Source organism: Dipodomys spectabilis, unplaced genomic scaffold, assembly GCF_019054845.1.
Source record: "Dipodomys spectabilis isolate Male_0828 unplaced genomic scaffold, ASM1905484v1 ptg000112l, whole genome shotgun sequence".
Taxonomy (NCBI): domain Eukaryota; kingdom Metazoa; phylum Chordata; class Mammalia; order Rodentia; family Heteromyidae; genus Dipodomys; species Dipodomys spectabilis.
The window spans coordinates 1865586-1995687 of NW_024870789.1; the positions used below are offsets into that span (position 1 = coordinate 1865586).

Below are 130102 nucleotides of genomic sequence, written 5' to 3' on the forward strand. Positions count from 1 at the left end.
TAGAGCTGTGGCTCATAGTGGCAGAGCACTAGCCTTGAGAGAAAAAGCTCAGAGATAACACCCAGCACTGAGTTCAAGCCCCATGGCTGACAGAGAGAGAGGGAGAGAGGAAGAAGGAGGAGAAGGGTAGGAAGGGACAGAGGGAGGGAGGTAAAAAGGAAGAAGAAAGAAAAGAAAAAGGAGAAAGAAAAAACCTACAAAAGACATGAAACTTCTTTCATTTTCTCAATTGCTTCATCTACCCATTCTAACCAACCCTTGGGCCACCAAATATTTGGTGAGCATCACTGTCAAGATGCTAAATAGGCAAGAAAGAAAATTGGAGGCATGGCTCAAATGGCAGAGCACCAACCTTGGGCTTTAAAGCCAAATAAGTGTCAGGCCCTAAGTTTAAGCCCCAAGAATGGCAAAAAAAAAAAAAAAGAAAGAAACAGATAATAGAAAAGAAAGGTAATAAAGATCTTAGATTAAGTGGGCTGAGAAGGCTGGGATGTGCTAGCACACATTCAGAGCCTGAGGCAGTCAGCCAGTGCTGGGGAAGTGTCTCCACATCTAGGAAAGTTAGAACCTCCACGCTGAGGGCCCTGCACTAACATGCTAAAGCAAGGCCATACGAGCTGAGGTGCCAGTGAGATGGCTCAGTATGTCACTGGAGGTCATTAGCAGAGTCTCCGCTCTTGCTGTGGGTGAGACAAAATATGCCCCAGGTTTTGGAGCAAAGGAAGGGCATGACTCACACTCCTCCACCACACCTGAGTTTGATCTAAGGGCCTTGCGCTTGCTTAGCTGGTTCCCTGCCACTGGAGCCATGCCTCCAGCCCTACTGACATATATTTCTTTTTTTTTTTTTTTGTCGGTCGTGGGGCTTGAACTCTGGGCCTGGGCGCTGTCCCTCAGCTCTGCAGCTCAAAGCGAGCGCTCTACCACTTGAGCTACAGCGCCACTTCCGGTTTTCTGGTGGTTTATTGGAGATAGGAGTCTCACGGTCTCTCCTGCCCGGGCTGGCTTTGAACCGCGATCCTCAGATCTCAGCCTCCTGAGTAGCTAGGATTACAGGCGTGAGCCACCAGCACCCGGCTCCTACTGACATATATTTCAAATGAGGACTTGGCTTAGCAGTTGCAGTAGAGGGAATGTCCAGGTCCTAAATAAACTTTGATAGCAGAGCCAGCATGATTTCCTAAACAACTGACTGTGAAATGTGAATGAGAAAACTCAGATGTGCCTTAAGGGTCTTGAGGGGATGGGGAAGGCTGTAGGTAGAACAGATCTGAGGAAGTAAAGATCAGTGCTTAGGAAATGTAACTCCCCCTATAAACTCATATGTTGAAAACTTGGCCCCCAATCTGGTAGTGCTCTTTTGGAAGGTTCTGGAAACTGTAGAAGGGGACCAGTTGGAGGAAGTAGATCACTGGAGGTATATCTGTGAACTTTACGCCTTGTCCTGGCTCCATCTATGACTGTCTGCCTGTCTCTCTACTTCATGTCTACCAAGAAAGCAGCTCTCTGTCCATACACTCCTGCCACCACAATGTTCTATCCAAATGAACAGGGCTAACCAACCATGGATGGAGCTCAGTGAGAACACCACCCAAAAATAACTCCTTCCTCCTTGAGGGTATTTCTGTTGGGTATTTTTGTCACAGGGACAATAAAAATTAACACAAGCTAGGCACCCAGTAGCTTGTTCCTGTCATCCTAGCTACTCAGAAGGCTGAGATCTGAAGATTGTAGTTCCAAGCCAGGCCAGGCAGGAAAGTCAGTAAGACTCTTACCTCCAATTAACCATCAGAAAACTGGATGTGGAACTGTGGCTCAAAGTGGTAGAGTGCTAGCCTTAGCAGAAAAATTCAGAACCCAAGCCCTGAGTTCAAGCCCCATGACCAGCAAAAAAAAGGAGGGAGGGAGGGGCTGAGGCTGAGGCATAGTTCAGTGGTTTAATACAAGGTAAGGCCCTTGATTTAATCCTCAGTGCTGCAAAAAAGGGAAAAGGCACTTTTATTTTTTTTAGTGCTATATCACTTTGAGCCACAGCACCACTTCCAGTTTTCTGGTGGCTAATTGTAGAGATGAGAGTCTTATGGACATTTCTGCTGGGGCTGGCTTTGAACCACTATCTTTAGATCTCAGCCTCCTTCATAGCTAGGATTTTAGCATGAGCCACAGGTGCCTAGCTAAGAAAAGGCAATTTTGTCTGCAAGCTTGTGTGGCACACACCTCTTGTTAAGACTGAAGATTTTGCTGGGTGCCACTGGCTCACACCTGTAATCCTAGCTACTCAGGAGACTGAGATCTGAGGATCCAGGTTCAAAGCCAGCCCAAGCAGGAAAATCCATAAGACTCTTTTTTTTTTTTGTCAGTTGTGGGAGCTCAACTCGGCCTGGGCGCTGTCCCTCGGCTTTTCAGCTCAAGACTAGCACCCTACCACTTGAGCCACAGTACCACTTCCAGCTTTTTTCTGTTTATGTGGTACTGAGGAATCAAACACAGGGGCTCATGCATGCGAAACAAGCACTCTACCACTAAGCCAACTTCCCAGGCCTCCATGAGACTCTTATCTCCAATTAACCATTAGAAAAGTGGAAGTGGGCCCAGTGCTGGTGGCTCACGCCTGTAATCCTAGTTACTCAGGAGGCTGAGATCTGAGGATCACGGTTCAAACCCAGCCCCAGCAGGAAAGTCCATGAAACTCTTATCTCCAATAAACCACTAGAAAATGGGAAGTGGAGCTGTGACTCAAGTGGTAGAGTGCTAGCCTTGAGCTGAAGAGCTGAAGGACAGCACCCAGGCCCAGAGTTCAAGCCCCATGACTGACCAAAAAAAAAAATAAAAAACTGGAAGTGATGCTGTGGCTCAAGTGGTAGAGTGCTCACCTGGAGTTGAACAGCTCAGAGACAACGCCCATGCCCAGAGTTCAAGCCCCATGACTGAAAAAAAAAAAAGTTTTTATACCTGGATCCTGCTGGGTGAGATAGTGTCCATGTGCTTATGCAAAGTACAGTGACCCCTGGTAACAAAAAACAAAATCAGAGGAGACAGGCAGGGAAAGCAAGTCACCTGCGAAACAAATTCTGACCAATGAAAAGTAAACAAATGGAACTATGCTTTTTTTTTTTTTTTCTGTCGGTGGTGGGGCTTGAACTCTGGGCCTGGGCGCTGCCCCTCAACTCTTCAGCTCAAGGCAAGTGCTCTACCACTTGAACCACAGCACCACTTCTGCTTTTCTGAGTGGTTTATTGGAGATAAGAGTCTTGTGGACTTTCCTGCCTGGGCTGACTTTGAACCATGATCCTTAGATTTTTAGCCTCCTGAGTAGCTAGGATTACAGGCGTGAGCCACCGGCACCAGCATTTTCTTCTTTTTTTTTTTTTTAAATGAAAGCCACTTTTTTGCAAAGCAATAAGATTTTGTCTATTCTGAATTAATGTTAACACTGATCCTGTGTTAATAAGTACTAGCTGAGTGATGGACACTCTACTGGCCATGGTAAATTTTTAACCCTAGCAACATAAAAGATAAAGAATTCAGTGAAAATCATTGGCCTGGTTCCAGCTGTTCCTGTAACCTCACAGCAGTCAGAACCTCACTGAGCACGTTGCCCATTTGGGAACAAAAGCACAGCAGAATCTCACACTGCTGATCTTGGGGCTGTAAAATCACAAGACATAAAAACACCTGAAATATGAACACAGATAATGTCATTTGTGGTTGAGACACTTGCCAAGTTTTCTTAATCTGGTCAGAAAGGTGCTGAGGGCTGTAGAAGAAAAGCCATTCCAGGCCTGCCACTCCATCTCCAGAAGCCCTGGCTCACTCCTGCCCCTGGTATTGGGAAGGGCAGGCTATATAGGCTCCCCACAAGGGAATTGCTGCTCCCAGGAAAGCTACAGAAGTCATTAAAGAGGCCATCAAAGCAGAGGAGACTGGGGTTGAAGCAAAGCCTGAAAGGCAGAAGGTCATTCTTTTTTACAAGCAAAAAGCTTACAGGAGGCTGAGATCTGATGATCGAGGTTCAAAGCCAGTCTGGGCAGGAAAGTCCATGAGACTCTTATCTCCAATAAACCACCAGAAAACCAAAATTGGAGCTGTGGCTCAAATGGTAGAGCACTTGCCTTGAGCTGAAGAGCTAAGGGATAGCATCCAGGTCCAGAGTTCAAGACCCATTACCAACAAATAAAAATAAAAAATAAGGGGAGAGGGTGTTTCCTTATATAATCCAGGCTGGTCTTTTTTTTTTTAATTTATTTTATTTTATTTGTGAACATACTGTACAGAGGGGTTACAATTACATGGGCAGGATAAACCCAGGCTGGTCTTAAACTTGCAAATCCTAGCCTCAGTCTCCCAAGTGCTAGCTTACTGAATTTCAATTTAGTATCAGGACAAGTTTCAGTTCCTTAACTTTTTATGTTTCAACAATTCTTGTAATTAGAATAGAAAGTGGTATCTCAAAGAAAGATGTTTATTCTACTGCCACTGCCTTGTGAATCTACCCTAGGACACCCATCTAAGTAGGAGAGAGTCCTGGAGCTGTTTCCAGCAAGCCCAGTGTTGGGAAAGTATAAAGGAGGTTAGGATAGTTCTTACATCAACTCACTCACCTAACACACAAAGGAATAACTGTCCAGGCTACTTCAGAGCAGCTTACTCAGTGCTGGCCAGAGGAGAGGATTTGTAAATGTATAGAAGGTCCCTGTGGACCTCTGATTTCTCAGCAGATCAGATTACCCTAGGCAAATTAACTGGGCACCTCTCTGTCCAGACCACTGCTCCATAGAAGCCAGGCTCTCAGGACCAGGTAAGGAGACCTGAGGCCTGCTCCTCAATCCTCCCTCTCTCTTGAGGCCATTTTTAGTGCCTTCTGAGATACCTGGCCTGTAAACATCACAAAGCAGCATCTAGGAGAGCTGCCAGGAAGCATATATAATTGGGAAACAACAGTCTTACTGTTTGTGAGCTTATTTAATTGTGGCCAAACTAATGTCACAGCTCTTCTACAAAAGCTGCCTTTTTCTTTTTTTTTCTTTCTCTTTCTCTCTCTCTTTTCCTCTTTCTCTCTCTTCTTTTTTTTTTTTTTTTTTTTTTTTTTTTTTTGAGGTAGGGTCTCACCCAGGCTGGCCTGGAACTTTGAGAACCTGATGCCTCTGCCTCCTTCATGCTGGGATTACAGGCATCCAACACCCAGTCCCAAATTCTGGTTTTGGGGAAAATTTGACTCAATCGATTTATTTGGTTAAACAGTGATTTATTTGGAAGTTATAATCATTTTGAAGTGGTTTCCAATATTAAAATATCATAGTCGAGTGCTGGTGGCTCACGCCAGTAAATCCTAGCTACTAAGGAGGCTGAGATCTGAGGATTGTGGTTTCAAGCCAGCCTGGGCAGGAAAGTCTGTGAGACTCATCTCTAGCTAATCACAGGGGGGAAAAAAAGTGGTGCTGTGGCTCAAGTGCTAGAGTGCTAGCTTTGAACAAAAAGAGCTCAGGGAGAGCACCCAGGCCCAGGGTTCAAGCCCAAGGACTGGCAAAAAAAAATCAGGGCCAGGGCTGTGGTTCAGTGGTACATCAGGACCTTCTGGCCTCTGGTATGTAATTATTCCAACATAGCCCACTGGAAGTCTCTTCCTAACCCTAATCCCTTATCATCACATAATTCTAAAACACTGAAATATCCCTTTCTTAGTATTGCTCAACATCAACATGAACAGTTTGACTCTCAAATCTTTCCTTTCAAACCATCTATAAAAATGAAATGGGGGGCTGAGAAGGTGGCTCAGTGGTAGAGCACTTGCCTGGCATACATGAGGCCCTGGGTTCAATTCCTCAGCAGAAAAAAAAAGCTGGAAGTATCGCTGTGGCTCAAGTGGTAGAGTGCTAGCCTTGAGCTGAAGAGCTGAGGGACAGCGCCCAGGCCCAGAGTTCAGACCCCACGACCAGACTCCCCCCCAAAAAAAAAAATGAAATGGACTACACATGCAATTAGAAATTCTTTCCTAATGTTTTAGGAAAAACATTGATCTTTGTTATGTTTTTATTTCTTTATTTGACATAATTTTCAGAAACTTAATTTTTCAGAAACCTATTTTATTTTCTGTTGTCTTATTTTTATTACCTATCTTTAAACCTTAAGCTTTAGAGAAATTGATATTTCTCAAGAAAACGAGATATTTGTTTTTTTGAACATCTCTGTTAAATATTAGGTCTGTATACACCTCCTTTTTTTTTTTTTTTGCCAGTTGTGGGGCCTGAACTCTGGACTTGGGCACTGTCCCTTAGCTCTTCAGCTCAAGGCTAGTGCTCTACCACTTGAGCCACAGTGCCACTTCTGGCTTTTTCTGCTTATGTGGTGCTGAGGAATCGAACCCAGGGCCTCATGCATACAAGGCAAGTGCTCTACCACTGAGCCACCTTCGCAGCCCATACACCTCCTTTATTTAAATATAATTTTATTGTTGTGATGAAGGTGTACAAAACCAAACACTGACATAATCCTATTCAGGAGACTGAGATCTCAGGATCATAGTTTGAAGCCAGCCTGGGCAGGAAGTCCCTGAGACTTTTAACCTCCAAACTACAAAAAAAGTTAAAAGTAGAGCAAAAAGAAGCCCAAGAACTGTGCCCAGGCCCTGAGTTTTAAGCCCCAGGACCAGCATAAAAAAAAAAAAAAAAAAGGTCTTGTATGGATTGGGTGTACAGCTTAGTTGACTCCTCAATGAGCAAGAACATCAGTACTGCAATTGAGACCTTGTCTCAGACAAAAAGGAAAGAGAAAACAATGTAGGAAGGGTTTATCATTTCATAAGTCAGGTATGGAGTACATTTCTTTTTGGACAATGCCAGCCCTTCCTGAACTTTCCCATTTCCCCCGCCCCATCCCTGCTCATAGGTTGCATAGATGATTTTCCACAGTGTCTACCAAGTACCAGGACTGCATTGTTCATCCTTCCTCCCTCCATTTCTGCCCCCTGCCCCCACTTTGCCTCCTCCTAAAAAGACAAAAGAAAAATACAAAAGCAAAAACAAACACCACCACCAACAACAATAACACAAAAACCATTTTTAAGGCTAGAACTTTTTTTTTTTTGGTTGTGGGGCCTGAACTCTGGGCCTGGGCGCTGTCCCTCAGCTCTTCAGCTCAAGGCAAGTGCTCTACCGCTTGAGCCAAAGCGCCACTTCCTGTTTTCTAGTGGTTTATTGGAGATAAGAGTCTCAGATTTTCCAGCCCAGACTGGCTTTGAACAGCGATCCTCAGATCTCAGCCTTCTGAGTAGCTAGGGTGTGAGCCACCGGTGCCCGACAAGACCAGAACTTTTCAATCTCCACTAGTTTTTGCTTAAAATCTTGCTAAGATTCCATATGTAATGAATTCTACAAGGCAAAAGAAGAATCTGTACCCCATGTCAGTGGCAGTGCTGCATGCAGAGGGCTAAGGGCATAACACTGTGCTGTCTATACACAGAAAAATCTCCCTCCTTCACTGGAGTGGTCTCTACTTGGCACTCCCAATTTTGAAATACATACACAGCAGAGTGGAAAACTGCACAAATCTCTTCTAATCAATAAGCTTTTATTTAGATATTCAAGAGCAAACCAATATTCACTTAAGGTTGCTGGGTCCATATTTTCAAGCGTGAAGATGTTTACTATATACTTGTAAAAGATTCAGGTAAAATACAGCTAGGAAAATAGACATGAAAAATTCAATTATAAAACTCCTGGTAATTAATGGTTATAACAGTACTAGAACTAGTTGTTTTTTCTTTAAGTGATTTAGAAACCCTAATTACAGTTTACTTGAATATATAATCAGTACCAACTTTATATAAAAAGTTGTCATAAGCAATTGTAAGAAAACTATCACCCATGTAGCTTTCAAAAATTGATCTGACTTTGTTATGAGCTATATAGAAATTGACATTACTCTTCCAGTTCTCCCAGAAGCTCTACAAAATCAGTGATGTACCATCTGGCACGCTCTTTTACTTGCTGCCTGATCACATTTCCTCCAAATCCAATGAAAGCATCCTAAGAAGGAAAAGAACAGGAGATAATCTTTAAATGACAGCAGCCCATGGTTATATATCCATATTACAAAATATACATAGATGTATGAGTATATGTGTGTTTATATATATATATATATATATATACCTATTATAAATGCATAAGCTGTGTTATTTATAATATATGTGTATATAATATATATAGATAGATATATTTCATTTTCTGTGTGAATCCTAGGGCTTGAACTCAGGCTTGGTCACTGTTCTTTAACTTGTGTGCTCAAGGTGAGTACTCTACCACTTGAGCCACAGCTCTACTTACAGTTTTTGAGTGGTTTATTAGAGATAAGAGTCTCATGGGGACTTTTCTGCCTCAGCTGGCTTCAAACCATGATCCTCAGATCTCAGCCTCCTGAGTAGCTAGGATTACAGGCATGAGCCATCACTGCCCAGCTGAAAAGTGGAATCTTTAGTTCTCATTTCCTCTGTAGTCTGCAGGAAATGTTTATTACATTTTCCCCCATCTCTCCCCATTTTATCCTGTTATACTAAAATAAATCCTTGTTACTACTTGCAAAAAAATAAAACTTAAGAAAGTTTTAGTTCCTTATTTGTAAATTTCTTCATCTAGTAAGAGCTCACAAAAAACTGACATGAGAATGAACTTGTTTTGTGTTTTTATAATATACTTAGCTCTTTTTGTTTAATACGTCTCATAAACCTTAGGTAGTACCAAACCATCTAAACAAAATTACAACCTGAAAAAAAAAATTAGTACCCTTAATACATACAGCAGGAGGGCAGGCTTCCATGTCTGTAGCTCCATCTCCAATCATGACTATTTTCTTAAAATGAAATTTTTCCTTTAGAAATTTAATAACTTTTCCTTTCCCACCAGACTCGGCTGTTGGCTGTGTCTCATCAAAACCTGCATATTCACCTGAAAAACATTCAAAACAGTGTTGCCTATCAATCAAGTCTAAAGCTAAGGGCCCCTCCCTTAAATGTCACTGGGAAGCCTAAAAATGGCCTCAGCAGTCACAGGACCTAAGGTGACAACCAGCCTTAGAGGTGGCTCTATTAGGTCAGAAACATTTGAGTGAATTCTACCCTCTCCCTCCAGTGTAATAATTCTAAACCATGTTGAAGTGTCAGAACATCAATAAAGAAATATATCAGCGGGGCGCTGGTAGCTCAAGCCTGTAATCCTAGCTACTCAGGAGGCTGCGATCTGAGGATCACGGTTCAAAGCCAGCCTGGGTAGGAAAGTCTGTGAAACTCTTATCTCCAATAAACTACCAGAAAACTGGAAGTGGAGCAGTAGCTCAAGTGGTACAGTGCTAGCCTTGAAGAGCTGAGGGACAGCGCGCAGGCCCAGAGTTCAAGCCCCATAACCAATTTAAAAAAAAAAAAGAGGGCTGGGAAGTTGGCTCAGTGGTAGAGCGCTTGCCTTGCATGCCTGAGGCCCTGGGTTCGATTCCTCAGCACCACATAAGCAAAAAGAAAAAAGCCAGAAGTGGCGCTGTGGCTCAAGTGGTAGAGCGCTAGCCTTGAGCTGAAGAGCTGAGGGACAGCGCTCAAGCCCAGAGTTCAGGCCCCACGACTGGACCCCAAAAAAAAAAAAAAAAAAGAAAGAAAAAAAGAAATACCATGTTAACATCAAGTTCCACCTAAGAGGCAATTCCAACTTATTCTCAATTATTTCTATTCTTACAGAAATTAACTCTCATTCTCTTATTTTTTCCAATGACCTATCTCTATCGATAGACTCCACAAAAATGTTTTATTGACACATTTAAATACTACTTGGTTTTAAGAATATCAGCCACCCCCTGACATAACTGGAGAACTTTAGGTGACGTGAATACAGTTGTGACTCCAAGGGCGTCCGGAGGCCAGAGGCAAATCAAATGTAGCTGTAACTCACGAGGCCCATAATCAAAATTCTCCCTGGGACTCAGGGGAGAATTTATGAGAACTCACACAAAAATAAAATATAACATGTACCAAATCATTCAGATCACCTAGAGTTAATGTTTTACAAAATGCAGGATTATATGCCCAGTGAAGACAAGATGGATACCAAAGCCAGAGTGCCAAAAAAGAGAAGATCCAGTCTAGGGCTGGGAAGGTGGCTCAGTGGTAGAGTGCTTGCCTTGCATGCATGAGGCCCTGGGTTCGATTCCTCAGCACCACATAAACAGAAAAAAAAAAGCCGGAAGTGATACTGTGGCTCAAGAGATAGAGTGCTAGCCTTGAGCTGAAGGGCTGAGGGACAGCGCCCAGGCCCAGAGTTCAGGCCCCACGATCGGACCAAAAAAAATAAATAAAAAAAAGAGAAGATCCAGTCTACAGAACAATCCAATATTTAACTCTCATGCACTCTGCTTATGCTGCACTCCAACAGATGCCGCCTAGAACTTGAATAACAGAACTGATTTTCTTAAAAAGCCGCTGAAACCTCACCATTGAAGTAAAACTTCAGCCTGTTGGCAAATACATTGGCTGCTGGGATGTTGAGCTTCGAGGCAACATGCTCCACGATGCTCCTAAAGCCACCGGAGATCAGGAAAACCTGAACGTGGCGCTCCTGCAGGCGGCTCACCAGCTCCCTGCAAAAGTACAATTGGATTGACAAAAGAGAAAAAAATAGGAAAAAGAAATAATATACTTTTTAATACCAAATTTCAAACTCTACTATAAAGCCATAGTAATCAAAACAGCTTGGAATTGGCATAAGAACAGACCTCAGGACCAATGGAATAGAATTGAAAACCCAGAAATGAACCTACAGACCTATAGCCATCTAATCTTCGATAAGGGAGCTAAAACAATAGAATGGAAGAAAGACAGCCTCTTCAGTAAATAGTGCTGGCAAAATTGGTTAACTACTTGTAGAAAACTAAAGCTAGATCCTTATATATCACCCTGCACCAGAATCAACTCCAAATGGATCAAAGACCTTGAAGTCAAATCAGACACTCTGAAAACATTACAGGATGGAATAGGAGAAACCCTAGGTCTCCTTGGCTCAGGCCGAAATTTTCTGAATAGAGACCCGGAAACAACAAATCAAAGAAAGGTTGGACAAATGGGATTGCATAAAGTTGCAGAGCTTCTGCAGGGCAAATGACATAGCTAGCAAGATCAATAGAAAGCCCACGGATTGGGAGAAGATCTTTACTAGCCATACATCGGACAAGGGTCTCATATCTAAAATATACTTGGAACTCAAAAAATTAAACCCCCCAACAACAAATCCTCAAAGAAACAACTGCCCAATAAATAAGTGGGCGAAAGACTTAAAGAGAAACTTCTCTGAAGAAGAAAGAAGGATGGCCAATAGACACATGAAGAAATGTTCAACATCCCTAGCCATAAAAGAAATGCAAATCAAAATAACATTGAAATATCACCTCACCCCAGTTAGAACGGCAAAAATCAAGAACTCTAACAACAACAGATGCTGGAGGGGATGTGGACAGAAAGGAACCTTACTTCATTGTTGGTGGGAATGTAAACTTGTTCAACCACTTTGGAAAGCAGTATGGAGGTTCCTCAAAAGACTCCACATAGAACTCCCCTATGACCCAGCAATCCCACTTTTGGGCATTTACCCAAATGTTTACAAACAAGACCACACTAAAGCGACCAGCACAGCTATGTTTATTGCAGCATTATTTACCATAGCTAAGATCTGGAACCAACCCAGATGCCCCTCAGTAGATGAATGGATCAAGAAAATGTGGTATATATACACAATGGAATTCTATGCCTCCATCAGAAAGAATGACATTGCCCCATTTGTTAGGAAATGGAAAAACTTGGAAAAAATTATATTAAGTGAAGTAAGCCAGGCCCAAAGAAACATAGGTCCCATGGTTTCCCTTATTTGCAATATCTAGTATATGTATGAGTCAAGCAGAAAAGGTCAGATAATGTGATGTCAGGAAAATGAACCCTTAGATATGTATTTTAATGTTTTTTTCTTTCATGCATGTGTTTCTAACGCATTTATAAGATTATCTCTTTGTTGCTTTGTATGTCCCTCCCCCACAGTATAACCCCTGCTTTCACTATATTTGATGTCAGTATAACTTGTGGAGGAGATGGGGAAAAACCAGTTGTTTAAGGATACAGGTGGACCTGTTGCAACAATGAGAAGTACAAGTTGTCATGTCCAAAACGAGCTTTACAACGTTGGTGGAGGGGCGGGGGGGGGGGGGGGGAAGGAGAAGGATTGGGATTGGGGGGGAGGGGGGAGGCTGGGAAGGGATGTGAAGGGTAAACCAAAGGAGGAGGCTGCAATGCTTGGTAAGAAATGTACGCATTATCCTGCCCATGTAATTGTAACCCCTCTGTACAGTATGTTCACAAATAAAATAAAATTAAATTAAAAAAAAAAGAAATAATATACTTTTTATCCTGAATGTATCTGGGTGAGCTATATCTGGCATGGTAGATCTCCTAGGAAGTTAACATTTTCTATGTTTTTCTTTTGTTGTTTTCTTGGGGCGCTCACTATGTAGCCTTGGCAGGCCTCAAACTCTTGGATCCTCCTGCCACAGCCTCCAAGCTGTTGTGCAGCAACCACATTCAGCTTTACATTTTTTTTCTAAATGCACTTAGAAATTAATGCATAGGGCTTTGTTTTAGAAAAACATTCCACAACTCTATTCTTTCCATGGGCACAACAAAATTGATGAAAAATAAGCAGAGGAATGTGTAGGCTCTCCCTGAGGAGAGAGGGAAGGCAGACATGGGGCAGGACCAGACAAGACCTTATATAAGTGTCAAAACAACCATGCAGAGGAAAGTTCCACAGAAAGAGACTCCAAGAAGGAGGAGTGTCCCCCAAACCCTACTGCAGAGTGGGGTCAGCCCAGGACCTAGGCTATTCTTACCGTATGCCAGGGGTCAGGTGTGGAGGGTGCTCAGCTAGGAGCCTTTGTACCTGCTCTCTGGAGGGCTGGATCAGCGCCAAGCGCTCAGTGAGTGCAGCTTTGAAAGGTACTGCCCCTCCCATGGCTCTCCGTGTCCTAGGAAGAAGATCAACAAGGTTGAAGCCATCCTGTGCCTCATAAAATCCACTGTGAGAGAGGGGCTGCCGCAGGGCCCCTCCACTACATGCCATGTTGCTATGGGAGCAAGGCCAAGGAAGGTTTACTTGATAACCACAGGCCATGTGCTTTGTACTCACAAACACACACTCAGGTATCTGAGAAACCACACGTCCTATCCAAACCCTCTTGGAGACATGCACTTTCATAAACCAAGGAAGAAGCCAAAGGCTAGCCATTCAGGCATAGAATGAACAGGCCTTACCACAGGGAAACACCTGCTATGGAATGGAAAGCAGGTCTAGTGCAGGATCCACTAAGAGACGCTGAACCAGAACTAGCTTTCTAATCCTTGCAACGAAGAACAACATGCTAAATATCCTAGAGGTCCCAGGCAGTCTTCTTTATAGTTATGGTCATCTTCCCAACCACGCTGAGCATACCCTATCTACATTTTCTTGACAGAGGTAACTGGTTTGGGGTTGTTTTATTTCCAAGATATTTGTCACTAATATTAATATAAATGGATGAATGGATAAGGCACACTACCAAATTTAGCTAAAGCTTTTTCTTAGTACTTGTCTACAACTAAAATCCAGAGATTATGTCTCTGGCCTGCCACTTCATCCAAATCAATCTTTTTTTTTTTTTTTTTAAACAAGTTTATTTAAACAACAAGACACTTGACTTGAAGGGAAAACTATCTAGGATTCTTTTTTTTTTTTTTTTTTAAGAGTAATTTACCCCTACTTAAAGACAGATTGCCCTACATGTAACAGCTTCCCACAAAAAAGTTATAAAATTGGGCTGGGAAGGTGGCTCAGTGGTAGAGCACTTGCCTTGCATGCATGAGGCCCTGGGTTTGATTCCTTAGCACCACATAAGCAAAAAGAAAAAAGCTGGAAGTGGTGCTGTGGCTCAAGTGGTAGAACACTAGCCTTGAGCTGAAGAGCTGGGGGACAGTGCCCAGGCCCAGAGTTCAGGCCCCACGACCGGACCAAAAAAAAGTTACAAAATTGTCCTTTGTTTTACAATGATAAATGAAAACATTAAAATTCTCCAATCAAACAAGATATGCAAGAATTTTTGTTGTTTTTTTCTTTTTTCTTTTGTTAAAACAGTGAGAGCAAAATAACTTACTGAAATATAAAGATAAAAGCTGAATGAGCCTGCCACGAATGGAGAAGGGGGATATTTTCACAGGACAGTATTTTTCCCCATCCCATCTCCATTTGAGGTCTATCAAAATATACCATTGGCCATTTAGTTTAAAAGGAAAAAAAAGAAAAGAAAAGCAATATGCTTGTGCACATACACCAGTTACTTTATGCACAATAAAGGAATGGGGAAGGGGAAAATAAAAGAATAGAGAAAACTATACTGTAGTAGTCAGGATGTGGTGGAACCAAACTGCAGTTTTCTAATTAAGAATGTGTTCTTGGTCTATAAGAACAAAGTTCTGGAGCAAAGTGGCAGGTTCCCTTTTTTAGTAGACACCTCCTGTCTGCTGCTGGAACACATCAATTGTATCTTCATCCTCCATTTCCAACTGTGCAGGTGTGTCTGTGTCATTGACTGACTGCCCATCAAATCGGAATCTGATCTGCCTCACTGACAAACCCTGTCGTTCACAATAGGCTTTCATTAGTTTACTAAGTGGTGTATGCCTCTTAATCTTTTTTTTTTTTTTTTTTTTTGTCGGTCATGGGGCTTGAACTCTGGGCCTGGGCACTGTCCCTCAGCTCTTCAGTTAAAGGCGAGCGCTCTACCACTTGAGCTACAGCGCCACTTCCGGTTTTCTGGTGGTTTATTGGAGATAGGAGTCTCACGGTCTCTCCTGCCCGGGCTGGCTTTGAACCGCGATTCTCAGATCTCAGCCTCCTGAGTAGCTAGGATTACAGGCGTGAGCCACCAGCGCCCGGCTTTATGCCTCTTAATCTTAAATTGCACCACAGAACCATCCTGCCCCGCCACCTTCAAATTAATATGATTGTTGTTCTCAGTCTCGACTCCATCCTTGGGCTCTTCATCGGCCATTTCGAGCGCCAGAGCCTCCTTAGATGCTGCTTCACAAAAACCCAAATCAATCTTTTTTGAAACTTTTTCCCCATTTCATAAAGTGAATAAAGAGTATGCCTACATTTCAGACACAGCATCCTCAACTCCACAAAACTTGGCCAGTTCATCAATGCCTTCTTCTCTAATGACAGTGCTGTCAACATCAAAACACACAGCATCGGCAGAGCAGAAGAGCTTCCCCAGCTCTGAGCGGGAGACCATCCTGGGAAGAACCTCCTTCCTGTAAGAGAAAGAGATGAACAGACTTAAAAGACATACATAATCGGGCTGGGAAGATGGCTCAGTGGTAGAGCGCTTGCCTTGCATGCATGAGGCCCTGGGTTCGATTCCTCAGCACCACATAAGCAAAAAGAAAAAAGCAGGAAGTGGCACTGTGGCTCAAGGGATAGAGCACTAGCCTTGAGCTGAAGAACTGAGGGACAGCGCCCAGCCCAGAGTTCAGGCCCCACGACCAGACAAAAAAAAAAGAAATACATAATCATCATTAAAAGGCCCATTGATTGCTACAAAGCCAGTCTCCATTGAATGTGTTGAAGTCAATGTGGCCTGCACTTAGTACATTCTCATGAGCTCCTGCTGGGCATGGTGGGGAGTGCCTGTCATCCCAGCACCTGGGAGGCTAAGCCAAGAGCACTGATAGTTCAAGACTGGGCTACGCAAGACTTTGACCTGGAGGATCCTGGTTGGAAGCAGCCCAGGCAAAAACTCCAAGAGAGGGCTGGGAAGGTGGCTCGGTGGTAGAGTGCTTACCTTGCATGCATGAGGCCCTGGGTTCCATTCCTCAACACCACATAAGCAGAAAAAGCCAGAAGTGACGCTAGCTTTGAGCTGAAGAACTAGGGAACAGCACCCAGGCCCAGAATTCAGGCCCCATGACCAACAACAACCAAAAAAAAAGGTCCAAGAGATTTCATCTCCAAAATAATCAACAAAAGCCAGGCTGAAGGCATGGCCCAAGTAGTAAAGAACTAGTCATAATTAAGCAAGCTAAGAAATCATGAAGCCGGGCTGGGAAGGTGGCTCAGTGGTAGAGCGCTTGCCTTGCATGCTCGAGGCCCTGGGTTCGATTCCTCAGCACCATATAAGCAAAAAAAAAAAAAGCCGGAAGTGGTGCTGTGGCTTAGATCTCAAATGCAGAGTGCATAGATTAAGCAGAACTAAATAAAGCTAAAGCTAAAAACCTAAAGTGGAGGGCTGGGAAGGTGGCTCAGTGGTAGGAGCTTGTCTTGCATGCCTGAGGCCCTGGGTTTGATTCCTCAGCACCACATAAGCAAAAAAGAAAAAAAGCTGGAAGTGGCACTGTGGCTCAAGTGGTAGAGCACTAGCTAGCCTTGAGCTGAAGAGCTGAGGGACAGTGCCCAGGCCCAGAGTTCAGGCCCCATGACTGGACCAAAAAAAAAAAAAAAACAACAACAACCACCTAAAGTGGAGAACTGTGTGTGTGGCACAAGCCTGTAGTTGGATCCACAGTGAAAGAAAATCTGTTATTTCAGAGACTGGCAGTAACATAGAGAAGGTTCCCACAGAGCCAGAGATGCAGGCAACTCTACGCCCTCCCTGTGGCTCTGCAACCATCCACATGGTCCATTAGCCAACAGGTAGTACAACTCCACCGAGCGTGAAGAGAAAGCAGGGACAGAAAGCCCAGTCAGAGAAGCTAAAATGAGAACTGTGGGATGGGCTAACAAACATTTCAAGAATGTATGTAAGGCATACAATGACTAAGAATAGGCAGCGCTCCTTAGAATGACTGACAGGTACCCAAAGCCTGACCTGGAGCATGCAGTGGCTCACACCTGCAAACCCAGATCATAGCTTGAGGCTAGCCTGGGTAAAGTTAGTGAGATCCCATCTCAACACACAAGCTGGACATCATGATAAGCTCAGCTACATACATGTGAGGTCCTAAGTAGGAGAATCATGGTCCAGGCCAGCCCCAGGCAAAAAAAATTGACACCCTTGGGGCTGGGAAGGTAGCTCAGTGGTAGAATGCTTGCCTCGCATGCATGAGGCCCTGGGTTTGATTCCTCAGTACAACATAAACAGAAAAGACTGGAAGTGGCACTGTGGCTCAAGTGGTAGAGTGCTATCTTTGAGCTGAAGAGCTGAGGGACAATGCGCAGGCCTAGAGTTCAGGCCCCACAACCGACCCAAAAGACAAAACAAAAAAAACCTGAAAGTGGCACTGTGGCTCAAGTGGTAGAGAGCTAGCCTTGAGCACAAAAAGGCTCAGGGACAGTGCCCAGGCCCTGAGTTCAAGCCCCACAATCAACAACAACAATAACAAAAATCAGCTTTAAATACAAAAAGGAATGTGTATTTCCTCAAATGAAGTACTGGTTTCTGAATAGTAGTCCTCACTTAGAATTGTGAACACTTGGATCTGCTAAGACAGATAAAGCAGGATGTTTGAGACGCCTTACATGGATTCCTTTGACAGGCTGTTCTTTCTTCCATACCCTGCATAGAAGACAACCTCAGCCCTCCCTCTGCCCTGCTGGTTAACAGGGTTTTACTCCCTTCCTGCCTGAAAGACCAACAAAGCAAACATGGTCTCTGCTTCCTGCAGCTCTTCCCAACTCTGCTTCCCTGTTCTCTTCCTGGCCCACCAGGAACTCACAATTCTTGGATCTGCAGCAATCTCATACCTATGGGGGAAATCTGCCAGAGTAGTTTGGTTGCTTCAAAGTAAATTGTGTACATTAGAATTTCACACAAAGAAAAAAATCATTGCTGGGAATGGACTCTGATCCTTCACACCTGGCACCCAAGAGAAGAGGAGGGGATGGGACTAGGTAGAAGCAATTCTGATAAAAAGATTGGACTGAGACACAGGCCCAGGCCCAATCACTGACTTCTGCGGCTCAGACTGGGACTTAAGTCTAGCTGACCCCAAGCTAGTCTAACAGATTTAAAGAAAAAAAAAATGTTGGTAAGCCCTTCTCATCCCTAGTACAAAGTACAAAAGAAGGTTTTCCTTTCAGACCAGTCTTAAGAAGCCTTGTTCTAGATAAAAAGGAAAATCTTGCTCAAACCAACTCTTGCAACTTTAGTTTAGGACTGACCTCTTGCCTTTTTATGCAAGAACAGTGAAGCAAGCATGGTAGAAAAGCACCTCTGGGAGAAGAACGTTCACAGGGCTCTCAAAAGGACCCCTCACAGTTTACAAAAGGCTTGAGAGGCTGCTGAATCAGAGGAGTCCAAGGGCCTCCGGTAAGTGAGGCCACGTCCCTGCCAATGCACCATGAGAATACTGTTGTTTTTTTTTCTTCTTTGATGTGTATATTTCTGTTGATTTTGAGACAGGGTCTTGCTGCCCTCAAACTCAAGATCTTACTGCTTCAGCATTTCAAGTGCTATTTATGATTAAACTCATAGCTTATTTTATGACTAAATTACTGTTTATTTATTAAAGAAACCGCTATTCTTCTGGCATGCAGCATAGATTACAGCAGACATCTTTTTTAATTGATGTGAACTGCTGTCGGAGAGACAACATGTAATAATCAAATGCAAGAAGACATACTGGATCACCTCCATATGATCATCAAATCCATGAAGACACAGGACTCACCTTTCTCCAGTGCCAGTTCCTAGAAGACAATGCTCTTCTCTTTCTGTTACTCTGCTGAATAAAAATGTAGTCTAAAGTTCCGACCAGAAATTTCTTCAAGAAAGACCTACAGGTTCTGAAAAAGCCTAGAAAGAAGGAATAAAGAAATGAGCATCAAAGTCCAGATACATGGCAAGACAGAGGGAGGCTGGCGGGCTGACCTCACTCTCCCTCCTGGTAAGATTGTTATAAAAATGGTTCCACAGCTGGGTGCTGGTGGCTCACTCCTGTAATCCTAGCTACTGCAGGAGGCTGAGATCTGAGGATCACAGATTGAAGCCAACCTGGACAGGAAAGTCTCTGAGACTCTTATCTCCAACAAACTACCCAAAAAAAGTCAGAAGTAGAGTTGGGGCTCAAGTGTTAGAATGCTAGCCTTGAGTAAAAGAAGCTCAGAGAAAGCACCCAGATCCCAAGCCCCAGGACCAACACACACACACAAATTTTTTTTAAGAGAAAGAACAAGGAAGGAAGGAAGGAAGGAAGGAAGGAAGGAAGGAAGGAAGGAAGGAAGGAAGGAAGGAAGGAAGGAAGGAAGGAAGGAAGGAAGGAAGGGAGGAAAGGAGGGAGGGAGGGAGGGAAGAAGGGAGGGAGGTTGGGAGGGAAGGAGGGAGGGAGAGAAGAAGAAAGGAAGGAGGAAGGGAAGAAGAAAGGAAGGAAGAAGGGAAGAAGAAAGGAAGGAGGAAGGGAAGAAGAAAGGAAGGAAAGCAGGCAGGCAGGCAATATTATTTTTCTTTTCTCTTTTGTTGGTTGTGTGGCCTGAACTCTGGGCCTGGGCACTGTCCTTCAGCTCAAGGTTAGTGCTCTACCACTTGAGCCACAGAGCCACTTCTGGGTTTTTCTGCTTATGTGGTGCTGAGGAATCAAACCCAGGACCCCATGCATGCAAGCTAAGCACTTTACCACTGAGCCCCCTTCCCAGCCCAAAAAGGAAGGAAGGCAGGAAAGAAAGAGGGAGGGAGGGAGGAAGGGAAAGGTTCCAGCACAGGTGTCTAGGACAGCTCCCTGAGGAAAAGCTGGCTTTTTCTTTCTGCAAACTCTTCCTTTCCTTTTCTCAGGCTTCCATTCTTCTGATGTTTCAAGCCTTAGCTTGTATAAGACCTGGAAGGGGGCGGGGGTGGAAAGAGAGAGGGGAGGGGGGAGAGGGAGAGAGAGGGAGAGGAGAGGGAGAGAGGGAAAGGAGAGAGAGAGAGAGAACATGGTCAAGAACCTTTGAGAGCCTTTGAAAGAAGAATTCTGCTGCCCAGTAGTATGGGAATGGAGACAGCTACTTTAAATTCTAATCTTGATCGTTAAAACTGTAAATGCAGAGCCAGGACTGGTGGCACAGGTCTATAAACCCAGCACTTATGGGGTTGAGCCAGGAGTTTAAGCCAGCTTGGGCTACATAACATGACCTTATTTATTTAAAAGTAGAAATAAAAAATTCAAGGGGCAAGAAAAAACATAAGGAGATTTTAAAAATGAAGAGAACTAGAACATCTTCTTACAGTAAAGGAAATAATTTACAAGATTCAAAACTATTCTTTATAGCCAGGAGTTGGTGATTCATGCCTATTAATACTAGCTACTCCGAAGGCTGAGGATCTGAGAACAAGGTTCAAAGCCAGCCCAGAACAAGAGATTCTTATCTCCAATAAATTAGCAGAACACCAGAAGTGGAGGTGTGGCTCAAGTAGTAGAGTGCCATTCTTAAACAAAAAAGCTAAGTGAGCCAGGGGCCAGTGGCTCGCATCTGTGATCCTAGCTACTCAGGAGGCTGAGATCTGAGAATCAAGATTTGAAGCTAATTCAGGCAGGAAAATCTGTGAGATTCTTTATCTTTAGTTAACCCACCAGAAAACCAGAAGAGGCACTGTGGCTCAAAGTAGAGCACACTAGCCTTGAGCACAAAAGCTCAGGGATAGCACCCAGGCCCTGAGTTCAAGCTCCATGACTGACAAAAAAAAAAAAAGCTAAGTGAGAACAAGAAGCCCTGAGTTCAAGATCCAATACTGGCAACAAAAAAAAAAAAGGTAAGGTCTTTACTAGGCGTGAGAATGTGGCTCAGTGGTAGAGCAATTGCCAAGCATGTGCAACGCCTAGGTTCAATTGCTAGCTCCTCAAAATGTGATTAATGTAATTAATTAAAGGGCCCACTGACTTGGAGCAGAGCTCCACTCTGCTTACACCCTCAAAGCGGGGTCACATGGGCTGAGGCTCCAGTGAAGGGTAAAGAGCACACCGTGTTTGCAAAGCCTTGCAAGTCTGCATTTATCTTCCCACGCGGCTGCGCACGGCTGACTTCTGTAGGCAGAAAAGACAGGACAGCTGCAGCCTAAGGAAGGCTGTGCCCAAAATGCTGTCCCCACAACAGACTTTTTTTTTTTTTTTTGTGCCCATTGTGGAGCCTGAATTCTGGGCCTGGGCGCTGTCCCTCAGCTCTAGGTTAGCACTCTACACTTGAGCCACAGCGCCACTTCTGACTTTTTCTGCTTATGTGGTGCTGAGGAATCGAACCCAGGGCCTCATGCATGCAAGGCAAGTACTCTACCACTGAGCCACCTTCCCAGCCCCTGTCCCCACAACAGAAAGGCAGGACACAGAAGAATTTTCCTCTGAGCTTTTTTAATAGCTTACGTTCTCCTTTAATACTTTTTTTTTTTTTTTTTTTTTTTTTTTTTTGCCGGTCGTGGACCTGAACTCTGGGCCTGGGCACTGTCCCTCAGCTCTTCAGCTCAAGGCGAGCACTCTACCACTTGAGCCACAGCGCCACTTCTGGCTTTTTCTGTTTATGTGGTGCTGAGGAATTGAACCCAGGGCCTCATGCATGCAAGGCAAGCACTCTACCACTGAGCCACCTTCCCAGCCCTCTCCTTTAATACTTTTTATACCTGAAAAAAAAATATTCTACTCTTTCCCTTCTAATCTGAAATTCATACACTGATTGCTTTGCTTTCAATTGGGCCTGAGCTAAATAATGCAAAATGTATTTTGTTTCATCAACATGAAAATGACAGGACTGGCACCACTGTAACACTGAAATCCTACCCAGAGTGCAATGAAATGTAGAAACTTAAAATTATATGTATAGTTTTCAGGCTGGGAAGGTGGCTCAGTAGTGGAGCGCTTGCTTTGCAGGCTTGAGGCCCTGGGTTCAATTCCTCAGAACCACATAAATAAAAAAAGCCGAAAGTGGTGCTATGGCACAAGTAGTAGAGCGCTAGCCTTGAGCTGAAAAGCTGAGGGAGAGTGCCCAGGCCCAGAGTTCAAGCCCTACGACCACAAAAAAAAAAAAAAAAGCATAGTTTTCCCCTGACTTACATTCCAACACCAAGCATTAACTTGAATCACATAACCAAACACAAAAGCTAAAAGTACAGAACTTCTAAAAGTCGACTGCCTCTAAAATGCTCCACTTCCTCTCTCCTGACCCTTGATTTTGCACTGGATCTAGTGGCTCTCTCCTAGAAAACAGAACAAGGCGGAGGTGAGAGGGTGCCACTTGAGAGGTCAGACCAGACACAAACATGGGTAATGGTAACACCCAGACCGGCTTTAGGGCTCAGGAGCACAGGGGAAGGGACCTTCTGTGTATTTCTGGCACCCCCTGTGAATCAATAATTACAGAATCTAAAAAGAAAACTAAAGTGGGACTGGGAAGCGCCCAGGCCTAGAGTTCAAGTCATACTACCAACAAAAAAAGAAAAAGAAAAGAAAAAAAGAAAACTGAAGGGTGAGGAAATGCAGTCATTATATTCATTGTATATTAGGTAAAAATTAAACTAGCCAAGCACCGGTGCCTGTAATCCTAGCTACTCAAGAGGCTGAGATTTGAGGATCATGGTTCAAAGCCAGCCCAGGCAGGAAAGTCCATGAGACTCTGATCTCCAATTAACCACCAGAAAACAAGAAGTGGCGCTGTGGCTCCAGTGGTAGAGCACCCTCCTTGAGCTGAAGAGCTGAGGGACAGCGCCCAGGCCCAGAGTCCAAACCCCACGATCAACAAAAAAAAAAAAAAATTAAACTAAGTAACATTCAGGTAGGAATAGGAGGGAGAAATAGGGGAAACGATAGAAGGGGTGGCATTGATCAAGTTGCATCACATGCATAACCTGACATGAAATTATAACCTTTTCGCACAATAATAATTTTTCAGAAGTGTTTCCATCTTATTCCCACCCTCTGTGAAGAATATGTGTCAAGATTAGGGAGTCTTCCATCCAAGAGCCTTGGCCCCACAACCCTCCAGGAACTGAATCCTGCTGACAACCAGAGGAAGTATCCCCTCCCTATGGGAAGAGGCGGGGTAAGGGCAAGGCATGGTGGTAGATTGTGCCTAGAAAGTTCAGTTCCTAACAAAAAGCCAAGCTTCATGACTACAACCTCTCAAGAGGCCCTCAACTAGAAACTACTTCCAGATTTTTTCTCCCAGTACTGGGGATTTGTACTCAGTGCACGCACTTGTTAGGCAGGTACTCTACCACTTGAGCCATGCCCCTGGCCCTGCTTCCAGATTTCTGCTGCACAGAAATTTAGTATGTTGTTGTTGTTGTTTAGAAGTTGTTTTAAGCTGCTATATTTGCAATAAGTTGTTACACAGTTACAGTTACAAATTACTCATACAACAACCTTAAGGTATGCAAGAGGTTCTTAAATGAGACACAAAATACATAAAAAATAAAAATAGTAGAAGGATTTCATATCAAAATTTAAAATTTATATTTTTCAAAAGGTAAAATTAAGAAAAGAAGGAAAGACAAGCTACAGAACAAGAGAAAATATCACAACACAGAGATCTGACCAAGGGCTTTAGCCACCATAAAAGGAATTTCGGTTTTTTTTGTCGATTGTGAGGCTTGAACTCTGGGCTTGGGCACCATCCCTCAGCTCTTCAGCTCAAGGCAAGTGTTCTACCGCTTAAGCCACAGTGTCACTTCTGGTTTTTGAGTGGTTTATTGGAGGTAAGAGTCTCACAGACTTTCCTGCCCAGGCTGGCTTTGAACCGTGATCCTCAGATCTCAGCCTCCTGAGTAGCTAGGATTACAGGCGTGAGCCACAGGCGCCTGGCTCATAAAAGGAATTTCTTTTTTTTTTTTTTTGGATCTGGTTGTGGGGCCTGAACTCTGGGCCTGGGCGCTGTCCCTCAGCTCTTCAGCTCAAGGCTAGTGCTCTACCACTTGAGCCACAGCGCCATTTCCAGCTTTTGTTTTCTTTTTGCTTATGTGGTGCTGAGGAATCGAACCCAGGGCCTCAGGCATGCCAGGCAAGCACTACCACTGAGCCACCTTCCCAGCCCCCATAAAAGGAATTTCTACAACTCATACAACTTGTCAAAAATAAGCAAAGGACTTGACTAGATATTCAAATAAGAATAAATACACTTTAAAAGAGTGGTGCTGGGAGCTGTTGGCTTACACGTGTAACCCTAGCTACTCAAGAGACTGAGATATGAGGATCGAGATTCAAAGCCAGTCCAGGTAGGAAAGTCCATGAAACTCTTATCTCCAATGATACACCAGAAAACCATAAGTGGTGCTGTGGCTCAAAGCCGTAGAGCACTAGCCTTGAGCTGAAGAGCTCAGGGACAGGGCCTAGGAGCTCAGAGACAGGGCCCAGGCCAGGCCCTGAGTTCAAATCCTACAACCAAACAATTGCTACTATCATGTATTGATGACAGTATGGGACAACAGACGTTCATCTACATTGCTGGTGAGAGTATAAAATGGTATCAACAGGGCTGAGAAGGTGGCTCAGTAGTAGAGTGCTTGCCTTGCATGCATGAGGCCCTGGGTTCGATTCCTCAGCACTACATAAGCAGAAAAAGCCGAAAGTGGCACTGTGGCTCATGTGGTAGAGTACTAGCCTTGAGCTGAAGAGCTGAGGGACAGTGCCCAGGCACAGAGTTCAGGCCCCAGGACTGGCAAAAAAAAAAAAAAAAAAAAGGTATTAACACTCTGGGAAATGGTTTGGCCATTTCTTTTTTTTTTGGGGGGGTCCGGTCGTGGGGCCTAAACTCTGGGCCTGGGCGCTATCCCTCAGCTCTTCAGCTCAAGGCTATCGCTCTACCACTTGAGCCACAGCGCCACTTCTGGCTTTTTTTTCTTTTTGCTTATGTGGTGCTAAGGAATCGAACCCAGGGCCTCGAGCATGCAAGGCAAGCGCTCTACCACTGAGCCACCTTCCCAGCCCTGGTTTGGCCATTTCTTATGAAGTTACCATAAATCCAAGAAATGAAATCATACAACAGCTTTGTTTGTAATTGCCCACTATAAAATATATTGATAAACAAATTATAATATATCCCTATGCTGGAGTATTATTCAGTAACCAAAAGGAATGAATTGGCAATATATGCTATCTCACAGACACATATAAAAAAGTTTTTAGTAACCCAGAGAAGCAAGACAGAAGAATACATACTGAATGACTCCCAGTACATGAAACTTTAGGAAATACAAATGCTAGAGTAACAAAGTTCAAGTCCGGAAAGTTGGAATGTAGGCTTGGGAAGCCTGCTTGAAGACCAGCCCTGGGAAGCCATAAGACATGTCCCATCCTATGAAGCAGGGTCAGAACTCAGCATGCACTGAAAACCAGGTGCATTTTATGGCACTGCATTACATACAAATTAGTAAGTTATTAGGGTTGTGTGGAATTCTTTGAAATTTCCTGAAGCACTAACTACTATATATTGAAAACCAAGTTTGGATTGTATAATTTTCTTCCCCAACACACCAACGTCATTAAATGTGCAGATCAACTTTTACAAGCAAACCACATATAAAGGAATCATAGCAAACAACTCAATGAATGAATCATTTCATTCCAACCTGCAAAAGTATCCTTCTAACAACGAGTCCTCTTCTTCCCTCCTCTTTGTGGGGGAATTTTCCGAAGCTCTAAATGGGGGCAATTTTCCCCATCTCGTGTGATTGCGTCATTCATTCATGTTGTGTGGTAACGAGGGGAACTTTCCCCATATATGCTGAGCATTGCATCATTCATTCATGCTGTGAGATACAGAAGTGAGACCCAGAACTTTCCCAAAGTAAACCGGTGCAGCACAGCCTGGAGACCCCAAGCGACGTCCACCTGCCGGACCAGAGGACCAGCCTGGCACCCGAGGCCCGGAGACCCCAGGAGGCGTCCAGCTGCCGGACCACGGGACCAGCCTGGCATCAGAGGCCCGGAGACCCCAGGAAAACGCAGAACCGCGAAGCCCAGGACTCACCGCGCTGCACCGGCTCCGGGCCACCGCCTCCGGCTGCGGACACTTCCCGGCTCGGGGCCCCGGGCCGGACCCGTCTGGACAAGGGACCCGAGGTGAGCGGCCTTCCCTGCGGAGCCTTGCACCTACACGGGTTCGGCGGACGAGTGGGCGGGCGAGGGCCGGCTCTGCGGGGGACTCGGCCGACTGCGGGTGCGGAGCCCGGCCCGCACAGCCGGGTAGGAAGGGAGCCCGGGCCTGCCCCGGCCTGCCCTCCTCCCCTCCACCCCGCCCCTTCCCCCGCCCACCGCCCCGCCCCTCCTCCTCCCCCACTCCAGGCTTCCGCCCGGACTCAGGTCGCCCCCCCCCACTTGGCCCCTCCCTATCTCCCGCCACACCTAGATGCCGCAAAGCCCCACCCCCGCAGCACCCGCCTCACAGAGGATCACAAGTGGCCCTCAGCCAGAGCGGCCTCTGCTGCTTGCCCTGGGGCCAGGGTACCAGAGCCCAGAGAGAACCTCTGCTCTGGTTTTGCAATGGGTGCAGCTGCCTGGGAGCATTTTCTGAAATTCGCATTTGCCATTATGCTCAAGCAGGAATGCGGCCCCCAAACTGCTACAAAAACCTGTCATCCCAGCTACTCAGGAGACAGATCTGAGGATGGCGGTTCCAAGCCAGACCGGGCAGGAAAGGAAAGGCCATGAAGAATCCTATCTCCAATGAGCCACCAGAAGACCAGAAGTAGGGCTGCGGCTGAAAGGGGCTCATGGACAGTGCCCAGGCCCCAACAATGCCCAAGCACCACGGCTGACAAAAAAGTTTGAAAATAAGATGTAGAACACCATGAGTGACAAGGACTCCTTATACTGCTTTTTCCCTTCTCCTCTCTTCTTGACTTTACTTACACAACTATTTATGTTGAGTACAGTGGGGTGCTGACCCATACTTACTTTTGGTGGAAGCCGAAGCAATGAGTACTATCCTAAAAGACAATCCAAGGAAGCTGGTGGCTCTCTGGAGGCTGAGATCGGAGGATCATGTTCAGCGGTACAATTCCAATGAATTATATAATAGCACTGTGATACACTGGAGTAAGTTTGCTGTACAAAATTAGCCAGGTGGTCAAATTTAGTGAAGAAAGCAAGAATAGAAGAGTGTATATGTAACTTTTCTAGTAAAGAAAAAGGTACAAGATAATATTGCCTTATGTTTGCATACAGTAGTTTTGGGAAGACACATGAAACATAAAATAGTTGTCTAAGCAATACTGGTAGGAACTGGATGAGTTATGTAGGTGTAGCAATATTTTCTACTGTAGCGTCTTTTATGCTACTTGTATAAAATAAAAAAACTAAAACTAGCTGGGTACCAGTGGCTCACGCCTATAATCCTAGCTACTCAGAAAGCTGAGATCTGAGGATCCAGGTTCAAAGCCAGCCTGGGCAGGAAAGTCCATGAGTCTCTTATCTCCAATAAACCACTAGAAAACTGGAAGTGGTGCTATGGTTCAAGCGGTAGAGCACTCGCCTTGAGCTTAAGCGTGTAAGGACAGCGCACAAGCCCCACGACCGACAAAAAAAAAAAAAAAAACTAAACAACATGTACCATAGAGGAAGAGCCCTATTACATATAATTATAAATCAAACTCAGCCAACACAGGCAAGTTGTATTATAACAACAATGCTGTATTAAAGGCCAGAACAATAAGCATCTTTGGGGGTGGGGGGAGGTGGTCATGGGGCAAGAACTCTGGCCCTGAGCACTGTCTCTGAGCTCTGAGCTCTTCTGCTCAAGGCTAGTGCTCTACCACTTTGAGCTACAGCCCCACTATCTTTTTCTGGTAGTTAGTTGAAGATAAGTCTCATGGACTTTACTGCCCCAGCTGGCTATGAATAGCGATCCTCAGATCTCAGGCTCTTCAGTAGCTAGGATCACAGATGTGAGCCACTAGTGACTGGCTATGAGCATCTCTGATTGCAATGACGACTACACTTACAAGACAGAATCGGCACCATTTATTCTGAAATTGGAAGAAACCGTAAAACTACATTTTGGTCTGGTTTCATGCCTGTTCCACAGAAATGATATTAGCGTGCATGTAAAGAAGTTATAAGTTGAGCCAGGCGCTGGTGGCTCACGCCTGTAATCCTAGCTACTCAGGAGGCTGAGATCTGAGGATCGCGGTTCAAAGCCAGCCCGGGCAGGAGAGACCGTGAGACTCCTATCTCCAATAAACCACCAGAAAACCGGAAGTGGCGCTGTAGCTCAAGTGGTAGAGTGCTCGCCTTGAGCTGCAGAGCTGAGGGACAGTGCCCAGGCCCAGAGTTCAAGCCCCACGGCCGACAAAAAAAAAATAAATAAATAAATAAAGAAGTTATAAGTTAATAGTTTTACCCAAGGTCACAGAACTGAGTGATCATTAAAAACCTAAAGCTTGCTTGCTCTCTTTCTCTTCCTTCCTTCCTTCCTTCCTTCTTTCTTGTGTTTTCCTAACACTTTCAGGGCAGAGAGTCCATCATAAGCCAGGTGCTGGCACCAGTGACTCACGCCTGTAATCCTAGCTACTTAGGAGGCTCAGATTTGAGGATCATGGTTCAAAGTCAGCCTGGGCAGGAAACTCCGTGACACTTTTATCTCCAATAACCCACCAGAAAACCAGAAGTGGCGCTGTGACTCAAGCTGTAGAATACTAGCCTTGAGCTGAAGAGTTGAGGGACAGCACCCAGGCCCAGAGTTCAAGACCCACAACCGACAAAAAAAAAAAAAAAAAAGTAAAGCTTGAGTCAGGCCCTGGTGTCTCACACCTGTAACACTAGCTACTCAGGAGCAGAGAGAGGATCTTGGTTCAATACCAGCAAGTACAAAAAAAAAGTATGCAGAACTCATCTCAACAACAAAAACTTAAGTTTTTTTCATTTATGTAGGTATGGGGTTTGAACTCAGGGCCTCCTACTCCCACTCAGCTTTTTCACTCAGCTGCTACTTGAGCCATTTCCACACAGGGGGCTTTTTTTCTGCTTAACTGAAGAATCTCATGCATTTGTCTTGGAAACATGATTAGCAGATCTCAGGAGTCTCCTGAGTAATTAGAATTATAGGCATTAGCCACCAGCATCCAGCAAAAAAAAAAAGCTGATTTTGACAAAGGTGCCAAGAATATACATTGCAGAAAGAAAAATCTTTTTTTTCTTTTTGGTGCTAGTCCTGGGGCTTGAATTCAAGGCCTGGGTGCTGTCCCTAGGCCTCTTTTTTGCTGAAGGCTAGCACTTGACCATTTGAGCCACAGCTCTATTTCTGGCTTTTTTTGGTAGGTGTTTGTTTGTTTGTTTTTGAGGTAAGTCTCATGGACTTTCCTGCCTAGGCTGGCTTGGAACCTCAATCCTCAGATCTCAGGCACCTGAGTAGCTAGGATTACAAGCTTGAGTTACCAGGGCCTGCAAGGACCATCTTTTTATTTATTTATTTGTAGGTCGTGGGGCTTGAACTCTGGGCCTGAGTGCTGTCCTTCAGCTCTTCAGCTCAAGGCAAGGGCTCTACCACTTGAGCTACAGCGCCACTTCCAGTTTTCTGGTGGTTTATTGGAGATAAGAGTTTCACGGAATTTCCTGCCCGGGCTGGCTTTGAACCTCAATCCTCAGATCACAGCCTCCTGAGTAGCTAGGATTACAGGCATGCACCACCGGCGGCGAGCTTAGGACCATCTTTTTAATGATGCTAATGGGGGGCTGGGAAGGTGGTTCAGTGGTAGAGTGCTTGCCTTGCATGCATGAAGCCCTGGGTTCGATTCTTCAACACCACATATGCAGAAAAAAGCTGGAAGTGGTGCTGTGGCTCAAGTGGGTAGAGCACTAGCCGAGCTGAAGAGCTGAGGGACAGTGCCCAGGCCCAGAGTTCAGGTCCCATGCCCGACAAAAATAAATAATAATAATAAAAATAATGCTAGGATTGTTGGTTAGAAGTGTCAAACTAGAACCCTGCCATCAGTTACAAAATGAACTCAAATTTAAGACTTAAATTTAATCCTGTAATGAGTAAGGCCTTTTTTAATAGGACTCCAAAAGCATAAGAACAAAACCAGTAATGTAATAATATCAAACTAAAAAGCTTTTTCATTAGTTCTTTGGGTTTCCGCTGCCTTTTTTTTTTTTTTTTTTGAGTTCCAAGGCTTGAGCTCAGTGTCTCTCACTCAGATTTCTTGCTCATGGCTGGCACCTGATCACTTGGACCATGACTCTAAGTCCAGTTTTTTGGTAGTTAACTGAAGATGTATTCTCTTGAGCTTTTCTGCATAGGCTGGCTTTGAACCAGGATCAAATCTCAGACTCCTGAGTAGCTAGGATTACAAGTATGAATTACTGGAACCTGACTCCAGACTTTTTTTTTTTAATTTTTTTATTGTGAAAATGCTGTAGAGGGGTTACAATTACATGGGCAAAATAATGAGTACATTTCTTATCAAGCATTGTAGCCTCCTGCTTTGTTTCCCCTTCCCATCCCTTCCCACCCTCCCCCCCCAGCCCCCCACCCCAGATTCTTTTTCTTTTTTGGGGGGGGGTCCGGTCATGGGGCCTGAACTCTGGGCCTGGGTGCTGTCCCTCAGCTCTTCAGCTCAAGGCTAGCGCTCTACCACTTGAGCCACAGCGCCACTTCCGGCTTTTTGCTTATGTGGTGCTGAGGAATCGAACCCAGGGCCTCTGGCATGCAAGGCAAACGCTCTACCAGAGCCACCTTCCCAGCCCCCCAGACTTCTTAACTAGCACACCAAACCACAAGAGGAATCTATTTCTGCAGATTTGTCTGTTGCTTTTCCCCCCATTCTATTACTCACCTTTCTCTAACAGGCCCTTATACCTTCTTTCGCTCATAAACAGATGCCTGAAATTGCATGTTTTTTTGGTCTGTTCATTTGTTAATGTTTTTATCCCTATACATTTTTACCAGTCATTATAGTAAATCCAAATAGCACCAATCAATATCCACTAAATTATCTGAGTCTTCTACTGGGCACTGTTATTTAAACTTATATAGGTGCTTTTATGGAACTCAAGTCTACAAACCTACTTTAAGGCGTTACATACCAGCACATTCATTTCACCCTTAACAGCAAAACTACTTAAATGTCAGCCAAGTTAGTGTCGTTCTTGCAGAGTATCACACACCATGCTAGGTGCCAGTGGATCACGTCTATAGTCCTAGCTATTCAGAAGGGTGAGATCTTGAGGACAAAAGCCAGCTCAGAAAAACAAGAGTTTTGTTTTTGTCAGTCATGGGGCCTGAACGCTGGTCCTTGGGTGCTGTCCCTCAGCTCTTCAGCTCAACGCTGGTGCTCTACCACTTGAGCCATAGCGCCAGTTCTGGCCTTTTTCTGCTTATGTGGTGCTGACAATCCAACCCAGAGCCTCATGCATCCAAGGCAAGCACTCTACCACTGAGCCGCCTACCCAGCCCCGCCATATCGGAATTTTTATCTATAATTAACCAGCAAAAAGCTAGAACTGGTGTGGCTCAAGTGGTGATGAACCCTCCTTGAGCAGAAAAGGCTAACCGAGCTTGCGGCCTTGACTTCCGGGTGGAAGTGCGGGATACTAAAAAGCAGTTGGGGTGGTTTTCGGGACGTTTTTGTGGTACTTCTCGGACACGATCTCACTACGTGGTTTCACACTCGCCTCTAGCTCCAGGAGGGCCGAGATGACGAGCATCCGCGCGGCGCCGGTCACTGGAAATTCCTGGACTTTTCCAAGGCTGGCCGTGGCCGCGCTCACCCAGGCTCGCGGGCTCACGTCTGCCCCGGGAAGGGCTCCATGGATTCCCCTGCACCCCGAACACGTGGCTTGCGGCGGGGAGACGGGAGAAAGTAAGCCAAGGAAGAATCGGAGGCCGCCCTACCCCACCCCCAAAAGACTTGGCTGTGCCCTGGGGCCAGAAACACCCGGCAAAGAGAAGCCCACTGGCCGCTTGGCCCACGCCATTCATGCCCACGGCGGCCCCGGAACGCCGGAGCCCAGACCACACCTCCCGCGCGCGGTGGCGCACAGCCGGCGCGACAGGCGGGGCTATAGGCGCCAGGGCGCAGCGAGCCAATCAGCGGATGCAGCCTCGCCGCGGCCCAATGGCGGCTGCACGTCGGCCGCGGGGGGGCGGGCCGAGAGCGTCAGACTTTTCCAGAAGCCCCGGATGAGCGCCTCCCGACCACGCCGAGCTGGGCTGTGACCCGAGTTCGCTGTTCTCGGTCTGTTCCTCTGCGGCGGCGGCAGCTATGGCGGCTGTGAAGACCCTGAACCCCAAAGCTGAGGTCGCCCGCGCGCAGGCGGCGCTGGCGGTCAACATCAGCGCGGCACGGGGGCTGCAGGACGTGCTGAGGACTAACCTGGGGCCTAAGGGCACCATGAAGATGTAAGGCGGGTCCACGGGGAGGGGCCGGGGCCGGAGGGGACCGCGGCGAGCGGACGGGCCGGCCGGCCTCCCACCCGCCTCCCGCCTGCTCCTGGGCCGGTCCGAGTGCTTCTGCAATGCGCCGCTGCCTCCTGGACCCGGTGCGGGGCTGCCTGGGCGGAGGACAAAGCCGCCTGCGCGCGCGGCGCCGCCCCGCCCGCCCTTTGCGGCCTGCGGGCTCGGCCTCCCGGTGCCCTGGGGGGAGGTGGGCATTGCCCTTGCACCCCTGCCGCGGGGAAGCGGGCCCTTCCTTGCCCTCCTTACACTCTTTACACCCCATTCGAGAGCGCTGATCCCTCCCTCCGTCCCGGGCTCCGGGCTCCCTGATGGGATTCTTCGTTCGCTTTCCCTTGGAAGGTCGCGCGCTGATTCATCCATTTCTTTTTTTTTTTTCTCTTGCCGGTCCCGGGCCTTGAACTCGGCCTGGGCTCTGTCCCTGGGCCTCTTTGTACCATTTGAGGCACAACACCACTTCCGGGGCCTTTTCTCAGTTTATTGGAGATAAGAGTCTCCAGTAAACTGAGATCCTCAGATCTTCTGAGTAACTAGGATTACGGGCGTGAGCCGCCAATGCTGGGCTTGATGCATCCGTTTCTAACCCTTTGACAGGCTCGTTTCGGGCGCCGGAGAGATCAAGCTGACGAAAGATGGCAACGTGCTGCTACAAGAGATGGTGAGGCTGCAGGGCTGGGTCCAGGGGGCTGGGCTTTCCGGGTTGGTCTGGCTTATGGAAGGTTTTCTAGTGTTCATTATCAAGGCAGAAAGAAATGAGTATTCTATCAGACAGATTGGTCAGAAATAGTAGCTCACCCTTGTAATCCTAGCTACTTAGGAGGCAGAGCTGAGAGGATCACTGTTTGAATCCAGCCCAGGCAGGAGGTGTGGCTCAAATAGATCTGCTTTCCTTAAGCCCAAAAGTTGGTCCGAGCACAGAAGCAGCACTAAGAGGAAAAAAAAGTTAAGGGGCTGGGAAGGTGGCTCAGTGGTGAGGCCCTGAGTTTGATTCCTCAACACCACATAAACAGAAAAGTCTAGAAGTGGGCGCTGTGGCTCCTGTAGAGCAACTAGCCTTGAGCTGAAGAGCTGAGGGATAGCGCCCAGGCCCAGAGTTCAAGCCGCTCCACAACCAACCAAGAAAAAAAGTTGAGATTGTCTGCTACTCATTTGAACTTCCAGTACAGTTCAAATTCAAGAAAAAAAATTGCCTCTGATTTGAGTTCAGAATAAAATTGGTGGTTTTTTTTTTTTAATTTTGTTTTGTTTTTGTATTTTGAGACAATCGGCCCATGTGGTTCAGCCTGCTCTCAAACTTGAAATCCTTCTGCCTCAGCCTCCCCACTTCTGGAATTAGATGTGCACCATAGCACACTTAATTCAAATTCAGGCTTTGATAATGGTGTACCATGTCAACAACCAGATGTTACTCGTATCTTCGGTAAGGACTAGCTGACCCAAGAGATGCACTTTTTTTTTTTTGCTTTTATTTGCTTTTATTAATATTCATGTGCCTGGTAACTAGTAAGCACAGGGTTATACAGAAAGCTCAGAGAAGCAGTTAGTTGTTGTGGCCTAATTGTGAAGTGAACATAGAATGCTCAGCTAAGGAAAAAGTTGCTTCAACTTCAGCAGAATTCCTCCCCAACCCCTAACCCTCAGTTGCCAGATGTATGCTTTGGAAAATTACAAACGAAAAGGTAAGGGATGTAGCTCAGTGGCAAAGCGTTTGCCTAACAAGTGGAACATCGTAGGTTTGATCCCCGGTACCAAAGAAGAAAAGACAAAAAAAAAGGTTAAGAGAATAGAGTACCTCTATGCATTTTGCCTAGATTCTTCACTTAAATTTTGCTTTGTTGGGAGGCGGGATACTGGGGCTTGAACTTGACTGTTAGCTTTTTGCTTGAGGTGGTACTATGCCATTTGAGCCACAGTTTCACTTTTGGAAATAAGAATCTCAACAGACTTTGCTGTCCTGGCTGGCTTTAAACTGCAGTCCTCAAGTCGCAGCCTCCTGAGTAGCTAGGATTACAGCAGGTGTGAGCCACAGTGCTGGGCTTCTTAATTTATTAATTTTTCCTTGAATCATTTGTTTTTTGCTGTTTTGAGAGAGTTTCTGCTGTGTAGTCCAGTCTGGGCCTAAACCCTCAGTTCTTTCCCTTGGTCTTCTAAGTACAGGAACTACTAGGCTTATTTTCAGAAAATTACTAGATTTATCTTACTGTTTGTCCTTATGATTGCACTTTAACTGAAGCTCAAGTCTCCTGTCACCAAAGGAAAATACCTGAGAAGTGACAAGTTTGTGCAAGAATTTTGATGATGATGAATTGGTGTTAATTAAATCAGTCATATATAGCCAAATACCAGGACAACTTAAACTCAGATAATGATATAATTCTTTTTCTACTTGCAGCAAATTCAGCATCCAACAGCCTCCTTAATAGCAAAAGTAGCTACAGCTCAGGATGACATAACTGGTGATGGTACTACTTCCAATGTCCTTATCATTGGAGAGCTGCTGAAGCAGGCAGATCTCTACATTTCTGAGGTGAGCATGATTCCCTTGTCTTGTTCTGTGTAAGAGATACCTGGTGTTGATAGGTTCCCGATGACTGAGGCCAAACTAGGGAGTCTGAGTCTAGGAACCTGTGTCTTTATCTACTGTGACTATGGACAGGTTATGACACCTACCATGGCCTGAAAAAAATTACCAGGTTACATTTCATCAATCAACGATATCTATCTCTGTTTAAAAAAGAAGAAAAGTCAAAACTGGGCATTGGTGGCTCATGCCTGTAATTGTAGCTACTCAAGAGGCTGATATCTAAGAGTCATGGTTCAAAGCCAGCCCAAGCAGTAAGTCTTTGAAAATCATCTCAAATCCAAAAGTGGCACTGGCTGGGGCTCAAAAGTGGTAGAACCCTAACCTTGAACAAAGCTCAGAAACGGGAACTGGGAATGTGGCTCAGTGATAGCATGCTTGCCTAAAATGCATGAGGCCCTGGGTTTGATTCCTCAGTACCACATAAACAGAAAAGGCCTGAAGTGGCACTGTGGCTCAAGTGGTAGAGCACCAGCCTTGAGCAAAATTGAAGCTCAGAGACAGCATCCAGGCTGGAGTTCAAGCCCCACTACCAACAAAATGCAAAAAGACAGGGAGGGGGGTGGGGGGGGCAACTGTTCAAGCATCCTAAAATTTTTTTGTTTTGTTTTGTTTTTTGTCAGTTGTGGGGCTTGAATTCTGGGCCTGGGCAATGTCCTTTAGCTCTTCAGCTCAAGGCAAGCGCTCTACCACTCTAGCCACAGCACCACTTCTGGTTTTCTGGTGACTTATTGGAGATCAGAGTTTCACGGACTTTCGTGCCTGGGCTGGCTTTGAACAGCAATCTTTGGCTCTCAGCCCCCTGAGTAGCTAGTATTACAGGTGTGAGCCACCAGCGCCCAGCTTCCTACTTAACCAAAGGTTAAAGCAATAATGAATACTAAACCACTGCCAGAATTTCCTAGCCAAAAGGAATGTACACTCCTATAAGTCTCCTTTTATTCATTTTTATTGCTAAATGACATGAATAAACAGCAGATAATCTGTAGGGAAAAAATATATTCTTGTTAACTGAAAATTTTAGAGGTTTTGAGGTTTGGTCTTATTCCTGATGGTTTGCACAGTGAACACCCAAGGGTGCTTTGTAGTTTCCTTGGCTTTGACTCTGTGCTAGAGTAATACCTGTTCTTTTCCTCTGCATTCAAATGGGTATTTCACCTTTGAAATGTATTCAGAAAGTCAGCACATTTTGTTACCTTCATTTTATTAAAAATGATGAACAATCCAGAGAGTCCCTTCAAAAGCTTTGGTGAATTGGACTTAATTAAAGATGAAAGTTACTGCTGGTGTAATTTGTGCATGTGTGTGTAGGGTCTTCATCCCAGAATAATCACTGAAGGTTTTGAAGCTGCAAAGGACAAGGCCCTTCAGTTTTTGGAACAAATCAAAGTAAACAAAGAGATGGACAGGGAAACACTCATAGATGTGGCCAGAACCTCTCTCCGTACTAAAGTTCATGCTGAACTAGCAGATGTCTTAACAGAGGTATGTGTGGTACAGTTGGTACAGTATGCATGGGTATCTCCAATGGTATAGATCTGTGTTCACTCCACTTATGAGATGCTATGTGAATACGTATAGCCAGGTATTAGAAGCATACTTCTGGCTTTCATTTGAAAGTATCATAAAATGGAGGGTTTATTATTAGAAAACTTGCAGTTACTTGTATTTTTTAATTCCACATGTTTATGGGGAAGAGTGTGAAATATGCATATCATATATAATCAAGTTAGCATTTGTTTCCTTAAACACCCATTTCTTTGTTGGGAGACACTAAACTTAAGTTTGTTTCTTTCTTTTTTTTTAATTAAGTTGTTTTTAATAAAATGGTAGAATAGATAACTGCTAGTTGGGCAGTTACGAATTGAGGTGTTTTGTTTTGGGGGGGAGGGGACATGAGTGTCTTTCATGGGGTTTGAACTCTGGACCTAGGCACTGTCCTTTAGCTCTAGCTTAAGGCCAGCACTTTACCACTTGAGCCACAGTGCCACTTCTGGCTTTTTTCTGTTTAGGTGGCTCTCATAAACATGGGCCTCCTGTATGCAAGGCAAGCAAGTTCTCTATCACTGAGCTACCTTCCCAGCCCACATGAGTGGTCTTAGGCCTTTTATTTCTAGTGAATTTTATTTGCTCATGGAGAAAAGACTCCGATCAGTTCAGAAATTTAAAAAAAACTAAACTTGGGGCTGGGAAGGTAGCTCAGTGGTAGAGTGCATGCCTTGCAAGCATGAGGCCCTGGGTTCGATTACTCAGCACCACATAAGCAGAAAAGGCCGGGAGTGGTGCTGTGGCTCCAGTGGTAAAGTGCTAGCCTTGAGCTGAAGAGCTGAGAGACAGCATCCAGGCCCAGAGTTCAGGCCCCATGACCGGCAAAAAACAAAACAAAAAAACTAAACTTGTGTAGAGAATAAGTGTTTCTATTTCTGAGTCAAATGTAATTTAATGGTTATACTCCTGTTTAATAGGCTGTAGTGGACTCCATTTTGGCCATTAAAAAAAAAGATGAACCTATTGACTTGTTCATGGTTGAGATCATGGAGATGAAACATAAATCTGAAACTGACACAAGGTAGGAAATGGAATGCTATGAAATACCATTTGGGTTGTTTTTTTTGGGGGGGGGGGTCCAGTCGTGGGGCCTGAACTCTGGGCCTGGGCTGTCCTTCAAGGCTAGCGCTCTACCACTTGAGCCACAGCGCCACTTCCGGCTTTTTTCTTTTTTGCTAATGTGCTGAGGAATCGAACCCAGGGCCTCAGGCATGCAAGGCAAGCGCTCTACCACTGAGCCACCTTCCCAGCCCTTGGGTTTTGTTTTGATGCTGTGTGAAAACCAGGGCCTTACACATGTTAAACAGGTGTTCTACCACTAAGTTACACTGTCAGCCTGGAAATATTGTATGTTTAGATAGGTCAATTGGATTAGATGCTACATTTACTGAGTATTATTTCCTTTTGAAATGGGGATGCAGTGTTTATGATCAAATAATTCTCAGAAGTTCACTGTAAGCCTGGTGCTGGTGGCTTATGCCTGTAATCTAGCTACTCAGGAGGCTGAGATCTAAGGATGGTGATTCAAAGCCATCTTGGGCAGGAAAGTCCATGAGACTCTTATCTCCAATTAACCACCAGAAAACCAGAAATGGTGCTATGGCTCAAATAGTAGAGTGCTCACCTTGAGCTGAAGAACTCAGGGATAGTGCCCAGGCCCAGAGTTCAAGCTCAAGACCAACTAATCAACAAACAAAAGAACACTGCATCAGTGATTTGTTATATAAAGCATAATTAGAGACTTGGAGTTTGTCTATAAAAAGAATTTTTTTTTTTCAAAGACTTAGCAAAAACATTTTTTTAAAGAAGGTAATCAGTTTGATAGGCTGCCAATTGAGACTATCTCTACGGAATTTTTTATAACAAATAGAATAGTTACTTTTGAATAGCCTCTCCTGTTTAGGGATGTTGCATTTTCACAGTTGACCTCCCTAAGTTCCACTGACAGTCTTAATCAAGTAATTGTAGGAATTAAGGTATACTTGAGTGTTTCATTTTCTTAAATCTGATAACAGTCCCAACCTGAAAACCAATGATGTTATAAATGTTGTTTTTACAGCTTAATAAGAGGACTTGTTTTGGATCATGGGGCACGGCATCCTGACATGAAGAAAAGGGTAGAAAATGCATACATCCTTACATGCAATGTGTCATTAGAATATGAAAAAACGTAAGTTCATACCCTCTGAAATGGAGTAGACTATGGAAGGGGAGGGGGCCGCACATGCCAGTCCTGAAGCTTGAGCCTCAGGGCCTGGGTGCTGTCCCAGAGCTTTTTCTTTTTTTTTTTTTTTTTTTTGTCGGTTGTGGGGCTTGAACTCTGGGCCTGGGCGCTGTCCCTCAGCTCTTCAGTTAAAGGTGAGCGCTCTACCACTTGAGCTACAGCGCCACTTCCGGTTTTCTGGTGGTTTATTGGAGATAGGAGTCTCACGGTCTCTCCTGCCCGGGCTGGCTTTGAACCGCGATCCTCAGATCTCAGCCTTCTGAGTAGCTAGGATTACAGGCGTGAGCCACCAGCGCCCGGCTTCCCAGAGCTTTTTCCACAAGGCTAGCACTCTGCCACTTGACCATAGCTCCACATCCAGCTCTTTGGTGTTTAATTGAAGATGAGATTCCCTCAGATATTTCCTGCCTGGGCTTGGCTTCAAACATTGATCCTCAGATTTCAGCCTCTTAAGTAGCTGGGATTACTGGTGCCTGGCTACCAGTTATCTTTTGGCTAATTCTGGAACTAAATTTTGGTGGTTTGTACTCTTACTTAGCTTTTGTGCTCAGTTTGCGGGGGGGGGGGGGGGGGGGGGGGGTTGCCAGTCCTGGGGCTTGAACTCAGGGCTTGGGCACTGTCTCTGAGCTTCTTTTGCTCAAGGCTAGCACTCTACCATTTGAGCCACTGCACCACTCTCTACCATTTGAGCCACTGCACCACTTCCAGCCTTTTCTGTGTATGTGATACTGAGGAATTGAACTCAGGACTTCATGCATGCTAGTCAAGCACTCACTAAGCCACATTGCCAGCCAATACAGTTTGCAGTTTTTGTCACTTAAGTTAAAACTCCAGCTCAGCATTTTGCTATGTATTAGAGATATAGTCTCACGGACTTCTCTTCCTAGGCTGGCTTTGAACCTCAATCCTACAGATTTCAGTCTTTTGAGTAGCTAGGCTTATAGGTGTTAAGCCACCATCATCCAACTGCAAGTCTTTTTTTTTTTGCCAGTCCTAGGACTTGAGCCACAGTGCCACTTCCTGCTTTTTCTGCACATACGTTGCAAGGAATCAAACCCAGGGTTTCATGCTTAACATTTATTTTTGCTTCTGTAAGGATGATAGTTTGCCTCAGTTTTGCTTTTATGGAAAACAACCTCTTAAAATGTACAACTGCCAGGCATTGGTGGCTCACGCCTATAACCCTAGCTACTCAGGAGGTTGAGATCTGAGGATCGCAGTTCAAAGCCAGCCCGGGCAAGAAAGTCCATGAGACTCTTATCTCTAATAAACCACTCAGAAAACCAAAAGTGGCGCTGTGGCTCAATTGGTAGAGCGCTAGCCTTGAGCTGAAGAGCTGAGGGACAGCGCCCAGGCCCAGAGTTCAAGCCCCATGACCAGCAAAAAAATATATAAAACAAAAAGGTACAAATAGCTCAGTTTCTCAGCTCCATAATAAAGTTTTCCCCCTTTGTGTAATTTTTTTTTTTAACAGAGAAGTGAGTTCTGGCTTTTTCTACAAGAGTGCAGAAGAGAGAGAAAAACTAGTAAAAGCTGAAAGAAAATTTATTGAAGATAAAGTTAAAAAAGTCATAGAGCTGAAAAGGAAAGTTTGTGGAGATTCAGATAAAGGGTTTATTGTTATTAACCAGAAGGTAAGAATGAAAATCAAACTTAGAAACTAGTCTGTTTTATTTTTTCAGGTGAAAGATAGTAAAAATAATTTTGTTTCAATTATAGGGAATTGACCCATTTTCCTTAGATGCTTTTGCAAAAGAAGGCATAGTCGCTCTGCGTAGAGCTAAAAGAAGAAATATGGAGAGGTATGGTCAGATTGTCTGGTAATGTGAATTTTACCTACTTTGTAAGTAAATTAAGATTGTTTCTTTTTTATTTTTTCATCTACTTTTGCTTTTGTTTTCTTTGTCTCTGTAGCCCAGTTTGATCTGGGACTATATTAAGATTATTGTGCCACCATTACCACTATTCATCTTCAGGGTTTTTCGTCTCTACAACTACTCATTCTCTTCTCAGTATTTCACATTAGTGGGGTTTCACAGTTCTTTTTTAATTGTCAAGGTGATTACAGAGGGGTTTGTACATTTGTACATTTCTTGTCAACTTTGTTACCCCTTCCCTCAATTTTCTCCTACTTTCCCTCCTTTGTAAACCCCCCCACCTCCATTTGACAGATCGTTTCCAATGTATTGTCTTGTATACATCGCTGTTGCTTTGGTTCCCCCTTGTCACATTCTTCTCATCCATTACATCTGGCCTACGAAACATAATGTCCATGTTATAACATGTATCAAAATCTCATTCCTTTGTAAGGCTGAAAATATTCCTTTGTGGGTAGGTATCACATTTTGTTTAGTTATCTGTCAGACATTTCTGTGGTTCCTACATTTTGGCTATATAAATAATTTTGATCATTTCTATATACTTGTTTTAATTTAAAGCCATGACATACACTACTGACTTTTTCTTGTCTAGAGGCAACATTAAGCCAGGGACTGGTGACTCAGCCTATAATCCTAGCTATTCAGGAGGCCAGCCCAGGCAGCCAAATCTGAGAGACTCTTCAATTAATCAGCAAAAGTCAGAGCTAGAGGTATAGCTCAAAGGGTAAATTGCCAACTATGAAGGAAGAAGCAGGTTGAAGAATGATCTCCCACTCATTGGTGGGTAGAAAGGTTTAGGTTGGAATTTTAGAATATAATTCAGTTACATAATTGTGAAAACTTTCTGAAATTTGTTCTTATTGAACATAACATTGCTAATACATCTCAAAAAACATTTTAATATTTCAGATTGATTCTTGCTTGTGGTGGAGTAGCTCTAAATTCTTTTGATGACCTAAATCCTGACTGTTTGGGACATGCAGGACTTGTCTATGAGTATACTTTGGTAGGTGTATTTTATTTCTAAACCTAATAGTACTTATTGTTCATGAATTCTTTAGTAGGAAAATTCAAACTCAGGATCAATCTTGTTTATGTAAATGTGATAGTTTATGTGTAATAATGACAAGCCATTGACATAAGAAAGCCACGTTTCTTTGGTATGTGTGTCCCCCCACCACGTTGGTCGTGGGGCTTGAACTCTGGCCTGAGCGATGTCCAGCAGCTCTTCAGTTCAAGGCTGGCATTCTACCACTTGAGTTACTGCGCTATTTCCGGTTTTCTCGTGGTTTATTGGAGATAAGAGTTTCACCGACTTTCTTGCCCAGGCTGACTTTGACCGCAATCCTCAAATCTCAGCCTCTATATGTTGGTTTTTTAAGCCAAGATTTGCTTTAATAAAGTCAGTATTTTTCTCTACTGACACATTACTTGTTCTCTATATATGCCTCTCCTCGGTTCACTTATTGCACAGCCATATCCTATTTCTGAAATAATGTGTCTTCTACATATAGGGAGAAGAGAAGTTCACCTTTATTGAGAAATGTAACAATCCCCGTTCTGTCACATTGTTGGTCAAAGGACCAAATAAGCACACACTCACTCAAATCAAAGATGCAATCAGAGATGGCTTGAGGGCTGTCAAAAATGCTATTGATGATGGTAAGCTGTTTCCTGTATTTTGTTTTTCTTTTTTGTTGGTCACAGTACTTGAACTCTGGGCCTAGGCTCTGTCCTTGAGATCTTCAGCAAGGCAAGTGCTCTACCATTTTGAGCCACAGGGCCATTTCTGGTTTTCTGGTGGTTAATTAGAGATAAGAGTCTCATGGACTTCTTCCTGAATAGCTAGGATGACAGGCATGTACCACTGGCACCTGGCTATGTTCCCTATATAACAGGCATGGCAGAATACTGTGTTCTTTCGTCAATAATTTACACAGCCAGACACCATGCAAAAGTAAATGTTCATTTTAAAATAACTGATGGTATGCTATTTTTACATAGTGTATCATTATTATAAAAGTGAATACAGATAAGTGAACTAATACTAATAGCTCACAAGAGGTACTGTTTGCTGTGTTAGTTACTCATATGTGGCTTTCAGATGTGATTACATGGGTTGTAGGTATGACTAGTGGAGCCCCCTTGCATAGCAAGTATGAGGTAAAACAAGTGAACAAGCAAATGCAGTGCTACATTTAAATGGTTGTGGCCATAGTGAATTTTAAAGTCATGGCTTCCTCATGTGTTTTCATGTATGTATGTTTTCTTTACAGTTGATTTCTGCTGTTATATTTGTTGAGGCTTTAGCATTTCTCTTTTTCTCCCACCCAACAGGCTGTGTGGTTCCAGGCGCTGGTGCAGTGGAAGTAGCAATGGCAGAGGCTCTGATCAAATACAAGCCAAGTGTAAAAGGCAGGGCCCAGCTTGGAGTCCAAGCATTTGCCGATGCATTGCTTATTATTCCCAAGGTATGGATACTTATTTAGTAATCAAATTTCTTTAAACTACACCAAAACAGGGCTGGGAAGGTGGCTCAGTGGTAGAGCGCTTGCCTTGCATGCATGAGGCCCTGGGTTCGATCCTCAGCACCACATAAGCAGAAAAAAAAGCCAGAAGTGGCGCTGTGGCTCAAGTGGTAGAGCGCTAGCCTTGAGGCGAAGAGCTGAGGGACAGTGCCCAGGCCCGGAGTTCAGGCCCACAACTGGACCCAAAAAAATATAAAATAAACTACACCAAAACAATTCAACTGATTCAAAGGTTTATTGATAATACAGTTGTGTTTTCTTTTGCCATGATGAGGGTTTGGAGTAAGCAGATTTGATCCATTTCCTCCTTTTCTGGGATACTTGAATCTCTTTCAAGTTTCTTGAAGAAAGAGATAACTTAAGAGTACTGGCCAGTGTACTGTAGCCCATGCCTATAATCCCAGCACTCATGTTGGCACTGGCCTGGAGACCTTGTCTTATGGAAAAGATGTGTAGGAGTTAGATATCTGTGCAGCTTGTTCTTTGTCCTTTAGCTCAGCTGCCAAACAATCATTCTCTATTATGTCCCCATCAAAGGTTAATTTTAGTGTATTAGCAGTGTATTGGTGGGTTTGGTAATTTTAAGTCTCACGGGCCTTGGCTCGTTTTTTTTGAGGGGGGGGTGGCTCCCGTTGTGGGGCCTGAACTTTGGGCGTGGGCACGGTCCCTCAGCTCTTCAACTCAAGGCTAACACTCTACCACTTGAGCCACAGCGCCACTTCCGGCTTTTTTCTTTTTGCTTATGTGGTGCTGAGGATTCGAACCCAGGGCCTCGAGCATGCAAGGCAAGCGCTCTACCACTGAGCCACCTTCCCAGCCCCCTTGGCTGGTTTTAAACCATGACTCTCAGATTTCAGCCTCCTGGGTAGCTAAGATTATAACTGAGCTTTTGGCATCCTGCATGTTTTCATTAATTTTTGGAGAAAAAAATTGGAAATAATTTCATTCTCAATTCTTAGTTTTTATCTTCTCCACAATGAATTTGTTTAGGTTCTTGCTCAGAACTCTGGTTTTGACCTTCAAGAAACATTAGTTAAAATACAAGCAGAACATTCAGAATCTGGTCAACTTGTGGGTGTGGACTTGAACACAGGTAAGAGAATACAGCTGTTTGTACTGGGAGAAATAGACTATAAATGAGATAAAGCTAGGAAAGATTAAAAGAATAGTGATACATTGTTTTCAGTTTGGTACTGTATTATCAGAAACTCTAGGCGTCTTGAAGTAAAATATAATATAGCAGTGAAATGATCATGTCATAGACTTATGATACCATATTAGAAATTCTGGTTAGGATGTAGCTCAGTGGCAGAGAGCTTGCTTATTAGCAGGCGCAGCATCCTGGGTTTAATCCCCAGTACCAAAAAAGAGACAAAATAGTTTTGCCAGGCGCCAGTGGCTCTCACCAGTAATCCTAGCTAGTTACTCAGAAGGCTGAGATCTGGGGAACACAGTCTATACAGGAAAGTCCATGAGACTTTTTTTAAAATCATTGTGGGGCTTGAATTCTGGGCCTGGGCATTGCCCCTGAGCTCTTCAGCTCAAGGCTAGTGCTCTACCACTTGAGCCACAGTGCCACTTCCGCTTTTCTGGTGGTTAGTTGGAGATAAGAGACTTTCTTGCCTGAGCTGGCTTTGAACCGTGATCCTCAGATCTCAGCCTCCTGAGTGGCTAGTGTTATGGGCATGAGCCACCAATGCACTGATTTTTTTTAAATCAGCTCGTTATAAGATCATTATAGGGGCTGGGAAGGTGGCTCAGTGGTAGAGTGCTTGCCTTGCATGCATGAGGCCCTTGTTTCGATTCCTCAGCACCACATAAGAGAAAAAGCTGGAAGTGGGGCCGAGGCTCAAGTGGTAGAGTGCTAGTCTACAGCTGAAGAGGGAAGGGACAGTGCCCAGGCCCAGAGTTGAGGTCCCACGACCAACAAAAAAAAAAAAAATTAAAGATTATTATATTCACAAGTGGAAAGTATAACACATAATACAAGACAAAGGGGTCTCAGTTTAATGAAATGATTCCCTGTAAGACAGACTATACTTGTACAAAGTGGGAGACTTTTTGTCAGGATTATCATTAAGTCCTCAACACTGTCCTTGAGCTTTTATACTGAAGGCCAACTCGCAGTGCTCTTGCCACTTCAGCCACAGCTCTACTTCTACCTTTTTTGGTGGCTAATTGGAGTTAAGTCTCAAGGGCTTCCCTGCCCAGGCTGGCCTTTGTACAGCGATTCTCAGATTGCAGGCTCCTGAGTAGTGTGGCGCCTGGCTGGAACACTGTTTTTAATAGGGTAAAGAAGAATATATGCAGAGTAAAGATTCAGGAGCCTGTGAGAGAGCACCACCATGGGAAGCTAGGTGTAATAAAGGTTCATCTTTAGTATATGAAATGAATCATGCGTGGTGAGAACAGCAGCTTAAAGTACTGTTACATTTTGGTCTTGATTGGCTTTATTATCTACAATTGATGACATTGATTTGTAAAATAGTGTTATTACTGACAGCATTTGATGCTATGACCGCTACCCTATATGATTTTAAGAATACTTGGTTACCTTTCAGGTGAACCAATGGTAGCAGCAGAGGCAGGCATATGGGATAACTATTGCGTGAAGAAACAGCTTCTTCATTCCTGGTAAGTTTGGGGAAACCAAAACTGAAACATCTTTTAAGGCAGGGCTGGGAACCTTTTCTCTGAATGGGACCCTCTGGTATTTATAACATCATCTGCAGGCCTAGGTTAGTTGAGTTTCAGGTCTGCCTGTGGTTCCTACCTGTTAAGGACTGAGTGTGCCTTCGTTTGGTCTGATCTTAACGCAAATGTACAGACACAGACACACTGTAGAGTATTGAAACTTGAACATAATGTGTGCAGTGTAGATGGAAATGGGAAGTTGGATTGAATTGGGTTTGTTTGAGCCTTCTGATGATTTTTCCCCCCTCAGCACTGTGATTGCCACGAACATTCTACTAGTTGATGAGATCATGCGAGCTGGAATGTCTTCTCTAAAAGGTTGAATGGAAGCCTCCGACATCTGGATCTTGACTGCAGGATGATGCTGAGGATGGAAATGTGGGCCTTTTTTCCAAGCTTCAAATGATGTTCAAAGGAATCTGAAAAGGATACTTAACACCTATTCAAATTATGACATTGTGAAATTGTAGTTACATTATTTTTTAAATTGCACTGAGTGTATCACATAAAGCAGGTCCAGAAAGCAGGATATGTGTTTTGATTTGCAGTGGTGTAAAATTAATATTAGATAAGCATATGTTACCTACCTTGTTTATTAAATATTCCTTGGGAAATATAAATGGTTTAATTTGTGGCTGTATTCTAACCAACAATTTCCTACTAAGCATTTAAGTATTAAACTTTTCAGAAATAAGAGCATCTACAAACTTGATGGCTTTATAAATTACTGGATCTAGCCTGTAATCTTAGCTACTCAGGAGGCTGAGATCTGAGGATTATGTTTCAAAGCCAGCCCAAGCAGGAAAGTCCCTGAGACTTATCTCCCGAAAACCGGAAGTGATGTTGTGGCTCAAAAGTGGTAGAGCGGTAGCCTTGAGCAGAAGAACTACTTAGAGACAGTAGCCAGGTCCTCAGTTCAAGCCCCATGACAAGTAAAGTATCAGATCTTTGGATTTCATGCTTGTGAGAAAAGTGAACTAGAGACAACAGTGCACCATTAGAAATGTAATAGAACAAAATACAGGGGTGGAAAAATGGCAGAAAACATCTAAGGGGGCTGGGTAATGTGTGAAAGTACTGTACAGAGGGGTTACAATTACATGGGCAAGATAATGAGTACATTTCTTATCAAGCATTGTAGCTTCCTCCTTTGTTTTCCCTTCCCATCCTCCCCCCCCCCCCCCCCCCCCCGCCCCCTCCACCCACCCAATCCGCCCCGATATTAGGCCATTTTCAAACCAATTTTTTTTTTTGGTTGGTCATGGGGCTTGAACCCTGAGACAGGGTATTGTCCCTGAGCTCTTCAACTCAAAGCTAGTTCTCTACCACGTGAGCCACAGCACTACTTCTGGTTTTCTGGTGGTTAGCTGGAGATGACTCTCAGACTTCCCTGCCAGGGCAGGCTTTAAATCATAATCCTCAGATCTCAGCCTCCTGAGTAGCTAGGATTACAGCCATGAGCCACCGGCTCCAGTCTTCAAATTATAAATTGACATTTATAAATATGCATCCCGGAATCTAGCGAACACCTCGACTAACGTGCGTTGTCCTTCCGTGAGAGCAATAAACGTTAATGAAACCTGTTTGTGATCTTCCTATGTGGTGGGTGCGCTAAAGCAATGTGACGATGAAGGGTGACATTAGCCTCCTAACAATGAAGCACTTCTTAAGTGTCAGGAACTTGTTTTTGTTTTTTGGGTCCCCTGAACTCGGCCTGGGCGCTGGCCCTCAGCTCTTAAGCTCAAGGCTAGATAGCTCTACCACTTGAGAGCCTGAGCCCACAGCGCCACTAACGGCTTTTTTGTTTTTGCTTATGTGGTGCTGAGGAATTAAACCCAGGGCCTCATGCATGCAAGGCGCTCTCTACCACTCAGTCACCTTCCCAGCCCGTATCAGGAACTTTCATTCTGGGCTTGCCCAGCCCACAGTCGCCTGAAGGGGGTTTTGTGCGCATGCGTATAGTCATGTGGCTATTGTTTTGGGCTGTGCGCACGCGCAGTAGCAATGCAGGCTGGGTCTTCCGGAGGCGCGTGCGCGGGCTGCAGGGTCTGGCAGTCTGTCATGGGCTTCCTTTTGCTGCTCGCGCTTCTGTTCCCTCTTCAAGGCGGCCCGTGGCTCCAGCTAGGTCAGTGTCCGCCAGCGCCTCTGATTCCGGTGTGGTAGGAAGCGGAGGACCATGAGCCTCCGGAGGGACGGGAAGGTGACTCCTAGGGCCTGCGGGCCCGAGGCTCCTCGGTGTAGGGGCCGGCGGCCGGGCTGGGCCTTGCTGCGCCCGCCTGCGCCCCTACCTGGGCTCCCGGGTCTCAGGTCGGACCGTGAAAGTGGGAGCCAGCAAACTGTCGTATTGGGCCGGGAGGGCGGCTTGTGACCAGCTTTCCTGACCAGCCCGCTCGCCCAGAGCCAAAAGTGCATGCAGACATTAGACCTTACGTTCTGCATATTATTTATTTATGCATGCCAATTCGGGGTTTGAACTCTGAGCCTAGGTACTGCTCCTGAGCTTTTTTGCTCAAGGCTACTCTACCATTATAGCCACAGCTCAGCTCCACTTGGCTTTTGGTGATCAATTGGAGCCAAGAGTCTCATGGACTTTCCTGCCTGAACTGACTGACCCAGTATTCTCAGATGGTCTCAACCCCCTGTAATTTGAATTATAGATGTGAACCACCCTTGCCCAGTAAAAATCCTTTAATTTTTTATTGCATATTTACTTTTTCTTTTTTAATTTTTCAAATTTTTTAAATTTTTATTTTTTTCCTCTTTCTTTTTTTTCCCCCCAGGCCTGGGTGCTGTCCCTGAGCCTCTTTGTGCTCAAAGCTAGCACTCTACCTCTTGAGCCACAGCACCACTTCTGGCTTTTTTCTGAACAGTTTATTGGAAATAAGAGTGTCACGGACTTTCCTGCCTGAGCTGGCTTCAAAGTGTAATCCTCAGGTCTCAGCCTCTTGAGTAACTATGATGATAAGTATGAGCCACTGGTGCCCTGCTTTACTGCATATTTTCTTTTCTTTTTTTTTTTTTTGGGGGGGGGGTCTGGCCATGGGGCCTGAACTCTGGGCCTGGGCGCTGTCCCTCAGCTCTTCAGCTTAAGGCTAGCGCTCTACCACTTGAGCCACAGTGCCACTTCCGGCTTTTTTCTTTTTTGCTAATGTGCTGAGGAATCGAACTCAGGGCCTCATGCATGCAAGGCAAGCACTCTACCGCTGAGCCACCTTCCCAGCCCTTTACTGCATATTTTCTGAGTCATTCAAACAGCAACTTAATAAAAGATCTGAGAGTTGGGAAGTTGGCTCAGTGGTAGAGTGCTTGCCTCTCATGCATGAGGCCCTGGGTTCCATTCCTCAGCACCACATAAGCAGAAAAAAGCCAGAGGTAGCACTGTGGCTCAAGTGGTAGGGCACTAGCCTTAAGCTGAAGAGCTGAGGGACAGCGCCCAGACCCAGAGTTCAGCCCCCAGGACCAACCAAAAAAAAAAAGGATCTGATTAGTTACTTGCTGATAATCATTGTACTAGTACTAGTACTAGGTCCACACTGAACTGACAATAAACATGGAACATGGAGCCTAGGCACAGTGGTATACACTTTAGTCCCAGGACTTGGGAAGCTGAGACAAGAAGATCACTTGAGCCTATTAGTTGTAAACCAGCCTGGGAAAATCAGTGAGACCTCACCAATTTACATGCATGCACATGCTGGTAAGTGTTCAACAGAACAAGCAGAGAAACAGCGTGAACAGAAGCATGAGTAGGAAGTGCTAATGTGTTTGAAGTTATAGTTATGGAATTTATCTAGCTGGGGTAAAGGGTTCGATGGAAGGACAAAGATGAAAGAAAACCTTCCATATGCTCATTTCAAACATAATTTTTTTTTTTGGTCCAGTCATGGGGCCTGAACATCTGGGCCTGGACGCTGTCCCTCAGCTCTTCAGCTCAAGGCTAGTGCTCTACCACTTGAGCCACAGCACCACTTCCAGTTTTTTTCTTTTTTGCTTATGTGGTGCTGAGGAATCGAACCCAGGGCCTCAGGCATGCAAGGCAAGTGCTCTACCACTGAGCCATCTTTCCAGCCCATAATTTTTTCTTTTTCCTGTCTTGGAACTTGATCTCAGAGCCGGGGTACTGTCCTTGAGCCTCTCTGTGCTCAAGGCTAGCGCTCTACCACTTGAGATGCAGCGCCACTTCTGGCTTTTTTTTATGTTTATGTGGTACCAAGGAATCGAACTCAGGTCTTCATGCATGCTAGGCAAGCACTCTACCACTAAGCCACATTTCCAGCCCCCAAACATAAATTTAATTCATACAGAAGCCTGTAAAATAGATGTTACCCCCCATTTTATAGTAAAAAAAAAAAACTGGATTACATGGGGGCTGGGAAGGTGGCTCAGTGGTAAGAGTGCTTGCCTTGCATGCCTGAGGCCCTGGGTTCGATTCCCAGCACCACATAAGCAAAAAGAAAAAAGCCGGAAGTGGCGCTCTGGCTCAAGTGGTAGAGCGCTAGCCTTGAGCTGAAGAGCTGAGGGACAGCGCTCAGGCCCAGAGTTCAAGCCCCACGACCAGAATCAAAAAAAAAAAAACTGGATTACAGATTAATTTGTCTCAGATTTGCCAGCAAATTAAGTGGCAAGACAAGAACTTATAGTTAAAATGTTAAGGCTCGCCGCCGGCCACTGGTGGCTCATGCCTGTAATCCTAGCCAGGATCTCAGGAGGCTGAGATCTGAGGATCATGGTTCAAAGCCAGCCCAGGCAGGAAAGACCATAAGACTCCTATCTCCAATAAACCACCAGAAAACCGGAAGTGGCACTGTAGCTCAAGTGGTAAAGCACTCGCCTTGAGCTGAAGAGCTGAGGGACAGCACCTAGGCCCAGAGTTCAAGATCCATGACCGACCAAAAAAAAAAAAAAAAATTTAAGGCTCTCTGGGAATGTGGTTTAGGGTAGATGGCATGAAGCCATAGGTTCAGTTCCTCAGTACCACATAAGCAGAAAAGGCCAGAAGTGGCACTGTGGCTTAAGTGGTAGAGCACTAGCCTTGAGCTGAAGAGCTGAGGGACAGCACCCATGCCCAGAGTTCAGGCCCACTACCAGAAAAAAAAAAGAAGCAGCAGCAGCGTAGGGACAGTGCCCAGGCCCTGAGTTAAAGCCCCAGGACTGGCAAAATTAACTTTAAGGCTCTATGTTTTGTGATATCCTGAGTATTATATACAATCCACATATAACACTGTCATTGATATCTATATACAATATACCTATGTATATATATATATATATATATTTTTTTTTTTTTTTTTGTCGGTCGTGGGGCTTGAACTCTGGGCCTAGGCGCTGTCCCTCAGCTCTTCAGCTCAAGGCGAGTGCTCTACCACTTGAGCTACAGCGCCACTTCAGGTTTTCTGGTGGTTTATTGGAGATAAGAGTCTCACGGTCTCTCCTGCCCGGGCTGGCTTTGAACCGCGATCCTCAGATCTCAGCCTCCTGAGTAGCTAGGATTACAGGCGTGAGCCACCAGCGCCCGGCTACCTATGTATATATTGAATATATACCTACGTGTATATCCATGTACGTAAGTTATTTGTAACTCCTTTTCTCAGGAAATGCACAGACCACTAGCATGGTCCAGCTGCCTGGTGGGAGATTCCTGATGGGAACAGATGCTCCAGATGGCAGAGATGGTGAAGGGCCTGCCCGGGAAGTAACAGTTAAACCCTTTGCTATCGACCTATTTCCTGTCACCAATAAAGATTTCAGGTACAGCAGGTTTTTTTTTTTGTTTTGTTTCAAACTGGGGGCATAGAGGCTCTTGCTGGTCTTCCTCCCTAATATCTAAAAAGAATCCACCTACCACCCATCAGACCGCATGGTTTCAGGCCAGCCCTGGCACAGAAGTCCATAAGACTAGGGCTGGGAAGGTGGCTCAGTGGTAGAGCGCTTGCCTTGCATGCATGAGGCCCTGGGTTCGATTCCTCAGCACCACATAAGCAAAAAGAAAAAAGTCGGAAGTGGCGATGTGGCTCAAGTGGTAGAGCGCTAGCCTTGAGCTGAAGAGCTGAGGGACAGCGCCCAGGCCATGTTCAGGCCCCACGACCGGACCCAAAAAAAAAAAAAATCCACAAGACTGTCTCCATGGAGTGGCATGCTTCTGTGATCTCCAAAATAACAGGAAGCCCAAAACAGGTAGTTCACGTCTCAGGTATTTTCAAGGAGCAAGACTGTTTCTCAAATAGCCAATGAGCCAGGCACCAGTGACTCATGCCTATAAACCTAGATACTCAGGAGGTTGAGATCTGAGGAACACAGTTCAAAGCCAGCCTGGGCAGGGAAGTGTGTGAGACTCTTAGCTCCAATTAACCAACAGAAAACCGGAAGTAGTGCTGCAGCTCAAGTGGTAGAGTACCCAGGCCCAGCTTTCAAGACCTGACCCCCCGCCCCCCCAAAAAAAAGCCAATGAAAAGCAGAGCAACAGCTCTGTGTTATAGTGCCAGGCTACCAAAAGTGATAGCCCTAAGTTCAAACTAGTAGTTAAAGAAAAACAATACTTCCCAAGTGGATTTTGATGGTCTCTTTTACTTATCATTTAAATTTATTTTCTTGTAAAGATGCTGTATAGAGAGGTTACAGTTACATCAGTAAGGTAGTGAGTACATTTCTTGATGGACATTGTTACCCCCCTCCTTTATTTTTCTCCCACTATCCCTTCCCTCCCCTACTTCTACCACTCTCCCCCACCAAAGTTATAAGGTTCATTTCCAACATAGTCTCTTGTGAGTATCATAGTTGCAGTGGGTCATCCTGTGTCCTTGTTTCAGCATTTTGTTATTCCCCTTCCCCTCCCCTAATTAGATAAATGTATATACAAGATGCAAGGTACCAAAGTTAAATACAGTGACAACAGGGATATACCATAGGAGGAAGAACATACAAAAAAAACAAAGACGGACTGGGAAGGTGATAGAGTGGAAGTGGTAGAGTTCTTGTCTTGCATGCATGAGGTCCTGGGTTCGATTCCTAGCACCACATAAGCAAAAAAAAAGCCGGAAGTAGTGCTGTGGCTCAAGTGGTAGAGCACTAGCCTTGAGCTGAAGAGCTGAGGGACAGTGCCCAGGCCCAGAGTTCAGGCCCCATGACCACCACCAACAACAAAAAAAGAAACAAAGGAAAAAAATCACATAGTACATTAAAAACAAAACAAAAAAAAACCTGTGTGTCCATATTTTGGGGTTCATTTTACTTAGCATCATCTTATATGGTTATATATACATAGCTTTTGAGCTTTTCTGCTCATCAGATAAGATTATCCTAGACATATACTAATTACTGCAAATAAGAGAAATCATGGGAATAATATTTCTTTGGGTCTGGCTTACTTCACTTAATATGATTTTTCCAAGTTTTTCCATTTCCTAACAAATGGGTGATGTCATTCTTTCTGATGGAAGCATAGAACTCCATTGCGTGTGTGCGCGTGTGTGTGTGTGTGTGTGTGTGTGTGTGTGTGTGTGTGTGTATTTTCTTGATCCATTTATCTACTGAGGGGCATCTGGGTTGGTTCCATATCTTAGCTATGGTGAATAATTCTGCAATAAACATCGTTGTGTTGGTAGCTTTATTATGGCCTTGTTTGATGATCTCTTGATTGTTCCTTCCAGAATGATAAAGTCTGCTTTGCCAAGTATGAATGTGTTTTCCTTTAAGCAAATGAAGAAACATTTTATGTATTGGGTTTGCATTTCTGAAAAAAAAATTAGGTCAGTTGCTGGTGGCTCTTGCTTGTAATCCTACCTACTCAGAAGGCTGAGATCTGAGGATTGTGGTTCAAAACCAGCGCAGGCAGGAAAGTCTGTGTAACTCATCTCCAAGTAACCACCAGAAAACCAGAAGTAATGTTGTGGCTCTTAAGTAGCAGAGCACCAGCCTTGAGCAGAACTCAAGGATAGCACCCAGGCCAGCCCTGAGTTCAAGCCCCACAGCTAATATATATATATTTTTCACCATGCTGAAAATGTTTAAATAATATTGTGATCATATATTTATAATATATTAAATATAAAAATATTTGTAATTGGTTCATGCCTGTAATCCTAGCTGCTCAGAGTCTGAGATCTGAGGATCATTATTCAAAGCCAGTCCAGACGAAAGTCCATGAGACTCTTATCTCCAATTAAACACCAAAAAGCACCAGAAGTAGAGCGCTAGCCTTGAGCTGAAGAGCTGAGGGACAGTGCCCAGGCCCACAGTTCAAGCCCCATGACCAGCAAAAAAAAGAAAAGAAAAGAAAAGAGAGAAAAAGAAAAAAAGAACAATCTGGGCATGGTGTCTTATATGTAATCCCAGCTATGAAGGAGCTATTGGTAGAAGAATCTCATTCTGAGGCTTGATCCAGGCAAAACTGTAGGAACCTATCTGAAAACGATAGCAAAAAAAGGGCTGGGGATGTGGCTCAAGTGGTAGAGGACCTGCCTAGCAAGTCCAAGGCTGAGTTCAAACTCCAGTACTGAAGAGAGAAAGAGAAAGATCAGCTTCGCAATTTAGGGAATAAAGATGTCTAGACTTGGAAAATTACATATACAAATAAGAAGATGTTGGGTTTTTTTGGTTTTTGTTTTCTGTGTTTTGATTTGGGGGGTCTTTTTTGTCAGTTGTGGGTCTTTAACTATGGGCGTAGGCGCTGTCCCTGAACTCCAGCTCAAGGCAAGTGCTCTACCACTTAAGCCACAGCATCACTTCAGGTCTTCTGGTGGTTAACTGGAGATAAGCCAGCCCAGGCTGGCTTTGAACCACGATCCTCAGATCTCGGTCTCCTGAGTAGCTAGGGTTACAAGTAAGATCCACTGGAAAATGTTTTAAAAGAATGAAACTTACTGTGTAAATTGCTTATATCCAAATTCAAAAGAAAGTGTAAAGTATAAGCCATGCTTCCCAGCTAACTCCTTGGAGTTCCAGAACCAGACATGGCTTCCCAGGAAAGAGTATCCACTCTTCTGGAGGAGGAGACAGGGACAGAGCCTGGAATCTGGTCAGCTGAATCAAGTGAAAGAGATATCTCTTTTCAGGGAGTTTGTCAGGGAGAAGAAGTACCGGACAGAGGCTGAGGCATTTGGGTGGAGCTTTGTCTTTGAGGACTTCGTCTCCAGTGAACTGAGAAACAAAGCAAACCAGCAGATGCAGGTGAGACCCTAGCTGTACAGCTGAGGGTCTGGAAGTGGGGCCAGGCCAAACACTCCTGAGCCAGGGTGGAGAAGTGTTCCTGAGGTTGTGGAGAGAGGGACCCGAGGCAGGCCTCCCTGTAAGTCAGGGGAATACTGTACTCACTAACCACAGAGACCCTTGAGATGGTCCTTGTGTAAAGAGACCTTGCGTTGGTCCTTGTGTAGAGAGACCCCTGAGCAGGTTGTTGTGTAGACACCCTGAGCTCGTCCTTGTATTAAAAGACCCTGAGCTTGTCCTTGTGTCTTAGCTGGTCCTTGTGTAGAAACCCTGAGCTTTGGGGGGAAGATGGGAAGGGATGGGAAGGGGAAACAAAAGAGGAGGCTACAATGCTTGATAAGAAATGTACTCATTGTCTTGCCCATGTAACCCCTCTGTACAGTATTTTCACAATAAAAAAAAAAAGAAAGAAAGAAACCCTGAGCTTGTCCTTGCATGGACAGACCCATATGAAACTTCAAGAGAATTTTTTTTTCTGGTCCTGGGGCTTGAACTCTGGGCCTGGGCACTGTGTCCGAGCCTCTTTTTCCTCAAGTCTAGCACTTTACTTCTTGAGCCACCGTGCTACTTCTGGCTTTTTCTGAGTAGTTCATTGGAGATAAACTCTCCTGGACTTTTCTGTTTAGGCTTACCTTGACCCTCAAGCCTTAGATTTCAGCTTCCTAAGTAGCTAGGATTACAGGTGTGAGCCACCAGGATCCACTCAACCTCTCAAAGCAAGGTGTGGTTGGCCACACCTGTAATCTCAGCATTTGGGAGGCTGAGGCAGGAAGATCAAAAGATCGAGACCAGCCAGCCATAGCAAGATCCTGTCACAGAAAAAGCAAATAAGACAAGAACAGAAAAGTGGTGTGTGTGTGGGGGGGGGGGGATCAAGAGCAAAACCATGTCTCAGTCGCATTCCGCTAGTAAGGTGGCAAGCTGTCATGAAAGACGTGCAGTCACAGCCCATTCTTTGGGGTAAGTGTGTGGCTGAAAGAGGGAGGAACTCTGTTAGTCTCAGGTCCTATGCTCATTCATCCTGCTTCTTATCTGCAGTCTGTTCTCTGGTGGCTTCCAGTGGAAAAGGCTTTCTGGAGGCAGGTAAGTGCTGCTTTTCTCTACCTTCTCTCCACCCCTGCTGATTCTGTCGGTGCATCTTGCTTCCCCAACTCCCCCCCCCCCACACACACACACACACCTATCCTAGAGCACCAAGTTTGAGGAGATGACAGGGGCACCTGCTTCCTCTGTCCAAATTCTTTTCCTTGTTGTCCATCCCATTTTCCCCTTCAGGATCTTGCATGGTCTCTTTCTAACCCCGACGTTGCTCACTCACTAACTTCCTTGCTCTTTCTAGGGGTAAAAGCTGAGTTCAGGCGCCCACACCTAGTCCTCTTAGATTCCCATGAGATCCCAGAGAGAACCGGTCTCACTTCCTCCTGGCTGTCAGCCTGCAGGTCCCGGCTCAGGCATCCGAGAGAGGCAGGAGCTGCCGGTGGTGCATGTGAGCTGGAACGACGCTCATGCGTACTGTGCGTGGCGGGGAAAGAGGCTGCCCACCGAAGAGGAGTGGGAGTTCGCTGCCCGAGGGGGCTTAAAGGGTATACAGATGCTCAGTATCTCCCATTATTCTTCTCCCATCTTTCAGTGCATATGGTCCTTGAAGCGTGGGAAGAGGCCTGGTTCCTGGAATAGGAGGATCCATTGTTTCATTGTTTCATTTCTAGACCATTCAAACCAATACATCTGAATTTACAAAAGTGAATACCTGGAGCCCGTGGAGTGATACATATCTGTAATCCCAGCACTTGGGAGGCTTAGGCAGGAAGATCTAGAGTTCAAGGCTGACTTGACCTACATAGTGAATTCTAGGCCAGCCTGGATTAAAATAAATAACTGGAAAAATGGAATGAAAAACAGACATTTTTATTATTGGAGAGTCCATGGCTAATTTATTGAAATTACATTTCAATGTAATTAGGAAAAGAATTATCAAAATTACACATTTTCCCCCATAGGGGCATAGATTACTATAAAGGATCACTGTTTGCTTGAAAACTGGCATTCTGCAACCCTAGCTACAGAAACTCATCAGGATGGACGCAGTTTCCCACACTGAACACCTACTTACTGAGCAACCCCGATAGATCAGTACTCAGTTTGTTTTTTTTTGTTTTTGTGCAGTTCTGGGACTTGAACTCAGGTGCTAGTGCTGTACCACGAACCACAACTGCACTTCTGCCTTTTGGGAGGATAATTGGAGATAAGAGTCCACGGACTTTCCTGCCAGGCTGGCTTTGAACTGTGATCCTCAGATCTCAGTCTCCTGAGCATCTAGGATTACAGGAACCAGCCTCCAGCTCCCCGCTAACTTTTTTTTGAGGGGGTGTCGTGGGGCTTGAACTCTGGGCCTGGGAGCTGACCTCAGCTCTGCAGCACAAGGCGAGCACTCTACCACTTTGAGCCACAGCACCACTTCCTGTTTTCTGGTGGTTAATTGAAGATAGAGTCTCATGGACTTTCCTGCCCAGGATGGCTTTGAATTGCCATTCTCAGCTCTCAGCTGCCTGAGTAGCTAGGATTATGGCATGAGCCACCAGTGCCCGGCTAACTCTGTTTCTTTTGGAAGGCTTCACTAACTCTTTGCCTCTCTCTCTTCTGTCTCCTAACTCTCATCAGGTCAGGTATATCCATGGGGGAACAGCTTCCAGCCAAACCGCACCAACCTGTGGCAGGTAAGACCTGCCCTGAGCCTCTCATGGACTGAGTTAGGCCACCGCAGGAGCCAGAGGGCTTTGTCTTCTGTTGGAACTCAGCTCAAAGAACTGGAAGGACTAAAGAAAACAGGTCATTGGGGTGGTGGCTTCACTGAGCCATTTGAAAGTGGAAGGAAGGTCACTCTGGGAACAGCTGGTGTAGGTAGGAAGAGCTTTGTGTGTTCAGTGGGGTCAGGGTACAGGGAAGTGAGGGCTTGGTGGAGGCACGTTATGAAGGGCCTAGCATGCAGGACTCCTGCATGCCAGACAATGATGCTCCTGCATGCTAGACCATGAGTACACCCCCAGCTCCACAGCAAATGCAAATTGTTGCTAACTTGTACTGGACCTAAGGAAGTAGAACGGCAGTGGTGATGAAGAGTCAGAACTTTCAGGAGTCTTAGGTGGAAATGGATCAAGAGAGGTGTGTCTGAAAAGATGTGTGGGATTTAGTAATTAATCAAATGTGCAATACAGAACTAAGTTGGACTTAAGTATGAGTCCAAGCTTGGACTACAAGCTGCTACTGTAATCCAGAATAGATGGTCAGGAGGAGGACAGAACTAGGTCCATTTCATATATATGCTCAGACAAATGTTGATGCAGAAGGGCTTATGACATAGCCCAGTGATAGACACCTTCTTTGCTTGTACAAGACTCTGGGTGCATTCCTTAATACTTACCAAAAGTGAATATACTGATTTGTTTTCTGTTGCTATTACAAAATGCCTGAGGCTGAACACTTCAGGTCAGTTTTGGAGATTGAAATCTAAGACCATGCGGCTGCTTCTGTTCAGCCACTGGACAGAGACCCTTACACCTACTATACACATCACTCAAGGTCAAATAGATCACAACTCCTGCCCCATGCTCTTCCCCTCCCCAGAGCCTGGTGGGCAGCCAGGAACCCTTCTTGGGGCAGCAGATAAACACTTTTGCTTTAATTCCTCCCATCAGGGAACATTCCCCAAAGGTGACAAGGCAGAAGATGGCTTCCATGGGCTGTCTCCAGTGAATGCGTTCCCCCCACAGAATGACTATGGTAAGAGTTCCGATCCAGCCGGGCGCTGGTGACTCCCTTCTGTAATCCTAGCTACTCAAGAGGCTGAGACCTGAAGATCACAGTTCAAAGCCAGCCTACGCAGAAAAGTCCATGAGACTCTTAATCTCTTTTAACCACCAGAAAACCAAAAAGTAGTATTATGGCTCAAGGTGATAGAGCACTAGCCTTGAGCAAAAGGAACTCAGAGACAGTACCAGGGCCCTAAATTTTAAGCCCCATGACCCACACACAGAAGAGTTCTCATCCCTCCCTGCCTGCCTAAGAGGAAGTTGAGGGGAGTGTTGTCCTTCCTCACCACCAATGTTGCCCTGGGGCCTTTGGGAGGGCGCTGCTTGAAGCCTGGGACTGACCCACTCTGCCTTGCCATAGGGCTCTATGACCTCATGGGCAATGTGTGGGAGTGGACTGCTTCAATGTACCCGGCTGCCAACCAGGACATGCGAGTCCTCCGGGGCGCATCCTGGATTGACACAGCGGATGGTTCTGCCAATCATCAGGCCCGGGTCACCACCAGGTGAGGGTGCATCCCAGGGGACCTCAAAATACCAGCCTGTGTCATGAGCCCCTGGAGCTCACGGAGCACCAGATGGGTGTGGGTGCTGCTGCTGCTCCAGCCTCCCTGCAGCACCCATCTGCTTGCTTCGCCCTGCTTTTCTTCTGACCCCCACCTTCCTTCTGCTTTGCACGTAGCCTTCCGGCTGTACTGGCACCCATGCCCCTTCTCCCTCTCCGTTCTGTACCCTTCTTTTTTTGCCCTGTCTCCCTGCTGCATTCTGCTTCCACCAGAAGAGGTGCAGGCTTGTGTGCACCATGAAGTAAAAGGGGTTGTGTTGACCTGGAGCTTTTCCTGCCCTCTTGCTCCGTGGAGCACACTGTGTTTGGCACACTGGCTGTGCGGACTTTCCCTCCCATCCTTATTATACTTGGGTTGGGGTGGGAGGAATGACCACACCAATAGGTCATAGCCAGTGGTCCTGGACTTGCCAGCTCTTCAAACTGGTGGGCACTCACACACACAAACAAGAATCATTTATGACTTTGTCTTACAGTCAAGAATAAAAAGGCTCAGGATGGTGGGGGCCTGCTCACTTTACACAATCAGTCAGGGCTGACACCTGAATGGTGGGATTCCTGCATCCAGAGCCCTTTTAGGACTTTTCCCACATTGTGCTTTCTGCACCTCCTCTCCCAGGATTCCTTGAAGCACCGGTGGCAGCATGGTGCTGGGGTCACCTGGGAGCAGAACTGGCCTTTCCCTCAGCTCCCTCTTGTGCAGAAGCAGGTCCTGGGTTTCCACTGATCTGCCCCACCACGGAAGCTGTGTTTGGCCTTGGGCAAGGGTCTGAGTATTTCTGACACCTGCTTCTGAGTCTACAAAATGATGAAACCCTGCCTTCCAGAGAAGCTGGGAAGTAGCCAACAAAGAAACAGCTGGGAGATTCATTTGGGAAGTGTGAAGCGCTGCCTAGTACCCTGCTATTCTTCTTTGCCGTCGCCGACAGGCTTTGTGGACTGAGCCACTCTCTAAATTATGAATGGTACAAGTTTTCAGTAACAACTAAAGTCTCCTCCAATGCAGTCCTTCTGGGCTGCTTCCCCACTCTGTCCCAAGGTCTTCTTCATCATTCTCTCCTTAGTTCATCACAGGCCTGTCAAGTTAGGCAGAAGAAAAGTTGTATAACCTCTTTTTTTTTTTTTTTGTCGGTCATGGGACTTGAACTCTGGGCCTGGGCACTGTCCCTCAGCTCTTCAGCTCAAGGCTAGTGCTCTACCCCTTGAGCCACAGCTCCACTTCCAGTTTTCTGGTGGTTAGTTGGAGATAAGAGTCTCACAGACTTCCCTGCCTGAGCTGGCTTTTAACCATGATCCTCAGATCTCAGCCTCCTGAGTAGCTAGGGTTACAGGTGTGAGCCACTGGTGCCCAGTTAAAAGTTGTGTAACTTTTCTCAACCAATGTCTATTTTCTCTCCCTTTCTCTGTTGGCAGAATGGGCAACACTCCAGATTCAGCCTCAGACAACCTTGGCTTCCGCTGTGCTTCCAGTGTAAGTCGACCACCCCGGGAACTGTGAGCAGCCATCCAGACTGGCCACTTCCCTCGGGCCTTATTCCTCAGAGCATGCCCCAACCATGCTCCAAATGCAGCCAAACTGTGTCCCTCAGTTCAGCCTGAAGGGCTGGGTCTGGGATGCCCTCCTCTCTCCCTTCCCCATACTCAAGGGCCCATCACATTGACTGGGCTGGGTGCTGGGCACTGGATGTTTCTCGTTTACAAGAACCACCTGGGGACCAAATGCTGACAATTGGAACAGTGTTTCTTAAATAAATAATTCTGTCTCCTCCCCTTTCCTTGTCTGATTCTGAAACTGACGCTGTCCTCCGCTGCTTTCTGTTCTCCCCACAAGCTACTGTGGAAGGAAAATGCTTCCTTCCAGATATACAGAACTTTGGGCCTCTTGCCTCACTCTAAGCATGCAGTGGTCTGGGCCCTTTAAGCAGTGTCTTTAATGTTGTGGGAGTCATCAAGGAGACAACACTCCAGAGAGACAAATGTCTGGCTCCTCTTGGTTCATTATATGGGGCTGGTATCTCCAAAAGCATCTCATATCCGCCTGCTTTGCAGAGGTCCTTGACCCTCAGCCTGATGACACAAAGGGGCCCCCAGAGAGCCAGCCCTCAGAGGGGAGGCTGAGCTGCAGTTCTCAGGCCCCTCTGCCGCCCTGCCCGGCCCTATTTCTCATTCTGTGCCACCTGAGGAGCCTAAGAGGTCTGTGGGAGGCTGGCCTTCGGGAGGTTCTGTTTCCAAGGGCCTCCCGCCTGCCACCCTCAGTAGTCCTCCTCCTCAGCCAGGGACAGCAGCACGGCCTTGGGCGTATTCTCGAAGAGGGCAGCCCGGTTCTGCTGCTGCCCCTTCTTCACCCAATGGCCATAGATACGGAAAGCATAGGCATCGATGAGGCGGCGCAGCGGCCGCAGGGCATAGGGGTCTCGGATGACGATCTCCCTGGTCACTGGCTTCACGCGGCGGTACTGGTAGTAGATCCTCACAGAGGCCAGCACAGTCAGACAGATCACCTGCGGGACCAACAGACACATCACTTGACAGATCACCTTCAGGGATCAGGACACAGCGCCCTGCTGCCAGCCTCACCCCCCTAGCACAGGGAAGTGGGAGAGCATGGAGGCCCTGAGGCTTGTGCCAGGGTCTTGACAGCACCCCCCCCCCCCCCCCCACACACACACACACACACACACGACAGGCAGGGACTTCTCTGCGACTACAGGAAGCAAAGCTGTAATTATCCTGGGGAAGAGAGGAAGGACAGGTGTGGGAGGCTGATTCTTGGATGCCTGGACTTCAGGAGCCTACTGCAAGTCGCTGCTGGGCCATGGACACCTTGAACTTGTCCCTAGGGTGAAGAAGCTTCTGGTACCTTGAATTTGCCTCTGGGGCTGAAATGACGTACTTCCTCCACCACATACTGCTGGAAGAAAGGGTGTGCCAGGGCCTCTTCTGCTGTACAGCGCTTCTGGGGCTGCACCACCAAGAAGCGAGACACCTGTGAGAAGAGACGGGGGCCTGAGGTTGCCATGACAGGGAGCCCTCAACTGAGGAAGCAGCCTTCCGCCAAGGCAGGGAGCCCTCCTCTGCCCTTGGGCTGGGATTCCCAGCTTGAGCCCAGGGGAGCCAGTAGGCCCAGCCCCTCACCAAATCCTTCACTGTGTCTGAGTAGTCATCCCATTCTGGTGAGCCAAACTGGTAGTTGCCACTCATGATCAGCCTCAGCATCAGCATCTGCTTCCGGTGCCAGAAGGGCGGGGAGCCAGCCAGCAGAGTGTACATGATGACACCCGTGCTCCACCTGGAGTGTGGGAGCCAACTGTCACCCAGCCTTGCTGGGCAGGGGAAGGCAGAAGGGACCAGCTGCAGCTCCTCACTTGCCCAGCCCATCGCTGCAGCCTTGGGGCCATCACTCCTCCCCAGATACTCACAAGTCCACCTCCTTCCCGTAGCCTGGGTGGTCATCGTTCATGGAGCACTCGATGATTTCAGGGGCCAGGTAATTGGGAGTCCCACAGACCTCTGTGGAAACAGAGTACGAATCTTTGCACAGAAGGGCAAGGGCAGGAAGCACTTTGGAGAAGGATCAGCAGTGGTGTGGGCCCTGGACTCTTAACACTAACCATGGCTCATGGAGCCCACTTACTGCTTCCTTGGTCCATTGTAGTCATTTGGCCTGGAACTTGAGCAGGGGGAACCTGGCTCAGTTCAGTCCAGGGAAGAGGGTGCCCTAGCCCCTGAAATAGTAGGATTTTTGGTGGTGGTGGTGGTGGTCGTAGGACCTGAATTCTGGGGGCCTGGACACTGTCCCTGAGCTCTTCAGCTCAAGGCTAGTGCTCTACCACTTGAGCCACCATGCCACTTCCGTTTTTTTCTGTTTATGTGGTGCTGAGGAATCAAATTCAGGGCCTCATGCATGCAAGGCAAGCACTCTACCACTGAGCCACCCAGCCCCTGAAATAGTAGGATTTTTATGTGGAGTGCATGGGGTGGGTAAGTTGGGACAAAATCTAATCTCTTGGGAGAACAGACTGGAAGTCTTAGCCCCTGACATGACCCTCAGCCGCAGTGCCAGACCTCGTAGCTTCTCTCCTGGTGCCAGCTGGCAGGAAAAGCCGAAGTCTGTGAGCTTGATGTTCATATCGTCATCCAGGAGGATGTTTTCGGGCTTGAGATCCCGGTGTACAATGTTGAGTTTGTGTAAAGTACTGATCACCTCCAGCAGGGCTCTCATGATTTTTCTAAGGTGGACAAATATATGTTATTCTGCATTGTTGGGTAGATAAAGTTTTTCTTTTTGTCTTTTTTTTTTTCTTTGCAAAGTCCTGGAGCTTGAACTCAGGGTCTGGACACTGTTCCTGAGCTTCTTTTGCACAAGGCTAGCACTCTACAACTTGAGTCATAATGCCACTTCTGCCTTTTTGTTTATGTGGTACTGAGAAATTGAACCCAGGGCTTCATGCATGCTAGGCAAGCACTCTACCACTAAGTCACATTCCCAGCTCCTTGTCTTTTTTCTTCTTTTAACTGGTCCTGGGGCTTGAACCTGGGGCCTAGGCCCTGTCCCTGAGCCTCTTTGTGCTGAAGGCTAAAGCTCTACCACTTGAGCCACAGTGCCACTTCTGGTTTTCTAGTGGTTTATTGGAGATAAGAATCTCAGGGATTTTCTTGCTCAGGCTGGCTTTGAACTACAAACCTCAGGTCTCAGCCTCCTGAGTAGCTAGGATTACAGGCATAAGCCACTAGCACCTGGCTTCACTTTTAGCCTTTTCTGAGTAGTTTATTGGAAATAAAAGTCTCATGGACTTTTCTGACTGGCTTCGAACCATGATCCTTATATCTCAGCCTCCTCAGTAGCTAAGATTACAGGCATGAGCCACCAGCACACAGCTTCTTTTTGTCTTTTTTTTTTTGGGGGGGGGGTCCAGTCGTGGGGCCTGAACTCTGGGCCTGGGCGCTGTCCCTCAGCTCTTCAGCTCAAGGCTAGTGCTCTACCACTTGAGCCACAGTGCCACTTTCGGCTTTTTTCTTTTTGCTTATGTGGTGCTGAGGAATGGAACCCAGGGCCTCAGGCATGCAAGGCAAGCGCTCTACCACTGAGCCACCTTCCCAGCCCCTGTTTTTGTCTTTTTAATCAGGGTCTCTCTATGTATATGTAGCCTAGCCTGACCTGAACTCACAATGAAGCCGAGGCTGATCTTGAACTAGAGGCCCTCCTGCCTCTGTCTCTCAGGTGCAGAAATTGCAGGTGTGTACTACTATGTCCAAACTAGCTTTAAGTTTCTTAGTTGGCATTATTGAGCAAGATAAAAAGAGTACAAAAGAGAATGAGTGTGCCTCCACACACCACACTTTTACTCTGCAGGTTCAAGCAGACTAAAGCCCACATTCCAGCAAGTAAGGGAGAGCCAGGACAAACTGCAACTGTCTGAATGGAGCCAGGGAAGGAGGGAGGCTGCTGAGACCAATGCACACCAGGCCTCTTCCAGTCCTTATACCTGTGGCCTTAGGACTTGGAAAGGTAGTGAAGAGGGTAAAGAGACCCTCACCTGGTTTCCCGCTCACTCAAGGTGACCTTCTCAGTGAGGTAGTCAAAAAGCTCCCCTTTCTTCATCCTGTGGGAACAGAGGGATTATAAGTAAGTTAGTTCAAGACCCCCCCCTTCCTTCCCCTGCTCCCACAGAGCTGTCTCCCATCCTCATCTTACAGAGACAACTCCTTATAAAAAGCCCAAGCCGGGCGCTGGTGGCTCACGCCTGTAATCCAAGCTACTCAGGAGGCTGAGATCTGAGGATCGCGGTTCAAAGCCAGCCCGGGCAGGAGAGACTGTGAGACTCCTATCTCCAATAAACCACCAGAAAACCGGAAGTGGCGCTGTAGCTCAAGTGGTAGAGCGCTCGCCTTGAGCTGAAGAGCTGAGGGACAGCGCCCAGGCCCAGAGTTCAAGCCCCACGACCGACAAAAAAAATAAATAAATAAAAATAAAAAGCCCAAGACTGGAAGAGGAAGCACATAGATAAAGTTTGGTCTGGGAAGAACTGCAAGAAAGGAAAAGTAGGCTGTAGAGGAGGGATGTGCACAAGTGTGGGAGATCTGATATCATGTAGCAAGATGCCCAAGGCCTCGGGAGAGGGGGAGGTGCCCCACAGCCTCTGGCCCAGGGCCCCAGACACAGATCAGAAGGATTCAGCTATCTGGTTTTTTTTTTTCCCCAGGAAACAGAATTAGCATACAAGTAAAGCAAAATTTGCTAAAAATTGCAGTTCAGTCAGGCTCCAGTGGCTCATGCCTGTAATCCTAGCTATTCAGAAGGGTGAAATCTGAGAATCACGGTTCAAAACCAGCCTAGGCAGACAAACCCAGAGACTCATACCTCCAATTATTTGGAGGTAATTACCTCCAGACAAAAAGCTGGAACTGAAGCCTGGCTCAAGTGGAAAGCATGCCAGCCATGAGCAAAAAAGCCAAGTGAGCATTTTAGGCTCTGAGTTTGATCCCCTTTTTTTCTGTCTCTGCTCTGTCTGTTTGTCTGTCTGTCTGTCTGCCTGCCTGCCTGCCTGTCTGCCTGTCTGTCTGTCTCTCTCTCTCTCTCTCTCTCTCTCTCTTACACACACACACACACACACACATGCATATACACATGCACACAGCACACATTACAGTTGAATTTTTGGTCTGATCTGATATTTTTGTTTTGGTGATACTAGGGTTTGAACTCAGTGACTTTGCTCTACCATTTGAACCGCATCTTCATCCTCAGCCCTTTGTTTTTATTTGAAACAGGGTCTCCAGAGTCTCACTGCCTGGCCAGTTCAGTTTTCTTACCTTTTGGGGAGGATCTAGAATGAGGTATCTGCTGCACACATCCTCTGGAGGGCTTCTCAGGACAGCAGTAAAAATAGCAACCCAAGCAACCTCTTCAAAGGTTAAAGACATTTGAGTATTTGATCTGCCCACTAAAGTTGTACAGGATGGAGCCATGTGACTGCGCAGGGTAGGGACAGTTGTAGCTGGGCAAATCTACAGGGTTCTTAGGAGAATATACCTTGGTTAAATAGAGAAAGGTATATCCAGCCTCCTCTCACTTTCTCCAGGGAAAGCAGAGATTCCCAGGGTAAACCAGGAAGGAAATGAATAGAGAAACAAGATCTATGGTGTCACACTGTAGAAAAGCAAGAAAACCCTAGCCTTGGCAGGCCTGGGGAGGAAAGACTATCTGAAGACACAGCCTAGATTTATAGAGGTAATTTTTTTTTCTCTATAAGGTAATGGGGATCAAACCCAGGAGCTTGCACATACAAGTGGTCTACCACTGAGCTACAGCCCTAGCCTCCAGTTTTTATCATTTTACTTCATTTGAAAGATACTAGGAGAACTTCAAATTAGCAGCAGTAGTAAAGATTTGCCAGTGAACGCCCAGATCTGTGCAAGGCTCTTCAGAAGACTCCTGCCATATGTCCCAAAGTCAGCAATACAGCTACTATGTGAGATATTTCAACACTACAAAATTTACTTGAGGGGCTAGGAATGTGGCCTAGTGGTAGAGGACTTGCCTAGCATGGGTTCAATTCCTCAGTACCACATAAACAGAAAAGGCTGGAAGTGGTGTTGTGGCTCAGTGGTAGAATGCTAGCCTTGAGCAAAAGCAGCTCAGGGACAGTGCCCAGGCTCTGAGTTCAAGCCCTAGGACTGGCAAAAAAAATCTACTTGAATAATCCAGTTCTTAAACAAGCCAGGATGTGAGGAAGAACCAAGACAAGGCTGGGAATGTGGCTTAGTGGTAGAGTGCTTGCTAACCATGCATAATGCCCTGGGTTCGATTCCTCAGTACCAAATAAACAGAAAAAGCTAGAGGTGGAGCTGTGGCACAGAATGGCTCAGGGACAGAGCCCAGGCCCTGCATTCAAGCCCCAAGACTGGCAAAAAAAAAAACTAAATCAAACCAAAGGCAATGGTTATGTCACCATAAACATTTGTGTTCTGTTCTGTGATAAGAGCTCAGTGCAGTACAGGAACGAGGAGCTAAGGAATCTCCTTTCCTGGGAACCTTTTCTACCAGATGGTTAGGCGTGGAGCATACAGTTTCCACAGCGCCTTGTCTAGCTCACACTTGACACTTTGTGTCAAGAGATTATCGCCCTCACTTATCCTGTCAGTGCAAAAGCAGGGTGACAATATTAGTCTTTGAACCACATCATAGATGCAACTCTTTTTCTCCTCCCCTCCCCTCCCCTCCCCTCCCCTCTCTCCCCTCCCCTCCCCTCCCCTCTCTCCCCTCCCCTCCACTCCTATCCTGTCCTGTCCTGTCCTCTCCTCTCCTCTCCTTTCCTTTCCTTTCCTTTCCTTCCTTCCTTCTTCCTTCCTTCCTTCCTTCCTTTTTGCCAGTCCTAAGGTTTATGAAGTCAGGACCAGGCCTGGGCACTGTCCCTGAGCTTCTTTTTTTTTTTTTTGGCAGCTGTGGGTCTGAACTCTGGGCCTGGGCACTGTCCCTCAGCTCTTCAGCTCAAGGCTAGTGCTCTACCAGTTGAGCCACAACGCCACTTCTGGCTTTTTCTGTGTATATGGTGCTGAGGAATTGAACCCAGGGCCTCATGCATGCAAGGCAAGCGCTCTACCACTGAGCCACCTTCCCAGCTGTCCCTGAGCTTCTTTTGCTCAAGGCTACCACTCTTCTACTTGAGCCACAACACCACTTCCAGCTTTTTCTGTTTATGTGGTACTGAGGAATCAAACCTAGGGCTTCTTGCATGCTAGGCAAACACTCTACCACTGAGCCCTTTTTGTTTCTTTCATCTGTACTGTAGATTGAACTCAGGGCCCTACACTTGCTAGGCAGGTACTCTACTACTTGAACCACATCACTAATCCTTTTGTTTTTAGTTTGTGTTTCATATGAGGTCTTACACCATGATCCCCTTACCCCTGCCAGTGTGGGCCAACACACTCAACCCTACACGCAACTTCTACCACCTACCTTTCTCCTAGACACTGTTGGCCTCTTTTCGTCCATGTTTCCCCCTTACAATAGTCCCCAGACAGCCAATAGCATCTTTGTAAGTAAATAGCTCAGTGGTAGATCCCCATTGCTCTCCATGCCCAGCCCTCCAAATGCCTTTCCATGCCAAGAAATTCCAGCCGTTCCTGCTCACAGATACTGGCTTCCATCCTCAAACTTACTTCTCTCCCTGAATCCTTGCAGAGCCATGATCATAGCAAGCTATTGGCCATAGGGCTCTTTGGCTCCAAACTTCCAGATCCAGGCCTTTGCTTTGGTTCCTCCCTCGCTTTAGCCAGGCCTCTGCTTCTGCACTGCCTGGAAAGCCTTCCTTGAACACTCTGTCTTTTAAAAAAAGCCTGTAGGCCGGGCACTGGTGGCTCGTGCTTGTAATCCTAGCTACTCAGGAGGCTGAGATCTGAGGATCGCAGTTCAAAGCCAGCCCGAGCAGAAAAGTCCATGAGACGCTTATCACCAATAAACCACTCGAAAACCGGAAGTGATGCTGTGGCTCAAGTGGTAGAGCACTCGCCTTGAGCTGAAGAGCTGAGGGACAGCGCCCAAGCCCAGAGCTCAAGCCCCACAACCGACAAAAAAAAAAAAGTCTGTAATTTCAGCTATTTGGGAGGCTGAGGCCAGACAGGCAAAGTTAGCAGCCCCTATCTCAAAACACAAAACACTAACAAAAGGGCTAGGGGCATGGCCCAAATGGTAAAGCATTTGTGGGAACAAGACACTGGACTGCAAAAGCAAATAAATGAGATAAAATGTCCTTGCTCTTGAGAGTCCCTCATTCTACTTTACAAATATGCTTGGGTATATGTCTAGGACTTTATTCTTTTCATTGCTGTGTCCTCGGTGCTTAGAATAAATATTGAGGACCTCACCACCATCACCCACCACTGCAGTCAAGAACGACTAATTACTAGCATGAATCTTGCGCTAGCTACTGTGCCATTATTTTACCCATAATACTGATGAGAAAAACAATACTTAAGTTAGGGGGAATGCAAGTTCCTGGCCAGCCTGGGCTACATAGCAAGACTCTTGTCTCTAGAAGAAGAAAGCAAAGAACAAAAAAAGAGAATACAAATAATCCAACTCAAAAGTGTGAGTGTAGGTTTCAAAACTTGGCAGCCTGATGGACTTGTCCACCTAAAGCATTTGTGACCCTCTTTATCCTCAGTGGAGGCCAGAGTAGTGGATCAGAGAAGGAAGGCCCAGGCCATGCTGGCTGCGGGTTGGGTACTTACAAGTCAAACACCAAGAAGAAGAAACTGTTGGTCTCATAAGTGTCCTTCAGCTGTACTGAAATGGAAATGGCTGGCTTGTCTCAAGGAGCAGAGAGTCCTGGGTAGAGGCAGCTAGGGCACAGGGACAAGCGAGCTAATTTCTAAAGCTGGGGGTTGGGAACAGAAAGTGCTCAAAGAAAACCAACCAGGAGTGTGGGTGGGCCTGAGGACTTCCCACTCCCCCCCCCTCTAACCCCCCCCCCCCCAGTCCATCTGTGGTCCCTTCCCTCTGAGCAGGGAAATGGAGTGGTAACTTCCAGCCTCCAGGACGGGCCAGCAGATCACAGAGTGCAGGACACTTGGGGTGAGTCCAGTTGACTTTCCAGGGATGCTGGGCATTTGCACCCCCAGTGGGTTATTGGAACAGAATCAGGACCCTGTTGTGGTCGGTAGCCATCACTCACTGATGTTGGGGTGTCCAGAGACTTTTCTCAGGATGTCCACCTCCTTCAGGGTGGCTTCCCGCAGCTCCTTCACCTCCTCTGAGCTGAAGCTGCCGCCACCCGTGACATCAATGATCTTCACCGCATACTCCTGGCAGGTGGGCTTGTGGATGCAGCGCCGGACCACACTGCTAACTCCTCTGGGGATACAAAGCACACATAGCCATTGGGACCCCCACCCCAAAGGGGGTCCCAGAGCAGACCCCCAGCAGAGGTGTTCTGACCATGGGATGGGTAATGAAGGCACAGAGTTCCAGGCGGCTTGCCCCGACCTCAGGAGTGACAAGCCTGGTATTCTGTGCTCTCAGTAACAGGAAGGAAACTGTAAACTCCCAGCACACCTTCCCTCCCACCTCTGTCCACCCCCCCCCCCCCCCGCCCCCTACACCTCAACCCAAACCTGAACAAGCCTGGGGGCTTTAGCTGGATCTCTTAATTTCTCTCCTTGTCCAAGCACCACTCTAAATGGGGCAGGGTGAGGGGAAATGGGACCCGTGTGGGGCTGGCTCTGGCCTGCAGACATCAGTGGAGAAGCCCAGGTGTTACCTGCCCAGGATCTCCTTGGGCTCATAGTTCTCATAGAAGCCCTGAGTAGAATGAGAGCCAGGTAGCGCCTCGTCCCGGGTCATGCTCAGCAAAACTGGTGTGACTGAAGGACTCTGGGAAGGGAGAGAAAGACACTGTCAGTCCCTGACCCGGGAGATAGGGCATGCTCCTAAAGGGCTCAAACTGTTTCTTGCTCATCTTCACAGTTTCTAGCATGGGCTGGTCCAGAGTGAATGTTTGAAATAAATGTTAGGGAACTAAAAAAATTCAGCCAATCAATTGGTAGAGCACTAGCCTTGAGCTGAAGAGCTCAGGGACAGCACCCAGGCCGAGTTTAGGCCCCATGACCAATAACAACAAAAAAAATTCAGCCAATTTTGGCTTCCTAGCCCTTTCTGGCCCCCAGTGATGGCCACCGTCCCTCCGATGGCTCTCCTCCCCTGGCTGCCTGGAGCTTTGCACCCAGCCCGGCTTGCATCTTCCCAGATTGGATAGTCGTAAGACCCCCAAGACATCTTTTAGTCCTTACTGTCCCCAATGGGGCCAGCAGATGGTGAGCCAGGTCCAGCTCAGGCCCAGGGCTGGGGCAGGAGATGGGGCCCCAAGGATCACTGTAAGTAGGCCAGCACAGTCTTGCTCCTAGAATACATCAGAAACTGTAGAGGCTTAAGTTAAAGTGAGCTTTCTATTCCACTCTGAGACTAAGATGGCCCTGCTTTCTACATCTGTAGGAAAGATGAGAAATTTTGTGATTTTATGATCCTAATATCCCAGTCCCAAGACTTTTTTTTTTCCTTTTTGCTAGTCCTGGGCTTGAATTCAGGGCCTGGGCTCTGTCCCTGAGCCTCTCTGTGCTCAAGGCTAGCGCTCTACCACTTGAGCCACAGCATCACTTCTGGCTTTTTCTATGTATATGGTACACTGAGGAATCGAACCCAGGGCTTCATGCATGCTAAGCACTCTATCACTAAGCCACATTCCCAGCCCCAAGCCTCTTTGTTTCAACCCAAACAGCTGAAAACAGCCTCCCTTCCAGGACATGCTTCCTGCTCATCTTGCTCTGTTTTCTCTTTCTGTCCATATGCAGGACTCTCTTCCTCCGTCCTCCCCTCCTTCTCCCCCTGAATCTCTCCCTCCCTCCTTCTCCCTTCTCCCTCCCTACCTCCTTTGCTGATCACTGTGGTAGCTGTTTTGTGGGATAGAGAAATGGGCTGGGTGAGTCTGAATTTTGGTACCAGCATCTGGCACCACTTGCCAGTGTATGCTGTCATCTGTCCATTACAGTGTCATTTTCTCTTGAACCTATGTCCTAGCTTCTTCTGCTCTCTGTGCCCAGGGCAGGCATGCAGCAAATGCTGCCTCCTAGATGTGAGTCAATGGTTGGGAAGGTAAGCTTTTGGGCCTGGCTTTGGTGGGCAGCATGTTTCAGGTCTTACCTAACAAGCCCTGCCTGGTTCTGTTGAGTGTGGTGAGCAGGATGGAACTGGTATAGGCAAACCTGGAGGGAGAGGAGCTGAGCTGGCTAACAGAGGCTGCTATGAGGGAACTGAACTCCCACAGACTCAGGATTTCATGATTGCAGAAGACAGGCATAGGAAGCCCCGCACCCCACGTCCACAGCCTCCAGGGCCTGTGAGGGGCAGGCCTCTCTAAGGGCAGCACTGACGCTGAGACTCCAGCTTGCCATTCCAAGAGGGCTGGTGTGCCTGCTCCTGGGTGCCTGGTTACCAGAGGCAGGGTTAGAATAACAAGCATCTCCCTTGCCAGCAGCTGGCATCAGGACTCACACAGGCCCTCCTCCGCCCTGTCAGCAATTCAGAGTATCTGTTCCCAAAAAAACCTCTCCACTTTCTGGGAGGCTCTTCTCAGTCCCAGGATGGGTATCTGTGCCGTTCTCCTCACTGAGCCTCCCTTCCTACACCTTCCACGGATGGAGGATGTCTGGACTCACCCTGGGATGCCATCAGGGCTGGGAGCACTATTAACTGGCACAAAGATGAACAGAATTTTGGCTGGACTCACTTTTCCTGTGTGCATATGCATCCCTCACTCTACAGCCTGACAGGGGCCAACTTTGTGCCTCTGTGCATCACCTCCACCTCTTACCCTTCCAAGATCCGTATGGGGAGGGTCTCCAATAGGAGGCAGCCTATTCTTTTTGTGTGATATTCCTCCACCCCAAACCCAGGTGGGAAAATGTACAGGAATTGCCTTTCTGCAGACTTCCCAACCTTCAGAGGGAAGAGAAACATGTCTAATGGATTTGTCTGTCTTCTCTACCCATGCCTCCCACACTCTCTCTCTCTCTCCATCTCCCAGTTACTCACTGTTGAGAATCCTCAAAGGGCCTTGAATGGCTGCAACAAGAATCCCAAAGGTCTCAGAGCCCCGGGGCAGAGGGAATAGCAAAGGGCTGAAGCCGTCCTGTGACCAGAGTAAGATGTCCTGCTGCTCTTTTGGGGTTTGCTGCTTCATGACGGAAGACTGATGTGCCAAAAATAAACCACAACTGCTAACCTGGGATCCAGTCCAAGGTTCAGCAGAGAGCAGGTGGCCAAGTCACACAAAGGGTGCCCTCTGGTGGAGAATGAGGGAACCCAGGTGGCCTGGGACCAGGTGGACAGCATGAGATGACGTGTCTCCCTTCTAGACCTCACTTGCCCTCTAAGCCTAGAGGAGTCATTTGCTAGTTTGGTGCTGATAGCAGAGTTTTAGAAAACTAATCCTTCTGTGAAAGAGTGCTGCATCCCAGGCTGTCCAGTAAGTCAGAATACAACTGGGCACTTAACTGGGTGGAAGTATAGATGTAGTCTTCATCAGTCTGACTATGGGAGGGTCAGTGGACTTCATTACTCCAAATCTACTGATAATTTTCTCAATCCCCTAATAATCTTGAGGTCTCGGATTTGAACTCAGGGTTTCCACTTGAGCCACACCTCCAGTTCTCAACCTAACTAACATTCCCAGAGGGATAATACAGAGCTTCTTACAGGAGTCCACATATACCCACTTAGCATTTCACATTGCAAGTGCTTCACGTACTTTTCTTGGACTTCAAACCCTGGTTCTCAGAAAATATGACTTGTGGGGCTGGGAAGGTGCCTCAGTAGTAGAGCGCTTGCCTTGCATACATGAGGCCCTGGGTTTGATTCCTCAGCACCACATACGCAGAAAAAGCCAGAAGTGGTGCTGTGGCTCAAGTGGTAGAGCGCCAGCCTTGAGCTGAAGAGCTGAGGGACAGCACCCAGGCCCAGAGTTCAGACCCCACAACCGACCAAAAATAAAAAAGAAAATGTGACTTGCCAACATCACCAGAACACTTTGTTACATCATGTCAACACTTGCACTTTGTGGAGACTTTCTGAATTGCTGCTGTACAGGAGCTGAAAATGCCTTCAGTGTAATTCCAAACACAAAGGTCATTTATGGATGGAAACTTCTTGTCTTTGTGTGTGCCGGGGCACTGTCCCGGACTTTTGTTGTTGTTGGTTGTACGGCTTTTGAACACTGCCTGGGCGCTGTCCCTCAGCTCTTTAGCTCAAGGTTAGTGCTCTACCACTACAGCCACAGCTCTACTTGCCAGTTGTTTTGCCAGTCCTGGGGCTTGAACTCAAGGCCTGGGTACTGTCTCTGAGCTTCTTTTGCTCAAGGCTAACATTCTAGATACCACCTGAGCCACAGCACCACTTCCAGCTTTCTGTGATACTGAGGAATCACACCCAGGGCTTCATGCATGCTAGGCACTTTACCACTAAGCCACATTCCAAATTTTGTTTTTTTTTGGGGTCCGGTCGTGGGGCTTGAACTCTGGGCCTGGGTGCTGTCCCTCAGCTCTTCAGCACTCTACCACTTGAGCCACAGCGCCACTTCTGGCTTTTTTTTTTCTGCTTATTTGGTGCTGAGGAATCGAACCCAGGGCCTCATGCATGCAAGGCAAGCGTTCTACCACTGAGCCGCCTTCCCAGCCCCCCATTCCAAATTTTGATGGTTAATTGGAGATGAGCCTCCTACAGACTCTGCTGTCCAGGATGGGTTTGAACTGTAAACCTTAGGCTTTAGACTTCTGAGGAACTAGGATTACAGATAAGCCACCCGTGCCATATATCCAACCAGTTTTGGGTTTTTTTGTTTTTGTTTTTTTTGGCAGCTGTGGGCTTGAACTCAGGGCCTATGTGTTGTCTCTGAGCCTGTGCTCAAAGCTAGTGCTCTACCACTTGAGCCACAGCACCACTTCCCCAAGGGTTTTTTTGAAATAGGACCTTACAATGGAGCCCAGGCTGAACTTAAAATCATCCCATCTCAGTCTCCCCAAGTTTTGTTTTATACTTTCAATGTCTCAGTAGTCTTTGAGCAATGGGGCTGAACTTAAAAAGAGGTTACATATGGCCTGGTAGAAGCTTTTGAGAGCAAACTCTTTTAACACCTAACAGAAAGGAGACTTCTATAGTGAAGAGGCCTATATTAAGAAAATACTGGGCTGGGAAGGTGGCTCAGTGGTGGAGTGCTTGCCTTGCATGCATGAGGCCCTGGGTTCAATTCCTCAGCACCACATACACAGAAAAAGCCAGGAGTGGCACTGTGGCTCAAGTGGTAGAGCACTAGTCTTGAGCTGAAGAGCTGAGGGACAGCGCCCAGGCTGAGTTCAGGCCCACAACTGACCAAAAAAGAAAGAAAGAAAGAAAGAAAATACTGAAGCCAGATACTGGAGGCTCTCACCTATAATCCTAGCTACTCAAAAGACTGAGACCTTGCAGACTGATAGCTATCTGAAGCCATTCTTTTTTGGGGGGAGGGTCCGGTGGTGGGGCCTGAACTCTGGGCCTGGGCGCTGTCCCTCAGCTCCTCAGCTCAAGGCTAGTGCTCTACCACTTGAGCCACAGTGCCACTTCTGGCTTTTTTTTCTTTTTGCTTATGTGGTGCTGAGGAATGGAACCAAGGGCCTCAGGCATGCAAGGCAGGCGCTCTACCACTGAGCTACCTTCCCAGCCCCCTGAAGCCATTCTTGACAGAAAATTTGAGATTCCATCTCCAATTAACTGGATGGAAGCCTGGCTCAAGCGGTAGCTCAGCTGTAAGTAAAGCCTGAGTTCAAGCCTTGATCCTGACAAACCCAAGAGTTTGTTTAGCCATTGTACATACAACTGACATGTCCTGCTAACCTGGCCATAGGTCATACACCAGTCATAGATCTATTCTCAGGTCTTGAAGTTTATTCACTCAACTAAATCTTTTCAGTACTGGTAATTAAACCCAGGGCCTGAAAAATGCTAGTCAAGTGCTTTTCCAGTTATCCATGCCCCCTTCCCTAAATCATCATTAGCAACTTTGCTCATGCTATGAACTCCATGCTTGTAGCTGCCAAAACTTTAAAAATAACACCCCACGGAGCTGGAGATGGCTTGGTAGATGCTAATTTAATGTCCAGAGGTTACAGACCAAAAGAACTGAAAGACACACCAAGACAACTGTATTCTGTTGGGAATTACATTATATTCAGCATGCATACCTAATTTTTGTCTTTTCATTAAATATACCACCACACCACACCTTGGAAGAAATCAGTTTATTATAATTAACTCAAAATAACATCAGAACAATGAAGGCCACACAAACACCTGTCAGCCCCAACTCTATACCATCTCAGTGAACCTGTATTAAGAGTTACAATACCCTCTTCCATGGCCACTCTTGAGGCAACTATGCAATTAACAACAAGAAGTTAACTTATAGTTTTACACTCTATAGTGTCACTACCAATTACATTTCCATGTTAAATTAACTTGGTCATCAGAGATGATTTTCCATTTCTTCAACTTGAACTTCACGGTTAAACTAGTCCTGCAAACAGAAAAGTAAGTTAGCATATTAGCGGCAGAAAATGAGAGACATTCATGACTATAATTTTCCTTTGTAAACTACTGAAAGCTTACTTCAACCATTGAAACTTCAAATTCTACACTTGCCACAGTTGAGGAACAGAAGCAGAAATCTAGCCACTTTGAGAGTAGAAGAAATGTCAACAAAAATAAGAAACACATAGCTGGGTGCCAGTGGCTCACGCCTATAATCCTAGCTACTCTGGAGGCTGAGATCTGAGGATCATGGTTCAAAGCCAACCCGGGCAGGAAAGTCCATGAGACTCTTATCTCCAATAAACCACTCAGAAAACTGGAAGTGACGCTGTGTCTCAAGTGGTAGAGCACTAGCCTTGAGCTGAAGACCTGAAGGACAGTGCCCAGACCCAGAGTTCAAGCCCCATGACCGACCAAAAAAAAAAAAGGAATTTCCTTTTTTTTCCTTTTTCCTGCCCAGGCTGGATTTGAACTTTTCAGATCCTTAGCCTCCTGAGTAGCTAGTATTACAAGAGTGAGCCACCAGGACCCAGCCCCAGCTCACAATCCCTAGTTCTATTAACTAAAAAGATTAACTCCCCTCCTATTTCCTACCTTTACTGAAGGTGCAAAAATAGAAAATAAGCACTGTTGCTGTGAGCTGATAGCCCATAATCTTATCTACTCTGGAGACTGAAATCTAAAGAACCCAAAGCGCCAGGGGTTCCTGCCTGTAATGCCAGGGGCTCATTCCTGTAATCACAGCTACTCGGGAAGCTCAGATCTGAGGATCATAGTTCAAAGCCAGCCTGGGCAGGAAAGTCTGTCTCTTATCTCCAATAAACCACCAGAAAACCTTAAGTGGTGCGGTGGTTCAAGTGGTAGAGCATTCGTGCGTGCGCAACGCGCACACACTGGGGCTTGATTGGGCATTGGCCCTGAGGTTTTCAATTTTTTTTTTTTAAATTTTTTTTATCAGTTGTGGGGCTTGAACTCAGGGCCTGGGTGCTTGTCCTTGAGCCTCTTTTGTGCTCAAAGCTAGAGCTCTACCACTTAAGCCACAGCACTACTTCTGGTTTTTGAGTGGTTAATTGGAAGTTAAAAGTCTCATAAGGACTTTTCTGCCAGGGCTGGCTTCAAACCACATTCCTTAGATCTCAGCATCCTGAGTAGCTAGGATGACAGGTATGAGCCACAAGTATCCTGCTGGTCCTGAGCTTTTTGGCTCAAGGGTAGGCACTCTACCACTTCACAGTTCTACTTCCAACTGTTTGTAGGTTAGTGGAGATAAAGACAACTGTGTATCTCAGATCACTCAGCCTCCTTGGTAGCTAGAATTACAAACGTAGGCTGCCAGTGCCAGGCAATTTCCAGAGTTCTATAAAGTGACTTAAACCAGTTGAGTAAGATCTGGCACACAATTTACACTTAAGTTTAAGAAAGATATAGAGGGCTGGGAAGATGGCTCAGTGGTAGAGCGCTTGCCTTGCATGCCTGAGGCCCTGGGTTTGATTCCTCAGCACCACATAAGCAAAATGAAAAAAGCCGGAAGTGGCGCTGTGGCTCAAGTGGTAGAGCGCTAGCCTGGAGCTGAGGGACAGCGCCCAGGCCCAGAGTTCAGGCTCCACAACCGGACCCAAAAAAAAAAAAGATATAGATTTAGGTCTCACAAGGTTTAGAAATAACACTTTGAACAGAAGGAATGTACACATCACTTACCATTTGCAATTCTGCACTGCTTCAGCACCTCATTGAAGCCCTCACAGAGCTTAAAATCACCCTGGTTCTGGGCACACTCCAAAAACTGCTTTATTTCATAGGAGCATGGGCCACTAAGCTGCTGCTGCTGCGCCATCTGAGTTCCCTGGGGCTCCTGCAAAGGCAAATCAGTCAGGTCTATCAAGAAAGGAAATCCTTACACCCACATCAAAAGGGAATGGCTGACTCTAACCCTACCTGATAAGTGATGTCTGGCCTGGCAGGCTCAGCATTACCAGCTCCACTGAAGCCGCCAGTGATGGCATGGCCCAGTGTGTGCCCAACGGCAGAGCCCACAGCTACACCAGCGGCTGTGGACGCCATCTGGGCCATCAGCCCAGGCTGCCGGGGAGTAGCTGCAGGAGAGCCCACAGCAGATGCTGGGGCTGCCATTGGAGGTTGGGCTGCAGGAGCAGGCCTGGGTGCAGCTCTCATCTGAGGGGCACGGCTGTGAAAGAAAAAAACAAAAACATTAAGTTTTTTTCCAACAGTTTTTTTTTTTTTTTTGGCCGGTCATGGGGCTTGAACTATGGACCTGGGTGCTATCCCTCAGCTCTTCAGCTCAAGGCAAGCATTCTACCACTTGAGCCACAGCATCACTTCGGTTTTCTGGTAGTTTATTGGAGATAAGAGTTTCATGGACTTTCCTGCCTGGGCTGGCTTTGAACTGAGAGCCTCAGATCTCAGCCTCCTGCTTTGAACTGAGATCCTCAGATCTCAGCCTCCTGAACAGCTAAGATTGTAAGTGTGAGCCACCTGATGCCCAGCTTCCAACAGGTTTTAGTAATGAGAAAACCACCCCAGGCACTGGTGGTTCCCTCCTATAATCCTAGCTACTCAGGAGTCTGGAAAGCTGAGATCTGAGGACTGTGGTTCAAAGCCAGCCCACACAGGAAAGGTCACCAAAAAAACAAAACACAGGGACAGCATCCAGGCCCTGAGTTCAAGCTCCACGACCAACAAATAACTTGGACATAAAGAATAAAATTGCAGGGGCCGTATTGCCTAGCATGCATGAAACCCTGGGTTTGACTTCTCAGTACAACATACACAGAAAAAGCTGGAAGTAGCTCTGTGGCACAAGTGGTAGGGCACTAGCCTTGAGCTGAGGGACAGCCCCAAGGCCCAGAGGTCAAGCCCCATGATTGACCAATAAATAAAGATTGTAATTGTCAAGCAACAATCACTTTTCCCTGCTTTTTCAATCATTTCCATATAACCTAGTCTATTCAGGAGGCTTAAATCTGAGAACTGCAGTTCAAAGCCCACGACTGCAGTTTGAAGCTAGCCAGGGTAAGAAAGCCTGAGACTCTTATCTCCAATAAACTACTCAGAACAAGTGGAAGTGGTGCTGTGGCTCAAGTGGCAGAGCGCTAGCCTTGAGCACAAAGAGGCTCAGGACAGCAGCCAGGCACTGGCAAGCCCCAGAAACAGCAAAAGACAGATACACAACAAGCTGTTAAAGGAAACTAAGATAGTGATGATCATGGGCCAAAGCAAGACCAGTAGGAGTCTGAGTCACATCTCAAGCAAAAAACAAACAACCCCGCCCCCCAAAAAAACAAAAAACCCACACCAGGGGTAGAGCTGTGGCTCAAGTGGTAGATGACTAGCCTTGACTAAAAAGCTCAGAGACATGCTCAGGCTGAGTTTAAGCCCCAGGACTGGAAAAAAAAAAAAAAAAAAAAGACAAAATTATTGTATTGTAGGCTGGAACTATAATTCAACCTAACAAAAATCTCTGCCTTACTTTACAACTTTGGTGGGGGGGGGGGGGGAGCGGGGAGGATTGGGTGGGGGGTCAGGGGGAGGATGGGAAGGGATGGGAAGGGGAAACAAAGGAGGAGGCTACAATGCTTGATAAGAAATGTACTCATTATCTTGCCCATGTAATTGTAACCCCTCTGTACAATATTTTCATAATTTAAAAAAAAAGCATAAAAATATACTTAAAAAAATCTCTGCCTTGGCTGGGAAGGTGGCTCAGTGGTAGAGCGCTTGCCTTGCATTCATGAGGCCCTAGGTTCGATTCCTCAGCACCACATAAGCAAAAAGAAAAAAGCCGAAAGTGGCACTGTAGTTCAAGTGGTAGAGCGCTAGCCTTGAGCTGAGGGACAGCGTCCAGGCCCAGAGTTCAGGCCCCACGACCGGACCCAAAAAACAAAACAAAATCTCTGCCTTGCCAGGTGCTGGTAGCTCATTCCTGTAATCCTAGCTACTCAGGAGGCAGAGCACTAGCCTTGAGCTGAAGAGCTGAGGGGCAGCGCCCAGACCCAGAGTTCAAGCCCCATGAAGTCACAAGACATGATGTGTAAAGGAAGAAACACCTCCAGGGAGTTACATTGAAAGATATCAAGGCTTTAGATTATCCACGCAAGTCTCTGGACCACTTGAACTAGAATCTAGGGCCTCGGCTGGTAGAATGCTTGCTAGCATGCCATGAGAGGTGGTAGATAGTGAAATACATGTAGCCTCAGTACTCAAGAGACTGACAGGAAAGGATCACCTGAGTGTAAGAGTCTGGAACCCTGGGCAACACAGTAAGACCAAGTATCAAAACAAACCAAAATAAGCCTGCAGACACTGGCTGGGAATGAATGGAGTTTAGTGGTAGAATGCTTGCCTACCATGCATGAAGCCCTGGGTTTGATTCCTCAGTACCACATAAACAAAAAGGAAGTTAGTGGTGCAGTGGCTCAAATGGTAGAGTGCTAGCCTTGAACAAGAGAAGCTCAAGGACAGTGCCCAGGTCCTGAGCTCAGGACTAACCAAAACAAACCAAGACAAACAAACAAAAAAAAACCACAGTCATCTAGGAGGAAAAAAACAAATCTAGTCTGATTATTTCATTCAACAGATATGAAAACCCAATTTAGTGAAAGCGACTGGCTTGAAGTAATGGGAGCTTGCCTGAAATCTCAACACTAGGATGACGCAGGAAAATATCAAGTTCTAGGTCAGCTTGGGTTACATACTGGGACCTTTTCTTAAAAACAGACTGGAGAAGCTGGGAAGGTGGCTCAGTGGTAGAGTGCTTGCCTTGCATGCATGAGGCCTTGGGTTCGATTCCTCAGTGCCACATAAGCAGAAAAACCGGAAGTGGCGCTGTGGCTCAAGTGGTAGAGCGCTAGCCTTGAGCTGAAGGATAGCGCCCAGGCCCAGAGTTCAGGCACCACAACCGACCAAAAAAAAAAACAAAAAAAAAACAAAAACCACAAGGCTGGAGATGGAACTATCCACTCAAGTAGTGGGAGTGCCAGCGTTGAGAGAAAAGGGAGCGCAAGAGGCCCTAAATTCAAGCTACAGCCATGGCTTGGGGTCGAAAGTCAACAGAGCAAGAAGTCCCTGGGTTGCATTCCCAACACACAGAAAAAGAGAGAAGGGAAAAAAAAAAACATCCAGATGTTTCAACGACCTCCGGGCTCCGTACATTCTGCCTCGGCCCGCTTCCAGGTAGCTCGGGGTGTCCTTTGAGAATGTCTAGGTCAAAAGCGCCTCCTGCACTGGATCCAGGACTTTCCAGAACCCAGTGCCGTTCCACTTCCTTTCGTTTCATTCCGCCCCGCCCGGCCCCTGAACCCACGGAGCCCCGCCTCCCCCTCGGTGACGGCCTCCCCCGGGCCCGCCGCCCTCCGTGCCGGCCTTGAACCTACCGAGCCCCACCGCCCTCGCCTCCTCCGGGCCCGCACCCGGGCCCTGCCACCCCCTCCATGCCGGCCTCCCCCGGGCCCGCGCCCAGCCACGCCGCCCCTTCCATGCCAGCCTCCCCCAGGCCCGCCGGCCTCCCCCGGGCCCGCGCCCAGCCACGCCGCCCCTTCCATGCCAGCCTCCCCCAGGCCTGCCGCCCTCCCTCGGGCCTGCCCCCGGCTCCCCTAGGCCTACCTCCCCCTCCGTGCCGGCCTCCTCCGGGCCCGCGCCCGGCCACGCCGCCCCTTCCATGCCAGCCTCCCCCAGGCCCGCCGCCCTTCGTGCCGGCCTCCCTCGGGCCTGCCCCCGGCTCCCCTTGCCCCACGAGTCTCGCCGCCCCCTCAGGCCCGCGCTCGGCCCCGCCGCCCCCTCCGTGCCGGCTTTCCCCGGGCCCGCGCCCGGCCCCGCCGCCCCTCGTGTCCCGTCGCTTCCTGCGCGCCGCCCTCTCAGTCCCGCGTCCGGCCCGCCACCTCCTCCGGTCCCCGCCGCCCGTCGGGAGACCCTCGGCCTCTACGCCACCACCCGCCGCCTACCTCTGCGTCACGAGGTCGACAGACCTCGAGAACCCGGGCCCCGGCTCCAAACCCCGGGAGGGTCTCACCTGGCCGGTGGGGCCACGCGGGAGGTGCGGCTCCGGCTTCCACGAGGCATGTTGGACCCCGACGAGGAACCACGTCCAGCAACAACGAAACCTACGAAGCGCTCAGGAGCTACTGCGCAGAGAGAGGAAGACGGAAGGCGGGGCTGGCCCTACCACGTGACCAATCCGCGCACAGCAAAGGTCTCCGTTTGTCGGGCCCTGAAGGTCATAGGAAGAGCAGGACGTCACCGCGACGACTCGCCGTGCGCGATGGCGTCATGAGCCCCGAGCCGAGGCGCCGTAGGACGCCGGAAGTGCCCGCGGTATCCTCACCAACAGTCCTCAGTCCGTTCTGGAGTGCAGTGTTAGTGGCTTGATTCAGGAGGTGACGGCCCCGCCGCGGCTTCCCTGAACCTTTGGCTTGGTGTGGAAGTGAAAGGCAACTGGGACGGTTGGGTCACTTATCTGGCCTAATTGCCAGAGAGCCCTGGGCGACTTTCCTAACGTTAATATTAAAATTTGAGACAGTAATTGTGTAAAAATTCATGTCTTAGGGCTAAATTTGAGTTCTATTTTTATTTCTTGCCTAGATCCAGTACCAAAAAAACAAGTTCAAACAAGAGTGGCTTCCATTTTGGTATCACAATATATCATGATACAGGTTATTATACACCCTTTCACGTCTGTTACAGAATTTATGCCAGCGTTGAGGCAATAGCCATGAAGTGGTAATTCAACAAAAGCTTATTAAATGGTTTCCATGTTCTGAAGACACAGCAATTAAGGGTCTACCTTTAGAGTTTGATCACCTAAATCACCAGTAGGTGCAGCATGACCGGGAAGAAGTGGGTCAGCCCACGTGTTTATGAAAGGTAGGCCCCTCAAGAGGAACAGCCATTGTCTGGGCTTCAGTGAGGCATGGCTTGGAAGGCTGTTTGTCAGAAAAGCTGGCTAGCTAGTGGCATTTCATGAGGGGGTCATAGGAGAGACTTGAGGGGAAAGTTTATGAAAAAGCGATAAAACCTCCGTTTCTGCTTGTATGTCAATCATGAATTTCTTTCTTCTGCCAGGAGTCTTCTCAGGTCCCTGCAACAACAGAATGTAAGTGGGACCCAAGGGTAGATAATGCAAAAGCTTCCATATGAAACAGCTGTTTTCCCAGAACTCTTTGTTTCTTTCAGTGCTAGGCATCAGGTACAGAGACACATGCATGCCAGGCCAGTACTACTTGTACTTGTACTACTGATAGGCATGACCTTGCAAGTCAGAGGGTCAAAATTCCAATCTCAAAACAAATGCCACATTCCTAAAAATTTATTGTGTCCCTGAAGTTTGATTTTGGATGTTAGACTTCTGGTATCTTTTCCTTCCAGCAACCTTCCACTCTAATTTTTTTTTTTTTTTATCAGTTGTGGGGCTTGAACTCTGGGCCTGGGCCTGGGCCCTGCCCCTCAGCTCTTCAGTTTGAGGCTAGCACTCTACCACTTGAGCCACACAGCCATTTCCAGCTTTTTCTGCTTATGTGGGGCTAAGGAATGGAACCCCGGGCCTTATGCATGCAAGGCAAGCACTTTACCACTGAGCCACCTTCCCAGCCTCCACTCTGCTTGTTTATCCCACAAATAGCCCTTCTGTAAGGTATATTAAATAGTAGGTTTCATTAGGTAGCCAATGAAGAGAACACCACGGGCTATTCAGGCAGGAGAAGTTTATTTACCTAACTGCTGCCTGCCCCCGCCATGCATGGTAGAGAGGAATGGCTGAAAAGGAAAGGGGGGGGGGGGTGGAGAGGGGAGACCCACCTCTGGGCCAGGACTTATGTGGGACAGAAAGAGGTGTGGCCAGGTGGAGGAAAGATGTGGCCACACTGGATCTGGATGTGACCTCAGGGTCTGGGACCCTCCTAAGGTCAGATGGGAGGCTTGTGACCAGAGGTGGCCCAGGTTGTGACCTAGCAGGAGGGGAAGGTGACTGCTTCCAGGTCTGCCAGTTACCTAGGTAACAGATACTGGGAGGAAACTTAGCCAAAAGGGAGGGAGGTGTCCCTGTTCAGACCTTATACCTTCCTTTTCATGGACCTCATGAATAAATTTTTTACAAGTTGTCATTTCAGGAACTGACATATTTTACATGAATGAACCCCGACTGGTACTTGGTTTCGGATAATTTACAAACAAGAGTTGGAAAAAAAAAGTTTTGTTTTGTTTTTTGGTTGGTTGTGGGGCTTGCACTGTGGGCTTGGGCACTATTCCCTCAGCTCTTCAGCTCAAGGCCAGCACTCTACCACTTGAGCCACAGTGCCACTTCTGTTTTTGTGAGTGGTTTATTGGAGATGAGTCTCTTGGACTTTCCTGTCCGGGCTAGCTTTGAACCGTGATCCTCAGATCTCAGCCTCCTGAGTAGCTAGGATTACAAGCGTGAGCCACCAAAGCCTGGCGGAAAAGGAAGGTTTTAAAAGGTGTACCCTAGCACCAGAAAAGCTTCAGATGGGCTGGAAAGATGGCTCAGTGGTAGAGTACTCGCCTTGCATACACGAGGCCTTGGGGTCGATTCTTCAGCACCACATAAGTAGAAAAAGCTGGAAATGGCTCTGTGGCTCAAGAGGTAGAGCACTAGCCTTCAGCTAAAGAGCTGAGGGACGGTGCCCAGGCCCAGAGTTCAAGCCCCACAACCAAGAATAAAGAAAAAAAAGCTTCAGAGTAAGAACGTTAAACAGTATTAAGACAGAAAGGAGATCAGAGATCAGTGGTGATGGTGAAGGGTATTGGCCCAGCATTCAGGAGGTGGAGGCAGGAGAATCATAAGTTTGAGGCCAGCCTGAGTTACATTATTTTAGTACCTACTATGTATCAGGCACCAAGCTTTGCATGCCTCGTTTCATTTACACCTTCAGAACTCCAGGAACAGCTCACACTAAGCAAAAGGAAAGAAATGTAAATATCACATGATGTCGAAGAAATAGTTGTATTGTCAAAGCTCATAGAATCTACAAACTTGATAGACCATGATACTGACAATTTGCCTTGTGAAGGTTAAAATGTGTTTGTGACGGGGCTGAGAAGGTGGCTCAGTGGTTAAAGCACTTGCCTTGCATGCCTGAGGCCCTGGGTTCGATTCCTCAGCACCACATAAGCAAAACAAAAAAAGCCGGAAGTGGCGCTGTGGCTCAAGTGGTAGAGCGCTAGCCTTGAGCTGAAGAGCTGAGGGACAGCGCCCAGGCCCAGAGTTCAGGCCCCACGACCGGACCCAAAAAAAAAAAAAAAATGTGTTTGTGACTTTTTAAGCATCCCTACTCCACAGTATTGTGAAATATATGAAATTTATGTAATTACCTAATCTCAAAAAAAAAAAAAAAAACCCTCCGGGAAGTGGCACTATAATCACCACTACTTTATAGTGAGGAAAAGACAAAACTTAGAGAGGTTACAGAATGTGTTAAGTGTACACAGGTCAAAGTAAGGCCTATTACCATGCCATAGTACCTGGGTGTTGGAGACCTTTTACAGAGGGAATTAAGACTTCATGACCACTGAGGAAGTAGAAGGATGGTAAAATTTTAGTGAGCTACTGTTGATTGAATGCTTCTTACATGGCAGGCTCTTCTCTGTTAGATGCCTACTATTTTTTGTTACTGATCCTTACAATTTACAAAGTAGTCCAATATTATTCCCACTTGACAAGCAAGAAAACAAGCATGGTAAAATTTGAAACTAGTTACCACTCAGATGTTTACTGGATGCCAGAGCGGGGAAATACCAAATCCAGAACTCAAATTCAGGTGGTTACCACTCAGAAGTTTACTGGATGCCAGAGTGGGGAAATATTAAAGCCAGAAATCAAATTCAGGTGGTTGCTCTATTGCAGGTGAAGGGCCCAATGCGAGGTGTAGAGACCTGAGTACAGATGAAGAGGAAGACTAGCACGCCACCTTCTGCACAGTTTTATAACTGTAATTCAACTTGCCCTTAAATGTCAAGTTAATGAGTGGTTCTAACATGAGGAAAAGTACATGCCTAGGAGCATCTGCTGTCTTGAAAACACTCCTTAAACCTTGGAACGATTTGGGGCTAGGAAGGTGGCTCGGTGGTAGAGGGTTTGCCTTGCATACATGAGGCCCTGGGTTCAATTTGTACCACCACATAATCAAAAAGCCAGAAGTGGCACTGTGGCTCAAGTGGTAGGGTGCTAGCTTTGAGCTGAAGAGCTGAGGGACAGCGCCCAGGCCCAGAGTTGGGGGTGGGGGGGGGGTACCTGAGGGAGAACCTTGGAAAGATTTGAAATCTTTGAAAAGAATCACATATTTTACAAGTAAGACTTGTAAAATTATCTGTGTTCAAAAAGGAGCTGTATACTGTGGCTTACATGTAAATGTTTACCTACCTCACAGGAACATTTTGGGTAAAACTTAGCATGAAATACTACTGTGTACTAAGGTTTAGGACCACCATGTCTCCGGCCTAAACTAGCTGAGGCCTGGAAAGCACTGAGGTCAGGACCACCATGTCTCCTGCCTAAAGTAGCTGAGGCCTGGAAATTTTTTGAGCTCTCTCTTGCCTTAGCATCCCTTGTCTCAAATGGGGGCAGCAGCATCTATAAGGATCGTTGAGATCAGTTAGCACAGATATTCTAGTGTTGTTCAATAATGGAAATAAAACCTCTGACACTGGAGTGAGAAATCTTGTACAAATTCCTATCTTTGTTCTCCCTCATTCATCTTCTTGGTGCATGCACGTGCCCATGTGGGTGTGTGCGTGTGTGTATGTGTGTGCTGGTCCTGGGGCTTGAATTCAGGGCATTGTCCCCAAGGCCAGTGCTCTACCACCTGAGCCACAGCTCTACTTCCAGCTTTTTTGGGTACTTCATTGGAGATTAACTGGAGTCTCATAACTTTCATGCCCTGCCCAGGCTTCAAAACATGATTCTCAGTTTGAGAACTGAGTAGCTAGGATTACAGGCATGAGCCAGCAATTTTGTGGCTCCCCACCCCTTGTTCTTTTATTTTTTAATGTCAGTCGTGGGGCTTGAACTCTGGGCCTGGGATCTACCCTCAGCTCCTCAGGTTAAGGCAAGAACTCTACCACTTGAGCCACAGCACCACTTCTAGTTTTCTGAGTGGTTTATTAGAGATAAGTGTCTCATGGAGTATGCTGCCCGGGCTGGCTTTGAACTGCGATCCTCAGATCTCAACCTCCTGAGTAGCTAGGATTACAGGCATGAACCATCAACGCCTGGCTCTATTTATTTTTTGTTGGTCATGGGACTTGAACTCTGGGCCTGGGCACTGTCCCTGAGCATTTCAGCTCAAGGTGAGCCCTCTACCACTTGAGCCACAGAGCCACTTCCGGTTTTCTGGTGGTTAACTGGAGATAAGAATCTCCCGCACTTTCCTGCTTGGCTGGCTTTGAACAGTGATCTTCAGATCTCAGTCTCCTGAATAGCCAGAATTACAGGTGTGAGCCACTGTCACCCAGCTTGGTTGTTTTTTGTTTTGTTTTGTTTTTTCTGAAGCAAGGTCTCAGTACATAGCTCAGGCTGACCTGGAACATCTATGTAGGCCACACTAAGGCCTGGGATTATAGGCTGTACCACTAAGCCTGGCTGTGATAGTTTCTTTGGTAGCCCAGGTATTTGATAGCCCAGTTATTTGTGGACTGGAAATGAATTATCATAGCAACTTAAAAAAAAAACCTCAGAAGAGTTAAAATGTCATTCTTGCTGTTCTCTTTTAATTAAAACCTCTAAACAAGCATACGCATTTGGATGTAACGTCTTATCTAACAATTAGTAAGGAAAAGACTGAAGCAGTAAACTTAAGCAACGTGGAACAGTTCAGTTGAGCAACATGGTGGCACAGTTACAGTTGGAGTCAGTGAAAATACTTCATGTATCCTGCAGAAAATCAGACAAAAACGAAATCAGTTTATGTCTTTAGTCCTATCTTGAGCACTGGGAATAAAGCTCTCTGGGCTTTGTTGTTTGGTATCACTGTGATTTTAATATGCATTTCCCTGATGATTTTTGATGCTGAATACTTTTCCTTATTCTCCACCCTTCCTTAGTGCTGGTCCTGGGGTTTGAATTCATAGCCGTGGCACAGTCCTTAGCTTTTAGGCTCAAAACTAGTGTTCTACCACTTGAGCCGCAGCTCTGCTTTTGGCTTTTGTTGTTGTTTGGTGGATAATTGGAGATAGGTGTCTCATAGTCTTTCCTGTTTGGGCTAGCTTCGAACCTGATTCTCAGATCTCAGCCTCCAGGGTAGCTAAGATTACAGGTATCTAGCTACGGGTGCCGGATTATTGACCCTTTTAAAAAACTATTTGAAGGGCTGGGAATGTGGCTTAGTGATAGAGTGCTTGCCTAGCATGCATGAAGCCCTGGATTCAATTCCTCAGTACCACACCAACAGAAAAAGCCAGAAGTGGCCCTGTGGCTCAAGTGGTGGAGTGCTACCCTTGAGCAAAAGAAGCTCAAGGATAGTGCCAAGACCCTGAATTCAAGTCCCAGGACCAGAAAAGAAAAACAAAACAACAACAACAACAAAAAAAAAACCCTACTTTTTGAAGTGGCGTTGGGACTCAGTGGTAGAGAGCTAACCTTGAACACAAAGAGGCCCAGAGACAGCGCCCAGGACCCCCCAAAAAAGCAAAAAACCTACTTGAGTAAAATTTGTATTTACTCAGAAGTTCTGAAATTCAAGATGTCAACAAAACAGCTGCATTTTTTTTTCTTTCGGTAGCAGCACTTCTGTTTTGAGACGGGGTTTCACTATGCAGCTCGGGCTGGCCTGGAACTTCGGCTCCTCCGGCCTCAGGCTTCTCGGTGTAGGGACTGCGCCAGCGCGCGCGCCCGCCCGCGTCCCCGCCCGCCTCCCAGGCCCTGTCACCCAGCCCCAGGGCTCTGTGGGCGGGTTCGGCGCGCGGCCGGGCGCGGCTGACGTACCCAGCTCAGGAGAGGCGGGAGCGCGGCCGGGGCTGCAGCTGGCGCTGGCGCCGCCGGCGCTGCGCGTCCAGCAGCTTCTGCGCAATCTTGCGCTCGTGGCCGCCCGGCACCGTCCGGTTGGTGCGCAGCTGCTGCTCGCGCCGCGTCCGGCCCTTGCTGCGCCCGGCCCCGCAGGCCGGGTAGTCGCGTAGGTAGACGTAGTCCAGGCACTCGTAGACGGCCTCTTCCTCCAAGCCCACCGGCGGTGACGTCCCTGCGGGCGGCGGCGGCGGCGGCGGGGCCCGGTCCTGGGCACGCGGAGCCGCCGCGCGGGCGCCCCGGTCCATCGCGCCGCCGCTCCCGCCGCCCGGGCGCCCGCGCGCTCGCAGGCAGGGCCGGGCCCCGTCCCGCGCCGCGCCGCGCCGCGCCTCCATTGGCTCCCCCCAGGGGAGTGTTGCATGACGTTACAGATCCCACACGGCCGCGGAATTGTGACGTTTGCGGAGGACCCGGGGACCGGCGTTACGTCCCCGCAGGTCCCAAATCGAGAACCCGCCGGCTGTGGTGCCGGTTTGCCCTCCCGGCGCTCGCAGGGCTGATGCGGAAGGATGCAGATGCGGGGCCAGTCTAGGCCACGTAGCCAGAACTTGTCTGGAAGAAGTTAAAATGCAAAGGAGCAGAGGATGGGTAAAAATGGTTGGATGTGGGCTGGGAAGGTGGCTCAGTGGTTGAGTGCTTGCCTTGCATGCATGAGGCCTTGGGTTCGATTCCTCAGTACCAATAAGCAGAAAAGGCTAGAAGTGGCTCTGTGGCTCAAATGATAGAATGCTATCCTTGAGCAAAAGCAGCTCAGGGACAGCTCCCAGGCCCTCAGTTCAAGCCCCAGGACTGGCCAAAAAAGAAGTCTAATGTGTATTTGTAATTGCCTAGCAATTCCACATATGTATGAGACACTGCAACACTGCCATATGCATCTGTAATGTGCCAAGATCCCGCCGAGGTAAGGGGAACCTCTGGCCCCAAGGCGGACTGGGGCGTGATTGGAGTGGTGGAGCAAATGCCTAGCAGAGCCGTGGTCCCGGCTCAACTCCCCAGCACCACCACAGGACTGGACGTGGAAGTCACCTCTGCTGGTTCGCTCTCTCTGGTCTCTCGGCCACTTCCCAGGTGCCCAACAGCGAGGGCGGCTGGGCTGTGTGCAGGGGCAGAGGAAGGACTTCATGAGGACGGGAAACATGGCTTCCCCAGGAAATCTGCCCAGGGATAAAAGCGCCTCAGCCTGGCCCACTGACCCCTGGTTTTACATTTGGTCCCAGAGCCCCTTGTGCTCAGGGCTCAGTGGGGCAGGAGGAGGCATCAGGCCCTGAACCTTCTTCTCTACCTCCTGGCTGCTGAGCTTGTTCCTATGCCTCCATTTCCAGCTCTAATTACCTAATTAGTGCCTCGCTGTGGCGGCCTGGGAATAGGGAAGTCCTCGGCAGGGTTCGGCTTGACTAGCAGATCATTTCCATCCAGCAAAAAACTGGAGTTACCTCCCCACGCCCAGGGATTTTCCTTTCAATACGTAAGAATTAATTCCTTAAAAAAAGCGGTCGCGGGGCTGGGAAGGTGGCTCAGTGGCAGAGCGCTTGCCTTGCATGCATGAGGCCCTGGGTTCGATTCCTCAGCACCACATAAGCAAAAAAGAAAAAAGCCGGAAGTGGTGCTGTGGTTCAAGTGGTAGAGCGCTCACCTTGAACTGAAGAGCTGAGGGACAGCACCTAGGCCCAGAGTTTAAGCCCCCCAAAAAAGAAAAAAAATCTTCTCAAATATCTGAGGATCTTGCTACGATTTTGATCTGTGACTAGCTTGATGACTTGATGACTGGAGGTTTTTTCTTCACATGAAATTTGTTGATAAGACTGTTAAGTCTCATATTCTAGAACAGTTCCTACCCCAATCCTTAACTTTCCCCTGACATTGACTTGTAGGATCTGGGTCATTTATCCAATAGAATGTAATTGCTTCCTTCTGGTGACATTTAAAGTATTGTTCTCATCTATATTTCTTGTGACTTGAGGTTGGATGGAGAGGTTTGCTCTGGTTTCGTTTGTAGGGGGTCAGGTAAACCTCCTAGGAAATGATGTGTTAGCATCACACAATGCCTCCTTGTTCCATTTCACTGATGCTGGGTTTAACTGTCTGCCTCTATCCTACAGTGGCAGCAGCTGACAGCACCCAGCTGCCAGTTGCTTTGCTTTTGGTTTACTTCACAGCAGTGCCTTGGGTGAGACTCCTCTCCAGCATGACTTTCCCTGGCACTTTGGGAGGTAGGTTCTGGCAAAATTTGGAAGGCAGATTTCTGGGAAGCATCACTAGCCTGACAGCATAGCACTTCTCTACCAGTTGTCCTGCTTCCTCCAACAAGCTTTGGGTCTGAGCCCTGTGTGTCAGCTCAGCCACAGGACGTGACTATGCCTTCATTGCATTGCATTTGCTGGCCTTATGATCTTGACCTCAAAATCCTCCTACTTCAGCCTCTTGAGTACTGGGATTATAAGAATATACCACCATACACAGTTAGGGAGTCATTTCCATTTTTATTCATTTTTTTCAATCTTCCATTACAATTAAGCATTATATATATTAAAAATTAGTTGTTGGCTGGGTGCCAGATGTTGGGACTGGAGATGTAGCTCAGTGCATACACAAGGCTCTGGGTTCAATCCCCAGCACTGTGGCATGGGTCACTCACGCAGAGTGCAGAGGTGTGCACAGGAGAACACTGGCCCTGCCTGGCCCACATCCCTGACCCATCTGCCAAACCAAGATCAGAAGATAGCTAGTTGACTCCAGAATGTTAGCTTAAGGCTTTATGCTCTGCTTGGTTCCCTAGCCCTTCTCCCAAACCAAGATAAAAACTAGCTTACTCAAGGATGTTAGCTTAAGAGCTTGTTCAGCTGGGGGTTAACTTTTCTACCAGAATGATATCTGCTTTGTGCTAGAGAAGAAACATACTTACTCATCACTAATTATAAAGTGTATTGCCTTTCCTACTAGTCATGCTGCATAATCAAAACTGCCTGGGAGATGAACCTAGGAACTTTTATTCTCCAAGATGAGTCCCCCCGCCCCGGCTCCCCCACTTTAATTCCTGAGATTGCTTTTGTGTTCTCTCTTTCCTTCCTTCCTTCCTTCCTTCCTTCCTTCCTTCCTTCCTTCCTTCCTTCCTTCCTTCCTTCCTTCCTTCCTTCCTTCCTTCCTTCCCTTCCTTTCCTTCCTTCCTTCCTCTTGAATACTGTGCTATCTCCCTTCTAGGTAGCTGTTCACCCTGCATGCTAGGTGTGGCAGTGGTAGAGCTCCAGCCTTGAGCAGAAAGGCTCAGGGAGAGAGCCCAGCCCAAGAGTTCAGGCCCCAGGTCCACCACAAAAAAAAAAAAAAAAAAAAAAAAGCAAAAAGTGGTAACTAGGCAGTGAGGGTTCTTTCTTCATCCAGGGGTTAATTTCTTGATGATTCACGATAGGAAAACATTGCCAGGAGCTGTTGGCAAGGCAGAAGTGGAGGAAGTTTGTCCTTCCCCATGTGTTCTGGGGAGCCCCTCTACTATTGCTCTCTGTGTCCTGTCTGCCATGAGGAAAACCGTTTTACTCCACTACAGGCTCCATTATGAGACGCTGTTAGCCTGAGACCACCTCAGTGCAGTCCACTGAATGTGATCTGGAATCTCTGAAACCACAACCTTCCTTTCAGTTACGTTTCTCAGGGTTGTCACAGCAAGAAGTGGCCCATGAACACAGGATCACACACTAGTCTGGTATGCCAGTAGAACACAGAGTATGAGGAGCTGGGCAGCAGGTAAGAAGGCACCTGGCAGGGGCCAGCCTGTGAGGAATGATGGCAGAATCAAAGCATCTGCTACCAGCCATGAACTGATTTCTTCCAGCCTTAAACCCACCCTTCATCATCTCTAAGTGGACACAAGGCTGAGTCCTTTAACTGGTTGTTCTGTCAGCTGACACATTGTAAAACATTGTCAGTAGAGGGCGCTGGAAAGACAGTTCTGTGCCTATCGCAGTAGGCTCTGTCTCAGGCTCCTGCCAGAATTGTGGTCAGCTTTCCTAAGCACCCACTGATGCCCTTTTGTGATGAAGCATGTCCAGTGAGATAACACCTCACTAATGACTTAATCCAGCATCACACAGGGCAGATTTCCAGCAAATTCCAGAGGGTGGATTTCTAACATGTTTGCACAGTAACACAACTTCTCTGCCATGACTATTCTCTGCAAGGACTCACATGATTTGTGACTGGGGGGTCCCCAGGGAGAGAGGGATCACTTCTCGTGGTGACAGTGGTCGAGGTCGTCCTCATCGGCTTCCCCTTTCCTCTTCCTCTTCCTCCTCTTCCTCCTCCTCTTCCTCTTCGTCCTCCTCTTCCTCTTCTTCCTCTTCCTGTTCCTTCTCTTTCTCCTCCTCCTCCTTTTGTGCTTGTCCTGGGGCTTGAACTCAGGGCCTGGGCACTGTCCCCAAGTTTCTTTGTTCAAGGCTGGCTGCTCTACCAACTTGAGCCACATTTCCACTTTTAGCTTTTTTGGTGGTTAATTGGAGGTGAGTCTCATGAACATTCCTGCCCGGGTTGGCTTTGAATCTCAAACCTTAGATCTTAGTCTCCTGAGTAGCTAGGATAATGGGTGTGAGCCACTAGCACCCAGCTTCCCTGGGCATTCTATCTCAGCCTGGGAATAGTAGCTACATCCTGGTATGTTAGTAATTCTATATTCTTTAAAGTTCTCTTCATTTTTACTAGCTAGTCCCTGATCCCCTGTTATCATTAATAGCCTCTCCTTCATCTCCTCCCTCCATCCCTTCCTTCCTTCTTTCTCCTCCTTCCTTCCCCCCCCCCTTTTTTTTTTTTTTTTTTGGTGTGGGTCATGGGGCTTGGTCTCTGGGCTTGGGAGCTCTCCCTGCATTCTTCAGCTCAAGGTGAGTGCTCTACCACTTGAGCCACAGTGCCACTTCCAGTTTTCTGGTGGTTTATTAGAGATAGGAGTCTCACGAAATTTCCTGTCTAGGCTGGCTTTGAACCTTGATCCTCAGATCTCAGATCTCAGCCTCCTGAGTAGCTAGGATTACAGGCATGAGCCACCGGAAGCCCCCCCCCCCCACACACACACACTTCCTTCCCTTTCCTTTCCTCCCTTCTTCCTTTTATTCTTTTGTCTCCCTTCCTTTTACTTCTATTGTTCCTCCCTTCCATTCCTTCCCCTTCTTTCCTTCTCTCCCATCTTCCCTCCCTCTTTCCCTTCCCTTCTTATTCCTCCCTTTCCTTTCCTCTTGTTTCCCCCTTCCCTTTCAGAAGGGCGTCTCTAGGTAACCCAGGCAGTCTTGAATTCATATTCTTCCTGTTCAGCCTCCCAGATGCTGGGATTACAAGTGTGTGCCATTATGTTAATAATAATTTTTTGTATTAAACGTTACCGATTTAAACTGTTACGCATTTGATCTCTCATGATTGGATTCTGTAAGGTGCAGAGTTGCTACCAGCAGAGGCAATAGGAGGCAGAAGATGGACCCATAGAAAGGGATCTAGGGATAGGATTGGTTATACCTCCTCAAATCTCAGCCTCCTGAGTAGCTAGGATTACACACCCACATTCTTCACAGTAGTTACACTACTCGCTTGCTAATCTCTTGTTACTCCAATTTCCTATTACAGGAAATAATATTTAATATAAAAATTTTCAAGTTCAGGTTGCTCTTTGGTTTTTATCTCCTGAATGAACCCTAACCAATGCAGATCAGAATTCTGTAAAGAGGATGAGATTTGGAAATTCTTACTAGTTTTTACTCAGTTTGTCCAAGAATTTTCTCCTTGTTCCTTATCCTAAATAATGGTTCCACTTGGTCACATAGGCTAGAAATGGGAGTGCTGTCTCATATAGAAATTCTTTTTTTTTTTTCCTATTTTTTTTCCTTTTTATTGGTTCTGGATCTTGAACTCAGAGCCTGGGCACTGTCCCTAAACTTCTTTTGCTCAAGGTTAGTACTCTACCATTTGAACCACAGCTCTACTTCTGTTTTTTGTTTTTTGTTTTTATTTTTGTTTTTGGTATTTTATTAGAGAAAAGAGTCTTGTGGACTTTCCTGCCCAGGCTAGCTTCAAACCACAATCCTTAGGCCTCTTGAGTAGTTAGCATTACAGGTATGAGCTACTGGTTCTGGATCATGTGGCTTTTATATTTATGGCTGATATTCTGCCACTTGGAGCCTTGCCTCCTCTTCCTCCACTGTTTTCTGAGTATTTCTTTCCCTCTCTCCCCCTGTCCCTCACACCATCCCCACTCCAACCATTTCAGTTCAAGGCCTTGAGCTGAAGTCCAGACTCGCCTGTATTCTCACCTGATGCCTTCTCCATTCCTCACACAGAGTGATTTGCCAAAATAAACTCTGATCTCGTTACTCCCAACTGTAAACACGCCCTTACTTAGATATGGGGCTTTACTTGGGGATCACTTTACTAAGGGAAGGTAGAAATGCCCGTATGTGGCCCATTTTGGGTATAATGACTGCAGAACTAGATACTAGGGCTTGGTGTTCAGGTGTATCTACAGTGAACTCATCAAGAAGGAAGAGCAGCACGAGATGAAGGTTTCACTAAAGAGTGATGGATCAGGGCTGGGAAGGTGGCTCAGTAGTAGAGCACTTGCCTTGCATGCTCGAGGCCCTGGGTTCAATTCCTCAGCACCACATAAGAAAAAAAAAAGCCGGAAGTGGCGCTGTGGGACAGTGCCCAGGCCCAGAGTTCAGGCCCCATGACCGGACCCAAAAAAAAAAAAAAAACAGAGTGATGGATCAGCTGAGTGTGGTTGTTCTTATTTCTAACCCAGCACTCATGTGGCTGAGCTGTGGGTCATGCCTATAATCCCAGCACTCATGGGGCTGAGCCTGGAGGATTTCAAGTTTGAGGCCAGCCTAGGATGCAGAACGAGTCTGTGCTCAAAAAGTAGAACACAAAAACCAGAGAGTAATAGGCCAGGGCCAAAGGAAAATTAGCATACAGTGGCTTGTCTAGTCTGTTCCTCTTATCAGACTCTAGCCCAAGATGATGTCATAAATGGTGTTAGTTCTCAGTGAACCATTAGGGATGTGTGGTGGTGCAGTAGATTCATCCTGATCCATGGGTATGTGGTTCCAGGGAATTCACCATTGAGGGCCATCCATGAACACTCAGCATGCAATATTTACACACAGCTAACAGTAACGGGAGACAAAGACCTCTGCATCAACTGAGCTAAGTAATGTATACTAGCCATTTTTTTTAATCCTCCTCATCAAAACCATTTGTAATAAACCCTGAATAAGGTGGATATTGCAGCCAAGAGATCATGTGGGCAGGTTCATGTCTTACATTAGTTTCTGTGGCTACCTTGGGGACTAGCCTAGGGAGACATATTCATGTTGGGTACTGCTACTGGCTCTGGTTGATTTCCTGAGCACCAACAATGCCAGGGACCATAAGTAACAGCATTCTACATCAAAAGAAGATCCAATGAGGTAGCCAAGAAGAGGTGACTCACCAGCACCAGTGGCTCAGGCCTGTTAGCTACTCAGGAGGCTGAGAGCTGAGGATCACAGTTTGAAGCTAGCTTAGGCAGGAAGTCCATGAGTAATAGGAAATGGAGTTTTCAGAGAAGAGGTGAGATGAGGCACTCCTTGATGACTATATTCATGGCCTCATTTTCATCTCTGGGCTGGCACTGGCATGATCTGGAAGCAAGAGTCACTATCATGAAGCAGCTACATCAGAAACAGCCACACAATCAGACACAGCATCTCACAAAGTCAGGCTGTTCTATTTTATTTTAAAATTCATTATTGTACAGCTATATGAGTCAGGTAATGAGTACATTAGCTTTCATACGGTGTTTTCAGTTCCCTCACTCCCAGTTCCTCCCTCCCATCTCCACCCACGAGCTGTATATTCACTTCCATCAATGTCCAGTGAGCTCCACTACTGCACTTTGCTGCTTTTTTTTTTTTTTTTGCCAATCCTGGGGCTTGAACTCAGGGCCTGGACACTGTCCCTGAACTTCATTTGCTCAAGGCTAGCACTCTATCACTTGAGCCATAGCACCACTTCTGGCTTTTTCTGTTTCTGTGGTACAGAGGAATCGAACCCAGGGCTTCATGCATGCTAGGCAAGCACTCTACCACTAAGCCACATTCCCAGCCTCGCTGCTGCACTTTTTCACCCTTTTTCCCTTAAGTTCTGTGCCCTCTACCTACCTCCCGAAGATACATATATATACATGTATACACCATGAAGAAAGAAGAATCATCAAAAACAGAAAAATTTAAAAAGAGATCTCTTGTTTCCATATCTTGGAGTTCAGAATTTATTGACTAACAATAAATTCATAAACTCCATCATTTTGTTGATTGTTTTTTTTTGGGGGGGTCGGTTGTGGGGCTTGAACGCTGGGCTTAGGTGCTGTCCCTCAGCTCTTCAGCTCAAGGTGAGTGCTCTACCGCTTGAGCTTCAGCGCCACTTCAGGTTTTCTAATCTCACGTCTTTCCTGCCTAGGCTGGCTTTGAACTGTGATCCTCAGATCTCAGCCTCCTGAGTAGCAAGGATTACAGGCATGAGCCACTGGAGCCTGGCTTTGATGGTTATTTACCAAGTACTACTGATATCACTAGTCACAGGTTATTTTATTTCAATCTTAGTTTTTAATATCAACTCTCAGATCATGCATTAAACCTGACCTCTGTGTGTGTGTGTGTGTGTGTGTGTATGTGTGTGTGTGTTTGTGTGTGTGTGTTGCTTAGAAAGGGTTATGCTACAGAGTTTTTGATTTGTTTTGTTTTGTTTTTTTGTCGGTCGTGGGGGCTGAACTCTGGGCCTGGGCACTATCTTCAGCAATTCAGCTCAAGGCTAGCGCCCTACCACTTGAGCCACAGTGCCACTTCCCACCCTTTTCTGCTTATGTGGTGCTTGAGGACCTGAACTCAGGACCTCATGCATGCGAGGCAAGCCCTCAACCACTGAGCCACCTTCCCAGCCCATGCTATGGAGTTTTGAGAACTGGACTGGAGGCAGTAGCAGAGAGATGGTAGAAATCCTAAAAAATCTGTGTGTTGGCGTCAGGGGAGGGGGAAGGGCAGATAAGTTCATAAGCAAGGTACAGTCACACAGTTGTCAAGTACACAAAATGCAGGACTGGGTCAATCTGAAGTGGACAGTGTGCCACAGAAAGGAGATGCAGAGCTGGAGTCAGAATGGACCTTGGCACTTTTCCTGGATGATCCTAATGGTGACCTGGTGACAGTGCCTGCCACGCCTGGGGCTCAGAGTGCTGCTGCTTTCACTGTTCAGGTGAGGGTTACACCTGGTGTGATTGGTCAGCTCCTGTGTCTGAGGCTTCAGATATCATGTGATCTGTTTGCAGACGTCATTGTTCATTGGCACAGACAACCAGTTCATGTCTCGTGATATGCTAACGGGTTTATGTGTGCAAACAAGATGCAGAGTCATTCTGTTTGGGTCAAAACTTCATTAAATGGAGAAAGTCAATGTTAAGTTCAGCTTTAAAGCTGCTGGGCATACAGAGAGTAACCCAGAGGAGGCCGGCCTGTGGAGGCTACCCGTCTTCCAGTCAGAGTCCTCCTTACACTGACCTCAGTTACACCTTTATTGTGTACCTGGAGAATGTGTGTACTGAACATAGACATGGTATTTTCATGATTCCCTAAACAATACAGTATACAATATATTTACATTGTATTAAGTACTATAAGCGAGTTAGAACCCATTTCAAGTATATAGAAGAAATTGGACATAGTGGTAGCATATGGCTGTAGTCTCAACTATTCAGGAGGCCGAACCAGGATTGAAAGTTTGAGGGCAGCCTGGACACCCTAGTTAGACTCTTCATGAACAGTTTTGGCTGGGCACTGCTGATGGCTCATACCTCTAATCCTAGCTACTTAGGAGGCTGAAATCTGAGGATTGTGGTTCAAAGCCAGCCTGGGCAGAAAAGTCCCCATCAGACTCTTATCTCCAATTAACCACTCAAAAACCAGAAGCAGGGGCTGGGAAGTTGGCTCAGTGGTAGAGTGCTTGCCTTGCATGCCTGAGGCCCTGGGTTGGATTCCTTAGCACCATATAAGCAGAAAATAGCCGGAAGTGGTAGGGCCCTAGCCTAGAGTTGAATAGCTGAGGGACAGCACCCAGGCCCAGAGTTCAGCCCCCACAACCAACAAAACAACAACAACAACAAAAAAAAAAAAACCACAAAGGGAGCTAGGGCTCAAAGTGGTAGAGTATGAGCCTTGAACAGAAGAGCTCAGGGACAGCACCCAGTCCGAGTTCAAACCCCACAAGTGCAAAAAGAAAAAATTTAAGACAGGCTTGGGGCATAGCTCAGTGAGAGACACTTGCCTATCAGGTGTGAGGCCTTGGGTTCAATCCCAGTACTACAAGTAAAACCAAGTATAAGCTATGTGCCAGCAACTCATACCTGTAATCCTAGCTACTCAGGAGGCTGAAATCTGTAGATCAAGGTTCAAAGGCAGCCTGGGCAGGAAACTACGTGAGACTGTTATTTCCAATTAATCACCAGAAATGAGAGGTAACGCTGTGGCTGAAAGTAGAGTGCTAGCTTTGAGCAATAAAACTCAGGAACAGCACCCAGGCCCTGTGTTCAAGCCCCATGACCTACCAAAATAAACAACCCACCAAGCACATAGGAGTATGTGAATATATGCAGATGCTATACTTATTTCCATAAGGGACATGAGTGTCTGCCGATTTTGGTCTTGGAACCAAGCCCCCATGAATATTAGTATGAATGAAAATGTCTATATCTCTATATATCATATAGAAGGAAGCATTAGAGAAGTACAGATTAATGAAGGGAGATACCATGAGTCAGCAGGACTTTGCTCTGTAACCACCTTCCAACACAGTGTCTTAAAGGCTGGATAAACGCACACATCATGCCCTCCACGTGGACTAGGGCAGTCCACTGCTGTTCCACGGAGACTCAAGTATGGCCTGGTTTCGGTGGGTGAGATCGGCAGCTATTACCCAAGCTGTGCAAAGACTGAGTAATAGTTGTGGTCAGGAAGTGGGCAGGTATTGCATTTGGTTTGTCACAATGAGTTCCTGCCCAGGCAGGTGGAATGTTGCGTGAATGTGTGTGCAAGCACTCAAGCACACACAAAGGGGTGGTGGTGGAGGCTTGGACTTGGTGGTCCAGTGGAAAGCAGGCAGGTGTGATGGGCATTTGGTTTGGCCCTTTCTGGCTGTGGGACCCTAGAATTAATAACTATACCACAGCTACCTCCTATCCAAGGGTAACTTCTTAATATTAGGAGGGGTAATTTCATACCTTTTTATGCAAATACATAGATTGATAGGCAGATAAATGGATGAATTTAAAATAACTTCACGCCGGGCGCTGGTGGCTCACGCCTGTAATCCTAGCTACTCAGGAGGCTGAGATCTGAGGATCGCGGTTCAAAGCCAGCCCAGGCAAGAGAGACCGTGAAACTCCTATCTCCAATAAACCACCAGAAAACCGGAAGTGGCGCTGTAGCTCAAGTGGTAGAGCGCTTGCCTTGAGCTGAAGAGCTGAGGGACAGCGCCCAGGCCCAGAGTTCAAGCCCCATGACTGACAAAAATAAAAAATAAAAAAATAAAATAAAATAACTTCACATACTGTGTTTTTTGGTTTTTGTTTTTTTTTTAGCTTTTTTTTTTTTTTGGCGGTTGTGGGGCTTCAACTCTGGGCTTGGGTGCTGTCCCTCAGCTCTTCAGCTCAAGGCAAACACTCTACCCCTTGAGCCACAGCACCACTTCCAGTTTTTGAGTGGTTTATTGGAGATAAGAGTCTCATGGAGTTTCCTGCTTGGGCTGGCTTTGAACTGTGAGCCTCAGATCTCAGCCTCCTGAGTAGCTAGGATTACAGGCATGAGTCACTGGCGCCTGCTTTTAACGTTTTTTATTAGCATCAATTAGAACAAGGGGGTTACATTTTGACATGTCCATACATACATACAATGTACTTTGGGTAGGTGTATCAAAGTTTTAAATACAGATAGCACTGGTGCCAATGTCGCACACCTGTAATCCTAGCTACCCAAGAGGCTGAGATGTGAGAATTGCAACTCAAGTCCAGCCTAGGCAGGAAAGTCTTTGAGACCCTTTTTCTTTTTTTTTGTCGGTTGTGGGGCCTGAACTCTGGGTCTGTGTGCCATCCCTGAGCACTTCAGCTCAAGGCTAGCGCTCTACCACTTGAGCCACAGTTCTACTTCTGATTTTTTCTATTTATGTGGTGATGAGGAATTGAACCCAGGGCCTCATGCATGCAAGGCAAGCACTCTACCACTGAGCCACGTTCCCAGCCCCATGTAAGACTCTAATCTCCAGTTAGCCACCAGAAAACTAGAAGTAGAGCTATCGCTCAAAGTGGTGGAGTGTTAGCTAGTCTTGAGCAAAAGAGCTCAGGGACAGTGCCCAGGCCCTGAGTTCAAGACTCACGACCAACAAAAATAAAAATAAGCCAGGCACTGGTGACCTACACCTATAATCCTAGCTACTCAGGGCTGAGATCTGAGCATCACATTTCAAAGCCAGCCAGAGCAGGAAAGTCCTTGAGACTCTTATCTCCAGTTAACCACCAGAAAACCAGAAGTGGCACAGTAGCTCAAGTGGTAGAGTGCTAGCCTTGAGCTGAAGAGCTCAGGGACAGCGCCCAGACCCAGAGAGTTCAAGCCTCATAACAAAACAAAACAAAAAAAACAGATTATAATAATTTTGCCTGAAGCTAGGTGCCAGTGGCTCATGCCTGTAATCCTAGCTACTCAGGAGGCTGAGATCTGAGGATCAGGGTTCAAAACTAGGCAGGGCAGGAAAATCCCCCCCCCCCCAAAAAAAAATAATTTTGCCTGATATAGAAACTAAAGAAATTAAAGTGAAAAAAATTCTAAACTTCACATATGTGCTATATAAATGTGCTTTGGGATTCATTAAAGATTTGAAGAAATTATAATTAAAAAATTTTTAGTTAAAAAAATGAAAGATTAAAAATTTTATGGTTCTCTATATTTAGTACTTTCTATTTAGCTCATAGCTGCTGGATTTCCTAAACTGGAACTTGTTTGGAGTTTCTGCTTGTGCTGCTATCTGGATAACATCTTGATAGAATGTTCTCGACTCCTCTTCCTGGTCTCCAACCCTTCCTTGGAGCTTTGACGGTAGGGCCTTTGGTTTTGACTGTGGTTATGGAGTCTGCTGGCTAAACGTGACTCATAGGTCACATTTCTTGCCTGAAGGCCTATGAAGTGTGTTCTTTACCCTTGAAATTCCATGGTGGAGCCTGGATTGGCTGTGGGCCAGTCTTTCCATATCCGGTTTTGCAGGTATATGCTTCCCCGCATCTCTGCAGGGCTTTCCTGCCTTGCTCTTTAAATGCTCCACCCCCAGTGTCACCAGTTGGCTACTCAAGACTTAAGACTCCTATCTCTAATTTCTATATTTACTAATTTTTTCAGTGGATGTAATCTTTTTTATTTCTCTGAATCCATTGATTGTATCAAATATTTTCTCTGTAGTCTTCATTTTGGTTAGCATGTTCTCTTCTCCACAGTTTTTTTTTCTTTCCCTTTTTGCAATACTGAGGACTGAGTCCAGACCACCCACACCTGCTAGGTGGGTACACTACCACATGTGAGCCACGCCTCCAGCCCTTTAAAAACCAACCTACTAACTGACCAAACAGGTTCTCTCTATGTGCCCTAGAGTGAGCAGCAACCTGTGGGACTCTGGGCAGAGCTCTTCTCTACCCACATCTCTCTAGGTGAGCTCTTCCATGGGTCTAAATGCTAACACCTGTCAAACCTGTAGCCTTAGACCACCACTGAGTCACGGACATTTCCACAGGTATATCTGAAGTTAAAGTGTCCTATCTGAAGCTCTTGGTTTTTATCCTCTGTCATGTGATAATTTGTTCCTCCATCAACTTCCTATATCTTCACCATCCTTTCACTCAAGCCAAAGGCCTCTGAGTAGATCCTCTTCCTCCTCCTCCTTTTTTTTTTTTTTTTTGTCAGTGATAGATCTTGAATTCTGGGCCTGGGCACTGCCCCTCAGCTCTTCAGCTCAAGGCTAGCACTCTGCCACTTCAGCTACAGCACCACTTCTGGTTTTCTGGTGGTTTATGGAGATGGGAGTCTCACAGACTTTCCTGCCCGGGCTGGCTTTGAACTGTGATCCTCAGATCTCAGCCTCCTGAGTAACCAGGATTGCAGGCGTGAGCCACTGTGCCAGGCTTGAGTGATCTCCTTCTCCTCACTCCTAGCCAGGCCACTGCTGAGTTTCAGGAGTGGCTCACGGTAGAATGCCAGCCTTCAAACAGTGACAGAAGTTGGTTTGGAGTGGTCTCCAAGGTGTCTATGCTCAAATATCTCAGTGTTTTTGTTTTGTTTTTTGATCCGGTCGTGGGGCCTGAACTCTGGGCCTGGGCGCTGTCCCTCAGCTCTTCAGCTCAAGGCTAGCACTCTACCACTTGAGCCACAGCGCCACTTCCGGCTTTTTTCTTATGTGGTGCTGAGGAATCGAACCCAGGGCCTCAGGAATGCAAGGCAAGCGCTCTACCACTGAGCCACCTTCCCAGCCCAATATCTCAGTGTTTTTAAACAGGGTCTCACTATGTAGCTTAGGGACTGATGAGCACTTACCTCAGCCTCAGGTGTGCTGGGATTGCAGGAATGTACCATTGCACCCAGAAGTGGCTGCTCTTTAACGTGGCAGTGGTATCGAGATGAAGCCTAGCATTCATCTGGAAATGCCTAGATTACAGATGTATACCACAGTGCCTCAGCTTCTAGATTCTGTTTTGTGGAACCTCCACTGCCTCTTCTCTCTACGGTCATTATTGAACCCAGCTGTAATAATTTCTTTTTTTTTTTTTTTTTGGTCCAGTCGTGGGGCCTGAACTCTGGGCCTGGGCACTGTCCCTCAGCTCTTCAGCTCAAGGCTAGTGCTCTACCACTTGAGCCACAGCACCACTTCTGGCTTTTTTCTTTTTGCTTATGTGGTGCTGAGGAATCGAACCCAGGGCCTTGAGCATGCAAGGCAAGCGCTCTACCACTGAGCTACCTTCCCAGCCCCAGCTGTAATAATTTCTGGAGTAGCTCTGAGGTACAGTCTTCAAAATTCCCTTTGTTTCCTAATGTAGTAGTAATGCATATAATCCTAGCTCTCTGGAGGCTACATTGGGAAGAACTGGAGTTCAAGGCCAGCTTTGGGCCACATAGCCACCCAGACCTTCTCAACACAGCCATTACAGAAGAAGTAAATCCTTTTGTTACACACTCCGTACAAAACAGCTAATCTTTTTGTTGTTGGTAGTGGTGGTCATGGGGCTTGAACTCTGGGCCTGGGCATTGTCCCTCAGCTCTTCAGCTCAAGGCGAGCACTCTTCTGCTTGAGCCACAGTGCCACTTCCAGTTTTTCTGGTGGTTTATTGGAGATAAGAGTCTCACGGACTTTTCTGCCCAGGCTGGCTTTGAACTGCGATCCTCAGATCTCAGCCTCCTGAGTAGCTAGGATGACAGATGTGAGCCACCGGCACCCAGCTGAAACCTAATCTTAAGACACATTCTACTGTGACCACATACTCCCTTTGAAATAATCCATGTAGCATTTTCTGTATTCCTAAGTTTAAGCAGTATAATTACTACATAATAAAAAGGATGCCACTTAAATACCCAGACATCTTTTCATAACTTGAATTGATGATTAACTTACTTGGGCTGTGATCCATTAGGCCATGATAAAGTAATAAATACTGTGGCCATCACTGGATTCTCTCCAACCCAAAGCAACCCCTTGTGTATCTCACAACATCTGGACATGCAAATAACCTCCGCTTCCACTTTGCTTAAGTTGCTCCCAGAGTACTTCATGCTGCTTCTTTCTCCATTGCTGGAGCTGTGCATCTGGGGACTCCTCAGGGAATGTCTGCATCCTCTGACTTTATTGTGTTAGGTTCCACAGGGGGAATTCCAGAGGTGGTGGGGGCAGGTTGTGCTAGCTCAGGACTTCCCTCCCATAGCAGAACCTTAAAGAATGGTCTTGGGCTCAGGAACATGAAAGATAAGCCAAACAGGCCTGGAACACTTTCTTGTGTGAAGTGCAGAACTGAAGGTTAGAGGGGGAAAACCAGCAAGAACACACCCCAAAACCATGATGGGGAGTTCCCTATTCCTGCTCAGCTCTCCTCAGGTTGTCCTTTCTCTCCCATGGCTCCCCACTTTCATATTCTGGAAACCACAGGGAATAAGTGCCAGTTCTATTTCTCAGGGTAAGTTTTCAATGGAGTGGAGTCCAATAATTACTATTTCTGATTATAATATGGTCATTCATGTGTATAATGCATTTGATCAGTCACCTCTCTATCATTCCCCCCTCCCCATCATCCTCCCACCCTCCTCCCCTTCCACCATCCCCACCCCAGGTCTTCCATTATACCCCTCTCCATCACCCTCCCACCCCCACCCCCACGCCCCTTCTACCATCACCTACCACCTCACACACATCAGATTCTCTGGTTACATTTTTATTGTCTTGCATGTACATCAGCTACTTTACTTTTGGAACTCATTGCTTTTCTACTGTCTGTTTTCTCCTTTTCCTTTTCTCTCAGCAGTGAATTTTTATTTTGGGGGGGGAAGGGAGGGTCTGTCATGGAGCTTGAACTCTGGGCCTGGGTGCTGTCCCTGAGCTTTTCAGCTCAAGGCAAGCACTCTACCACTTGAGCCACAGTGCTACTTCCAGTTTTCTGGTGGTTAACTGGAGATAAGAGTCTCATGGACGTTCCTGCCTGGGCTGGCTTTGAACTGCGATCATCATATCTCAGCCTACTGAGTAGCTAGGATTACAGGCGTGAGCCACCGGCACCCAGCTAGCCCTGAATTTTTTAAGTGCCCCTGGAGCCAGTTTCCCTCTTCTGGCTTTTTTTTTTTTTTTGGAGGCGGTCTTTTCAACATTCTGTTGTGCATTTTCTTATTGTTTACTTTGCATTTGGAATAGAACATTAGTTTGAGCTGAGTGAAAAAGTATGAAAAGTAAGGTAAATTATTTCAGCCTCCACTAGCAAAATCTTCTTCCTCCTTTCCCATCTACTTTCAACCAGTTGCCCATTTTTTTTCTGTCTTACAGAGGAATTAATTGATTGTTGCTGTTGCTGCTGTCTTCTAGTTTGAATGAGTTTTTTCTTTTGGTCCTGGGGCTTGAAACTCAAGGCCTAGGTGCTGTTCCTGAGCTCTTTTTTAGTTCAAGGCTAGTGTTCTACCACTTGAGCCACAGCTGTAGTCCCAGTTTTCTGGTAGTTAATTGGAAACAAGAGTTTCATAGCTGGGCGCTGGTGGCTCATGCCTGTAATCCTAGCTATTCAGGAGGCTGAGATCTGAGGATCATGGTTTAAAGCCAGCCCTGGCAGGAAAGACCGTGAGACTCCTATTTCCAATAAATCACCAGAAAACTGGAAGTGGCGCTGTAGCTCAAGTGGTAGAGTGCTAGCCTTGAGCTGAAGATCTGAGGGACAGCGCTCAGGCCCAGAGTTCAAGCCCCACGACCGACAAAAAGAAAAAAAAAAGTTTCATGGACTTTCCTGCCCTGGTTGGCTTTGAACCATGATCCTCAGATTTCAGCCTCCTGAGTAGCTAGGATTACAGGCATGGGCCACTAGCACCTGGCTTGAATGAGTATCTTCTACTTCAAAAGTAACATGCCTTGATGAGCATCACTGCAAATGCATGAAAAGAAAACTGCTTTCTCTGCCATCTCAGACTTGTGGGGAATGGCGTAGAGTAGGACTGACCTACCCTAGCCTTTGCTCTCAATTCCAAACAGAGTGCAGTATCTCTTCGTTCAGGAGCTGATGCTGCTCATCAGTCTGCATAAACACCAAGTTGAGAAACCCCACTTGCTGAAAGGGATGGAAAAGACAAAGTACAAACTTTTCCCCTGAGGTGGTCCTGTAATGCTCTGCTGTTCTGAGTTGAATTTTGGAAGCAGGTGCTAGTTTTCCTGTGAAAGACCCCTCTTGGCAGCTGCTGGCCTAAGTTAAGCCACTCTTCTCTAACTTGGTGAGTGACTGAGTTTCTTTGGTGTCCAGTTTTCTCATCCTTAAAATCAGAGGATGAGCAGAGTGTAGCAGCACATATCTGTAGCCTCAGTTCCTCAGAGGCTGAGATAGGAGGATCACTTGAGACCAGGGAGGTGAGTTGCTTGCCCAGCACACAAATCCCTGGTTTCAATTCACAGCATTGCAAAAAGAAGGAAGAGGAGGAGGAGGAGAATGAGGAAGGAAGGAAGAGGAGAGGGAAGAAGAGCCATGCCTAAATCTCAGCATGTAGAGCCCAAGGCAGGAAGGATGCAAATCTGAGGCCACCAGGGCTTCTGGGAAAGATCGTGTTTCATAAAGACCAAAAATAAGGCTGGGAAGGTGACTCAATGGTAGAGCGCTTGCCTTGCATGCATGAGGCCCTGGGTTCGATTCCTCAGCACCACATAAGCAGAAAAGGCCGGAAGTGACATTGTGGCTCAAGCGGTAGAGCGCTAGCCCTGAGCTGAAGAGCTGAGGGACAGCGCCCAGGCCCAGAGTTCAGGCCCCACAATCGACAAAAAAACAAACACGCACACACACACACGCACCAAAAATAAGTAAATAGTATATAAAAACAAAAGATAAAATTAGAGGACAAAACCATAATCTAAGATCCCTTCATCTTGGCCACTATATGAGTTCATGGATGAGATGTGTTTTTCTGCAAGTATTCATGCAAGAAAGGTACTGACGTCCTGAAGATAGAGTTCTTGTTATTGCAACACATGAAGTATTTGGGGTTTTTTCTCCCTCCATCCCTGTTCTTATTTTCCTTCATTGCTTTACTTGTTGTTGTTGTTGTTTGGTCTAAAATACCAGCTCTTCTTTTTTGTTCTTTTTCTTTTTGTCGGTCATGGGGCTTGAACTCTGCACTGTCCCTGAGCTCTTCAGCTCAAGGCTAGCACTCTACTACTTGAGCCACAGCGCCACTTCCAGTTTCCAGGACTTTCCTGCCCTGGCTGGCTTTAAACTTGGATCCTCAGATCTCAGCCTCCTGAGTAGCTAGGATTACAGGTGTGAGCCACTGGCACCTGGCTTCTGTTTTGTTCTTTAGCTTTTTCATTCAAGACTAGCACTCTGCCATTTGAGCCACAGCTCCACTTCTGGCTTTTTGCTGGTTAATTGGAGATGAGTCCCATGAACTTTCCTGCCTGGATTGGCTTCAAACTGTGACCCTCAGATCTCAGCCTCCTGAGTAGCTTAAGGATAATAGGTGGGTGCCACTGATGCCCCATTTCAGCTCTTCTTTTTTATTTAAATGGGCTTCAATATTTTCAAGCAAGCATATATAGAATACTTTGATCATATTTACCCTGCCCCTCCCTCTTTTTCTTTCCTCTTCCTCCTCCTCCTCCTCCTTCTTCTTCTTCTTTCTTTCTTTTTTTTTTGCCAGTCCTTGAACTTATGGCCTAGGCACTGTCCCGGAGCCCCTCTGTGTTCAACGCTAGTGTTCTACCACCTGAGCCACAGCACCACTTCTGGCTTTTTCTGTTTATGTGGTACTGAGGAGTCAAACCCAGGGCTTAGTGCATGCTAGGCAAGTACTCTACAACTAGGCCACATTCCCAGCTGCCCGCCCCCCTCCCGCCCCCTCCAGCCCCAGCCATTTTTTTTTTTGTACGGGTATGGGGTTTAAACTCAGCCTTGCACTCACTTTTTGCTTAAGGCTAGCACCACTTAAGCCCACACTTTTACTTTTTGCTTTTTCCTGGTTAATTGTAGATAGAGTCTCTTGACTGCCTTTGAACTGCTATCCTTAGACTTCAGCTTCATGAGTTGCTAAGACTGATTCCAGGCATGAGCCACTGGAGCCTGGCTGGCCCCGAACTCTTTTTTTTTTTTTTTTTTGTCGATCATGGGGCTTGAACTCTGGGCTTGGGCGCTGTCCCTCAGCTCTTCAGCTCAAGGCTAATTTTCTGCCACTTGAGTCACAGCTCCATTTCTGGCCTTTTGGTGGTTGATTAGAGATAAGAGTCTTGAGGGGGCTGGGAATGTGGCTTAGTGGTAGAATGCCTGTCTCGCATGCATGAAGCCCTGGGTTCAATTCCTCAGCACTACATACATAGAAAAGCTGTACTGTGGGCTGGGAAGGTGGCTCAGTGGTAGAGCGCTTGCCTTGCATGCCTGAGGCCCTGGGTTCGATTCCTCAGCACCACATAAGCAAAAAGTAAAAAGCCAGAAGTGGCGCTGTGGCTCAATTGGTAGAGCGCTAGCCTTGAGCTCAAGAGCTGAGGGACAGCACCCAGGCCCAGAGTTCAGGGCCCACGACTGGACCCAAAAAAAAAAAAAAGAAAAAAAAAGAAAAGCTGTACTGTACTGTACTGTAAAGGGGCACAAGTGGTAGAGTGCTAGTGTTGAGCAAAAGAAGCTCAGGGACAGTGCCCAGGCCCTGAGTTCAAGTCCTGGGACTGGTTAAAAAAAAAATCTCAAGAGCTTTCCTTGAACCCTGGTTCTCAGATCTCAGCCTCCTGAGAGGTTAGGGTTACAGGCATGAGCCACTGGCCCCAAATGCCATTGCTGTTTAATAACCTTCTTTTGAACATCTCTCTCTCTCTCTCTTTTTTTTTTTTTGTCAGTCGTGGGGCTTGAATTCTGGGCCTAGGCACTTTCCCTCAGCTCTTCAGCTCAAGGCTAGCACTCTACCACTTGAGCCACAGCACTACTTCCGGTTTTGTGAGTAGTTTATTGGAGATAAGAGTCTCATGGCCTTTCCTGCCTAGGCTGGCTTTGAACTGGGATCCTCAGATCTTAACCTCCTGAGTAGCTAGGATTACAGGCATGAGCCACCAGCACCCAGCCTTTTGAACATCTTTAGAACGACAGTATTTTGTCTTTTTGAGGCTAAAGTTGATTTTTATAAGCCACAGCTTTTGAGCAAGGACTTGTGAATCAAGTGAGTGGTCAGAGATGATTTCACCAGCATTGGCTCTGTCGGAGCTTCCCGTAGAGCATGCTGAGAAGTCTGAAATGCCTTCTGCCACTAACCGGGTCACAGTTCATTTTTCTTGCCAACCTCACAGCAGCAAATGAAAACTATCCTTGTATTGAACACAGCACTAGGACCTTCCTTTACTTTTCCTTTAAATTTTTTTGAGGAGGGCTGGGAAACCGGGTCTCAATGTAGCTCAATGACCTCATGAAGACCTCAAATTTCTGATCCTCCTGTTTCAGCCTCTCAAGTGATAGGACTACAGTAAGATACAGGCCTTCTCTTTCTTTTGATCTGTTAATTTTCTTGGTGTGGAGTGTATGACCTCTGGCCTGTATTTGGCTTTGGTTTGTCCCAGACACTCCCACTCCTTTAATACAAACTGATTTGCTCAGCTCCTTGGAGAGAGCTTTGGTGTTTTCTGTGTCAAAAGGTATGAACCAGGGCTGGGAAGGTGGCTCAGTAGTAGAGTCTTGCCTTGCATACATGAGGCCCTGGGTTCAATTCCTCAGTACCACATAAGTAGAAAGACCCGGAAATGGCTCTGTGGCTCAAGTGGTAGAGCGCTAGCCTTGAGCTGAAGAGCTGAGGGACAGAACCCAGGCCCAGAGTTTAGGCCCCATGACGGCCAAAAAAAAAAAAAAAAAGTGTGAACCAAATAATTGCAGGAACATTCCTGGTATTCTTTTTTTTTTGGTCCAGTCGTGGGGCCTGAACTCTGGGCCTGGGCGCTGTCCCTCAGCTCTTCAGCTCAAGGCTAGTGCTCTACCACTTGAGCCACAGCGCCACTTCGGCTTTTTCCTTTTTGCTTATGTAGTGCTGAGGAGTCGAACCCAGGGCCTCGTGCATGCAAGGCAAGCGCTCTGCCACTGAGCCACCTTCCCAGCTCCCAACAGTCCTGGTATTCTAGGTAACCTTAAATTAGTCAAGATTTTAATATGCAATTTACTTTTTTGCTTTCATCAGAGTAGCTAATCATCAATTTAAGAAAATAGAGTCTTGTGACCATTTTGCTATTTCTGCAGGTGGTATGTGCCAGCATAGACATCATACATGTGGCAGGCACCTTGTTTCTGTCTCAGAGGAGCTAGGCTTCCTAAATGACATCAGACAAACGCAGAATGAAAAGTCACTTGTCAGGAATTATAGTGTAATGCAGCCACTGTGTGACAGCCTTTCAGTTAGTGAAGGTTCAACCATGGATGTATCTCAACTAAGGAGGTAAAAGAATGAAAAATTTCAGAATTCTTTCCCTGTCAGCCCCAGGTATTGTAAAAGACTTTGATAACTCGATAATTCCTTTTTTTTTTCTTTTCAGTTCTGGGGCTTGAATTCAGGGGCGCTGTCCCTGTCCCTGAGATACTTTTTTTTTTTTTTGGTCAGTCATAGGGCCTGAACTCTGGCCCTGGCTGCTGTCCCTCAGCTCTTCAGCTCAAGGCTACCACTCTACTACTTGAGCCACAGCGCTTCTTCCAGCTTTTTCTGCTTATGTGGTACTGAGGAATCGAACCTAGGGCCTCATGCATGCAAGGCAAGCACTCTACCACTGAACCACCTTCCCAAACCTGTTTCTGCCATTCTTTTGCTCAAGGCTAGCACTTTACCACTTGAGCCACAGCACCACTCCTGGCTTTTTCTGAGGAATCAAACCTAGAACTTCATCCATGCTAGGAAAGCACTTTACCACTGAGCCACATTCCAAGCCCATGATTATTCCTTTTTTGAGGTTCTAATATGGGCCAAGAGCTGGAAAACAGATTCTTCAGTGCGAAGCAGAGATTGTTTCCTTAGACTATATCAGTCTTAGGTCACATTGTAAGACTTTTTTGTTGTTGTTGTTGTTTGTAGGGCTTGAACTCTGGGCCTGGGCACTGTCCCTCGGTTCTTTAGTAAGAAGGCAGGAGTTCTGCCACTTAAGCCATAGAACCACTTGCCGTTTTCTGGTTGTTAATTGGAGATAAGAGTCTCATAGACTCTCCTTTCCTAGGATGGCTTTGAACTATGATCCTGAGATCTCAGTTTCCTGAGTAGCTAGGATTACAGGCTTGGGACACCAGCTTCTGGCTTGTAAGACCTTCTTAACACCTTGGAAGGCAGTCTGCAGGGGTGTCTTACCTGATGTCTTGGCTGGTTTGCTGCCCCAGGCATCCACCATGCTCTTTCTCCCTGCTCTGGTCTTTGCCTTATCCCTGCTAAGGAAAAAAACATCCTCACAGACACTGTATCCTTGTTAGGGGCACTATGCTCTGATGCTTTTAGAATTTAAAATGTCAGCATTAGGGCTGGGAAGGTGGCTCAGTGGTAGAGTACTTGCCTTGCATGCATGAGGCCCTGAGTTCAATTGCTAAGTACCACATAAGCAGTAAAGGCTGGAAATGGTGCTGTGGCTCAAGTGGTAGAGCACTAGCCTTGAGCTGAAGAGCTGAGGGACAGCGCCCAGGCCCACAGTTCAGGCCCCACAACCAGCAAAAAAAAAAAAATGTCAGCATTAGTAAAGACCCAGTGGTACATGTCTATTCTATTCTCCTGTTACTAGGGAGGTAGCAGTAGGAGAACCATGGTCTGAGACCATCTGGGCAAAAGTCTGAGACTAAAAAACTGTTAAAAAGGGCTGGGAAGATGGCTCAGTGGTAGAGCGCTTGCCTTGCATGCCTGAGGCCCTGGGTTCGATTCCTCAGCACCACATAAGCAAAAAAGAAAAAAGCCGGAAGTGCCGCTGTGGCTCAAGTGGTAGAGCTCTAGTCTTGAGCTGAATTGCTGAGGGACAGTGCCCAGGCCCAGAGTTCAGGCCCCACAACTGGACCCCCCCAAAAAAAAAACTGTTAAAAAATCTTTCCAGGGCTGGGATGTAGCTCAGTAGCAAAGTGCTTGCCTAGCAAGTGCAATGCCCTGGGTTCGATCCCCAGTACCAAAAAAGACAAACAAAAATACAGTTAAAAATCTTTCCAGACTGGGAATGTGGCTTAATGGTAGAGTGCTTGCTTAGCATGCATAAAGACCTGGGCTCGATTCCTCAGTACCACATACACACAAAAGGCCGGAAGTGGTACTATGGCTCAAGTAGTAGAGTGCTAGCCTTGAACCAAAGAAGCTCAGGGAAAGTGCCAAGGCCCTGAGTTCAAACCCCAGGCCTGGCAAAAAAAAAAGCAAGCAAAAAATCTGTCCAGCACTGGTTGCTCACTAGTAATCCTAGCTACTCAAGAGACTGAGATCTGAGGATCATGATTCAAAGCCAGCTGGGGCAGGAAAACCCATGAGACTCTTATCTCCAATTAACTACCAAAAAAAAAACAACTGGAAGTAGAATTGTGGGTCAAGTGATAGAGTGCTAACCTTGAAAAAATAAAAGCTCAGGGACAGTACCCAGGCCCTAAGTTTAAGTTTCAGTGCTAGCACCCTGCCCTCTTCCTCCAAATGAAAACCAAACTGGAGGCAATGGTAGCATATCTACTTAGCAAATTATAGGCCCTGAGCAATCAGACAAAAACCACCACCAACAAAAACCTTATGGGCAGCCAGGATATGCAACTCTGGCTGATTCAAAAAAGGAAAAGAGGGGCTGGGAAGGTGGCTCAGTGGTAGAGAGCTTACCTTGCATGCCTGAGGCCCTGGGTTCGATTCCTCAGCACCACATAAGCAAAAAGAAAAAAGCCAGAAGTGGCACTGTGGCTCAAGTGGTAGAGCGCTAGCCTTGAGCTGAAGAGCTGAGGGACAGCGCCCAGGCCCAGAGTTCAGATCCCACGCCCGGACCCCCCCTCAAAAAAGGAAAAGAATGTGTTAGAAGTTTATTGGGATTTAATAAACTGTCAACCAAAACGCAAAAAAAAAGTTTATTGAGTAGGTGACAATTTAGAGATGGTCAGCTCCATCTCTATGGAAAGTGCCATCCCAGAGTACAGGATCTGTTCTGATGGAGGAAGTCCCACTTCCCTCAGGGACATCACTGGCGGCAGACATTGCCCCTGGTGTGAGAATCCAGCTGCTGTCTGCTCCGAGCTGGAGGGATGTTCATACCTCTGGGCCCTGTGACATTCTCCCTCCAGAAGACCAGGTGAGATGTGGTTCTCCCCCACCACTCCCCTGCAGGAGGGCTGGGTGAGAACTGCTGCTTCCACCTTTTGCTTAGCTGGGGATTACAGGACTCAACCAACACGTCTGGCTTGTTAAGTTTTTTTTTTTGTTTGTTTTGTTTTGTTTTGTTTTTTGGGGGGGGTCGGGTCGTGGGGCCTGAACTCTAGGCCTGGGCGCTGTCCCTCAGCTCTTCAGCTCAAGGCTAGCGCTCTACCACTTGAGCCACAGCACCACTTCTGGCTTTTTCTGCTTATGTGGTGCTGAGGAATCGAACCCAGGGCCTCATGCATGCAAGGCAAGCACTCTACCACTGAGCCACCTTCCCATTCCCCAGCTTTTTCCTTTTTGCTTATGTGGTGCTGAGGAATTGAACCCAGGGCCTCAGGCATGCAAGGCAAGCACTCTACCACTGAGCCACCTTCCCAGCCCCTTGTTAAGTAATTTTAAATAATTTATTCTTGGGCTTTCTGTGACTTGTTGAGGTATTGCTTAACATATCTTGGGAAGTCTCTAGGAAGTTTTGAAGAGATAAGCCTTCATGGGAGTCATATTAGACAATAACTATTTTTATTTTTATTTTATTTTAGTTTGTCGGTAAGGGGCTTGAACTCTGGGCCTGGGTGCCGTTTCTGAGCTCTTCAGCTCAAGGCTAGTGCTCTACCACTTGAGCCACAGTGACACTTGCAGTTTTCTGGAGATAAGAGTCCCTTGGACATTCCTGCCTGGGCTGGTTTTGAACCAGGACCTTCAGATCTCAGCCTCCTGAGCAGCTAGATTTGATTACAGGTGTGAGTTACCGACACCTGGCAAATAACTACTTTTTTTTTTTTGCTGGTCATGGGGTCTAAACTCTGGGCCTGGGTGCTGTCCCTCAGCTCTTCAGCTCAAGGCTAGTGCTCTACCACTTGAGCCATAGCACCACTTCTGGCTTTTTTTTTGTTTATGTGGTGCTGAAGAATTGAACCCAGGACCTCATGCATGCAAGACAAGCACTCTACCACTGACTACCTTCCCAGCCCCCTAATTACTACTTTTAACAGACCTCAGCATCTCAACAGGAGTTGTTTTATGTGTGTGTGTGCACATGCGTGGGTGTCTGCACATGCACTTTTGGGGTGTTTTTTGTTGTTGTTGTTTTGTTTGTTTTTGTTTTTTTCCCATTCTGGGGTTGGAACTCAGGGCCTCAGCACTATCTCTGAGCCTCTCTGTCCTTAAGGCTAGTTCTCTACCACTTGAGCCACAGCATCACTTTCAGTTTTTTCTTTTCTTTTTTTTTTTTTTTTTGGGTCCGGTTGTGGGGTCTGAACTCTGGGCCTGGGCACCGTCCCTCAGCTCTTCAGCTCAAGGCTAGCGCTCTACCACTTGAGCCACAGCACCACTTCTGGCTTTTTCTGCTTATGTGGTGCTGAGGAATTGAACCCAGGGTCTCATGCACTCTACCACTGAGCCACCTTCCCAGCCCACTTTCAGTTTTTTCTGAGTAGTTTATTAGAGATAAGATTCTCACAGACTTTCATATCTGGACTGGTTTTGAACCATGATCTTAAGATCTCAGCCTCCCGAGCAGCTAGGTTTATAGGTATGAACCACCAGTGCCTGGCTTCAGCAGGAGTGTTTATTGTATGTTTTATTTTAAACAGCAGGCATTCACATTGATTAGCTCAAAAATGTTCTGGTTCCATTTAGTGATGACAATGTACATAAGAAAAAGAGGGTGGTAGCCGGGCATTAGTGGTTCACGCCTGTAATCCTAGCCAGGATCTCAGGAGGCTGAGATCTTAGGATCATGGTTCAAAGCCAGCCCAGGCAGGAAAGTCTATGAGATTCTTATTTCCAAGAAATCACTCACAAAACCGGAAGTGGCACTGTGGCTCAAGCGGTAGAGTGTTCGCCTTGAGCTGAAGAGTGCAGGGACAGTGCCCAAGCCCAGAGTTCAAGCCCCACAACGACCAAAAAGAAAAAGAAAAAGATGGTGGTGAAATAAGGAGACCGGGTCTAAGTGACATCCTGGTGCCTTGCTGAGTAGAGGGGGCTTTCCACCCAGCTCTCAAAAGCCCACAGGTGAGAGAGGCCATTCTTTAAATTGCAGACATCGTGCTGGTTAGCCCCAGGGAAAGCTTTGCTACAGAGAATGCTTATCTCTGACTGTTCCCCTACATGGAAGGTTTTGCTAACCCCTGAGTATTTCCCTATCTGGTTTGCTTTCGTTGGCCCCAAACATGTGATTTTTGTCTTTAAAAGCTTTGTGCAAGCTCCATTCAGGGCTTCAGCTCTTTGAGACAGGAGTGCACCTGCAGTCACAGGCTTTCTAATAAAGACTCACAATTTGACCTCTTAACATGTGGCTTTTCTGTTTCTCGCCAATTGAGTTCCAGTACAGCAGTAGTGTGCTGCTAAGCCAGGCATGGCTAGTACAAACCCTCTCCACCAGCCTGAGTGGACCATGGGCATATTCATGTCCCTGGGAAAACTCAGGAACTCTTAGTGAGGGGACTGTTAAGTCAGGGCTTGCCACAGCCATCGGACATTGAGCATTCACGAAAATATAAAACTAAGAAGGTAGATTTTTAGGTTAGCAAAAGGAGATGAAAAATGGTCTGTGTGGGCTGGGAAGGTGGCTCAGTGGTAGAGCACTTGCCTTGCATGCATGAGGCCCTGGGTTCAATTCCTTAGCACCACATAAGCAAAAAGAAAAAAGCCGGAAGTGGCACTGTGGCTCAAGTGGTAGAGCGCTAGCCTTGAGCTGAAGAGCTGAGGGACAGCGCCCAGGCCCAGAGTTCAAGCCCCATGACCGAACCACCCCCCAAAAAATGTCTGTGTATATCCATGAAGATCAGGGAGATACTCCAACCTGTTTCCTACTGAGTCTGTGGGAAAATCATTGCATAACCCAGAGCAAAACTCCAGGGTTTGATGAGTCGAAGAACCAAGAGAGGTATAATTCCTCCTACTCTTGTCCCATAGGGTATAAACTCATGAAACAAAGGCTTACACAGTGACCACCTTTTCATGGTGAAATAAGGCTACTGGGTCTAACCCGTGCCATCTTGGCCACATGATGGATGATAGGGAATTGGGTTTAACTGGCACCATCTTGTCTTCATGGTGGAGAAAGGTGAAGTCTCACACCCTAGGTGATGGGAATGCCTGAATTCCTAGGGAGGAGTGGGGAAGACTTGAACAATAGGTTAGTGGACCTGCCAGTACTGGGTCACAAACTCTCAAGCTCCTGTGATCCTGCCCCCTGACCAGGACCCTATTTAGGCCATGACGAGCTTAGGTACCATTATGCCAGGCCTCAAGGTCACCATGGTGTCCCACTTCAGATCCCCATTGGAGTTTATCTGGTTTGTTGGCTTTTTTTTTGGGGGGGGAGGGGTCCAGTCGTGGGGTCTGAACTCTGGGCCTGGGTGCTGCCCCTCAGCTCTTCAGCTCAAAGCTAGTGCTCTACCACTTGAGCCACAGCACCACTTCCGGCTTTTTCTGCTTATGTAGTGCTGAGGAATCGAACCAAGGGCCTCATGCATACAAGGCAAGCACTCTACCACTGAGCCACCTTCCCAGCCCCATGGCTCAGTTTTCTTTCTTTCTTTTTTTTTTGGGTCCAGTCGTGGGGTCTGAACTCTGGGCCTGGGCGCTGTCCCTCAGCTCTTCAGCTCAAGGCTAGTGCTCTACCACTTGAGCCACAGCACCACTTCCGGCTTTTTTTTCTTTTGCTTATGTTGTGCTAAGGAATCGAACCCAGGGCCTCATGAATGCAAGGCAAGCACTCTACCACTGCATGGCTCAGTTTTCTAACCGTGTTAAGTATGTTCAAGGCTGCTACAGATCTTTGAGACAGGAGTACACCTGCAGCCATCTGCTCTCCAGTAAAGACCAATTTGTGTTCGCTTCGGCAACACATATACTAAAATTGGAACAATATAGAGAAGGTTAGCATGGCCCCTGCACAAGGATGACACGCAAATTCGTGAAGCATTCCATATTTTTTTGTGGAGGGGAAGGGAAAAAACAAATCGTTTAACTAAGGATACAGGTGGACCCATTGCAACAATGAGATGTACAAGTCGTTATGTCGAAAAACGAACTTTACAACTTTGGTGGGGGGTGGGGGGAGAGTCGGGTGGGGGAGGGGAGAGTATGGGAAGGGATGGGAAGGGGAAACAGAGGAGGCAACAATGCTTGTTAAGAAATGTACTTGTTATCTTGCCCATGTAATTGTAATTCCTCTGAACCGTATTCTCACAATTAAAAAAAAAAAGACTCCCAATTTGACCTCCCAAATGTGGCTTCTCTGTTTCTTGTACTGATTTCCCATACACCAGCGGTTCAGCTAGTGGTTTTCACTAAAGGGTCTTGTAGTTGTAGGGCTAGAACCATCTCACAGTCTTTTGCAATCCTGGGTCAGATGGCTGCTGTGAGCAACCAGCTAAGACCTGAGGTGTAGCTCATGACTAGAAGATCAGTGCTGATCAGTGTTGTGGCCTCTTCATGGTGTGGGTGGGGTCCCTTGTAGCTCTGTGGCTATGTCCACAGAGCAAGCCTCCAAAGAAGGCCATGGAAAATTGGTGATGCCTTTCATGATCTGGCTTCTGGAGGTGCAGCACCATTTCTCTGTCAGCTACCAGCTATCTTGAACTCCAAGGAAAAGAACAGAGCAGAAGTGAACATCTCATTAACAAACAGCCTGTAGCACGGGAGATCTGTGGTCCATTCCTGGATGGTGAGCAGACCCCGCCCAGTACCTGTGTTACCTAGGCAACTGGCACACCTGGAAGAGGTCACATCTGCGTCCGCTGAGGTCTCATCTGAATTTGATGTGGCCACACCTTTCTCTGCCCATACCCTAGATAAGGCCTAGCCCAGGCCCAGACGCTCTTTCCTTCCCACCTCTTTCCCAGCTCTCTCTTTCCCAGCTTTTTTCCACCTCTTTCCCAGCTCTTTCTTTTTTTTTTTTTTTTTGGTCGGTCGTGGGGCCTGAACTCTGGGCCTGGGCGCTGTCCCTCAGCTCTTCAGCTCAAGGTTAGCCCTCTACCACTTGAGCCACAGTGCCACTTCCGGCTTTTTTCTTTTTGCTTATGTGGTGTTAAAGAATCGAACCCAGGGCCTCATGCATGCAAGGCAAGCGCTCTACCACTGAGCCACCTTCCCAGCCCCTTTTCTAGCTCTTTCTTTCCCAGCTCTTTCCCATCTCTTTCCCAGCATTCTTTCCCAGCTCTTTCCTGGCTGTCTCTCTTTCCCAGCTCTCTTTCTTTCCCACCTCTTTCCCCAGCTCTCTCTCTTTCTCAGGTCTTTCCCAAGCCTTTCCCAGCCGTGTGGAGTGCCAACCTGGCCTGGTCCCAGCAGGTCTTCTGAATAAACCTACAAATACCACGTGCGTGGTGCTGTTCTTACTCGGCTACCTCTTTTTAAAAACCTAACATAAATGGTGCCGAACCCGGGAAGGGCTTAAAGTCAGGATAGGTGGGATTCCTCTCCATTATTTTTCTTTTTTTTCCTTTTTTGCCCTGAAGAATACCCACAGTTCTGACAGCCTTTTGCGAACCCGTCTGTCTGCTGCAAACACAGCGTGTCGATACCATTGCTGGCCTTCACATCCACGTCCACACCACTTCTCTACTCTGGTGAATGAAACTACTCTCTACGGTTCTCTGTTGCTCAGTCTCTGTCCAGACGTGGTGACATGCTAGAGAGCTCCTACAGCCTTTAGCTGAAAGGCTGGTCACCTCTGAAGCCGAGGACGCTTGGTTTTGGGGGCTTGGCCATTTCTCTCTAGAGGGTTCTGGGGGAAGTCGGGACACTGCTTCTGCCTGGTCAGCTCTCCTTCACTCACCAGACTGACTCTCCTACACATTTTTTTTTTTTTTTTGGTCGGTCGTGGGGCTTGAACTCTGGGCCTGGGCGCTGTCCCTCAGCTTTTCAGCTCAAGGCGAGTGCTCTACCACTTGAGCTACAGCGCCATTTCCGGTTTCCTGGTGGTTTATTGGAGATAGGAGTCTCACGGTCTCTCCTGCTCGGGCTGGCTTTGAACCGCGATCCTCAGATCTCAGCCTCCTGAGTAGCTAGGATTACAGGCGTGAGCCACCAGGGCCCGGCTCTCCTACACATTTAATAGGGTGCTGCAAGTCAATTTTTATGCCATTCTCAGTTTTAAACAGCTTTTGCCACTGGTCAGAAGTCTGTTTACTCTCAGGCTCTCTTTGCTCTCTCTCTGCCAATCATGTCTAACTTTCCCTATCTCTCCCTTTCTCTTTTGTACAACATTTTTGGCTTGTGCTCTGAAGAGTGTGACGCAGGCTGGATCCCAGGAACCCCCCCTCTAGATTCCCCCTCAAAGGCTAGCCATTCGAGGTTTGAAAATTGTCAGAGTTTCCATTTGTTCAGGTTTCCGTCAATGCCTCATGAGACTTCTCCAGACTTCGTCCAAGAGACTTGCCTCCTCCAGACTTCATCTAAGGACTCAACACCCAAGTGACAGCTGCTGCCTGCTGCCTTCTCCCAGAGTGGACCACATCTCAGTCTTTTACTCCTACAGTCGACGCCCCTTGCCAGCAGGAAGTAACCAGGGAGCATCTTCACCCTTTTTCATAATTATCAAAAGGCTGGAATGTAAGGTCCATTCCTGGATGGCGAGCAGACCCTGCCCAGAACCTGCATTACCTAGGCAACTGGCACACCTGGAAGAGGTCACATCTGCATCCACTGAGGTCTCATTTGAATTTGATATGGCCACACCTTTCTCCGCCCTTACCTAGATAAGGCCTAGCCCAGGCCCAGACGCTCTTTCTCAGCTCTTTCCCAGCTCTCTCTCTTTCCCAGCTCTTTCCCATCTCTTTCCCAGCTTTCTTCTTTTTTTTTTTTTTTTGGGTCCGGTCGTGGGGCCTGAACTCTGGGCCTGGGCGCTGTCCCTCAGCTCTTCAGCTCAAGGCTAGCACTCTACCACTTGAGCCACAGCACCACTTCCAGCTTTTTTCTTTTTGCTTAAGTGGTGCTGAGGAATCGAACCCAGGGCCTCATGCATGCAAGGCAAGCGCTCTACCACTGAACCACCTTCCCAGCCCTCTTTCCCAGCTTTCTTTCCCAGCTCTTTCCCAGCTGTCTCTCTTTCCCAGCTCTCTCTCTTTCTCAGGTCTTTCCCAGGCCTTTCCCAGCCGCGTGGAGTGCCAACCTGGCCTGGTCCCAGCAGGTCTACTGAATAAACCTACCCCTTACCTGAATACCACATGCGTGGTGCTGTTCTTACTCGGCTACCTCTTTTTAAAAACCTAACAGTCACCATCTTGGAAAGTACAGTCTGCCGTCAAGGGTATGTACAAAGAGTTGGACATTTAAGGTTTCAGATGATTTCAGATTTCAGAAATGCACTCAGATCTCCTTTGGGCCAAATTAGGAAGCCAAGGGTAATCAGGGTTGAGGCAGACCTGGGACAGTGAGCAGGAGGCTTTCCTGTTGGTTCACACAGACTGGCATATTCAGGAAAGTGGTAGACTTATGAGCAACAGTGGAGGTAGGAAGGGAAAAACATCATTTTAAAAGTTATTTAGGGGTTGGGAAGGTGGCTCAGTGGTAGAACACTTGCCTTTCATGCATGAGCCCCTGGGTTCGATTCCTCAGCACCACACATAAGCAAAAAGAAAAAAGCCAGAAGTGGCGCTGTGGCTCAAGTGGCAGAGAGCTAGCCTTGAGCTGAAGAGCTGAGGGACAGCACCCAGGCCCAGAGTTCTGGACCCCCCAAAAAAATAAAAAAATAAAAGTTTTTGACTTTTTCTTTTTTCTGAGGTGTTGAAAAAAATTTATGAGGGGGACTTTTATTTGGTATTGTAGCCCTGGTAAAAGCCCTATCTGAAAATAACCTAAAACATGGAGGGCTAGGAGGGTGGCTCAAATGTCAGGCCCCGAGTTCAATCTCTAGTAATGCCAAACAACAACAATAAAATAGAGTAATGCTTCTGGGTATAATGGCTCATGCCTATAATCCCAATCCTGGGCAAACTGAGCCAGGGGGATCACAAGTGCAACACCAGCCTGGGCTGCAGAGTGAGATCCTGTTTCAAAACACATGCAAAAGAATACTGCCATGAAAGAATGCACAGTGTTTGTGTGCACAGCTGCTTTCCGTTCACCTGGGTGTACACCTAGGAGTGGAATCACTGGATCATATAGTAACTCACGTTTTGTGGAGCTTCCAAACTATTTTTCCCCAGGGGCTGTGACACTTGACAAGCCATGTTCCAATTCTGACATTTACTGTACCTTCTTAGGTCAGCACTGAGGAACCTCCCAGCCTGGAGCCCGCCAGCTACAGAGGCCTAAGGGGAAGCCTTGCATTTCAGAAGAGCCAGACCTCTTTGGGTTGTTTTTTTTTGTCGTGGGACTTGAACTCCGCTGGGCAACACCCTTGGCCCTTGTTCTTGCTTCATGTCTCTTGGGAACAGCCCTTTCTTGTCTTTCGGAGGACTGGTCCTTCACAGAACTGAACTAGTGTGTCTTTGGCAGCTGCTAGCCAGCACCCTTCCTATCTAGAAACAAGTACGTAGCTGGCTCATCGGTCAGAACTCTTCACAGGGACTTTTTACATTAGCATTATGGGACATCACAAGGCAAAAATCCAACAAACCTAGTTTGAAATTGGATTGGCTTTAGTTTTCTTTTCTTTTCTTTTTTTTTCTTTTTGTTGGTTGTGGAGCTTGAACTCTGGGCCTGGGCGCTGTCCCTCAGCTCTTCAGCTCAAGGCTCTTCACCTCAAAGCTCTTCAGCTCTACCACTTGAGCTATAGCGCCACTTCCGGTTTTCTAGTAGTTTTTGGAGATAGGAGTCTCATGGTCTTTTCTGCCCGGGCTGGCTTTGAACTGGGATCCTCAGATCTCAGCCTCCTGAGTAGCTAGGATTACAGGTGTGAACCACCAGCGCCCTGCTAAAGTGCCTTGGCTTTAGTTTTCCACTACATGATAAAAAGGAGGAACTGGTTATTTCAGCCCATGGTTGGCAGGCTCTGCTTCTTTTGGACTTGAGGCTGTGCCTCATGTGAGGAGCTCATGTTGGAGCAAACCTGCTTACCCCATGGCAAGTGGGAACTGGGAACGCAAGAGGGAGAGGAAGGGGCCAAGGCTCCAACATCCCCTCCATGAATCCAGTGCCCATCTAAAGTTTGGTGGTTTTTGTTGTTGTTGTTTGCCAGGGCTAAGAATAAAACTCAGGGCTTTGCATCGGCTATCTGAGGGTTCTACCATTTGAGCCATGCCCTAGCTCTTTTCTGCTTTAGTTATGTTTTGAATAAAGAATCTTGCATTTTACTCATGGCTAGCCCTCAGACTGAGATTTTCCTACTTAAGCTTCCAATGTAACTAGGATTACAGGTAGATACCACCTAGCTCAGCTTGTTTGTTTGTTTTTGTCAGTCATAGGACCTGAACTCTAGGCCTGGGAGCTGTCCCTCAGCTCTTCAGCTCAAGGCTGGTGTTCTACCACTTGAGCCACAGCACCACTTCTGGCTTTTGTTGTTGTTGTTGGTCATGGGGCTTGAACTCGGCCTAGGCACTGTCCCGCTCTTCAGCTCAAGGTGAGTGCTCTACCTCTTGAGCCACAGCGCCACTTCCTGTTTTCTAGTGGTTTATTGGAGATCAGAGTCTCAAGGACTCTTCTGCTTAGGTTGGCTTTGAACCATGATCCTCGGATCTCAGCCTCCTGAGTAGCTAGGATTACAGGTGTGAGCCACCAGCACCCAGCTACTTCTGGCTTTTTCTGCTTATGTGGTGCTGAGGAATTGAACCAGGGCCCATGCGTGCAAAGCCAGCACTCTACCACTGAGCCACGTTCCCAGCCCCTCAGCTTGTTGAAATAGAAGTCTCCCTAACTTTTGCCCTAGATGACCTCAAACTGATCCTCTCAATCTCTGTCTCTAGAATAACTAACATTATAATTGTGAGCCACCACACTTGTCTTAGTTTGGTTTTGATAAGGTCTCATGTCTTTGCCTGGGGTCAACCTCAGATTATGTCCCTCTATCTCTGCCTCCTGAGTAGCTGAGTTTCAGTAAGGAGTCCCCAAGCATGTTTTTGTTTTTGAGATAGGGTCCTGCTATCATCTGGGCTAGCCAAGAACCATGATCCTCCTATCTTTGCCTTCTGAGTAGCTAGGAACAGTAATGAGTCACTATGCCTGGCTGTTTTCTGGTTTCTGTTTTTGAGGTATGTCTTGTTATCATCTGTCTAAGCCTGTAATGTGGTCTTTTGCTCTGAGATATATCTGGCATCATCTAAAAGATTTGTATGAAGCACTTTGCTAGGTGAGGCAGAAGAGTGTGTTTTTTAATGAGGTAGGTTGAGCAGGAATAAAGAAAAAAACAAAAAACTGGTAAATAGATTATTTCCAGTCCTTCCCTCTCCCCTCTTCTCCCCCCCCACAAGTTAAAGCAGCAAGAGTTCTTATCACCCAGACTAGAACCAGCCAGCTTAGGAATTTGATGCTCATCTTTCTCCTGGTTTCTTGGAGGTTCAGATAAACAACTTAGTTTCTGTTTGATGACATGAAACTTCAGCTTGAGAGACTTCATTTTGCTTTGGTCTATTGGGGCCTGGTGCAGGAGCTCAGCCCAAAATAATGTCCATAACTTTTACTTAACAAGTAAGAGGAAGTCATGGGGCTGGGAATGGGGCTCAGTGGTAGAGCACTTGCCTTGCATGCATGAGTCCCTGGGTTCAATTCCTCAGCACCACATAAAAAGAAAAAGCTGGAAGTGGCCCTGTGCCTCAAGTGGTAGAGTGTTAGCCTTGGACAAAAGCAACTCAGGGAGAGTGCTCAGGCCCTGAGTTCAAGCCCCAGGACTGGCAAAAGTAAAAGAAAAAAAAAAAAAGGAAGTCATTTTGGAGAAACATGAAAACAGTAGATCTCTGTCTGTCTGTGTATGCTTGTATGCATGTGTGCATACGCATGCACACTTTTACATCTGTATACAAAAAGCTGGTCTTGAGAACAAAATCAACCCTGGAAGTGGGTTGGGGTCAGAGAGAGAAAGGTGAGGGGTGGAGTCTCTCCAGCCTGGTGAAATCGAAGTGGAGACTCTCATGATGTGGGGGGGGGGGGGGGGGAGGGAGGGTATTGTCCCTTAAATACATAACCTGTTATCTACCAAGAGCCTCTCTTCCCCCTTGGCCAACAATGTATGGAATGTACTTGACCCTCATCCCCTTCAGGTGAAGGGCAGCATCACAACAAGGAACCAAGGGCAAAATGGCCAAGGATCTATTATCTTACATGGAAAAAATCTTAAACCACAAGGAAGGGATCTCATAAAAATACCATCCTCACCTGGAAAAAAAATGGTTTCGTGAAGTAAGTCAGGCCAACAGAGACAAAGGATGAATGTTTTTTCCCATATGTAGAAGTTAGATCTAAATTATAAATATACAAAAACACACATGGGGCCATATGCATATTCATGCAACCAAACCAACTGAAGCATGGTGTACACAGAATCGGCATTCCTGTGGTGTAGCTTGGAACAACTGACAAGGTAATACAGTGAAAACCACAAAACGGAAACACTTCGTCTAAGGGAGGTAGGGCTTTAGGGGTGGGGGGAATAGGTACACGGAGAGAGGAATGTGGGCATATACAGTCACAGTACTCGGTGGAGCCAGGTAATCTGATGGGAGGGGTGAGGTTGGGAGAGATGGAGGAGAATGGCGGGCCAGGGGACATTAACCTGGATGATATGTTTCATTGAAACCTCTTTGTACAACTATTTAGGGGGAAAAAACAACACCCCATGATTAACAAAATTGACCTGACCTCAGACCACTCAACACCCTGAGAAAATTCCAGTTCCTTTTTTTTCTCTTGGCCATCTGTCAGAATCTTTTACAATGAGTCTTGTTCCCTTACTTCCACCCATTTTACTCCCAACTAAGACTTCTGTCTGAAAGATCGTTCTCTGTGCCTTGATCTGTATCTCAATAACCACTGGTTATTGAGAAGTCCTCTTCATCTGATGCCATTTGCAAATAACAGCATTAAAAGGACAAAGCCAAGCCGCAGTCTGCAAGAAGATGGATGCAAAATACATATCTGATGAAAGGCTTGTATTAGAGCATATAAAGAACTAGAAGAAAGGTTGGAGGAATAGTGCTTTGGTAGAGAACTTGCCTAGCACGTTGTGAGGCCCTGAGTTCAATCCCCACCATAGAGAAGGTTTTGTGTGTGTGTGTGTGTGTGTGTGTGTGTGTGTGTGTGTGTACTGGGACTTGACCTCAGGGCCTTGTGGCTCTACCTTCTTGATACATGCCCCTGGTTCTTTTTGCTTTTAATTTTGGATAGGGTCCCATACTTTCTGTGTGTACAAGTCCTGTGGCTTGAAATCAGGACCTGGGTGCTGTTCCTGAGCTTTTATGCTCAAGGCTAGTGCTCTACCACTTGAGCCACAGCTCCACTTCTGGCTTTTTTGGTGCTTAATTAAGAATGAGTCTCAAGAACTTTCCTACCCAGGATGGCTTTGAACCACAATCCTCATATCTCAGCCTCCTGAGTAGCTGGGATTACAGGTGTGAGCCACCGGCACCCAGCCGGATCTCACACTTTTACCCAGTTGTCTTGGACAGTAGTACTGCTACCCGAGTCTCCCCAGCTGGGATTACAGGTGGGTGTCAGCTTATTCTTTGAGATCACATCTTGCCTGTCTGTTTTTGTATAGTTCATCTTGAACCATGATCCTTCTTACCTACACTTCCCACAAAGCTGGGATTACAAATGTGAGCCACCAAACCTTAAAGAAGAATTTTTACAATTAATAAGACAGACAAGCCGGGTGCCTTGAGCTGAAGAGTGCAGGGACAGCGCCCAAGCCCAGAGTTCAAGTCCCATGACCGACTCCCCTCTCCCCCCCGCAAAAAAGACAGACAACCAATTTCTTTTCTTGGTGTGTGTGCCCTGTTACTGGGGCTTGAACTCATGTTCTTACCTTCTTCACTCAAGGCTGGCTGCCACTTGAGTCACACCTCCAGTTCCAACTAACTTTTTTAAGTGGGCAAAACACTTGAATAGCACTTCACAGGAAAGAACATCAAAGAAGTCAATTAGTATATTGAAAAGGCTCAGATTTATCCAACTGGACAAGGGAATTTTTTGGGGTGGGGGAAGGGAGAGTGTGCTGGCAAACAGGTTTACACTGTTTGTTTGAGGCCAGGATGTCCTCAGCCTGCTCTAAGCCAATAAATGGCTCAAAGCAAGAAAGCTAGATTCAGGCTTGCCTTGCAAGCAGTCTACCCTGAAGCTTCCTATGAGTCTTGGCTGAGAAGCTCAGGGTCAGACTTGCTTGATAATATGGAAGCTTTCCTTGCCTCTTCCTGCTCTCTCATAGCAGTGGCTGCCCTTTTGCCTAAATCCTAGAACTGGGGATGGATATAGCTCCATGACAGATGATAGAGTGCTTGACCAACATACATGGAGCCTTGAGTTGAATTCCCAGTCACACACACAGGGAGATGCACACTCATGCACACATACCACATACACTCATGAACACACTCACACATACATACTTGCCACAGATCAGACATTTCAAGCTGACTTTGAGGGAAGACAGTAGGATTGAGGAACACACACACACACACACACACACACACAAAATCTGGGACCAGGTGTGGGTGTGGGAGGTGGTGAAAACACACCCTTGGATGTTGGAGGTGCATTTCCTGCCTAAGTTTTTACTTCCAATTCCACCATGGCATCTGCTTCTTGGGGCATCTGCATTGAGAAAGGCAGTAATACCATCTCACTCAGTAATTCCATTCCTGATGTATTCCCAGTAGAAATCAGTGCTTGTGTCCAACAAAAGACATTTTTAGAATGTGCAGGGTTGCTTTACTCATCAGAGTTAAAAATGGACCAGATGTCCATCAATAACAATGGATACATAAAATTGTGGTTGTTCCTATAATGCGTTATGTCACAATCATGAAAAATAACAATTTATTATGTATTATTCCATGAAGAAACCTCACTGAGCCGGGCAACAGTGGCTCACGCCTATAATCCTAGCTACTCAGGAGGCTGAGATCTGAGGATTGTGGTTTAAAGCCAGCCCAGGCAGGAAAGTCCATGAAACTCTTATCTCCAATAAACCACCAGAAAACTGGAAGTGGCGCTGTGGCTCAAGTGGTAGAGCACTAGCCTAGAGCTGAAGAGCTGACAGGGAGAGCGCTCAGGTCCAGAGTTCAAGCCCCATGACTGACAAAAAAAAAAAAAAAAGAAACCTCGTTGACATATGATATGTGGAAGAGGACAGAAGATTAAGATGTCCTATTAACAGCAAAGGGATTGTGAGGGAGAGTGTGGGATACACACACAGTTCATGGAGACCACCAGGAGAATGACAGAGGAGTTGTTACTGAGGACAGTAGAAGACGCCTGTATTCCCCTTGTCCTAGTATTTGTGGTCTGTGGAAAACTCTCCCATTTGAGTGTGGCTGGATTTAGGAACTATCTTCTAAGTACTAGAATGTGTAAAAGTGATGAGATGTCATTTCTAAGATGTTATTTTCTTTCTCTAGAGTGAACTCAGGGCCTCACAATTTGGGCAAGCATGGTATCACTGAACTACATCTCCTCTCTTTTTATTGTATTGTAGTACAGAAGTTTGAATTCAGGGACTTGCACTTACTAGGTCACTTGAACCACTCCACAAGTCTTTTTAATATTGCTTATTTCCCCCCCCAGTTTGAGTTTCTCATTCTATATCCAAGCTAGCCTGGATTGAAATCCTGTTTGTATTTCCCCCTCTTAGCTGAGGTAGCAGGTGCATACTACCATGTCCAGCCATTGGTAAAGATGGAGTCTCTAGGACTTTTTTTTAAATTATTGCCTGGGCTGGCCTCTATGACTCTCTAATTTCTGCCTTTCAAACAGCTAAGATTACAGGTGTGAGCTACCTCACTTGGTTCCCTCTCTTTCTATTTGTTTCTTTTTTCTTTTTTGGGTCTGGTCGTGGGGCCTGAACTCTGGGCCTGGGCGCTGTCCCTCAGCTCTTCAGCTCAAGGCTAGTGTTCTACCTCTTGAGCCACAGCGCCACTTCCGGCTTTTTTTCTTTTTGCTTATGTGGTGCTGGGGAATCGAACGCAGGGCCTCAGGCATGCAAGGCAAGTGCTCTACCACTGAGCCACCTTCCCAGCCCTCTTTCTTTTTAACCTGTTGCTCTTGCTTCTGCTCTGGAGAGGTACAAGTGGCTGGAAAATGTTTCTGTCCAAGAACCAGACAGGATCGAGGCCTGTCAACTTCCATAAATTGAGATGAAGGAAGGGTTCCCAAGCCTGAGCAAACTCCAGCCCCAGCCAAAGTTTAGATTGCAAGGGTGGGGTTGTGCGCAGGGAGGGGGGGGGGGTGTGAGCCACAGAGCATCCAGCTAAGGAATTCCTGACTCACAGAAACTGTAAGAATTTTTTCCTTTTCTTTCTTTTCTTTTTCTTTTGTTCTTTCTTTCTTTCCTCTTCCTTCC

The 130102-nt window shown here is 46.7% G+C and overlaps 7 protein-coding genes and 3 non-coding genes across 11 annotated transcripts; 5 read left to right on the top strand and 5 right to left on the bottom strand.

Annotated features, from left to right (window-relative positions):
* Nucleotides 1-7545: 7545 nt before the first annotated feature.
* Psph (phosphoserine phosphatase) lies at nt 7546-26206 on the bottom strand. The gene is made up of 7 exons (XM_042688059.1): nt 25968-26206; nt 18716-18840; nt 15203-15361; nt 12907-13041; nt 10469-10614; nt 8794-8942; nt 7546-8024 (listed from the first exon to the last, which is right to left on the bottom strand). Exons 3-7 carry the CDS (start codon nt 15340-15342, stop codon nt 7917-7919), a joined length of 678 nt encoding a protein of 225 aa, XP_042543993.1. The 5' UTR covers nt 15343-15361; nt 18716-18840; nt 25968-26206; the 3' UTR covers nt 7546-7916.
* LOC122114818 (small ubiquitin-related modifier 2-like) lies at nt 14311-15099 on the bottom strand. Its single transcript, XM_042688060.1, has 2 exons — nt 14993-15099; nt 14311-14729 (listed from the first exon to the last, which is right to left on the bottom strand). Exons 1-2 carry the CDS (start codon nt 15097-15099, stop codon nt 14549-14551), a joined length of 288 nt encoding a protein of 95 aa, XP_042543994.1. The 3' UTR covers nt 14311-14548.
* A 5897-nt stretch (nt 26207-32103) lies between the features above and the next one.
* Cct6a (chaperonin containing TCP1 subunit 6A) lies at nt 32104-46541 on the top strand. Its single transcript, XM_042688045.1, has 14 exons — nt 32104-32336; nt 32985-33048; nt 34783-34917; nt 36283-36456; nt 37437-37540; nt 38579-38689; nt 40218-40377; nt 40463-40545; nt 41533-41629; nt 42138-42285; nt 42961-43094; nt 44142-44244; nt 45713-45785; nt 46096-46541. Exons 1-14 carry the CDS (start codon nt 32200-32202, stop codon nt 46166-46168), a joined length of 1596 nt encoding a protein of 531 aa, XP_042543979.1. The 5' UTR covers nt 32104-32199; the 3' UTR covers nt 46169-46541.
* LOC122114900 lies at nt 36028-36161 on the top strand. Its single transcript, XR_006148663.1, has one exon. It is a non-coding gene; the product is annotated as a small nucleolar RNA SNORA22 (small nucleolar RNA).
* Nucleotides 42522-42657, top strand: LOC122114899. The gene has a single exon (XR_006148662.1). It is a non-coding gene; the product is annotated as a small nucleolar RNA SNORA15 (small nucleolar RNA).
* Nucleotides 46542-47862: 1321 nt separating the features above from the next.
* Nucleotides 47863-61193, top strand: Sumf2 (sulfatase modifying factor 2). Of its 2 annotated transcripts, XM_042688046.1 has the most exons (9): nt 47863-47970; nt 51437-51593; nt 54896-55010; nt 56088-56132; nt 56482-56632; nt 57711-57766; nt 58745-58829; nt 59220-59364; nt 60837-61193. In XM_042688046.1, exons 1-9 carry the CDS (start codon nt 47907-47909, stop codon nt 60919-60921), a joined length of 903 nt encoding a protein of 300 aa, XP_042543980.1. In that variant the 5' UTR covers nt 47863-47906; the 3' UTR covers nt 60922-61193. The 2 variants fall into 2 exon arrangements, with proteins under 2 accessions (XP_042543980.1, XP_042543981.1); XM_042688047.1 differs by lacking the exon at nt 59220-59364.
* Nucleotides 61194-61659: 466 nt separating this feature from the next.
* Phkg1 (phosphorylase kinase catalytic subunit gamma 1) lies at nt 61660-70775 on the bottom strand. The gene is made up of 9 exons (XM_042688143.1): nt 70688-70775; nt 70103-70281; nt 69660-69714; nt 64961-65026; nt 63489-63652; nt 62843-62933; nt 62559-62712; nt 62284-62409; nt 61660-61924 (listed from the first exon to the last, which is right to left on the bottom strand). The coding sequence occupies exons 1-9, from the start codon at nt 70768-70770 to the stop codon at nt 61676-61678; spliced, it is 1167 nt and encodes a 388-aa protein (XP_042544077.1). The 5' UTR covers nt 70771-70775; the 3' UTR covers nt 61660-61675.
* Nucleotides 70776-76082: 5307 nt separating this feature from the next.
* Nucleotides 76083-82699, bottom strand: Chchd2 (coiled-coil-helix-coiled-coil-helix domain containing 2). The gene is made up of 4 exons (XM_042688144.1): nt 82565-82699; nt 78475-78724; nt 78238-78391; nt 76083-76525 (listed from the first exon to the last, which is right to left on the bottom strand). The coding sequence occupies exons 1-4, from the start codon at nt 82612-82614 to the stop codon at nt 76515-76517; spliced, it is 465 nt and encodes a 154-aa protein (XP_042544078.1). The 5' UTR covers nt 82615-82699; the 3' UTR covers nt 76083-76514.
* A 5538-nt stretch (nt 82700-88237) lies between these two features.
* Nucleotides 88238-89808, bottom strand: Nupr2 (nuclear protein 2, transcriptional regulator). Its single transcript, XM_042688134.1, has 2 exons — nt 89483-89808; nt 88238-88432 (listed from the first exon to the last, which is right to left on the bottom strand). The coding sequence occupies exon 1, from the start codon at nt 89806-89808 to the stop codon at nt 89488-89490; it is 321 nt and encodes a 106-aa protein (XP_042544068.1). The 3' UTR covers nt 88238-88432; nt 89483-89487.
* Nucleotides 89809-118498: 28690 nt separating this feature from the next.
* LOC122114898 lies at nt 118499-118605 on the top strand. Its single transcript, XR_006148661.1, has one exon. It is a non-coding gene; the product is annotated as a U6 spliceosomal RNA (small nuclear RNA).
* The last annotated feature ends 11497 nt before the right edge of the window (nt 118606-130102 follow it).

Excerpts from the sequence above, each read along its gene's own strand:
- Cct6a (XM_042688045.1), top strand. The coding sequence starts at position 32,200 with ATGGCGGCTGTGAAGACCCTGAACCCCAAAGCTGAGGTCGCCCGCGCG. Across the intron at positions 36,457-37,436 it reads TAGCAGATGTCTTAACAGAG|GCTGTAGTGGACTCCATTTT; the intron begins GTATGTGTGGTA and ends CCTGTTTAATAG. Across the intron at positions 43,095-44,141 it reads CATTGCTTATTATTCCCAAG|GTTCTTGCTCAGAACTCTGG; the intron begins GTATGGATACTT and ends GAATTTGTTTAG.
- Sumf2 (XM_042688046.1), top strand. The coding sequence starts at position 47,907 with ATGGGCTTCCTTTTGCTGCTCGCGCTTCTGTTCCCTCTTCAAGGCGGC. Across the intron at positions 55,011-56,087 it reads AAGCAAACCAGCAGATGCAG|TCTGTTCTCTGGTGGCTTCC; the intron begins GTGAGACCCTAG and ends TCTTATCTGCAG. Across the intron at positions 56,633-57,710 it reads TGCCCGAGGGGGCTTAAAGG|GTCAGGTATATCCATGGGGG; the intron begins GTATACAGATGC and ends AACTCTCATCAG.
- Phkg1 (XM_042688143.1), bottom strand. The coding sequence starts at position 70,770 with ATGACCCGGGACGAGGCGCTACCTGGCTCTCATTCTACTCAGGGCTTC. Across the intron at positions 63,653-64,960 it reads TTGAGTGAGCGGGAAACCAG|AAAAATCATGAGAGCCCTGC; the intron begins GTGAGGGTCTCT and ends TGTCCACCTTAG. Across the intron at positions 62,713-62,842 it reads TACGGGAAGGAGGTGGACTT|GTGGAGCACGGGTGTCATCA; the intron begins GTGAGTATCTGG and ends CCCACACTCCAG.
- Nupr2 (XM_042688134.1), bottom strand. The coding sequence starts at position 89,808 with ATGGACCGGGGCGCCCGCGCGGCGGCTCCGCGTGCCCAGGACCGGGCC.
- LOC122114818 (XM_042688060.1), bottom strand. The coding sequence starts at position 15,099 with ATGGCCGATGAAGAGCCCAAGGATGGAGTCGAGACTGAGAACAACAAT. Across the intron at positions 14,730-14,992 it reads GTGCAATTTAAGATTAAGAG|GCATACACCACTTAGTAAAC; the intron begins GCATAAAGCCGG and ends AAAGATTAAGAG.
- Psph (XM_042688059.1), bottom strand. The coding sequence starts at position 15,342 with ATGGTCTCCCGCTCAGAGCTGGGGAAGCTCTTCTGCTCTGCCGATGCT. Across the intron at positions 10,615-12,906 it reads CACCTGACCCCTGGCATACG|GGAGCTGGTGAGCCGCCTGC; the intron begins GTAAGAATAGCC and ends GTACTTTTGCAG. Across the intron at positions 8,025-8,793 it reads TGGAAGCCTGCCCTCCTGCT|GATGCTTTCATTGGATTTGG; the intron begins GTATGTATTAAG and ends TTTCCTTCTTAG.
- Chchd2 (XM_042688144.1), bottom strand. The coding sequence starts at position 82,614 with ATGCCTCGTGGAAGCCGGAGCCGCACCTCCCGCGTGGCCCCACCGGCC. Across the intron at positions 78,725-82,564 it reads CGCGTGGCCCCACCGGCCAG|CCGTGCCCCTCAGATGAGAG; the intron begins GTGAGACCCTCC and ends TTTCTTTCACAG. Across the intron at positions 78,392-78,474 it reads GGCCAGACATCACTTATCAG|GAGCCCCAGGGAACTCAGAT; the intron begins GTAGGGTTAGAG and ends TTGCCTTTGCAG.